The sequence below is a fragment of the Dromiciops gliroides genome, chromosome 3, assembly GCF_019393635.1.
Source record: "Dromiciops gliroides isolate mDroGli1 chromosome 3, mDroGli1.pri, whole genome shotgun sequence".
Lineage (NCBI taxonomy): Eukaryota > Metazoa > Chordata > Mammalia > Microbiotheria > Microbiotheriidae > Dromiciops > Dromiciops gliroides.
This window is the reverse complement of record NC_057863.1, coordinates 470,542,886-470,656,308: the sequence shown is the minus strand read 5'-3', so window position 1 is coordinate 470,656,308 and position 113,423 is coordinate 470,542,886. Positions and strand designations below refer to the sequence as shown.

The 113,423-nt window shown below is 37.5% G+C and overlaps 1 protein-coding gene across 1 annotated transcript; it reads right to left on the bottom strand.

Moving 5' to 3' along the window:
• Positions 1–24,601: 24,601 nt before the first annotated feature.
• CCDC169 (coiled-coil domain containing 169) lies at positions 24,602–104,339 on the bottom strand. The gene is made up of 9 exons (XM_043997031.1): positions 104,024–104,339; positions 96,628–96,710; positions 94,317–94,427; positions 94,194–94,234; positions 70,151–70,249; positions 69,899–69,952; positions 45,371–45,444; positions 32,739–32,792; positions 24,602–25,083 (listed from the first exon to the last, which is right to left on the bottom strand). The coding sequence occupies exons 1-9, from the start codon at positions 104,245–104,247 to the stop codon at positions 24,984–24,986; spliced, it is 840 nt and encodes a 279-aa protein (XP_043852966.1). The 5' UTR covers positions 104,248–104,339; the 3' UTR covers positions 24,602–24,983.
• Positions 104,340–113,423: the final 9,084 nt, after the last annotated feature.

The following is a 113,423-nucleotide window of genomic DNA, read 5'->3' as shown; positions in this document are numbered from 1 at the left end:
TAAATTGTATTGTTGATTTCTGGAGTTAATAAAGTGTTAATAATGTAGATTAAACTCTAAAGTGTGTGTGGGTACATTTCCTGTATCCTGGATACCTGGTTGTTAAACATATACCAGCACACTCCTATATTGTTCTATAAACATTGCTTGAACTCAGCAGGAATGCTGTAAGAGGCTCAGGAAATGAAGTCATCCCTAGACTGGAAGGCATTTACATAGCACTTTAAGATTTACGAAATGCTATATATGTGTATATAACTAGCTACCTATATATAGATATATCAGTATAGCGTTTGAGCCTCACAGCACCCCTGCTTGTGGGTTATGTAGAGCTAGCTAGCTAGGTAGATAGATATTGAGCTTATATCTGATATATAATATTTTCATATGTGTATATATATATATGTTACATATGTGCATATAGATATTTTATATACATATTTATTTCAATCAATACAAGGTATTCCAAAAATCTCAGTACTGTTTTTATCTATTAAAGATAAATAGCTTATTAAACATTGTGGATATGTATAAATATATATGTGCATGTATGTGTTGTTACGTGTATGTGTGTGTGTGTGTGTGTGTGTGTATTATTACACATATATATTTCAAGTTCCTAATAAATGTTTTTGGGATTCAGTGTTGGGTTTCCTTATTATTTTTGATACCAGAAGCCTCAATAAGACTGTAGAAACTTTGACAGTAATTTTTTTGGAACTTGACCTGTGACTTCATTGTCGTAAGTGAATTCCCACTGAGGAGATTCCTGAGACCAGTACCAATCAGAAACTTTCCTATCTCATGATAATATTGAATCATTAGCTAGGACTCACAAAACCAATATATGTCTGAGGCAAGACTAGAACCTTGGTCTTCCTGCCTAAGAAACCAATTTTCTATCTACCATACAATACTGCCTCTAGAGCAGGGCTTCTTAAACTTTTTTCACTCACAATCCCTTTTTGCCTAAGAAATTTTTACATAACCCCAGGTATATATGTATATAAAATGGGTATACATAATCTTTTACTGTTGCAAATTACAACCCCCACATTCAGTTATGCAACCCCTTCAGGCTCTGGGGTTAAGCAATATTATCCCCATTTTAAAGATAAGGAAACTGAGGTACAAGGAGGTTAAAATGATTTTCCTAGGGCCACATAACTACTAAGTTAATCTTGGAATTTGAATTCAGATGTCTTGAAAACAAGAGTAGTAACCACTATACCACATGTTCCCTTTACTAAGAGGAAATAACGAATATGGTGTCTGTCTTCTAATATTAATGCATGTTGTTGCTTAGTCATTTCAGTTGTTTCTGACTCTTTGTGACCCAATTTAGTGTTTTCTTGGCAAAGATACTAAAGTGGTTTTGTCATTTCCTTCTCCTGCTCATTTTACAGATGAGGAAACTGAGGCAAACAGGATTAAGTGACTTGCCCAGGGTCACAAAGCTAGTAAGTGTCTGAAGCTGGATTTGAACTCAGGAACCATCTACTGTGCCACCTAGCTGTCCAATTTTAGTGCATGCTACCCAGCTATCACCTAGATTCCTTAGTTCCTACTACCATAAAAGAAAGGAAAACAAAGTTTGCTATGTGAATTAATATAAAACAAGGCATAAAACTCTGAATTACAACATAGGTAAATAAGAATTAGAAACCATTCATTTCAATGTCATCTTTAATTAACCTGGATGGGCCAAATATTTATTTTCATTATGAATGTTTACCAGACACAAGAGGACAGATAGATGTTCTCTGTGGTTCCTAAGAATTCCAATATGTTAGTTATATTCATTCATTGTAAATGTAATGCTATGCATCATAAAATATGGAAATATGAAGATGCATTTTCATTTGATTTTACTTCTTCCTACAAAGCATATCAAAATTAGCGAAATACAGTATATTCAATATTTTTTCAGGGTCAAATTTCCTATTTGAGAAAATTATTTTGCGTAATTCCTTTTTTAAAAACAAAAAGTGTTCTGAGTATGTAACTCATGAATATCATTCATGATTCTTGTATACTGAATATTGTAAAACTTCTAAGCAACTTAATATATTTTAAGTCTAATAACATCTTGAAAATAAGACTATATATCTAAAGTCTTTGGAAATTTTGGACAGGAAAGATTTATTTTTTCCTTATCATCTAGCAATGTTTCTTACAACAAATTTCAAGTATGGATTAGTGGTTTGTCTAGTAGATATGCATAAGAGAAAAAAATGAAAGATGTGGAGAAAAGAATGAGGATATTTGGCCTTGGTCTGTAGTCTGAAAACAACTAAACAACATTGTTAGGAAGCTTTTGTAGAGATCAACCCTAAATGTTCTTCATTACAGTTTTTACCTTTTGCTATTGGTTCTGTGCTCTGGACCTAAATAAAACAAGCTTAATCCATCTTGTACATAACAAATATTTTAACCTCTGGTGGATTCTAGTTCACCCTGATTTTTTTCTTCTCCAAGTTAAATATCACCAGTTCTTTCAACTCCCGTTTCTTTTATGATGTGGGCTCATGACCCTTCAGGATCCTGGTTGCCATTCTCTGGACACTACCAGTTTACCAATGTCCTTCTTAAATTGTGTTACAATATTGAAAACAATAATACAGACAAGGTCCAATGACTTAAAAGTATAGTAGGCCTGTACTCCACAACCTTTTCAGCCTTCTTATATCTTATGCCCTTCTGCTTAACCTGTGACACTCACCTCCTTGTCCTTCCTCACACACTATACTCCATCTCCTGACTCAGGACATTTTTTTTTAATCTTAAAAGTTTTTTAAAAATTATTTTCCAGTTACATGTAAAGATAGTTTTCAACATTTGGTTTTTTTTTTTTTTTTGCAGGGCAATGGGGGTTAAGTGACTTGCCCAGGGTCACACAGGTAGTAAGTGTCAAGTGTCTGAGGCTGGATTTGAACTCAGGTCCTCCTGAATCCAGGGCTGGTGCTTTATCCACTGCACCACCTAGCCGCCCCCAACATTTGTTTTTATAAGATTTTGAGTTTCAAATTTTTCTGCCTACCTCCTTTCCCTCTCCAAGACAGAAAACAATCTGATGTTATATATCTACAATCACATTAAACATATTTCTGCATTAGTCATGTTGTAAAAGAAGAATCAGAACAAAAGGGGAAAACCTCAAAAAAAGGGGAAAAAAGTAGAAACAGTATGGTTCAAAGTGCATTCAGATTCTGTAGTTCTTTCTTTTTTCTGGATGTGAAGAGCTTTTCCATCATGAGTCCTTTGGAGTTGTCTCGGATCATTGTATTTCTGAGAAGAGCTAAGTCTGTCATAGTGGATCATCACACAATGTTGCTGTTACTGTGTACAATGTTCTCCTGGTTCTGCTCACTTCACTCAGCATCAGTCCACTTAAGTCTTTCCAGGTGTTGCTGAAATCTGCCTGCTCATCATTTCTTACAGCACAATAGTATTCCATTACATTCATATACCACAACTTGTTTAGCCATTCCCCAGTTGATGGGCACCCCTTTGATATCCAATTCTTTGCCACCACAAGGAGAAGACTGTGAGCTTCATGAGAGCAGGGACCCTTTTACGTGTATTTGTATCCTCAGTGGTTAGCGGTACCTCATTAGCCACTTAATAAATATGTATTGACTAACTCAATGCTAAAATCTATTTAGACGCCAGACCTAAGCCAAATATCCTCATTCTTCTCTCCCCATTTTTCATTTTTTCCTCTCCTGTGCATGTCTACTACAGAACCCTACATTGTGGGAGAGGGGTGGAGAGGTATTATCCCTGTGCCTTAATAATATATTTGCCCTTTTGGATTTAATTGTTTGCTTTGTTTCTTAAGCTGGATATTATGATTGAGTGGATGAATATTGAAATGTTCAAGAGTGGGTGCTATTGCTTGAATGCTGAAGTTGAATGGAACAAATGGCAATGGACCAGAAGAAAAGAGAAAAGTTTAAAACAACTGTGTTTTACCAGAAATGAAAGAGTTAATAATTCATTTTTACAAGCTTCCAGGGGAGAGAAAATATATTCCCCCATTTTTCTTTGAGTAAATGAGTTAACAACAGTGTCAGGTATTGTACTAGGCTGGCATTAAGGCATTCACTTGATTTGAAAGGAAAATCACTCCCCCAGAGGGGAAGGAGGCCAAGGTATTGGCTACATAGATAGGTACAGCATTCATTAACTGCTTACTATGTGTCAGGATTTGTGACAAATTCAGGGAATACAAATATAAAGCTGTTATCAAGGAATTTACATTCTAATGCAGAAACAGAACAAATTAAGGAGAACTAGAAAGGGAGGTGAGAAATAGGAGGCTGGCCTGGAAGATTTGGCCTGGAAGTGTTATGGAGGCTTGGAACCAGGCAATATAAAGACAAATAAGCTGGCCTATCAGAACCCAAAGTGGAATGTAATTTTCAGGCTAGAGAAGAAGTTGTATTTCCAAAGGTAGGAAGTAACTTGGTAGATCATTAAAGTGATGATTGGCAAAAATCTAAAAAGGAAAGAGTTTACAAAGAGCCAGTCTGTCTTTGTCAAGAAAGCACATTGCCAAACTCACCTCATTGTCATTAGAATTGTTTCATCCTTTTGTAGAGAAGTGCCCAGGTTGAGCATGGCAAAAAAAAGTTTAAATTTTGGGCAATTGTATATAGACATTTGAGGCTATGAGTTTTAAGACAGGCTTCCTTCTTGGCTTTTATCTCATGTAAACTGTGTTTCTCATTGTTCTTTCTTCACTATTGTTGTTGTTTAGTTATTCAGTCATGGTTGACTCTTTGTGACCCCATGGACCATAGCACCCCAGGCCCTTCTATCCTCCACTATTTCCCAAAATCTGTCCAAGCTCATGTGCATTTCTTCCATGACCCTGTCCATCTCAGCCTCTGCCATCCCCTTTTCCTTTTGCATCCAGTCTTTCCCAATATCTGGTCTTTTCCAATGAATCTTGTCTTCTCATTATGTGGCCAAAGTAATTAATCTTCAGCTTCAGTATTTGATGTTCCAATGAATAGTCTTTACTTTATAGCTTCTCTCTGTGGTATCTAACTTGGGGGATATACATAGATAGTATTCATCCTAATAAGATTCTTTTGGGGGGGGCGGGGCAGTGGGGGTTAAGTGCCTTGCCCAGGGTCACACAGCTAGTAAGTGTCAAGTGTCTGAGGCTGGATTTGAATTCAGGTACTCCTGAATCCAGGGCCAGTGCTTTATCTACTGCACCACCTAGCTGCCCCACATCACATTCTTTTTAGTCAAAAGTCCTTTTGATTAGATTTGTAAGATACTTGCAATGCTCTTTTGAACGTTTGTTAGTAGTTTTACCTTGTTTGGCCAGGAATCTCTCATCTCCATATTTTAAGCCATGGTGCAAAATTATGGAATCCATTCTCACTGCTACCTTCTTAACCAGCTATTCACTTCCCAAATTAATTTTTCTCTTCTGCATTGCCTTTAATGTGAATTTTATGTGAGGAAAACACAACCTCTGCTCTTTGGTCTTTTGCTTCTTGCCCATAATCATTGACAATACTTTTCAATTTCCATCTGGCAATATCATTTATGCCTAGATGGATAACCAGAAATGGGTCGTTGTCATCTATCTTGAAAAGTCTGAGGAGGTTCTCTGTTATTTTTTAAGTACATGGTCCCAGAAGACAACAGATCTCTCTATTATCAGTTCAACAAATAGCTTCTTCAACACCTCCATGCTTGGAATCGCCAGCTATTATCATGCTTTTCTTTTCTTCCTCTGACCCTTACTAGATGAAGTGTCACCAGACAGCTTCTGTGACTCTATTATATCATTCTTTGGAGGACAATCAGTTTTCCCTGCCTCAGAAAAGAGGACTCATCCCTCTCTGGCATGAGTCTCAAACCTGTTTGTGCATCTGTCCTTTTTTCTCTAGGTAACAGCCTTCTACTCTCTAATATCCTTGATAAGGCTCAAGCCTTACTTCCTTCTCCTTAAATCAACCCCATCCACGCCACCCCTATTTTTCCCCATTGAAGCCTTACTGCTGTTTTCTTTAGGCATACTTCATTCTCCCCAACAGCTTGAAGTATGAGAGATGTTCTTCAAGTGCCTTAAACTTCTCCCCCAAGAGGGAAATTAGCCCACACAGATAATGCTTGGTTTATACTGTGAAAATGGATACCTTGATTTGCTTGAGCTCCCAGTTATCCAGGTAACTGGGAAGGACTATATGAGGACTGGCTGTATTAACTAAAATATCAAGTGGCTTGACATATCAACAATCCTTTGTGGTGACTGAGAGTCAACTCAGCTGGATGTGGTGAAAATTCAAAACTCTGAAACCAATTAAGTTCATGCCAGACTTGAAGCCGACCCTTGGCAATTTGATGGTTTATGGACCTTCGAGAGACAGCCTTATCTTCAGAGACTCCACTGTTTTCTCTCAGACACATCATGTTTTATGATTTTGGGGGACATCCCTTTATCTTATTGTTTGTGCTCAAGCCTTGAACTGTCAGACTGATTTTTGTCTCAAAGGACCATAGCTCTGACACCTGGAATTCCTCACTTCCCTTCTTGGATTCCCTCTTCCCCTAGGAGTATTCTCTCCTTTGTCCCCAAATTCTCTGCCCTCATTTGTCTGAAAAATATAAATATCTCACTCTTTCCAGCTGGGCTTTGAACAGTGAGTCAGTGTTCTCACTTGTTACAGCTTGCAAGCTTCTTGTCAGGCAATAAATGCATTTATAATCAGTGCAAACTGTGAATGGACTCTGGTTCATTCCAGGTTCCTCTTTTGGGATCTGGGCTTTCTTCCATTTAACAATTCAGAGGTTCTCCTTTTACAGTTTTATGGCATAAACATAAACTGTATACTTGGTGCAAATCATAACATGATTTCCCCTACTCTTGACATTGATTGAATTTTAGTCTTTTCAAAGAAATTCTTGGGGCATTTAATGCCTCAACCTCAAGTGCCTAGTTAAAATGTTTACAATCAATTAACACCTCTTAAGAATTTAGCAACCTCGCTCAATCTCCTTTCCTAGGTCACAAAAACAACTCCAACACCACATGCATTCCTCCTTCAGCTTTAATCTACATTCCTATTTCATAAATTCCCCCCCATTCTACTCTGTCAATTTATTTTAATTAACCATTTACTTGTTTTGTTTACCTTTTCTTATCGTTTTTGCCAGCTACCTTTTCCTTTTTGTCTTCAGGTTCTATTCCCAAATCATCCTTGGCACATCTTGATCTTCTTTTATAGTATGTAATTGCCCTTTGTCCTCTTTCTCTTTCAATCTGGAAACAGGATCTAGGCCTGGAGATTGTTCTTAAAAATTTACTTGTTGTATTCCAAATTACTCTTCTTCCAATTTAAACTCTGACCTATTTAATTAGTCCAAATGTTTTCAAATCACCAATATAATTTCTGTTTTATTTGGTAAAAATCCTCTCTTATCCTGCTCCTTCTATATAACCTTTTTACCATTATAGACCAGAAGTAGAAGTTTGAAGTGACCTGACATTTTGTTAGTATTTAATGAGGGTTGATTATTATATTTCTTTCCTTAAGCTACATATGGAAAAAACTAGCTTTTTATCGCTGTTATAATCCATGGCCTACCGATGTCACCAAATAAGATTTTAGTCATTTTTGGTGACTATTAAACCAATTCTCTCTTTATTTTCTTGTTTATTTAAACATGTAAGAATTCTTTTTTATGAAACAAGACTCATGTTTTCTTTTTCTTTCAATTTAAGTTCTGTATACCAAGTGAAACCATGAGTCTGAACAAAAAAAAAAATCTAGGATAGTGTTCTTATTTCTTACTATGAATGCCAGTGTAGCAAGGTAGGATGGGCCTATATAAAGGATAATGAAGTAGAGTTGGTCCAAAAAATTTTATATCTAATACTTGTACCAGTTCAACAAAAATTTATTAAGATGTTTGTTACACTTGAAGCATGTACTATATGCAAGACACCGTGCTAGGTACTAGATATATAATAATACTGGAGAAATGGGAGATATGAAGACAAAAATGAAAGAGTACCTGCTCTAAGAGGTTACATTCTAATGGGAATGAGGGTGGTGGTGAATGGAAATACTATATAAGATTTTTCTTGCCCAAATTTACTAAAGATATATTGACAGTCTTTGAATGATAATAATAAAAATAAAATAAATTCTATGACATATGTAACATTTTGCAAATAACTTACATAATTTTTTTACTTTTTAAAAGGAAATAGAAGGGAAGAATATACAATGAATAAACATGTGTCTAGTTCAAAAATTCAAAGAACATGTTGTAAGTTTGAAGCAAGGGTTTAACCATACCAAAGTAAAGTCAAAATGGGTACAAGATCTAGAGATAAAGGGTGATACTATAGACAAATTAGAAAAGGAAGGAATAGCTTACTTGTCAGATCTATGGAGAGGGGAAGAATTTATGACCAAAGATGAGATAGAGAATATTATGAAATGCAAAATGGATCATTTTGATTACATTAAATTAAAGAGTTCTTGTACAAACAAAACCAATGCAACTAAGATTAAAAGGAAAGCAAGAAACTGGGAAACATTTTTTTCAGCTAGTGTTTCTGATAAAGGCCTCATTTCTCAAATATATAGAAAAGAGATTCAAATATATAATAAAAGTCATTCCCCAATTGAGAAATGATCAAAAGATATGAATAGTCAGTTCTCAGATGAAGAAATTGAAGTTATCTATAGTCATATAAAAAAAGTTCTCAGGGCAGCTAGGTGGCACAGTGAATAAAGTACCAGTCCTGGATTCAGGAAGACCTGAGTTCAAATCGGGCATTTGACACTTACTAGCTGTGTGGCCCTGGGCAAGTCACTTAACCCTCATTTCCCTGCCCCCCCCCAAAAAAAGGAAATTAAAAATGTTTTCAATCACTACTGATTAGGGAAATGAAAATTAAAATTATTCTGAGGTACTACCTCATACCTATCCAATTGGCTAATGTGACAAAAAAAAGGAAAATGATAAATGTTGGAGAAGATGTAGAAAAATTGGAACACTAATAATACACTGTTGGTGGACTTGTGAACTGAGCCAACCATTCTGGAGAGCAATTTGGAACCAAGGCTATAAAACTGCGCCTACCCTTTGATCTAGGGATACCACTACTAGGTCTATACCCCCAAGAGATCATAAAAAGGGAAAAGGACCCAAATATACAAATATTTTATAGCTGCTTTTTTGTGGTGGCAAAGAATTGGAAATTGAGGGGATACACATCAATTGGGGAATGGCTAAACAAATTGTGGTATATGAATGTAGTAGAATACTATTGTGCTGTAAGAAACGATGAGCAGGTAGATTTCAGAAAAGCCTGGAAAGACTTACATGAATTGATGCTGAGTGAAATGAGCTGACTCAAGAGAACATTGTACACAGTATCAACAACATTGTGTGATGATCAACTGTGATGGACTTAGCTCTTCTCAGCAATACAGCGATCCAAGACAATGCCAAAAGACTCATGATGGAAAAATGCTCTCCACAGCCAGAAAAAGAACCAATTCCCAGCACAGGGAGCAAGATCATGGTAGTGAGGAAATATACAATTTTCACTTTTGTTGTCATTGTTTTATTTCTTCTTCCCTGTGGGTTTTTCCTTTTGTTCTGATTCTTCACTCACAACATGACTAATATAGAAATATGTTTAACATGATTGTAATGTGTAACCTATATCAGATTGCTTTCTGGCTTCAGGAGATGGGAAGGAAGAGAGAAAGGGAGAACAATTTAGAACTCAAAATCTTACAAAAATGAATGTTGAAAACTATCTTTACATGCAATAGGGAAAAAATAAAATACTGTTAAAAATAAAGCAAGAGTTTGTGTATTTCCTCATGGGGCTTTTTGAGTGCCTGAATTTCGAGATGGAATCAATTTTTGAGCAAGTTATTTGGCTAATGAAAGAAGTATGGTCCATTGAAGATTCAAAGTATGTTATACTAAATGTGGTAGTGGTGGTCAGGGAAGGTGGGGGCCTTGTGTAGTTTCCACTACTTGTTATTCTAAGCATTGCAGCCCAATAGCACCACTGGAAGGTTATTTCTGTGTGTGCTTTTTAAAAATGACCTTTTGTTTCAGTTTCTAAAAATCTTAAATTGCAGGTTGCTTGATAGACAACAGAGATATGCATGGAACATTCTTAAGTGGACTGAAGTACATTCCTTTTTTTTTTTTTTTTTGGTGAGGCAGTTAGGGTTAAGTGACTTGCCTAGGGTCGCACAGCTAGTAAGTGTTAAGTGTCTGAGGCCAGATTTGAACTCAGGTCCTCCAGACTCCAGGGCTGGTGCTCTATCCACTGCGCCACCTAGCTGCCCCCTGAAGCACATTCCTAATAAAGAATTGGGAAAGAGGTGAATATGAAAGATATTATCAAAGGAATTTATATCCAGAAGAGGTAGGTTGGATGTGCAAAAAAAAAAAAAAAAAAGATGGCTGATGTTTATATTTCATTAGAAACTCACACAATGTTAAGAGATTGAAAGGCAGGACTCCAGTATACGGGGGACTTATAGAGGCTTTATAAAAGGAAACAGACAAGGATCATATAAGATAAAAAGGTATGAAAGACCCTTGAGCTGCACTGGTGGAGAGAATATACACTTTGATGAGATCATAGTTCTGCTGAACTGTTTCCACTATCTATCTTTAGTCTACAATAAAAAGTCCTTCCACCACCACCCCACTCCTCCAAATCGAAACATTTAACAGAAGAGGCACAGTAATTGCTTAAGCAGTCCCAGCATGGATTCCACTTTGTAGAAACTTATATGCCCAGAAACACTTCTCCTATCCTTACTGATGCATGGCTTGGGGATCCATTGGCCTTTGGGCTCATGGTCTTCCAAAACCCAGAAAAAACTCATTCTTCTTATCATGAGGGAAATTTTGTTATTGATCAATATATTATTAGGATCTAGAAGTCCCTGTTATTTGGCATGACAACAGGGCAGAAAGTGCTAGGAATCACAAGGTTTTTAGTTGTCTACAAGTTATAGTTTAACTATTGGTTTTATAGATGTGAGATCCTCCTTGTTCAGTGACCAACAAATGGAAGTAGTACTAGAGGAACTGAATCTTATCAATATTAATATCCTCAAAAGCAGCACCACAAGGAAATAGTAGTGAAATGGAAGGACCATTCACAAGCACAAAAAATAAAAGACTTGAATTATGTGCTTAAAGGCATTGAGAAATATAATTTCATATGCCATAGACAAGAGTTGTATAAGATGAGGTGTGGGTTAGTTGCTATCAGCACCATTGGCCTAAGTACTCACATCAATGAGATCCTATCAGTGGAGTATTAAAATATATTATCTATTATAATGGCTACTTTCCTTTGAAAACCTTCCTCTACTTTAAAAAAAAAATCTCTTGGAAAAAGTGAAGAAGATAGTTTATGGTTATTTTGTAGGAGACGTTTTGCAGAAATCTCAATGTTTAAGTTTGAATATTACTAGATTGCTGTGTAGTGCGAATGATTTAGTCATAGATTTAATAATAATATCTGCAAAGTTTGTTATTATTTTTCATTCATGTCTCACACTTCATAACCCTATGGCTTATCTCTCCCTGGGGTTTTCTTGGTAAAAAATTTTACTATTTCCTTCTCCAGTGGATTACCTTTTTCACCTAGTGCTGACTACTGCTGTGATGAGGCAGTGACCCATGAGATAAATGGGGATTAAGTGACTGGCCCAGGATCACACTGCTAGTAAGTGTCTAAAGCAACATTTTAACTCATTTCCTGGTTCTCCTGGCTTCAGGCCCAGTTCGCTATCCACTATCATATAGCAACCCATATGGGCAAAGGTACAAAGGTAAAAAGACACAAATTGAGAGTTCCAGGGGCAGGGCCAAGATGCCGGAGAGAAGCCAGGAAGTTGTCTGAGCTTTCCTGTGTTTCCCTCAAAAAACATTAAATAAAGCCTCTAAACAGACTCTGGAACCACAGAACCTACAGAAAGACAGACAGACACAATCTTACTACTTGAGATAATTTAAGGACTTCAGGAAAGGTCTATCTCACCTGGGTGAAAGGGGAGGGCAGCTCAGCATGGCTTGACTCGCCTCAGCTCAGGGGACAGCTCAACACAGCTGAGAGTGGGGCACCTGAGAGAGGTAAGAAGCTACCAACAGTGACCCCTGTGCCCCAGGAGCAGACTTTAACTTTATAAGTTTAAAAATAGGCTATAACATGAGTAAGAAACAAAAAAGGACCCTTACCATTGACAGCTTCTATGGTGAAAGGGAAGACAAAAACTCAAACTCAGATGAGTTTGTCAAAATGCCTACAAGTGAAGACTCAAGTGGGAAGAGAACCTCGTCTCAAGACCAAAAAGCCTTCTTTGAAGAACTCAAAAAGGCTTTTAAAAACCAAATGAGAGAGGTAGAAGAAAAAATGGAAAGATAAATGAGAGTTATGCTGGAAAAGGAACAAAAATTGACTGAGGAAAACAATTCCTTAAAAATACAATTGGCCAATAAGAGGAAAAAATTGGCTAAATAGGAGAAAAGAATGGACAAATGGGAGAAAAAATTGGACAAATGGAAAAAGAGGCACAAAAGCTTACTGAGGAAAATAAGGCCTTAAAAATTAAAATTGGGCAGATGGAAACTAATAACTCCATGTGACACCAAGACTCTGTCAAGCAGAATCAAAAGACTGAAAAAAAAATAGAAAAAATGTGAAATACCTCATTGGAAAAACTGACCTGGAAAATAGATCCAGGAGAAATAATCTGAGAATTATTGGACTACCTGAAAGCTGTGATCAAGAAAAGAGAATAGACACCATATTCCAGGAAATTATCAAGAAGAACTGCCCTGAGATTGTGGAATCAGAGGATAAAATCATCATTGAAAGAATCCACTACTCACCTCTTGAAAGAGACCCCAAAAGGAAAACTTCAAGGAATATTGTAGCCAAACTCCAGAATTATCAGGTGAAGGAGAAAATATTCCAAGCGGCCAGAAAGAAACCATTTAAATATCATGGAGCCACAGTCAGGATTGCACAGGACCTGGCACCTTCAACATTAAAGGATCACAGGGCTTGGAATATGACATTTAGGAAAGCAAAGGAGCTTGGATTACAACCCATAATCAACTACCCATCAAAACTCTTTCAGGGGAAAAGATGGATATTCAATGAAATAGGGGACTTCCAAGGTTTCCTGAGAAAAAGACCAGAACTGAACAGAAAATTTTATCTCCAAATATAAGATTCAAGAGAAGTATAAAGAAGTAAACAAGAGGGGGAAAAATGGTTGTTCAATGAGGTTAAACTGCTAACATCTCTATGAGGGAGGATAATACTTTTAACTCTTGGGATCTGTATCTCTATTAAGGTATTATTATTAAATGGACTTTGATGTGATGATATAAAGAAACTTAAGGGGCAGAATAAAAGGAGACTGGGGGAGGAGAGGAAGGGGGAGGTTGAATGGGGTTAATTACATTATGTGAAGAGGCACAAAAAGAACCCATTAAAATAGAGGGAAAGAAGGGAGGGGTGAACATTGTTTCGGCCTTACTCTCATCAGATTTAGTTATGGGAGGGAAAAAATACACTCCCATTTGTATAAATGAACTTAGCTTACTCTTTAAGGAAACAGAAGAGGAAAGGGAAAAGGGTGGTATTGATAGAAGGGAGGGCAGAAATGGGGCGGGGGGGGGGGGGTTAATGGGCAAGAAAAGGAAGGGCAGCTGATAAATGGGAAGGCAGATTGAGGGAAGCAGTGGTCAGAAGCAAAACACTAGTCAGGAGGAATAAAGTGAAAGAAGGGAAAAAAAGAGTACAAACAAAGGGGAAAAGAGGATGGAGGAAAATAAACAGTTAATAATCTTAACCCTGAATGTGAATGGGATGAACTCTCCCATAAAACAGAAGCAAAAAGCATACTGGATTAAAAAGCAGAATCCTATGGGGCAGCTAGGTGGTGCAATGGATAGAACACTGGCCCTGGATTCCGGAGGACCTGAGTTCAAATCTGGCCTCAGACACTTGACACTAGCTGTGTGACCCTGGGCAAGTCACTTAACCCCAATTGCTTCACAAAAAATATCACAATCCTACAATATGTTGTTTACAAGAAACACATTTGAAGTAGAGAGATACATACAGAGTAAAGGTAAAAGGTTGGAGAAGAATACATTATGCTTCAGCTGAAGTCAGAAAAGAAAGGGTAGCAATTCTTATCTCATACAAAGCAAAAGCAAAAATAGATCTAATTAAAAGAGATAAGGAAGGAAACTACATCTTGCTAAAAGGTACTAAAGATAATGAAGTAATGTCAATACTAAACATGTATGCACCAAGTGGTATAGCATCCAGATTCTTAGGGGAGAAGTTAAATGAGTTACAAGAGGAAATAGACAGTAATATTATACTAGTGGGGGATCTAAACCTTTCCCTCTCAGAATTAGCTAAATCTAGCCACAAAATAAATAGGAAAGAAATTAAAGAGGTGAATTTAATGTTAGAAAAGTTAGACATGACAGATGTCTGGAGAAAATTGAATGGGGATAGAAAGGAATATACCTTTTTCTCAGCAATGCATGGCACATATTGAAAAACCGACTATGTATTAGGGCACAAAAACCTTATAGTCAAATGTAGAAAAGCAGAAATAGTAAATGCATCCTTCTCAGATCATGATGCAATAAAAATTACATGTAATAAAGAACCATGGAAAGTTAAACTGAAAATTAATTGGAAACTAAATAATCTCATCCTAAAGAATGAGTGGGTCAAACAAGAAATCATAGAAACAATCAATAGTTTCATCCAAGAGAATGACAATAATGAAACAACATACCAAAACCTATGGGATGCAGCCAAAGCAGTACTTAGGGAAAATTTTATATCTCTAAATGCTTACATGAATAAAAAAGAGAAAGAGATCAATGAATTGGGCATGCAACTAAAAAATTGAGAAAAAAATACAAATTACAAATCCCCAATTAAATACTAAATTAGAAATCCTGAAAATCAAAGGAGAAATTAATAAAATTGAAAGCAAGAAAACTAGAGAATTAATCAATAAAACTCAGAACTCTTTTAAAATGATAAAATAGATAAACTTTTGGTTAATTTGATTTAAAAAAAAGAAAGAAGAAAACCAAATTACCAGTACCAAAAATGAAAGGGGTGAATTTACCACCAATGAAGTGGAAATTAAAGCAATAATTAGGAGCTATTTTGCCCTACTGTATGCCAATAAATTTGACAATCTAAATGAAATATATGAATATTTACAAAAATACAAATTGCCAAGGTTAACTGAAGAGGAAATAAAATCTTTAAATAGGCCCATTTTAGAAAAAGAAATTGAACAAGCCATCAATGAACTCCCTAAGAAAAAATCCCCAGGGCCAGATGGGTTTACAAGTGAATTCTACCAAACATTTAAAGAACAATTAATTCCAGTACTATATAAGCTATTCGGAAAAATAGGTGGAGTTCTACCAAATTCCTTTTATGACATAAATACGCTATTGATACCTAAACCAGGCAGAGCCAAAACAGAGAAAGAAAATTATAGACCAATTTCCCTAATGAATATCTATGCAAAAAATCTTAAATAAAATACTAGCATGGAAATTACAGCAAGTGATCACCAGGATAATACACTATGACTAGGTGGGATTTATACCAGGAATGCAGGGCTGGTTCAGCATTAGGAAAACTATCAACATAATCAACCACATCAATAATAAAACTAACCCAAACCATATGATTATCTCAATAGATGCAGAGAAAATGTTTGACAAAATACAACAGTCATTCCTATTGAAAACACTAGACAGGGGCAGCTAGGTGGCACAGTGGATAGAGCACCAGCCCTAGAGTCAGGAGTACCTGAGTTCAAATCTGACCTCAGACACTTGATACTTACTAGCTGTGTGACCCTGGGCAAGTCACTTAACCCCAATTGCCCCACCCCCCAAAAACAAACAAAAACACTAGAGAGCATAGGAATAAGTGGAGCTTTCCTTAAAATAATAAGAAGTATCTACCTAAAACCATCAGCAAACATTATATGTAATGGGGATAAGTTAGAGGCCTTCCCATTAAGATCAGGGGTGAAACTGGGATGTCCATTATCACCTCTATTATTTAATATTGCACTAGAAATGTTAGCTATAGCAATAAAAGAAGAAAAAGGAATTAAAGGAATTAGAATAGGCAAGGAGGAAACAAAACTTTCACTCTTTGCAGATGATATGATGGTATACTTAGAGAATCCTAAAGAATCGACTAAAAAACTGCTTGAAACAATTAACAACTTTAACAAAGTTGCAGGATATAAAATAAATCCACATAAATCATCAACATTTCTATACATGACCAAAAAAGCTCAGCAGCAAGAGATAGAAAGAGAAATTCTATTTAAAGTAACAGTAGACAAAATAAAATACTTGGGAGTCTACCTGTCAAGACAAACCCAGGAACTCTATGAACACAATTACAAAACACTTTTCACACAAATAAAATCAGATCTATGTAATTGGAAAAATATCAAATGCTCATGGATAGGCTAAGCTAATATAATAAAAATGACAATTCTACCTAAATTAATTTACTTATTCCGTGCCATACCAATCAGATAAACTAAAAATTATTTCATAGAGTTGGAAAAAATAATAACAAAATTCATCTAAAAGAACAAAAAGTCAAGAATATCAAGGGAACTAATGAAAAAAAATACGCAGGAAGTTGGGCTAGCCATACCAAATTTGAAGCTCTACTATAAAACGGCAGTCATCAAAACTATTTGGGACTGGCTAAGAAATAGAGTGGTGGATCAATGAAACAGGTTAGGCACAGGAGACATAGTAGTAAATGACTATAGTAATCTATTGTTTGATAAACCCAAAGAATCCAGCTTCTGGGATAGGAACTCAGTATTTGACAAAAACTGCTGGGAAAACTGGAAGACAGTATGGCAGAAACTAGGCATAGACCAACATCTTACACCTTATAGTAAAATAAGGTCAAAATGGATTCAAGATCTAGACATAAAGGGTGATACCATAGATAAATTAGGAGAGGAAGGAATAGTTTACCTCTCAGATCTATGGAGAGGAAAACAATTTATGTCCAAACAAGAGATAGAGAATATTATGAAATGCAAGATGGAAGACTTTGATTACATTAAATTAAAAAGTCTTTGTACAAACAGAAGCAATGCATCCAAAATTAGAAGGAAGACAGAAAACTGGGAAACAATTTTTACAGCCAGTATTTCTGATAAAGGCCTCATTTCTAAAATATATAGGGAACTAAATTAAATTTATAAGAATCCAAGTCATTCCCCAACTGAGAAATGGTCAAAGGATTTGAACAGGGGGCAGCTAGGTGGTGCAGTGGATAGAGCACCGGCCCTGGAGTCAGGAGTACCTGAGTTCAAATTTGGCCTCAGACACTTGACACTTACTAGCTGTGTGACCCTGGGCAAGTCACAACCCCAATTGCCTCACCAAAAGCAAACAAAAAAACAAACAAAGGATATGAACAGGCAGTTTTCTGATAAAGAAATCAAAGCCATCTATTGTCATATGAAAAAATGCATTAAATCACTATTGATTAGAGAAATGCAAATTAAAACAACTCTGAGGTACCACCTGACACCTATCAGATTGGTTAATATGACAAAAAAGGAAAATAATAAATGTTGGAGTTGTGGAAAAATTGGAATACTATACCTATCAGATTGACTAATATGACAAAAAAGGAACATAATAAATGTTGGAGAAGTTGTGTAAAAATTGGAACACTAATGCATTGTTGGTGGAGCTGTGAACTGATCCAACCATTCTGGAGAGCAGTGTGGAACTATGCACAAAGGGCTATAAAGCTGTGCATACCCTTTGACCCAATAATACCACTATTAGATCTTTTTCCCAAAGGATCATAAAAAAGGGAAAAGGACCCATATGTACAAAAGTATTTATAGCTTCTCTTTTTGTGGTGGCAAGGAATTGGAAATTGAGGGGCTGTCCATCAACTGGGGAATGGCTGAATAAGTTGTGGTATATGAATGTAATGGAATACCATTGTGCTGTAAGAAACGATGAGCAGGCAGATTTCAGAGAAACTTGGAAGGACTTGCATGAACTGATGCTGACTGAGATGAGCAGAACCTGGAGAACATTGTATACAGTGTCAACAACATTATGTGTTGATCAACTGTGATAGACTTGATTCTTCTCATCAATACAATGTTCCAAGGTAGTTCCAAAGGACTCATTATGAAAAAGGTTCTCCAAATCCAGAAAAAAACAACTGTGGAATCTAGATGCAGATCGAACCATACTATTTCTATTGTTTTTTTGTCATTGTTTTTCTTTTTTGAGGTTCCTTATTGCTCTGATTCTTCTCTCATATCATGACTAATGCAGAAATATATTTAATGTGATTGTATATATATATGTATATATGTATGTATGTATGTGTGTGTATATATATATATATATATATATATATATATATATATATATAACCTATATCAGATTACTTGCTGTCTTGGGGAGGGACAGGGAGGAGAGGGAGGGAGAAAATTTTGAAACTAGAAATCTTATAAAAACAAATGTTGAAAACTATCTCTAAATGCAACTGGAAAATAATAAAATATTTATAGTGGGGAAAAAAGAAAAGAAATTATGAGCAGGATGGTTTCAGAGAAACCTGGGAATATTGAAATGAATTGATGAAAAATGAAATGAGCAAAACCAGGAGAACATTGTACATAGCAGCAGCAGTATTTTAACTATGATCAACTGTGAAAGATGGCTACTCTGATCAATACAGTAATGCAAGATGATTCCAAAGGACTCATTATGGAAAATGTTGTCCAGCCCCAAAGAGAGAACTGATAAACTCAGAGCAAAAATGGAATTTTTTTTCACTTTATTTTTCTTGCTTTTTATTTTTTGGTAAAATGGCTAATATGGAAATGTTTTGCAGGATTTCACATATATAATTGATATTATATTGCTTCCATCTAAATGAGGAGAGTGACTGGAGGGGGGGAAATAATTCAGAACTCAAAAATATATTCAGTGAATATTAAAAATAAATAGTAGGGCAGCTAGGTGGTACAGTAGATAATGCATCGGCCCTGGATTCAGGAAGACCTGAGTTCAAATTTGGCCTCAGACACTTGACACTTACTAGCTGTGTGACCCTGGGCAAGTCACTTAACCCTCATTGCCCCACCAAAAAAAAAAAAAAAAGTAAATAAATAAGTAAATAGAAAAATTTTTAAAAATCACATTGGTGGAGTTGGATGGTACCTTACAATCTTATTTCTACCTGATTGACAATCTTATTTTTTTATTCTTATTTTGAACTTGCAAACACCAAATAAAATGGGAATTTCTACCATAATCATAGTAAAAAAAAAAGAAAAAAAAAAAGGATTGTACATGAAAGTGAAGAACTGTTATATATAGTTTGCTTTTCATTTAAAAATTCAACCTGTAGCTTTCAAAAAAAACCAAAACACCGTACACCAAAACAACTGTTTTAAAAGAATAAAAATTCATGTAGCTGGGTAAGTGGGAAAAAGCGCCCTGCAGAAGGTGGGATTGGAGTAAAATCTTGAAGTAGAATCTATAGCAGAGTCTGATGGTAGTTACCATGGCCAAGGCCAGTGAGAAGTGGGTCTGAAGAAATGACCTGCCCAGCCTAACAATGAGTTAACCCAGCAGCTGAGAAACTAGTCTTGTGAATAACAGAAATGAGTCATCCAATTGACTCTGCCACTCCCAGAAGTGAACTTGGTGGGAACGTTTAGTAATTACCATTTCATGTTTGAGTCCGTTCTCCTTAGGTCCCAAAGTAATGAATGAGGGTGGGTTTCTGGTTTCAGAGGTTTTTATATAGTACTTTGGGTCTCCTTAACTAAATATCTCTTTATTAAAGTTAATTGATTTTAAACAGTTTGTTTATGTTGGGAGAGACATTGTGTGAATGATATTGGGGTGGTGGTGGAATGAACAGGGGAGAGTATCTCCTGGGCTAGAGTGGTAGAAGCCCCTCAGCTCCTCAGTGGTATCTCTAGAACACTGAGGGGAGATATAATTTGTCATGCTCTGGGGAACAGACCTCCTAGGGGAGTGAATAGGGGAATGAGGCCCAGAGCCTATTTATTACATTAAAAAGTAAAAAAAAACAACAACAAAAACCCAAACAAAATTCAGGTTATCATTGTACTTCTCAAAACAATGACAAAGCTCAACAAAATAGTCCTTCAGCATAGGATGTGATCCCCATAATTACATAACCTGAAAACAAGGTTGTATGATTTGAAAAGAAAATATCTTTTAGTGATCAATCACACCTTGAAGAATTTATTTAAAAAACAAATTTAGGAGATTCCTATAACTATTAGAAGAGAAATCCTAGAATCATAGAGTAAGTTAACAAAAACAATAATATACTTCACATTAATACTTAGAATTAAGGTTGGTTTTTTTTATGGTAAAACTTTAGCATTTATAAATGTTTTTTAAGGTAAGATAGAATATCTACAAGCATCTCCAACCCACCATGTGGGCTGAGTTAGTTATTTTTCTTAAAAGATAGAAAGCTATATAGATAGATGACAGATATTATAGTGTGATAATTTAGTGCTTATTATGTGCAAGACACTCTACTAAGTACTAGGGAAACAGATAAATGCAAAACAGTTTTTGCTTCAAGAAACTCACATTCTAAAGGGATTGGGAAGGTAAGGAGGCCTGGGTCCCTGGTAAAATAAAGCAGAAGCTGACCTATCAGAGCCGAGGGACGCAGAAGCAGAGATCTGATTACTGGTGGGGAGGAGATGGGGCGGGGTAGTATAGGCCTGGAGCTGGTCAGAAAGGGTTGAAATGGTCCTTAGGACTTGCTTGATTCAGGAGACAAAGGCTGTGGCTGTTGATATAGCTCTCTGATAAACCTAAAAAAAGCCATGAGGAGCTATAGTATGACCCTTAGGCTTGACCAGTAGACTACCGAGGGCAACACAGAATTAGAGAACCTGTGCTCAACTGAATCAATACTGTATCCTCATCTGTATATCCTTTATCCCTATACTATACATATATTACACATGATTATATTATTATAATTATCCTTTATCCTTAGCACAATGCCTGGCACATAATAGGCACTTAATGTTTATTGACTGACTTTCCCTGCTCTGAATCTCTTTCCTTTGCAGTGGCTAGCTAAAGCTTCTTGTTTAACTATTAGGTGGATTAAGGCGTCTCATCTTGTTTTAATCTGGACCCTGTGCTACCAAGCTGACCTGGGCAGCCCTGGACCACTTAATTTCGTGTGGTCACCAGGATTAGTTAGAGATGATTTTGTTGACACGGTGGGGTGGGTGGTACACAGGACAGTGAGCTCTGACTGACCTTTGTGCTTCTTGGATCCTTTGGTGATGGTGGTCACTTATCATGAGATGTCCCCTTGAAGCAATTAGAGAATAAACTGGATATGCAGCAACTGGAGATGTACATTTGAATATGCTCTGTCCTTTAAGGACTGAAAACTATAGTAAACTCATTCAATGAATGTAAATAACTTTTGTGCTTGGGGGTGATCATAAGTAATCTCTAGGCCCACCAGATTTCTTTCCCTTTCCCACCCTCCCCCTTAGAATTTTTTGATTGTCTAAAGACATAGAGCCCAGGTACTGCTTACTGCTTGGTACTTTGTAGCATTTGGAAACTGTGCCAAATGAACTTTGTTGTGATTCTGGTGCAGGGCACTGGGGAGGTAGTTGAAAAGAGTGATTGACAGTGTAGTCACAGTGAAGGGAGGCAATGCCTGCTTGGCCTTCAGCAGAGGGGGACATCCTTAGCCCCTGGAATAGGGGCTATTTCTAGGGAGACAGAGCTTGGGCTCCACTGGTAGCAGTTTGTATTATTACCCCTGGCCTAGCACGAGGGCAGCAGCAGTGCCCTCAGCAGCACTTAGGGCATGAGGAAGTAACACAGCCTCAGGACAGGGGGCAAAAGTAGACCCCAGCAGAAGCAGAACTTCTTGTGGTCAGTGAGGTACAGAGTAGTAACACCTGAAGCAGGGCTCCTGCCCTGAAATAGGAGGACAGTGAGTGGCAGCATTCAGGTCCCGGCACAGGGAGGAGAGCTAATGCCCAGTACCAGGAACTTGACTGGGCAGGACAGCCTCGTTGACAGTAAGCAACAATGCTGGCATCAGCAGAAGTAAAGTAGTCCCTGGTAAAGTGGGTAATGTTATGGGCACTGGCAAAGACAGGCCCACTCAGAATAGCCCTTTGCTTACTATATTCTTGAGCCATTGGGATCCCTCTACATGGCAGCTGCTAGGACCTGGTGATCATTGGGATTACTCTTTCCAGAAAAGATACGGAGGAATCAGTGGTGGTTTGGGGAGTTTATCTTGTTTTTTAGTGATAGGTGGAGAGGTATACTGTTTCCCCAGTGCCCTCTGAGGGCACCCCCTTCCCCCTGCCCCCCCCCCCCAGTCTATTAGAGGTCTCTTAAAGGACAAAAATCTGATCTTCCTTCTACCCCACCCCCTCAGAATAGGGTTTCCAGGAAAGGGAAGGCCCTCTGGTGGGCTGCTTCTTAATATCCATCCTGGACTTTGCCACTAAGGAGTAGGATTATGGTAGGAGAAGTTCTACCAGAATCCACCTCCCTCCCCAACATGTGAACTGGACTAGTTCTCTTCCTTAAAAGATACTAAAACTGTTCTTGAGACTTTGGCTTAGGAGATTAACACGTGGATTGTTGATATGGCTTCCTGGTTGCCCAAATAAAATGATAATATCTACACTACCAGGAGCAAGAGGATCTAGCAGCTCCTGAGGCTTGACTGGCCACCAACATAAGTATATTCCACCCAGACAGGGAAGTTTCTCTGTATTCATAGATAAACATCTTTTCCCTTCTCTAAGTGCTCTTCCTGTTAGGGCTAAGTAAATCTTCTTTTGTTATGTATCTCATTTTGTTCTCATTACAAACTTGAGCTAGTATCTGATGTGGCCTACTCAAGGCAAATAAGCAAACTTTTGTAACTGTAATAGCAATAGGCAGTGTTTATGTCTAAAAATATTAATAGCTAATAACAGTAGCTAACATTTATATAGGACCTACTACATGCCAGACACTAAGCTAAGTGCTTTATATATATTATTTCATTTGATCCTCATAACAATGCTGGGAGGTAGGTGCTTTTATTATCTGAGACAAACAGAGGCTAAATGACTTGCCCAGGTGCACACAACTAAGTGTCTGAGCCTGTATTTGAACTTAGACCTTCCTGACTCCAGGCCTAGTGCTTTAACCACCCAACCACCCAGTTAAGAAACAAATAAAAAATCATCAACAAGCATTTATTGCACACCAAGCACTGTGCTAACCACTGGGGATAGTAAGAAAAGCAAAAACATATGAAGTACTAAGTAACAGCCATATTTATTGATTTAAATGTATTTAAAATGGATGAGAAACAATAATAAAAAAAAGGAGAATAAGGGTAAAGAACTAGAGATTTTAAAGACAATATTTTCTATAATAAAAAGGGGACCTCACCTAAAGGAATCAAAAGAATGAATGGTTAAAAAGAACTTATTTAATTTGTTTAAATAGTAGTGATACAAAAGATTTTACTCTTTACATGATTCCACAATTTGACAATCATAATGAGGCTTTACTGACATTACAAAATAACTTGACACAGGATATTTTTGAATATCAATTCACACTGACACTCTGTAGGACAGAAATAACAGATTTGGTGAATGATCCATGTCATGGTACCTTTAAGAAAATGTTACCTAGTGTAAACCTAATGTCAAGTACTAGGAAAACTTTGTTTCAAACTTTAGTAGAACCTCTCAGGACAAATATTTTTCTAAATAATGTGTGAGAGATTGTACTTACAGTGATTTCCTCAAATTTGTGTTGGTCACATGAATCTAGAAATAGTAGATGAAATATTTTAATATAAAACTTATTTTACTGTTTCCTATGGTATACTTCTATGATTCAATCAATCAATCAACAAGCATTTATTAGGCATTTACTTTGTGTCAAGGCACTGTACTAAGCATTGGGGATATAAAGGCAAAACCACAAAAACAATCCCTGCCCTCAAGGAGCTTATATTCTAAAGGGTGAAGATAATATGTAAATAAATAGGAATGTACATCATCTATACAACATATATATTCACATAAAAGCATGAATATTTGATATGAATACCAAAAGGATAATCATACATACTTTCACTGGAGATAACAGTGCAAATTTAAAGAAATACTTCCAAGAGAAACATTTGGTGTTCATTATTAGACCTGTTGAATAAGATTTTGACCGAGGAAGCACATACACGCTTAACAATGAAACTACTAGTGTACACTACTCAGTTGCTCTTGAAAATCTGAAATTCTACCAGAAAGTGATGTGTGTCAGGCCTAGAAAACAGTTCTAGAAAGTCAAGAAATTCCATAAAAGAGGAATATATTATAACCCCATACACAAATAGCTGATTCAATGGCTTACTATTTTAGCTTATCCAACTCAAAGCCAAATGAATAGATTTATTTCTCAAATAAGGCTAAAATAAATTAATTCACAGAAACAAGTAATATCTATAGCTTGGGCCAGATTAGAGGGTAAATGAAAAAAAAAATAAAAGCATACACCTAATCTCTTGCTTTCTCCATGTTTTACATAGATGTCTCTCAAAATCCTAGCAGTGCTATAAAGCATTTTATGACTACCTGAGAAAGTTACCTCTGTGCTGTCAAAGATCTTTTTGGCATAGGAGCCAAAGCTTTGTAGTCTGGTAATCAGTTCTTTTCTAATCTATTTCATTCACTTAATGAAAGTACTGAGTACTAAATGTAAAGCCTGAATATCAAAGGTGAAAAAACACGGTCAATCACTGTCTGGAGTCAAAGATTTAGTTTTGGGAGATGGTTTGTTCTTGCAGCTTTTTTAAATGGTCCTTTCTTGATATCTGATGTCCTCCAGTTTGCTGGAATCCACCTTCCCCTATTAAAAAAAAAAAAGTAAATGCTAATCATTTAATGTCACTCACAATTTTAAGCTATGGAAACATTACCTGGGAAGGATCTGTGTGTTGGAGTTTTCCCCCTATAGTTTATGTAATGAACACATTTTAAGAACAATAGTATCTTCCTAGAAGGTAAAGGGTTAACCAGTCATTTAATTAAGCCATATTTAACATCATCTTCATCTAATGTTACTTGGATGTTAACTGTTATATCTCCCATGTGCCAGTCAGCACTAGCCTCTCATAGACTTGGATTTATTGTGAGGGGGGGAGATGGAAAATGGAAACTATGATTTTCAGGTAAGTGTAAGGGTCTTAAACCCCCATTCCCACATGAAATAGAGAAATGAAGTCATTTTGAGTCAAACGATTGAACTATTAGAATAGCATAAAATCAGTTATAAGGCATTTAGAAAATGCATGGAAATGTACATCTCAACAATTAGAAACATTTTCAGCATCCATTCCTCAGATTAATACAACCTGCCACAGATTCACAGGGTGGTGAAGATTGGTTCAAGATTCTGTCCTGAGTTGGCATTTGCAAACTACTTTTTAAAAATAGTGGTCAACACTCCATCTCTGTTCCTGAAATCTGAGGGTATGATGAGGGTTCCCTGGTTCAGAAATCTCCTCTCAGTTTACTTTTATTTTATTTTTTTATTTTTTTTTTTAACGGGGCAATGGGGTTAAGTGACTTGCCCAGGGTCACACAGCTAGTAAGTGTCAAGTGTCTGAGGCCGGATTTGAACTCAGGAACTCCTGAATCCAGGGCCGGTGCTTTATCCACTGCGCCACCTAGCCGCCCCTCAGTTTACTTTTAAAAAAAAATTTTTAAATCCCCCCCTCCTCGGGGCAATGAGGGTTAAGTGACTTGCCCAGGGTCACACAGCTAGTAAGTGTCAAGTGTCTGAGGCTAGATTTGAACTCAGGCCCTCCTGAATCCAGGGCTGGTGCTTTATCCACTGTGCCACCTAGCTGCCCCCTCTCAGTTTACTCTTTAGAGGCATCATAATTCTTTTGGGATTACTGGGTTTGGGGATTGGACTATAGGCCCATTCAAGAACCCATACCTAATCCTACACACCAGCTTCTACTTTTTATTCTCCCACCTCTCTGAAGACTCTTATTCCAGACACCAGGTTTAGGAATCAAGGCCATATTTCTATCTTAGTATTTAGTAAGACCCTTTCTTTTCCTATTTTAAAAAAATCAGCTTATCTAGCATTGGAATTAATTTTTCTTTGAATGTTGGAATTGAATTTGCTTGTAAATGTCTGTTCATAGAATTTTTTTCCTTTGGGAACTATTTATGGCTTATTCAATTTCTTTTTTTTAAGAGACTGGGTTATTTAAATACTCTATTTTTTGTTCTGTTTAAAAGAACAGTTATTATTTTTTGGTAAATATTAATCCATTTAATTTACGCTGTTGGTTTTCTCTGACATAATTGGATTAAATGGTTTCTAATATTTTTCTTCATTTCTGCAAATCCTCCTTTAAAATTTTTAATACTAGTAATTTGGTTTTATCTTTTTTCCCTCCCTCCCTTCCTTTCTTTCTTCTTTCTTTTCTGGTCTGGTGCTTTCTTAATGCTTTTTGCCCTACTTTAATCTCTCTCCACTTCAAACCATCCTTTGATGAGTTGTCAAGTTGATTTTTTTTCTAAAGTGTAGAACTGATTGTGCAAAATTAGCCACTTGTGCAACGTTAGTCTGAGTGACCCCTATGTTTGAAACCTTGCTTAACCTTTGGGTATGTATGTAACCAGCCTGTGGGAGATGGCAATTTGAAAATACCCTTGTGCACATGAACTTAGACATGGGGGAAAAAGCTAAAGTGGCACAAAACTCATCTCCTCATGCTATGTAGGCCAATCAACATACTTTTGCCCTTTTATGAAAGTTATTTACTCCTGTCTATGAAAGCTGTATTTTGAAATCTGCACCACCGCACTCCAACTGTTTACAGTTTGGAGTGAACTCTCTCAGAAGTCAGTCAGCTGTGAAGTAGTCAGAGGATTAAACTCTCCAGATTCATGAAAGATAAGAATAGGTCCTAAGCCCAAAATTGAGTCTCCCTCATTTGTGCAGGAAGATAAGGGAGTGGTACCATGTGAAAGAAAAGGCCTTGGTGAATAACTGGTCTTGACCCTACATTAGGTCTCCAAGGGATAGAATGGTCAAAGAAATACAGGTATCATTATGGGATCAGAAAAGAGTAAATGTCCTATTGGCTCCCTCTTAGGGAAGCTATTAAAAGCTTAGGATAAGGGAAAATAGCCATTTAAACCAGGAATGTCCAAAACTTGAGTGGTAAAGCTCAGTCAGGACTGGACTCAGTACTTAGACAACTGTGGGAAGCCAATTTGGCCTGAAAATTTGTGGGACTTTTGATCACAGTCAGCTGGACATACAGAAAATCAGACTTGAAGACCTAGAGCACAGGCAAATGGACTGTTGGGAATGTTGAGCAGAGCTTTCAAATTGATACTGCCCCTCATTACCATGCTATCATAGTTGCCAGTCCACAACCATATAATCTAGATTTCTCAGAACCAAAGACCCTTAAGAACCACCTTTCTGGGGAACAATCATAGGAAAGTGCAGATCCCCTTTTCACCAGGAGACATTGTATTATAATCTACTCTACCCTTTTGGATGGACAAAGTCATCATCATTAAGAAAATTAAGGGGGCAGCTACGTGGTGCAGTGGATAAAGCACCTGCCCTGGATTCAGGAGGAACTGAGTTCAAATCTGGCCTCAAACACTTGATACTTACTAGCTTCGTGACCCTGGGCAAGTCACTTTACCTTCATTTCCCCGCAAAAATTTAAATAAAGAAAAAAAAGACAATTAGGACCATTATAAAGAGCTATAACCCTATTTGGGAGCATGCTGAGTTATTAGATGCTTTCTCACAAAGGATGAGAAGGCAAGTCTGTCCTCTACTGTAAAGTTAGAGGATGAACTAACTAATAGGACCACATGCACAGAATGTCTCCTTATTGGAACTATGTGGTGAACCCAGGGGGCTCTCTGTTGCCCCTCTGACTGAGTTCCCCCTCCCCGTACTTGGGCCGTGGTCACTGAAGCAGCAAGAGTTTCTAGAGACAGTGCTTGGCCAGTCTCCCAGGGTCTGAAGACTCAGCTGTGCTAACCTTCCTCTGTTAAGGCCTAGAACAAGTTCTGACAAGTCAAGGCTGAAAGGTTGAAAAATTACTCCTATTCTCTTAGAATTATCCTTGCAGAGACTGATTTCTTTGTGTTTTTTTTCCTTAAAATACTGAGCTATCCTGAATAATAAATTGCACACGGTTATTCACACATAAGGTGGTGCTGCTGTGTCAATTATTAATCGTCTCCGATCCTCAACCCCCCCCGTCCTTTGGGCTTGACCCCAAGACCCCGACAACTGGTGCCCGAACAGGGACCCCGACTGAGCTTTACCACTCAAGTTTTGGACATTCCTGGTTGAAATGGCCGTTTTCCCTTATCCTAAGAGGCTCTGAGAGGGCCTGGGAAAATGTTCAATGATGCAAAAATGACCATCTATGACACTCTAGAGCAGGCGCCACAACTGATAGATTGGGAAAAAATCCCATGACACTATACAAAATTTAGATGAACATTACAATGCTTTCTCTGTTTTGTGCTGCTGTGCAGAAATGTGCTCAAATACAGAAAAGAAGCATTATCTACAGTTATCCCTTCCACATCATGACTTTCCCTATCATGGTTTTGATATATTGAGGATTGGCATAAGAACTTAAATGAGAATTTTGGGGGAGTTTTGAGGAAGCCACAGATGACATGCAAAGGCTAGCAGATAACACAGAGCTTATGACTTAACCCAAATTTTACAATAAGGTACTGTGAACACCCCATAAAAGAAAAAGAAAAAATTCAGACCTTCTCTGGTATGAAGGGAGAGCCAGAAATTTTTACATGGATTTTCCAAATTGAAGGGGCACTACACCCCTAACCCTGGCATTGTAGAAGAGATAACTATAAATTGCTTCATCTTATGTTAATCACTCAGCAGCAGACATTTGCAATTATTTACATAAATTCTGCCCTGATGGAGGATTTAGAACATAGGAGAGGGTCTGGGTATGCTTTTGTGTGTGTGTGGTTTTTTTGGTTTGTTTGTTTTTTCAGGCAATTGGGGTTAAGTGAATTGCCCAGGGTCACACAGCTATTAAGTGTCAAATGTCTGAGGCCGGATTTGAACTCAGGTTCTCCTGAATCCAGGGCCAGTGCTCTATCCACTGAGCCACCTAGCTGCCCCAAGGGTGTGCTTTTAATATAAAAAGGCTGGGTACTTTGAGAAAGATTGCAGGAAGTGAGAAGGACAGGGCCTCCAGCAGAGGGTCACATCCTCCAAGTAATCCAAAGGACCCCATGAAGAACCAGCTGCCACATGAACCCCACCCACTGTTGTCTTGGTGCCTACAATCACAATCCCTGGGACACCAAATATACCCTGTTTGGATACTAGGAATGAATATTCACTATAGGAGGAGGTAGGTGGTTGGGAACTAGAGGTGTTTCTTAGGAATGTTGAAGAGGACTCAGGTACAGTTAAGGAGTCCTTATTTGAGATTGCTGTTGATTTGCAAACACTGTTTGCTTGGTGGACACAAAGTGATTTTCTCAATGCTTAAGTGCCCCAACAGAAGCTTCCTGAAGATAAAAATTGAAAGGGTAATAGCTGAGATGTATGCCTTAATTACTCTGTTTAAAGTAGTTACTTGGACTTTTAACATTTAACATTCTTTTTTGTTAATGCCTAATTCCTCATTCTCATTGTGTAGAAAGGATATGTTATGTAAACTTGAGGCCATTATTCATTTTCATTGTGATCTGGGAGGGGTTAGGTTAGAATACAAAGGAACTTATTTGGCTCATTAGGGAATTTTAAAGGAACTTTAAAAGTTTATGGAATGTCTAGTGTCTGCTTTGTCTCCCATGTTATGAAGCTTACCTGTCACTTTGTGGGGATAGAACCCCATGGATGTGGGGTTCATATTATCAGCAGAACCTATGCAAATCTGTTCTAAGGATGGACTGCCCCCTTGTGTACAACAATATGGTATTAATTTAGAGGCCGCTGAACCTATTCAGAAACTCATCAATGCTTACATCCATGGGGGGGGGGGGTGGTGACAGTACCATGCCAGTCACCTTCAATACCTCTGTACTGCCAGTAAGGAACAAGGTCGAAGATGAAGGCCTATCTGTATATGGTTTGTCCAAGATATGAGAGCCATCAATAATTTTGTCATCCTGAGAACCTTAGTGGTCCCAAATCCTATTTCTATTATCACCAACTTTCCTTAATACGAAAGTATATTCTATTATTGATTTGTGTGCTGCCCTTTTTTGTGTTCCAGTAGACCTGGACTCACAGTACCTCTTTGCCTTTACTTGGAAGAGCCACTTGGATCAGGCTGCCCTCCAGAGTTATTGGCAATTTCTGACTCTATTCATACAAGTGCTTTCAAAGACCTAGAAGATGTGCACCTGCCTCAGAGGTCCACATTATTGCAATATGTTGATGATTTACTGTTTGCCTCTCCTTCTCAGAGAGTCTGTGAGGAAGATGCTGTTTTTCTCTTCTTCTGTCTTTATGAAAATGACCACTGAGTCTCTCCTTTAAAGTTACAGTTTGCCCTTCCCACCATGAGGTACCTGGGATATGAGCTAGGCCCCAACACTTGGGCCCTGACAAATGATAGGATCCAGCATATCCTTCAAATGCTAATTCCAAAAACACAACTCTGGATACATGCTCTGTAGGGGCTTGTGGGATGCTGCTGCTCTTAGATTTCAACACTAGGGGAACTCACCAAGGAACTAGCTGCTTATATGGCTAAAGAGGCCCTTGAGTACTTCATACCTTCTGAAGCCTTAGAGGAAGCTGTTAGACAAGTGAAACAGGGGATGGCCTTTCTACCAGTTAATTCTAGGACTGCAAAATTATGACAAGCCCTTTTTCCTTTTTGTACATGAACAGAGAGGTGTTGTTGGGATTCCTCACCCAAAATTTGGGGCCTCATCATAGGCCTATTGATTACTATTCTTGCCAACTTGATCTGGTGGCAAGGTGCCTTTAGGCTCTCAGGCTGCTTGTAAAAAGAACTAAATCTCTTGTCCTTCACCACTCACTGCCTGTGAATGGGCCTAGACCTCATAGTGTTGCTGCCATTTTACTCCAGTCTAAGACTCAAGCCTCCCCCTCCAAGTGACTGCTTATGAGGTAAGCCTTTGGTCTGACCCTAATCTCTCCATTTAGCACTATTAATATCTTTAATCCAGCCACTCTCCTTTCTGAACCCTAAAAGATGATGAGATGCCAAAAATTGAGGTAACTGAGGTCATGCAAAGCCCATAGCCTGACCTCACAGATGTTCCCTTGGAGGAGTCCACTCTCACATTGTTCATAGATGGCTGTGGTGCCCCATTATACCTAAATAACTGTGTCTCTCCTGTGCCAGGAACTCAATACCCAGAGACATATGAGAACCAAGGCCCCTGGACTGCAAGTTCTCTGGTCATTGTTTGCCTCTGGAGTTTATGCAGAGGCCCATGCCTCTTTTGTCAACAGTTCAACTTCTTGAAGAAGAAAACAGAAAAGCGGGGGAGAGAAAGTAGGTAACTCTACCACTGAAAGTATGAGCTATAGATGTCTTGGTGTGCAGAAACCAATTGAGCCTTTGGGTAGAGGCCTTCCTGGTGACACACACCACAGCAAACATAGTCGCAGACACCTGTGGTCAGAGACCTATCTGACCAAGGACATAATACCAATATTTGGCCTGCCACAGACCAAGGGCTACACAATGGCAGGAATAAGTAAGCAGCTGTCCAAGGCATAAGCCTGAGCTTGCGCACACCTTATCATTCTCGATCATCAAGGAAACAGTTAAAATGGCCTCGGTACTTCTTATGTTGTTCCAACTAAGAAATTGTAGTAGCCAGGATTATGGATTGTAGTCACCTTTTGGACTTTTGTTTGGTAATTGCTACTCAGAGACTAGACTCTCAGAATCTAAGCCTGGTCCCAGGGGATGAAAAGGTGGTAAGATAAGTGATGCAAATTCTGCCTGTGGAAGAGATGGTGTATCCATTTAAGCCAGGATGCATCCACAACTTCAGGAAGTCTCCAGCCCTTCTAGAAGGAACCTTTCCAGGTCCTACTGTCATCAAGGCTGCTGAATGGACAATCTGGAAACATCATTGCTTTATGGCCTACTTCGCACCCTTGGGTTGGTGGAACAGAAAAGTCCAGCACTTAGGTGCATTTGATCCAATATGCCAGCTTGGGCTTTAATTGGACCACATGCCCCTTTGTCCTTAGGGGAAGGGATTCCTCTGGTGGGTGTGAGATGAGACATCCAGGACTTGTGTGATTTTTTTTTTGTACCGACATAGGCTGAGAAAATGAGTCTTCCTGCTCATTCACTTTTTTTTTTTGTGAGGCAATTGGGGTTAAGTGACTTGCCTAGGGTCACACAGCTAGTAACTGTTAAGTGTCTGAGGCTGGATTTGACTCCAGGGCCGGTGCTCTATGCACTGCGCCACCTAGCTGCCCCCTCATTCACTTTTAATTGGGAAAAGATCACTAACCTTTCGCAATTCTCGACCCCCTTGAGCTTGCACCATATTGTCAGGCCACTAGGTCTGTATAAGGAAAAAAATGGAACTGTGAGAAGTGATTATTTGTAATCAGTAACTTAGAGATTCACTACTCCCCCATTCCTTCAAAGTCTGGACTCCTTCTGGTACACCCCCCCCCCCCAATTTCAAAGTCCTTCTTGATAAGATTAAATTGACTCAGGGCAGCTAGGTGATGCAGTAGATAAAGCACCTGCCCTGGATTCAGGAAGACCTGAGTTCAAATCCGGCCTTAGACACTTAATACTTACTAGCTGTGTGACCCTGGGCAAGTCACTTAACCCTCATTGCCCCACCAAACAAACAAACAAACAAAAAAAGATTAAATTGACTCTCTTCAATCTTGGTCAGGCCCATCCAACCTTGTAGGAATTTGGTTTTGGGTGGAGACAGATCTTTTGTCTAGATAGGAAGGTCTCTCTTCCCTCAGCCCACACAGGGGAAAAGGATATGCATTCTTTAGATAGTTGGGTCTGGTATAGCCCTTCATTTGAATATAGCTTACTTCCAAATTAAGTTGACCAATCAGATTTGATTACTGCTCAACGGACCACTCTTTCTCCAAAAGGCAAAAAAAAAAAAACCAAACCCTGAAGAAGTAGCCGTGGGGCTTTTTTTCCACTTGAACTATGAGAGGTTAAGGGGCCATTTTTGTCAACCCCTTACTGGTCACAATTGATAAAAATGATTATAATTTACCCAAAATTTTGTCATAATTATTTTCTCTGTCACAGAACACAAGATCAGGAAATGGGATGGCAAATGGGATACAATGATACCATTTCCCTGAAATGAAATGTGACTTCAAGAGGAGAATGGCCTACTGAGAATTTTTCTTAAAGTGGGGGCCAGGCACACACAAGCAGATTTTTTAGGATAGCCCCCACAAGGATTTTATTTCCTGTGTAATAAAAAAGCATATTATTGATTCCTTTCACATTGAACAAGCAGCTGTATGTTGGTACTTTTCCCATCTTATTGCCCATGTATGAGACTGGATGCAGTCTAAAGCTCTTGAATAAAATTAACACATTTTTGCAACTATTTGTTAATGAATCCATAGGCATAGTGGAAGAGCTTACTTAATATGGGGATCAACTCAGTTTCTAATTCTTTGACTCTACAAAAAGAGCTACCATAAATATTTTTTTTTACACATGGGTCTTTTTCCTCTTTTATCTCTTTGGGGTTATAAGCCTAGTAGTGGTCTAGTAGTAGCTCTGGGTCAAAGGGTATCAGAGTTTAATAGCTTTGGGGGCACAGTTTCAAGTTGCATAGTTCACAGATGCATCAACAGTGTGTTCATGTACTTGTTTTCTCACACCTCCTACAGCATTTGTCATTTTATTTTTTTGTCATCTTAGTCAATCTCATGTGTATGAGGTGGTACCTCTGAGTTGTTTTAATTTGCATTTCTCTAATTATTAGTGATTTATGGTATTTTTTTCAATCTATTGGTAGTTTGTATTTCCCCCTCTGCTTATTCAGATCCCACAACCATTTATAAATTGTGGAATTTCTCCCATTGTTATAAATTTAGCTCAGTTACTTGTATATTTTAGAAATGAGACTTTTATCAGAGAAATTTGCTACAAAGAGTTTCACCCAGTTTTCTCCTTCTCTCCCTAACTTTAGCTACATTTGTGCAAAACTTTTTAAAATTTTATGTAATCAAAATTATCTATTTCTATCTCTTATGATCTTTTCTATTTTTTGTTTGGTTATGAACTTTTCTCCTGTCTATAAATTTGACAGGTACTTTCTTCCATATTCCACTAATTTGCTTTTATCAACCTTTATAGCTAAACATGAACCTATTCTGAGTTTATCTTGATCTACTGTGTGAGATGTTGGTCTATGCCTCATTTCTTTTTTTTAATTTTAACTTTTTATAATAAACATTTTAATTTAAAGTTTTTAGTTCAAAATTCTATCACTCTTTCCCTCCCACCCACCACTCCCCCAAAGTGGTAAGCAATCAGTTATGTTATACAAGTGAGATTATGTAAAACTACCACATTAGTAATTTTATATAAGAAAACTTGGATAAAAGGAAAAAAAAATTTAAGAAAGTGAAAAATAGCATGCTTCAGTCTGTGTTCAATCAATATTAGTTCTTTCTTTGGAGGTGGATAGTATGTTTCATCATTAGTCCTTTGGGATTGTCTTGGATCATTTTATTGCTGAGAATGGTTAAGTCATTCACAATTCTCCTGGTTCTGTCTACTTCACTATATATCAGTTCATATAAGTCTTTCCAGGCCTTTCCGAAATCATCCTGCTTGTCATTTTTTATAGCAGAATAATACTCTATCACCATCATATACCACAGCTTGTTTTAGCCATTCCCCAATTAATGGGCATGCCTTTGATTTCCAACTCTTAGCTACCACAAAAAGAGCTGCTATAAATATTTTTGTATAAATAGGTCTTTTTCTCTTTTTGGCAATGTCTTTGGGATATAAACCTAGCAGTGGTATTGCTGAATCAAAGGGCATGCACAGCTTTATAGCCCTTTGGGCATAGTTCTAAATTGTTCTCCAGAATGGTTGGATCAGTTCACAACTCCACCAACAGTGGATTAGTGTCCCAGTTTTCCCACAGCCTCTCCAACATCCAACATTTTCCTTTTTTGTTATATTTGCCACTCTTTTAGGTATAAGGTGGTACCTCAGAGTTGTTTTAATTTACATTTCTCTGATCAGTAGTGATTTAGGACATTTTTTCATATGACTATAGATAGCTTTGATTTCTTTGTCTGAAAACTGCCTGTCCATATTATCCTTTACCCATTTATTAACTGGGGAATGACTTGTATTTATAAATTTGACTCAGTTTTCTATATATTTGAGAAATGTAGGCTTTATCAGTGATACTTGTTGCAAAAATTCTTTCCCAATTTTCTGCTTTCCTTGTAATTTTGGTTACATTGGTTTTGTTTGTGCAAAAACTTTTGGGGGGCAGCTAGGTGGCACAGTGGATAAAGCACCGGCCCTGGATTCAGGAGTACCTGAGTTCAAATCCGGCCTCAGGCACTTGACACTTACTAGCTGTGTGACCCTGGGCAAGTCACTTAACCCCCATTACCCTGCAAAAACAAAACAAAACAAAACCCCTTTTTAATTTCATATAATCATATTATCTATTTTACATTTTGTAATGCTCTCTTCTTTGGTCCTAAATTCTTCCCCTATCAATAAATCTGACAGATAAATTATTCCATGCTCTTAATTTGCTTATGGCATTACCCTTTATGTGTAAAGCATGTACCTCATTTCTCTTTTACTGCTTTCCAGTTTTCCTAACAGATTTTGTCAAATAGTGAGTTCTTCGCCCCAATAGAGGGGATCTTTGGGTGTAGTAAACACTATGTCATTTAATTAATTTGCTTATGGATATTGATTACCTAACCTGTTCTACCAAGCAACCTTTCTATTTTTTCCACAATTCCAAATTATTATGATGATTACAGCTTCGCAATGTAGTTGTCCTGGTTCTACTCACTTCACTTTGCATCAGTTCATATAAGTCTTCCTGAGTTTTTCTGAAACCATCCTGCTCATCATTCTTTTTTTTCCCCCGGGGCAATGAGGATTAAGTGACTTGCCCAGGGTCACACAGCTAGTAAATGTCAAGTTTCTGAGGCCAGAATTCACCAACTCAGGTCCTCCTGAATCCAGGACCAGTGCTTTATCTACTGAGCCACCTAGCTGCCTCTGCTCATCATTCTTATAGCACGATAGTATTTCATAATAATCATCTACAACTTGTTCAGCCATTCCCTTCAGTTCCCTATATATCTGAGAAATCAAGCCTTTATCAGAGAAACTTCTTGTAACTTTCCCCAACCCCTCTCACCACTCTGCCCCAGTTTCCTGCTTTCCTTCAAATTTTGGCTGCTTTGGTTTTGTTTGTGCAAAGCTGTTTAAATTTCATGTAATCAAAATTATTCACTGTACTTCCTGTAATCCTCTCTGTCTGGTCATAAACTCGATGATATCACACTTTATATCCTGCAACTTTGTTAATGTCATTGTTTCAACTAGCTTTTTAGTTGGTTCTGTAAGTATACTGTCGTATCATTTGCAAAGAGTTATGCTTTTGTTTCCTCATTGCCTATTCTTATTCCTTTAATTTCTTTTTCTTGTCTTATTGTTAAAGCTAGCATTTCTGGTACAATACTAAATAATAATGATAATGGACATTTTTGCTTCACTCCTGATTTTACTGAAAAGGATTCTAACAATACCATTATAAATAATGGTTCTCAGATTTAGACATATATTATCATTTTAAGAAAAGCTCTATTGGGGCAGCTAGGTGGCTCAGTGGATAAAGCACTGGTCCTGGATTCAGGAAGACCTGTGTTCAAATCCGACCTCAGACACTTGACACTTACTAGCTGTGTGACCCTGGGCAAGTCATTTAACCTTCACTGTCCTGCAAAAGAAAAAAGAAAGGCTCTATTTATTCCTATGCTTTCCAGTGTTTTTAAAAGGAGCGGGTGTTGCATTTTATAAAACCTTTTTCTGTATCTATTGATATAATCATATTATTTTTGTTATGAAATGTTTAGTTATGCTTAAAGTTTTCCTAATATTGAACCAGTCCTGCCTTCCTGATAGAAATCTCACCTAATCATAGTGTATAATCTTTGTAATAAATAGGCATATCTTAGAGATATTACAGGGTTGGTTTCAGACCACCACAATAAAGAAAATATTCTGGGCAGCTAGGTGACACAGTGGATAAAGCACTGGCTCTGGATTCAGGAGGACCTGAGTTCAAATCTGGCCTCAAACACTTGACACTTACTAGCTGTGTGACCCTGGGCAAGTCATTTAACCCTCATTGCTCCGGAAAGAAAGAAAGAAAGAAAGAAAGAAAGAAAGAAAGAAAGAAAGAAAGAAAGAAAGAAAGAAAGAAAGAAAGAAAGAAAGAAAGAAAGAAAGAAAGAAAGAAAGAAAGAAAGAAAGAAAGAAAGAAAGAAAGAAAGAAAGAAAGAAAGAAAGAAAGAAAGAAAGAAAGAAAGAAAGAAAGAAAGAAAGAAAGAAAATATTGCAATAAATGAATGAGTCACACAATTTTTTTGGTTTACCAGTACATATAAAAGTTGTTTACACTATAATCTATTAAATGTGCAATGGTATTATAGCTTAAAAATGTATATACCTTAATTAAAAAACACTTTATTGCTTTAAAAAAAATGCTAGTCATCATCTGAGGCTTCAGCAAGTTAAAATCTTTTTACTTATGGAGGGTCTTGCCTTGAAGTTGTTGGCTGCTTACAGACCAGAGTGGTGGTTGCTAAAGGTTAGGATAGCTGTGGCAATTTCTTAAAATAACATAACAATCAAGTGTGCCACATCAATTGACTGTTCTGTTCAACTTCAACACTTAGAGGCCATCGTAGGCTTATTAATTGGCCTACTTTTAATGTTGTTGTGTTTCAGGGAATAGAAAAACTGGAGAAGAGGGAAGAGAGATGGGAAATATCCAGTTGTTAGAGCAGTCAGAACACACACATTTATTAAGTTTATCATTTTATATGTGCGTGGTTTGTGGTATCCCTAACTAAAATAACATCAAAGATCACTGATTGCAGACCACCATGATACATGTAAGAATAAAAAAGTTTGAAATATTGTGAGAATTACCAAAATGTGAAATAGAGACAATGTGAACACATGCTGTTGGAAAAATGGCACTGATGGACTTGTTCAACACAGTTATCACAAAACTGTCATTCATAAAAAACAAAAACCACCCAAACCCTGTAATATCTGAGAAGTGCAAAAAAGTGACACACAATAAAATAAAAGAATAATAAAAAAAGAAATGAGTCTATAGTTTTCTTTCTGTTTTTGCTCTCCCTTGTTTAGGTATCAAAACCATATTTTTGTCATAAAAGTAATTTGGTAAGACTTGTTTACTTATTTTCTCAAATGGTTTATATAGTACTGGAATTGTTTCTTAAATGTTTGGTAGAATTCACTTACAAATCTATCATGTTTCATGTTGATATTACTTCATTGTCTATGGTACCTTTTAGCAACATATACTTTCCCTGCTTATTTCTTTTAATTATGTCTATTTTTGCTTTTGCTTTGTCTAAGATCATGATTGCCACCCCTGCCTTTTTTTTTTTTTAACATCAGTTGAAGCATAATAAACTTCGGTCTGGCCCCTTATTTTAACCCTGCTTGTGTCTTTCTGTTTCAAGTATATTTCTTGTAAAGAACATATTACTGGATTCTGGTTTCTAATCCTTTCTGCTGTCTTCTTCTGTTATATGGGTGAATGCATCCCATTCATATCAATAAAAGAGAGAAAGAGCAGATTAATGATTTGGGCATGAGACTTTAAAAAATGAGAAAACAAATTATAAAAAAACCCTCCAAAGCACCAAAATAGAAATCCTGAAAATGAAAAGAGAGATTAACAAAATCAAAAAACAAAACAAAATGAAAAAAACTATCCAACTAATAAAAGTAGGAACTATTTTTAAAAGAACCAAAAGAATAGAAAAGCCATTAGCTAATTTGATTTTTAAAAAAGAAAGGAAAATCATATTACCAGTTATCAAAAATGAAAAAGATGAATTCACAGCCAATGAAGAGAAAATAAAAGTAATTATTAGGACTATTTTGTCCAACTATATGCCAACAAGACCTAAATGAGATGAATGACTATTTACAGAAATGCAAATTACTCCAGATTAACAGAATGAGAAATATAATTCTTAAGTAATTCTTGCTTAGAAAAAGAAATTTAATAAGCCATGTCCTAAAATGTTTCCCAAAGTGTTGAACTTAATAATATTATCAGTTCTCATTATTAGTCAGATACTAATAATAATGGTGTGAGTTTAGGGAAGTTAAGGATTAACTAGAACTTCTGCTCCTCAAATGTATTAGAAAATGTGCAGGACTTAGAGACAAGAAAAGTGGATTAAAATCTTGATTTGGACAATTGCTACCTAGAATGATGCCATCTACAGGCAGAGACTTAAATAATTTGTAGAAGCCATACTTTTATTAAGAATCTTTTAATCCTCTTTCTCCTATTATACCCAAGATTTTGTTTTTGGAGCTGAAATTTAATATAAAAAATTAAATGAAGAACATCATTAAATATCAATATTATGGGGGCAGCTAGGTGGCGCAGTGGATAGAGCCCCAGCCCTGGATTCAGGAGTACCTGAGTTCAAATCCGGCCTTAGACACTTAACACTTACTAGCTGTGTGACCCTGGGCAAGTCACTTAATCCCAATTGCCCCACAAAAAAAGAAAAAAATATATCAATATTATGAGAAGTAATTTAGTTTAAATTGGTAGAGAGCTGGCCTTGAATTCAAGTGCATCTGGTTTCAAGTTCCATCTCTGACACATGTTGAGTGTGTCATACTGTGTATGTTATTTAAGCTCTTACTACTCTAGGTGACTAATTTGTAAGCAAGGTGCATTGGTAAAGGGAATTTCTTTAACTAGGAATTTTCTACACCTATAAAATCAAAGGTCTAGTTCCTATGCCTAATTTCATGGAAATTAACATGTGTATAACTAAATAGTTTGGTTCACAGAAGAAGATTTTTTAAAAAATTCAATGACATATCAACAAAAATTACTATCTTCTCAATAATCACTAAAATATATAATAAGGAGTTTGAAGAGACAGAGCCAAGATGGCAGAGAAAAGAAAGGGACTCACCTGAGCTCTCCCAGATTCCCCTCCAAACTTTAAATAGCACCTTAAAATAAAGTCGAGAGCGGAAGAACCCACAAAAGAATTGGTTGAAACATTTCCAGAGTTGGCGGCTGGAGGGGAATGGAGATCCTGATCACAGTTCCAGAGTAGAAAAGCATGCTTGTGGTCACTTATAGACCATAGCACAGGCCAGGGGAGTAGTAAAAACACTTCTCCTTTGATCATACCACCTTGGAAGAATGGAAAACTTACAGAGACTCCAAGAACAAGCTCTGAAAATAACTGCACAAAAAAGATGAAGCTTTGGACAGTGTCCCCTTCACCCTGGTAACACAGTCAAACTTTAACATTAAGTTAAAAGTTAAGAAATATGCTGAAAAAAATGAGCAAAAAAAAAGATCCTGACCGTAGAAAATTATAATGGTGACAGGGAAAATAAAAACACAAACTCAAAAGAAGACAACAAAGTAAAAAACTGCCACATCTAAAGCCTCAAAAAAAAAAAAAAAGTGAATTGGTCTCAAGCCCAAAACAATTCTTGGAAGAGATCAAAAAAGGACTTAAAAATCAAATGAAAGGGGCAGCTAGGTGGCACAGTAGATGGAGCACCAGCCCTGGAGTCAGGAGGACCTGAGTTCAAATCTGGCCTCAGACACTTGACACTTACTAGCTGTGTGACCCTGGGCAAGTCACTTAACCCCAAATGCCTCAAAAAAAAAATCAAATGAGAGCAGTAGAGGAAAAATTGAGAAAAGAAATTACAGTGATGTGAGAAAATCATGAAAAAGCAGTCAACAACTTGGTAAAGGAGGCAAAAAAATACTGAAGAAAAAACACCTTAAAAACCAGAATATGTTGAATGGTTAAAGGCACAAAAAGCCATTGAAGAGAAGAATGCCTTAAAATCAAAATTGGCCAAACAGAAAAAGATTCACTGAAGAAAATTCATTGAAGAAAGGAACTCCTTAAAAATTACAGTTGGCCAAATGGAAAATTATATACAAAAGCTAAATGAAGAAAATAATTCCTTAAAAATTACAACTGAGTAAATGGAAGCTAATGACTCCATGAGACATCAAGAAACAATAAAACAAAATCAAAAGAATGAAAAAAATAAAAGAAAATGTGGAATATCTCATGAGAAAAATAAGTGACCTTGAAAACACATCCAGGAGAGATAATTTAAGAAGTCTTGGACTGCCTAAAATCCACAATCAAAAAAACAGCCTAGACATCAAATTTCAAAAAAATTGTAAAGGAAAACTGCCTTGATATTCTAGAACCAGAAAATAGACATTCAAAGAATCCACCAATTGAATCTGGAAAGAGATCCCAAAATGAAAACTCCCAGGAATATTACAGCCAAATTCCAGAATTCTGAGTCAAGGAGAAAATACTGCAAAGAGCCAAAAAGAAACAATTCAAATATCATGGAGCCATAGTCAGAATAACACAACCTGGAGGGTTGAAATATGATATTCTGGAGGGCAAAGAAACTGGAGTACAACCAAGAATCACCTACCCATCAAAACTCAGTATAATCCTTCAAGGGAAAAAATGGATATTCAATAAAATTAGAGGACTTTCGAGCATTTTTCACGAAAAGACCAGAGCTAAATAGAAAATTTGACTTTCAAATACAAGACTTGAGATGCACAAAAAAGTAACTAGCAAAGAGAAATCATAAGGGATTCTACATGGTTGAACTGTTTACATTCCTACACGGGAAAATGATACTTGTAACTCCTAAAAACTTTATTATTGAGAATATCTTCTACACATTCTTGATAAAAAGTCATCCAAATTATATTAAAGCTTTTAGTAATGGGATAACTCAATATATCATCAGGTAGCCCATTCCATTTTTAGACACCTCTAACTGTTGAGGGTTGGTTTTTTTTTTCTTGTATAAACCTGAAATCTGCCTTTAAAAAAATCTTCCATTTAGGGCCAAGCATTAACAAATGTAATCTCTTCCCTGGGAAATCTTCCAAAACATGTGAAGATTGCTATGATATGCCTCCAAAGTTGTCTTTTCTTCAGGATAACAACTCACAATGAGAACTATCCATAGGTAGAATAGTATGCCTTCGGAGGTGGTAGAACTCTCTCCACTAGAAGTCTGAAAACAAAATTTGGTTGACTACATTTTGGGAAGATTTTAGAGGAGATTATTATTCAGGTAATGGTTGAACTAGATAGCCTCTAATGTCTCGTCCAATTCTGAGGGTTTGTCCTCTCTTGTGTGTATAAAATGTCATTTGGTTTGTGCAATATTTTCCATTTTGCCTCTTACACTCATTATTAGGGCAGTTAGGAGTATACATAGACAGGGAACAGGTGTGAGTTGAATATGATGAGATTATCTAAAAAAAATAAAATTAAGAGGTGAGAAAGAGGAATGTACTGGGAGAAGGGAAAAGTGAGAGGTAGAATGCAGTAAATTATCTCACACAAAAGAGGCACTTTTAATGTGGAGGGGGAAATAGAGGGGAGCATGTGAACCTTACTCTCATCAGAACTGGCTTAAAGAGAGAGTAACATACACACTCAGTTGGGTACAGAAATTTAACTTCCTATACAGGTAAATAGGAGAGGAAGGGGATAAGAAGGGTAGTAAGATAAGGAGAGGAAAAACTAATAGAAGGAAGGGTATGTTAGGGGAGGCAATAGTCAAAAGCAAAACAATTTTGAGGATGTACAGGGTAAAAAGAGGGAGTAGGATAAATGGGGGAACATAGAATGGAGGGAAATATAGTTAGTAATTATAACTGAAATTTTTTTACAGCAAGTTTATCTGAGAAAAGCTTCATTTCTTAAATATATAGATAACTGAGTCAAATTTATGAAAATAAGAGCCATTCCCCAATTGATAAATGGCTGGGGATATGAATGGGTCATTTTTGGACAAAGTAATGAAAGCTATCTATGGTCAAATGAAAAGATGCTCAGAATCACTCTCGACTGGAGAACACCTCTGAGGTGCCACCCCATACCTATCAGATTGGTGAATATGACAGAAAAGGATGATGGCAAATATTGGAGGAGATATGGGAAAATTAAGACACTAATGCACTGTTGTTGGATCTGTGAACTGATCTAATCATTTGTTGGAGCAGTTTAGAACTATGGCCAAAGAGCTATGGAACCATGCATAACTTTTGACCCAGTAGTACCACTACTAGAGGGGCAGCAAAGTAGCAAAGTGGATAGAGCACAGGCCGTGAAGTTGGGAGAACCTGAGTTTAAATCTGACCTCTGACACTTAATAGCTTTGTGACCCTGGGCAAATTACTTAACCCCAATTACCTTAAACATCCTGAGCCACCTCCAGTCATCCTGAACTATATCTTGTCACTGGACCCAGATGACTCCAAAAGAAAGAGTGAGGTTGGTGACTTTGCACAGCCCTCCCCCACTTAAATCCAATTCAGTGCAAGTCATGGCATCACTCTGATGTCATGGTCCTCGTTGAGAACGAAGGACAAACAACAGCAGCCACTATTAGGCCTGCATCCCAAAGAGATGAGAAAAAAAATGGGTAGCAGGACCTATATGTATTTTGGTTGTGGCAGTTGGGGAATGGCTGAACAAGTTGTGGTATATGATTTTGATGGAGTACTATTGTTCTATAAGAAATGACAAGGAGGATGCTCTCAGAAAAACCTGTTAAGACTTATATGAACTGATGCAAAGTGAAATGAGCAGAAATAGAACATTATACACAATAACAGTAATACTATACAATGATCAACTGTAAATGACTTAGCTATTCTCAGCAATGGTGCAAGACAATTCCAAAGGACTTATGATGAAAAATGTTATCTATTTCCAGAGAAAGAATAGATGAAGTCTGAATGCAGATTGAAGGATATATTTTTACTTAATTTATTTTTGGCCTGTGTTTTCTTTCACAACATGACTAATATGGATATATGTTTTTCATGACTGCTCATGTATAACCTATATCAAATTTCTTGCCTTTTCAATGAGGGGGAAGGGGAAGGAAGGGAGAGAATTTGGAACTCAGTATTTTAAAAAATGAATGTTAAAAATTGTTTTATATGTAATTTAAGAAAAATTAAAAATATATAGCAAACAAAAATGTTAAAACTGAATAATTACATACTTTTGTGATGTGATTTAAAAATATCAGCTTGAGTATTATGCAGCTTTAGATTATGATGATGGACTAATTTTATCTAAGCTTTGAATACTAAAATGCTTGTGACATAACAAAAATGTATATAAATATTCTTAGTAATGGGAATCCATTTTATTCAACTTCTTTTTTTCATATATGTATCAAAATCTAGAAATTCAATTCTTGAAATAAAATGGATGTCAATATTTGCTGATAGCATTTTCCTGCAGAGATAATTGTTAGAGGTAGGTATAAGTCATCTGCCCTGCAGACCACTAGGCCTTTCAATTCACTCAGCTGATATGCCCTTTGGACTTTGTGCCTCTTTCTCATGCTTCAACATTGCAATTCCTTCTCCTGCTTTGCCCTACAGCTCAATTCCTCCTCCTGCTTTGCCTGCCAGCTCACCAGGTCTTAGGCCATTTGCCTTATCTACTGTACCCTCCAGAATATTAGTTCCTGCATTGTGCCCTGACGGTGTGCTCTCCAGACCACCAAGCTTGCCATCTGTCCTGTTGCTGTAACTTCCTCTATGTGCTGTTTCTTCCTATGAAAATGTATACTTCTCAAGAAAAAGGACTATTTCAATTTTTTGTATCTATATTCCCTGAACTAAGCACAGTGCTAAAGTACACCATGCTTAAATAAAGACTTTTTCATTCACATTCATTCATTGATTCATCCTCAAAACTCAAACTTAGATCTTGAACTGAAATTAGAGACATTACTTACCTTTTAAGGAGATTTTCTTTCATCTTGGGCAAAGAATCTATAGGTTGTTTCTTAGAAGCTTGTGAAATTGTTAACTGAAAGAAAATTTAAAAGTAATTTATTCTTTACTTTCATGAGAAAATGAAACAATGGCTACTCAATTAGCTATGTATCCAGACTAGAGTCCTAAAGTCACTAGGGCACTATTAATTCATGAGCTATATTGGGCTTCCTATATATTAGAAAGATTCTAAACCCTTCTAATGCATAGGGGAAACTGTGGCCCTATCCACAAGTTAGAACATCTCATAGTAGGAAAGGACTTCACAGATTCCTTAATACAATTCAAAAACTTATTGAGAATGTCTTCTATACATTCTTGATAAAGTCATCCAAACTATCTTAAAGACCTATAGGAGTGGGAGAACTCAGTATATCACCAGGTAGCCCATTCCATTTTTAGACACCTCTAATTATTGAGTTTTTTTGTATAGACCTGAAATCTGCCTCAAAAAAAATCTTCTGTTTGGGGCCAAGCATTAACAAATGTAACCTCTTCCCTGGGGAAACTCCCCAAACATGGAGAGATCACTATCACATGCTTCTTCAAGATAATGACTTTCAATTTTTTTAAATGGACAGAATCATCTTATCATTTCACTTTTTTCCTCTGTATATACTGCAACTTGCTAATATCATTCCCAAAAAGCTGAGCTGAGAACTTAGCACCATTGTCCAAATGGGATCTGACCAGGGCAGAGTAACAGCCTTACTTGTTCTAGACACTATACTTTTATTAACACAGAATCAAAATGACAAAGTCTTAGAATGAGAAGGAACGTCGGAGGCTGTCTAGTCCAGCCATTACCTGAATAATAATTTCCTCTAAAATGTGCCCAAGTAGTAGTCAGCCAAACCTTTTTTTGAAGATTTCCAGTGCAGAGAACCCCACCACCTCACAAAGCAGCCTGTTCTAGCTTTGGATAGTTCTGATTGTGAGGAATCTTTTCCTTACATTAAAAAAAAAAAAAAGGATTGGGGGAAAATTTAGGTTTTTTTCAGCTTCTGCACTTTTTACTAGTCCTGCCATGTAGATCAGGGGGTTTTTTTGTTTGTTTGTTTTGGTGGGGGCAATGGGGGTTAAGTGACTTGCCCAAGGTCACAGAGCTAGTAAGTGTCAAGTGTCAGAAGCCGGATTTGAACTCAGGTACTCCTGAATCCAGGGCTGGTGGATCAGTTTTTGTATTTTGTGGATTTCTGGGTTTCTCTACCTGCATTGTACCTTCCATGGTATCTAGTTTGGTGTATATAAAGAAGTAATTTTCTCTTTTACTCTCTTTTTTTCTTATTAGCCCTTGCTAAGAGTACTCTATACTTGTCTAGTAGCTGTCATTCCTATATTTTAAATGATATTTGGAAATCCGAATCTTGTCCTCAGATTCCATCTTTTTAACCTATTGTTCATTTCCCAAATCTGCTTTTTTCCTTCTAAAGATTTTAGCTAGGATGAACAATAGTGATTAAAACACTAATTCTTTTCTTCCCTTCCAAAACAGTACTTTAGCAACATTTCTTGGATTTCTTTTGGCAGCATCACATGTGCCAACACAAATCACAAGAAGTTAAAGTGATTATCAAGTGTTGGGAGATTCTCTCATGGCCTGGCAAGACAACAGACCTCTCTATTGTTGTTAGTAAATTGTCAAAGAGATGCCTCAGGAGCCCACAGTAGGGAATTTTTCACCCTAACTATTCTAGTCTTTGCATGTTCCTTCCACGAAGTTCTCTCCTCCAACAGCACATATGGATTCACATCATCATTCTTTAGAAATCAGTTAGTTCCTCCTTAGAGGGTCTAACTGCCTCTTCTTCCGGAAGTCTCATATCTTTAAGGTTCAGTGACTTTTCTTTGTGATTTCCTCCTGTTACATTCATTCATTCTCCTTCTTCCTCACACAAATCAGGATTTTTCTCTGCCTCCATAAAAACTTTATCTTCTTTGTTTCCACATTGGAGTCCATCTTCCATTTATGTTCAAGGAACACTTCATTCTCTGTACTGATCCAGACACTGACTAGGCATTACTGAAATCACTTCTAGTAAGGAGACCAATCCACACTTTAATTTTAGATAATAGGTCGATTGGCTGTGGCAGAAATATGAGCTTTACATACTTATTGGAAGTGAGATCCTCAATCTTTTCTCATTCTTGCTAGCAGCTCCACCAGAGAACTCAATATCTTATTAGCCCTAAGACCTTAACTGCTTTTTTGAGCTAAGTCAGACATTTGGCTCATGATGAGTTCCAGCCCACTGAATTGTTGTTTTCACATTTCCAAAACCTATATTTGCTCCATTCTGTGTTGTTTGGCTGATTTATTTTTAATCCAAAAGTAGGATTTTATTTATCCCTGTGAAATTTACTCTTATTAGATTTAGCCTATGGTTCTGGTCTGTAGAGGGTTTTATAGATCTTGATTCTGTCATCTAACATATTAAGTATCCTCTCCACATTCATATCATTCACAAATTTATCAGATCCCTCCTCAGTACCTTCACTTATCAAATCAATATCCTGGGAGGTGAGAGAAGCAGCATAACCCCGTGTGGGTGCCCTGATACAAAATTCTAGATTTCCCTAATAGTTCTAGCTCTGATCCCCATTATCTAAGCCCAACTCTCTGACTTGCTTAAAGCATGGAAAAGATCTAGACCAGCTCACATTATGGCTTAAGCTGTAATAGCAGAAAGGGCCAAGGCATCATTTGGGAGACATACACTGGGATTCTTCCAGAAGGCTATCTACTAACACAATGAACAATGCATTGAGGCCTCCTAGGATCTTGGCAAGTAAAGAAGTCAACTCTACATTGATGGCGGTGCAAAGAAGAGACAGAGAATGGACCATGTCCAAAGTCTAAGTGAAGCCTTAGGGGGCTGAACCAAAACCCAAGAATTCCTCCATAGGCTAGGTCCTAGTCTTAGCCACTGCATCCAGGACTAATCAAGGCCTTCCCACTCCATCTAAGATTGTGGGAAACTACACGAGTCTGACTAAAGCCCCAGGATAGAAACTGAAGCTGGAGAGATGAGTAAAAAAAGAAACTGCCAGGAGAAAAAAAAAAGAAAGAAAAAACACATTAAAGAAGTACTATGAACTAAGATAAGCCCAAGAAGTAGAAACCTGGAAGAAAGAAACTCCACTATTTCAAGAAGAGCCTCAGAAAAAAATAAAAACCCAGAACCAGCTTCAGGATTTTCTGTAGTTCTCACTCTGTTCAACATTTAGGGTAAGTCAGACTCTTATCATAGACCAATTAGGCAATACTCATGGGTAGCTATAGCCCACCTCCCACCCCCACCTAATTTAATCTAGTTAGTTTCTGATTGGTTGGGTTTATGCTTTTACTTTCTACCTCCTTTTGGGTGATCAAGTTTGAAATTCCTCCTTGATATGTATTAACTTGTCTTCTTTGCTTTCACTCTAGTCACTGATCAAAATGTGAAGATGAAACTATCTCCCACATTGCCAAGCTTTAATCTACAACACTACTTCTGACCTCAATAATCAACTGAAATTGCTATCTCCAAAGTTACCAATGATAGTAATAGCAAGTATTTATATAGTGCTTTAAGGTCTGCAAAGGGCTTTACAAATATCTCATTTTATTTCATAACTACTAAATGTAATAGCTCCTTCTCAAAGCTCATTCTTCTTTACCTCTTCTTCAGCATTGAAACTGCTCCTCTACATTTTTATGACTCCAGCCTCTTCTGGTTCTCTACCTACTTGTATCTGATTGTACTTCTTCAGTACCCCTCCCCTCCCCCATCCAACAGGTAAATACCCTGAGGGAAAAACATATCCCAACATTGGTATCCCAGGACAAGGTCATAGTCCCTGCATACTACTTCTGACTCTGATTCCTATGGTCTCCCTCCTAAAGGTCTGAGTTGTTTTACTTCCAATACTTCAGAAGTATTGGAAAAGGCCTGGAAATCACCCTACAGCTTCAGGAATAATCGTAGTTCTTGCTAATGTTCATAGGCATTGAGTCAAACCCTGACCACAGATTTAGTTAGGCACTACTACATGTTGTTAGGGCTCGTTCCCACCCCTTTTAATCTGGCTGCTTGCTCATTAGGTAGGCTTATTCCTTTCTTCTTCCTATCTTTTCAGGCAACCAAAGGAGGAGATCCTTTCTTGTATCAGACTCACAAAGAAAGCATAGAGTGGTACAGACTGAGGTAAACTTACTCTAATTTTCCTGGTGGTTCCTGATACTCTTTGAGTGACCAACTGAGCTGCTGGAGAGCACAGACTCAGCAAGACTGAAGAGTAATTGCTAACAGTTCTATAGTAATTTAAATTTTTAAAAGAAGTCATCATTATCCTGAGCTTTACAACAACTCTGTGAGATAACTTCTACAGGTATTATTATCCCCATTTTATAAATAAGAAATGAAGGGTGAAAAAAGCTTCAATGACCTGCTCATGGTCCCACAGTGACCAGGTAAGAAGAAAATCAGGTCCTTCTGAATCTAAGTCTAGCATGCTCTCCACTACTGCACTGTAATTTATTAGGAATTATTTGAAAATGATAGCAATACAAAATATTCATAAATTGATTTGTATAAACTTTATGAATATTTTCAATGTAAAGCCTTTGCATAATAAATTTGTTTTGTTAGTGTGCCCTCTTTTTAATCCTCTAAGAATTCTAGAGGACAAATTATTAGATCATGATACACACTTTAGGCCTAGGAATACCTCTTAGGGGGCTATAGCAAACTTCAGCCTTGAAAATCTTCACATAAGACTGAGTTCCATGGTATTGTATTTCAGTATATCATAACACTAAATTGGGAAGTCCCCAAAATGATCATTGGAGAGTAAGGAGGAAGAAGTAGTTTCCATTAGGAAGAATATTTTTAATCTATTAAATCTGTATCTAATACAAATTAATTTTTTTCTTCCAGTTGCATAATTCAACAACAACAAAAAAATGCCTTTCTAACCAAAGCAAAGTGCCTTTCTATTAGGTACAATGTGGTTTTCCCATCTTATTATTTCTTCCCTCCATCCACTCTGTATTTTGGCCACACCGGAATACTCTGCCCTCTTAACAAAGTGAGTTTTTCACTTTCAAGCCTTGGCTCAGTTTTCTATGCCTGAATACCCTGCCTTCCTACTCTATCTGTGGAATCAGTATCCATGTTTAAAGTATAATTAAAATCTACCTCCTCTGTGAAACCTTCATTGCATTTGGTAATGTCTTTTCACACCTTAGACCTCACTTTAGTTTCACACAGCTGTCATGAACTTGTCAGGTTATCATGGATTATGGTGCATAAAAACTCTGGGACTTGTGCCTGGGACTTGTGTTCTGTGAAGAATTTTGTGTTATCCTCAGCATCTAGTACAATGTTTTACACTCAGTAAATGCTTAACAACCACATTACAGGATTATGAAGAAACTGATGTGCAAACTTTGAAAGGTCCCATAAAAATGAAAGCTATTTTTAATATGCAATGTCCTAAAAGTCTTAGTGTAGTTTTAAGCCATTAAAGCTTAAAAGTATATTAAGACTTTTGGGACACTCTATTGGTTGAATTGAATTGGTTGAATTATTGTTTAAGTATAAACTCAGCCATTGTCAAGTGACCTTGTTAATGAAGGTCAAAAACACCCAAACAATTAAATTCTGCCAATGACATACTATTGTACCAATTAGTGGATATACCCAGGCAAACTGCAGCCATAGAAACAAACAGGGAAAATAGAGTCTTACTGTTTTGTATATATTGTATAATAGTGGTTTGTGCATTCAGATGTGATCTGAAGTGTTTTTCTTTTTAATAGCACCAAGGTCAAGATCTTTGACATGTGAAGATTTGTTTCAAAGCATGCTTCGTGTTGGGTATTGCTTCATTTTTGTACTTTTAATTTTTATTTTTCAGTGGGAGGCCATATCACTTAAAAGCAATTATACTTGATGCATAAACATCCCTCCAATGACTTTCTATAAGTTTCCATAAGTAATATGTAGATGAATAAAAATATAACAGTGTGCCTGATTCTTATCTTTACAGAGAAGAGTAAAGACTCCCATAAGCCCACAGAAGGAACCCTCTATAGGTTTACATAAGGAAAAGTGACCTTTGATGTGATGCAGCCCTGTGACTAACAGTAACTTGGCTGCAGCTCTCAAATGGGTTTGACTTCAGGCAAGATAAAGCTGGGGTTGGCAACTTACATGGGGGGGCAGCAGCCACTACTGCATCCTGTTAGGATCATTTCTTGTAATGGAGAAAAGACTGCTGCTGGTGACTGTGGACACTGCTGGTTCTAAGGGGATCAAATTTTCCTTTCAAACCGGGCAATAGCCTTATTTGAATGAAGAATGTGAGATGAAACAAAGTGAGATTTTCCTCTCCTCTGGACTGAAGAGGGTCTCTTCCTTATGCAACCCTGAGAGCAAAAGGGAAAAGTGGGCTCATCATTACATTATCAGGTTATTTTAAAACAGCTAATTTGTGGGGGGGTGGGGGAGAAGAACAAGAAAGCCTAATTTGCATCAGATCCATGAGCTGTGCCTTTCCTGGTTATGCAACCTCTTCCTCCCTCCCTCCCAGGCAAAACCTAAAAATATATATCTTCTTCACCAATGGACTCCTAATATTTTTTTATTGTACACCCCATCAGTAAGTTTTTTAATATAGGGTGTGCCAAAACCCTTGAGTCTCTTAGAGGTCTTAACAACTTAAAACTGCACTGAGATTTCTGGGATAGTCTGTATAAGTATAATTTACTTATAGATTATACACATAATATCATGCTCATATATTAGGCATATTATAAAATATACACAAAAACAATTTAAAAGGATATAATCAAGAAGAATTAAATGATATTTTAAAAACAAATTTTATTTCTTAATGGTACAAAACATTTTTGCTCAATAAATATTTTTATTATTAATATTTTAGAAAGCAATATAATTGAATATGGTTCATTATTTTTTAAAAGTTTGCCTTAACACTTTGTGATATAATAATTCAAAGGTCTAGTTCTGAACCTAATTTGTTTTGATAATTGGTATTTAGGTGAAAAAGATTTTACAATGATAATTAGATTCAGATTGAAGAAGTGCATTACTGGCCATGCTTACTTAATCATATACTTAATCCCATTCATTGATGACGCAAAATTTTTTGTTGAAATTCAGCTAGTAAATTTCCACCTTTTCTCTCAATCATTTGTGCAAATTAATTAGAAGGTGTTGTATTTTTAGCAAATGAGTTTAAAAACCATGAAGCTCTTTGGAAGACTTTTTTTTTTTTTTAAAGTGAGGCAGTTGGACTTCAGTGAGTTGCTCAGGGTCACACAGCTAGTAAATGTTAAGTGTCTGAGGCCGGATTTGAACTCAGGTACTCCTGACTCCAGGGCCGGTACTCTATCCACTGCGCCACCTAGCTGCCCCCGGAAGACTTTTAAAGTAAGTTAGAAAATTCTTTTTCCAAGTTTTTAAAGGTACAAATATGAAAGTTTTTATAGGTGATATCTTTTTTTGCAACAAATGCTTAGTTTTAAATATCTTGGTAATCATGATGGTTTCATACTATAATTAGCTAATAACTTAAGGTAAAATATACACATAGGGAAAAGGTTTTTTGTTAATTGCAGTGGATCTAAATCCAAATTTCAGGCATATTTATAATTTTGGAAGGGTTTGGCCAATTTCTTGTCAGATATTATTAGAATGCCATTGTTTTTGCCTCTGTAATTTGGCTGATTATGCAGTTGTAATAGGTATGGCAGTGCCAACTCTACCATTTTCTTGGTTTTTGCTTGTGCTTACATTATTAATATTTTCTTCAAATCCAGTTTCTTTGCAGGAATCTTGTTGATGCACTTGTCCATTTTGTGAAAGTTAGTTTAGTTAAAATTAGATAACATAAACCATAAATGCCATTTTACAAAGTGCACATTAACAACACTTGATCAAAATACACTGAAATACAGTACACATGTAGTCACTGAAAGCATAGCTTCTATTCTTTCCTCAGGGTGCTGTATATGACATATGTCTGTGTGTGAAATATGGACCAAGAGAGAATGCCAGCATCAGTCTATATTTAACTATTGGTTTAGCTTGGAATTTAAAAATAGAAATAGTTCTACCTTCACACAACTCTCATATCTTCTCATTCATTCCCTGATGCTACTATCCTAGTTCAGATCTTTGTTACCTCTTGCCAGAGCTGCTGTAATAGCCTATCCTGGTTGGTTTCTCTGCCTCTTAGTACTCTATCCCAATTCATACCCTATGCAGCCGCCTAAGTGGTATTCCCAGAGCATAAGTCTGTTCATGTCATTCCCCAAATCCATAAACTCTAATGTCTCCATATTAACTCCAGAGTGATCAAAGATAAATTTCTCTGTTTGGCATTTTGAAAAGTCCTTCACAACTTGGCTTCGATAAATCTTTCTAACTGATACATTAATCCTTCTCCTATACTTTTAAGATACAATCCCATTGGTCTTCTTATAGTTGCTCTATCTTCCATCTCTCTACTTCCTGGCTGTCCCCCATGTTTGGACTGCAATTCCTCCTCACTGCTGCTTCTTTGAATCCTTTGTTTCTTTCAAAACTCATCCTAAGCATCACCTTTGACATCAAAGTTCATAATCTGGAGTTCTTAGTCCCCAAGTGGTAGTTGGGTTAGTTTCCAGGGGCTCATGAAGTTAGATGGGGAAAATACATCTTTATTTTTTACTAAACTTTGGTTTCCTTTGAAACCCTATGTATTTTATTTTATGTGTTTAAAAACACTATTCTGAGAAAGGGTCCATAAGTTTTCCCAGACTGCCAAAGAGGTCCATCACACAAAAAAGTTTAAAAATACTTGTTCTACATGAAGCCTTTCCAGACTGTCAATCTTCCCCACACACTGCTAGGACCCTTCTCCCTAAAACTTTAGCTTGTATTTTTAACATTTTTTTGTAGTCACTAATACATGTTCATGCTATCTCCTCCAAAAGAATATGACACTTGATGACACTTAAGACTTTCCCAGGGTCACATAGCTAGGAAGTATCTGAGAACTTAGAACTGAGGTCTTCATGCCCTAGGTAGGGTAAGTGGTTCCTCCTAATTATGCTTTTTCTTCATAAAACTTGAAAAATTAGTTCAGATACCATTATGCCTAAGGAAAGATGGCTCATATTTACAATCTAAAACAGAACACTGAAGCACTTTGTTGGCAATGGGGGTGGACTGGCCATTAGGAAGCCAGCATTTGGAGTATGCAGAGATATTCCCTGCCTTGGAGTAGTCCAAAAGACCACATGGAAGTTTGGGGTAAGCCTACTCCTGGCCATAACAATTCAGGAGTTGGTCCTATGTAGTGAATAGTTATCTAATTGACTATAGAGCAAGAACTGATGGCACAAGGATTATTAAGCCAGAAGTGAACGTGCATACAAAAGAGGTAATCTTGTGCTTGATGCCATGTTTGAGCAAGCTACTAAAGGAGAGGTAGGTGGGGAGAGATGCAACGACTTCCTCTAAGAGAAAGTCTAAGTAACAAGCCAAGCAGCATGTTTAAGAGATAGGGGAAAAAAGAGCAAGAATAAAAAATTCTCTCTCCCTTTAAATCCACTGATTGTGTGGCTCTTCCTGGCTCAGTGACTAATCCTCTTTAGCATACTGTCCTCCCCTGCTGCCATTAGGGGACCTAAAGCATTGTGGCATTATACCAATGTATTTCATTCCTGAGCACATGTATCCCTGGAAGTGGCTTGTTCCATTATGAATCATTGATTGATTAATGTAGAGTATGCTGCAAATTACCAGGACTGAATGATGAAATAGATGAGTTTGGGAAATGTATCTTATACCTTATGATGGTACCAAGTCATGATATAATAATGACAGGGAACTTCAATTATTTAGATGTGTAACGATTGGAATGACACCACCTGCTGGAGACTTACTGTAGAAGAGCTCCACCCATGAGGTGAAGGTCTCTGAGGGCAAGACCATGCGTCTTTTCTTTGGCGTCAGGAAGTGACATTTGCTTGTGGGAGGAAGAAGGGGGAGCCTGGCGCTCTGACTCTGGGGCTCTTTCCTGTGGACTCTGGCGGAGAGCGGAGCTATCCCTTTAATAGATAGATGAATGTAGGCCTTTTCTTCTCTCTTTACCAAATTCTTATTCTCCTTAATAAATGCTTAAAAGCCTAACTCTTGCTAAAGCTTATAATTTATTGGCAACCACTCATTAGATATTTTAGACAGACTAGTTAGAATTTTAGCCTTTAACAGATGTTAGTTGGAACTCTTTCTCTGCCAAAAGTAGGATAGCTAATAACTTCTTGATTTGTTTAATGATCAAAGGGAAACTCTGTTCTGGATCTGATTCTCACCAAAAAGGGATGGAAACCTTACAGAAAAATCACTATTCCATATTAGAGTTTGTAATAAAGGACAAAAATAAATACCAGCATATTCTTACAATGTATCCTAGATTTTGAGACAGATCATTTCAAATCATTCAGAAGAAGGATAGGTAGAGTCCTATGACCTACGATTCTATAGGGAAAGTCTTTAGGGATGCTCTCAAAACTGTAATTCTGAAGACACAAACAATTCAATCGAAGAGTTTTAGGGGGAATGTTCTCAAGAGAATTAAAAGGGAGACTGTGCCACACTGTGAATAGTACTGATTCCAGAGTCAGAGAACCTGGATTCAAATCCTGCCTCTTCTACCTTTGTGTGTGCAAGTCACTTAACCTCTGACCCTTAATTCCTCATATTTAAAGTGAGAAAGATGAACTAGATTACCACCTGTAAGGAACCTTCCAACTTTAAATATATGACCCTGGACAGAGAACTAATCAAGTAAAATCACTTGTAGAATATAGGAACTGGGGAACGTAGCAGAAGATGAGTACAAGAAGTATGGCTTAATCTGGTAAAAATTAATTTCAGAAACACTAAAGCTCAGAATTACCAGAGGCTGGCAAGAAAAAGCTAAAGACAACCAAAAGGGTTGGGAGTATTCTTCTAAACTAAAATGAGGAAAAGAGCATAAGTAAAGAAGGGATAGGACAACTGCTTATGATAGATAGGACAATAATAATAGACAACAGAGAGGACACAGAGCTGCTCAATTCTTATTTTGCTTTTGTTTATGCTTCTAAGAAGAATGATTTTTGCAAAGGAAGAAACAGACCAAATGTAGTTAATAAGGAGTTGATGCCATATTTATGGGAAAAAACTGACACTGGTATTATACAGATATTCAATATTTCCTCAGTTTGTAAAAGTTATTGATTTTTAATGAAATTGAACAAAAATTTTAAATACACAAATAAAACTAAATCTTCAGCCAATGAGCTGAATCATGAGGTTAAGATTCTGTTGTTAAGAGTTTTGGAAAATGAAGTTCTGAGCACTTTTACCATCAGACATGCTTGCTACATAAACAAGAAAGAAATTATCTGACAACTGGAGCCCTCAATGTATAAAGAGAGCTGGATTTGCAGTTAGAACATCTTTGTTCATTAAATATTGACTGCCACTTGCTAGCAACAATCATATTTACTCTACAATGAAACTCCATTTTAAAAGTAGTATCAAAGAACAATCTGACTAATAAACTGTTGTACCAAACATTAATTGTACATATTTTGATACTGATTCTTCTACATGACAGAATTTTCCATGTAAATTCAAACCTTATGTGCTAAAACTTTAACTTTTTTAAAAAATAGAAAACTTTCTAAAATTTAGCACACAATTTGCTTTCATTGATGCCTTCTATTAGTCATTATTATGAATAATGGTCATTCTGCTCTTCCAGAGATAAAAACACATATGTATGAAACATGAATAAATGGATACTAACCAAGGAACTTGCTTTCTTAAATTAATATTGATGCCTTTTGGTTATGTATTGCTTTTTCATAAAGATGGAAAAATAGGTATGTATTTATTTAGCTATATGACCAACAGTATAGCATGACCTTTCCTCTATAAAATGAACTGATAATTCAAAGGCTACCACAACTTTCATTTTTCCTGTTGCTACCATCAGACTCATCAGTTGTAGTCCTAATGATTATATCCAGTACATTAGCATCTCCTTGTCAGCTCAAATTTTCCCTTCTCATTTCTAGTAAATTAGCTTATTAAGTCTGAAGGAGAAATATTAGGAAATTGTGTTAAGAGTATTTGGAGGGGGCAGAGCCAAGATGGCAGAGAGAAGCCAGTGACTCTCTAAGCTCTCCTTCTGTTCCCTCAAAAATAACATTAAATCAAGCCTCTGGACAGATTCTGAAACTACAGAACTTGCGAAGAGACAGAGAGACACAGTCTTCCAACCAGAGATAATTTAGAAGATTTCAGGAAAGGTTGGTCTTGCTCGGGCAAAAGGGAGGCTCAGGGCACCGCAGCGCAACTTGAGGGAGAGGGACAGGGCAAGTCAGCAGGAAGCTGTGGGCCACAGCCAAGCAACTGAGGCCCCTGGATCCTGGCACAACAAGCTGGGGGCGCAGCAGAACAGTGTTGAAACCCACCTGTACCAGCCAAGAGGGCAGGTTGCCAGCTGGAGGGCCACCCACAGGACAGGCATGACCAGGCTTACTAATCCCAGCACACTCTAACAGGAAGCCCGGGGCTGTGAGAATCCACAAGCCATAGAGGCCTCAGTGTAGAAAGCCAGTAGTAACACAGCCCCTATATCCCAGCACATGAAACTTGAAACAAGGACCCTGGTGCCCCCAGAGGAGACCTCAACTTAAAAAAAAAAAAGCTGCAGTATGAATAAGAAACAAAAAAGAGCTCTCACCATTGAGAGTTTCTGTATCAACAGGGAAGAGGAAAACACAAACTCAGATGAGGACAATACTCCCAAATTGCCTACATGTGAAGCCTCAAGAGGGAAAATGAATTGGTCTCAAGAAGAAAAAGCCTTCTTGGAAGAGCTCAAAAAGGATTTTAAAAATCAAATGAGAGAAATGAAAGCAACACAAGAAAATTATGAAAAAAGAAACAGCAGCTTGGAAAAGGAAGCACAAAGACTGACTAAAGAAAATAATTCCTTTAAAAATTCATTTGGCCAAATGAGAAAAAAAGTGCATAATCTCACTGAAGAAAACAATGCCTTAAAAATTAAAATTGGACAGTTGGAAGATAATGAATCCATGAGACACCCAGGAATCAGTCAAGCAGAATCAAAAGAATGAAAAAATAGAAGAAAATGTGAAATATCTCATTGGAAAGACAACTGACCTGGAAAACAGATCCAGGAGAGACAATCTGAGAATTATTGGACTGCCTGAAAGCCATGATCAGAAAAAGTCTAGACACCATATTCCAGGAAATTATTAAGGAGAACTTCCCTGATATTATAGAATCAGAGGATAAAATCATCATTGAAAGAATCCACTGATCACTTCCTGAAAGAGATCCCAAAAGGAAAACTCCAAAGAATATTGTAGCCAAATTCCAGAATTATCAGGTGAAGGAGAAAATATTCCAAGCAGCCAGAAAGAAGCAATTTAAATATCATGGAGCCATAGTCAGGATTGCTCAGGACCTGGCAGCTTCAACATTAAAGGATCACAAGGCTTGAAATATAATATTCTGGAAGGCAAAGGAGCTTGGATTGCAGCCAAGAATCTATTACCCAGCAAAACTGAGCATTCTCTTTCAGGGGAAAAGACATTTTTGACATTGGGGACTTTCAAGGTTTCCTGATGAAAAGACCAGATCTGAATAGAAAATTTGATCTTAACATATAAGACTTAAGAGAAGTCTAAAAAAGTAAATGGGGAAAAAAAAGTTACTCAATAAGGTTAAACTGTTTACATCCCTACATGGGAAGATAATACTTATAACTCTTGAGAACTGTATATATATTTGGGCAGACAGAAGGATTGTACACAGAGGGTATAAATATAAACTGTCTTTGATGTGATGATATAAAGAAAATTAAGGGGTGAAAAAGGGAGTTTGTGGGGAGAAGAGGAAAGAGGAGGTGGAATGGGGTGAATTACATCATATGAAGAGGTGAAAAAAACCTATTACAATAGAGGGAAAGAAGGGAGGGACGAATATTGTTTCAACCCTATGCTCACTAGATTTGATTCAAAGGGAATAATATATACAATCATTTGGATAAAGGAACTTAGCTTATTCTTTAGGGAAGTAAAAGGGAAGGGGAAAGTGGGGGGACTGATAAAAGGGAGGGCAAAAGCAAGGGAGAAAAGGGTAAAGAAAAGGGAGGGGGTGATAAAAAGGGAGGGCAGATTGGAGGAGGCAGGGGTAAGAAGCAAAACATTGGTGAGGAGGAATAGGGTGAAAGAAGGGGGAAAAGTACAAAGAGGGTAAATAGAATGGAGGGGAATAGACAGTAATAATAACTGTGAATGTGAATGGGATGAACTCTGCCATAAAATGGAAGCGAATTGCAGAGTGGATTAAAAACCAGAATCCTACAATATGCTGTTTACAGGAAACACATTTGAAGCAGAGAGATACACACAGAGTAAAGGTAAAAGGTTGGAGCAGAATACATTATGCTTCAGCTGAAGTCAGAAAAGAAAAGGTAGCAATTCTTATCTCATACAAAGCAAAAGCAAAAATAGATCTAATTAAAAGAGATAAGGAAGGAAACTACATCTTGCTAAAAGGTACTATAGATAATGAAGTAATATCAATACTAAACATGTATGCACCAAGTGGTATAGCATCCAAATTCTTAGAGAAGAAGTTAAGTGAGTTACAAGAGGAATTAGACAGTAATACTATACTAGTGGGGGATCTGAATCTTCCCCTCTCAGAATTAGATAAATCTAGCCACAAAATAAATAAGAAAGAAATTAAAGAGGTGAATAGAATACTAGAAAAGTTAGACATGATAGATGTCTGGAGAAAATTTATAGAAAGGAATATACCTTTTTCTCAGCAGTACATGGCACATATTCAAAAAGTGACCATGTATTAGGGCACAAAACCTCATAGTCAAATGTAGAAAGGCAGAAACAGTAAATGCATCCTTCTCAGATCATGATGCAATAAAAATTACATGTAATAAAGAGCCATGGAAAGGTAGACTAAAAGTCAATTGGAAACTAAATAATTTCATTCTAAAGAATGAGTGGATCAAACAACAAATCATAGAAACAATCAATGACTTTATCTAAGAGAATGACAATAATGAGACAAAATACCAAAATCTACGGGATGCAGCCAAAGCAGTGCTTAGGGGAAATTTTATAGCTTTAACTGCTTACGTGAATAAAAAAGAGAAAGAGGAGATCAATTAATTGGGCATACAACTTAAAAAGCTAGAAAGAGAACAAATTAGAGATCCCCAATTAAATACTAAATTAGAAATCCTGAAAATTAAAGGAGAAATTAATAAAATTGAAAGCAAGAAAACTAGAGAATTAATCAATAAAACTAGGAGCTGGTTTTATGAAAAAAACAACAAAATAGACAAACCTTTCATTAATTTTATTTAAAAAAAGAAAGAAGAGAACCAAATTACCAGTATCAAAAATGAAAGGGGTGAATTTACCATCAATGAAGTGGAAATTAAAGCAATAATTAGGAACTATTTTGCCCAACTGGATGCCAATAAATTTGACGATCTAAATGAAATGGATAAATACTTACAAAAATGCAAACTGCCCAGGTTAAATGAAGAGGAAATAAAATTCTTAAATAAGCCCATATTAGAAAAAGAAATTGAACAGGCCATAAATGAACTCCCTAAGAAAAAATCCCCAGGGCCAGATGGGTTTACAGGTGAATTTTACCAAACATTTAAAGAGCAGTTAATTCCAGTAATATATAAACTATTTGGAAAAATAGGTGAAGAAGGAGTTCTACCAAATTCATTTTATGACACAAATATGGTGGTGATACCAAAATCAGGCAGAGCAAAAACAGAGAAAGAAAATTATAGACCAGTTTCCCTAATGAATATTGATGCAAAAATCTTAAATAAGATATTAGCAAGGAAATTACAGCAAGTGATCACCAGGATAATACACTATGACCAGGTGGGATTCATACCAGGAATGCAGGGCTGGTTCAACATTAGGAAAATTATTAACATAATCAACCACATCAATAAGAAAACTAACCAAAATCATATGATTATCTCAATAGATTTTGACAAAATACAGAACCCATTCCTAATAAAAAACACTAGCGAGTATAGGAATAAGTGGAGCTTTCCTTAAAATAATAAGCAGTATCTACCTAAAACCATCAGCAAGCATTATATGTAATAGATATAAGTTAGAGGACTTCCCAGTAAGATCAAGGGTGAAACAGGGATGTCCACTATCACCTCCATTATTTAATATTGTACTAGAAATGTTAGCTTTAGCAATCAGAGAAGAAAAAGGAATTAAAGGAATTAGAATAGGCAAGAAGGAAACAAAACTATCGCTCTGCATTTGATATGATGGTATACTTAGAGAATCCTAGAGAATCAACTCAAAAATTACTTGAAACAATTAACAACTTTAGCAAAGTTGCAGGATATAAAATAAATCCACATAAATCATCAGTATTTCTATACATGACCAATAAAGTCCAGCAGCAAGAGATAGAAAGAGAAATTCCATTTAAAGTAACTGTAGATAATATAAAATACTTGGGAGTCTACTTGCCAAGACAAACCCAGGAACTCTATGAACACAATTACCAAACACTTTTTACACAAATAAAATCAGATCTAAAAAATTGGAAAGATATCAATTGCTCATGGATAGACCGAGCTAATATAATAAAAATGACAATTCTACCTAAATTCATTTACTTATTCAGTGCCATACCAATCAGGCTACCTAAAAATTATTTTATAGAGCTAGAAAAATAATAACAAAATTCATCTGGAAAAACAAAAAGTCAAGAATATCAAGGGAAATAATGAAAAAAATGCACAGGAAGGTAGGTTAGCTGTACCAAATCTGGAGCTTTACTATAAAGTGGCAGTCATCAAAACTATCTGGTACTGGCTAAGAAATAGAGTGGATAATCAATGGAATAGGCTAGGCACAGGAGACACAGTAGTAAATGACATTAGTAATATACTGTTTGATAAACCCAAAGACTCCAGCTTTTGGGACAGGAATTCAGTATTTGACAAAAACTGCTGGGAAGATAATATGGCAGAAATTAGGCATAGACCAACATCTTACACCTCATACTAAAATAAAGTCAAAATGGGTACATGATTTAGACATAGGTGATACCACAGGCAAATTAGGAGAGGAAGGAATAGTCTACCTTTCAGATCTTTGGAAAGGAGAACAGTTTACGACCAAACAAGAGATAAAGAATATCATGAAATGCGAAATGGATGATTTTGATTACATTAAATTAAAAAGGTTTTGTACAAACAGAAGCAATATATCCAGAATTAGAAGGGATGCAGAAATCTGGGAAACATTTTTTATGGCCAGTACTTCTGATAAAGGTCTCATTTCTAAAATATAGAGCAGCTAGGTGGTACAGTGGATAAAGCACTGGCCCTGGATTCAGGAGGACCCGAGTTCAAATCCAGCCTCAGACACTTGACAATTACTAGCTGTGTGACCCTGGGAAAGTCACTTAACCCTCATTGCCCCACAAAAACAAAAAACAACAAAAAAAAGGAAGGCTGGTATAAAATATATAGGGAACTAAATCAAATCTATCAGAATCCAAGTCATTCCCCAATTAAGAAGTGGTCAAAGGATATGAACAGGCAGTTTTCTGATGAAGAAATCAAAGCTATCTATTCCCATATGAAAAAATGCTCTAAATCACTATTTTTTTTTTTGTGGGGCTATGGGGGTTAAGTGACTTGCCCAGGGTCAAGTAAGTGTCAAGTGTCCGAGAACAGATTTGAACTCAGATCCTCCTGAATCCAGGGTGGGTGCTTTATCCACTGCACCACCAAGCTGCCCCTCTAAATCACTATTGATTAGAGAGATGCAAATTAAAATAACTCTGAGGTATCACCTGACACCTATCAGATTGGTTAATATGACAAAAAAGGAAAATAATAAATGTTGGAGAAGCTGTGGAGAAATTGGAACACTGATGCATTGTTGGTGGAGCTGTGAACTGATCCAATTATTCTAGAGAGCAATTTGGAATTATGCCCAAAGGGCTATAAAGCTGTGCATACCCTTTGACCCAGAAATACCACTTTTGGGTCTTTTTCCCAAAGAGATCATGGAAAAGGGAAAAGGGTCCACATGTACAAAAATATTTATAGCTGCTCTTTTTGTGATGGCAAGGAATTGGAAATTGAGGTGTTGCCCATCAATTAGGGAATGGCTGAACAAGTTGTGATATATGAATGTAATGGAATTCTATTGTGCTGTAAGAAATGATGAGCAGGAGGAGTTCAGAGAAACCTGGAAGGACTTGCATGAACTGATGATGAGATGAGCAGAACCAGAAGAACATTGTACACAGTATCTTCAACATTGTGTGTTGATCAACTGTGATGGCCTAGATTCTTCTCACCAATGCAATGGTACAGGAGAGTTCCAGGGGACTCATGATGGAAGGGGATCTCCAAATCCAGAAAAAAAAAAAAGAACTATGAAGTATGGATGCTGATTTAACAATACTATTTCTTTTGTTTTGGGGGCTGTTGTTTTTCTATTTTGAGGTTTTTCCTTCTTGCTCTGATTCTTCTCTTATAACATGACTAATGCAGAATTATGTTTAATGTCATTATATATATATAATAACATTAAACATTAAATAGGTAATCAGATATAGGTTTTATATATATATATATACATATATATACATATACATATATATATATATATATATATATATATATATATATATATGATTACCTGCTATCTAGGGGATGGGAGAGGGAGGGAAGGGAGGGAGAAAAATTTGAAATTGGTAATCTTATATAAACAAATGTTGAAAACTATCTTTACATGTAACTGGAAAAAATAAAATATTTTTATCAAAAAAAAGAGAGTATTTGGAGAAGGGGCAGCTAGGTGGCACAGTGGATAAAGCTGGCCCTGGATTCAGGAGGACCTGAGTTCAAATCCAGCCTCAGACAGTTGACACTTACTAGCTGTGTGACCCTGGGCAAGTCACTTAACACTCATTGCCCCGAGGGGGAAAAAAGAGTATTTGGAGAGGCATTTATTTCAAAGCCTACATATTTTTCAGTATCAGAAAATAGGAAAAAGTTTAAGGAAAGTTTAGTGACAGACTAAATTAAACAAAGTCATTTTAAGGCATTTAAGGATGAAACTGTGCGGTCAAGAAATAGATGAAAGATGTAAAAAGTCAGCAAAAAATTTTATAGCAAATCAGGACACTAGAACCACCCCTGTTGTTCTCTAACATCACAGTCCCAGAATGCTGATAAAGTGAACATAGCACTGAAAAAATGGTCTCATACAAATGAGCTCCATGCAGAAGGTGACACAATTTTGAAGAACTTGAGAAAATGAGTCACACGGTACCTGAAGAAGGGGAAGAAACAAAAAGTGTGGGAAAAAATTCAGACCCTATAACCCCCCCACACCCCCGCCAAATGGAGAAAATACAAGTAACTACTGACCCATACGCCTACATTCCCATTGTTATAAGATATTTTATGGGTATAATCAATATACCCAGGAGATCTTTGATTAGGATACAGGTAGGGAATAGGCAGTATTTCACAAACAATTATTTCACAGTAGACCAAATCTCTACCATCACACAGCTGACTAAGAGATATAAAGAATACAAGATCCTATTGTGCATAGTTTATCATTTGTAAAAAAACCAAAACCAAAAAAACAAAACCATTTGATTTTGGTAAAACAAAATGCCATATTATAGGTTCTCTCCTCTAACAAGGTTATTTCTCATGCATAAGCAAATATTATATAAGATTTTTTGAAATATTAACAAAAGAGATCACTTTGTTCAATCAACCTGTGGTGACTAATAGGCAGTGAGGCACTGAAAAGGAAGACCTGATATTGGCTTGTGGAGAAGATCCATTGCAGAGTTCAAGAAAAGGGATCTCCATAGACTGTGATGTCCTCCAGATGCTCCTGTTTGTATATGGTATTCCCCTGATCCTATCAAGGCCCAGAACATTGCAGAGTGCCCTAAATCATAACCATAATCATGCTGAGTTTGGATCTAACTTCAAGCCCATTGTGCAATCAATGATATGCACTTGAATGAAAAACCTTTGCAGCTCAACCAATTTAACAAAGAGTATAGAGGTTGGGATGCCTTTGAGAATTTTCATAGTTCTTTTAGTGACTCTAAAGCTTTTCCCTGAAGCAAAGACCTATCTTTTTAATAATAACCTCTCTTTTCAAAATAGCATTCTTTTGGTATTATACCACTCTTAAACATGGAACATGAAAGTCTCCAAAGAAATGAACTGAAGACCTCTCAAACTGTAATTGCTAGGATTTCTAATATTATTCAATAATATTCACTAGTATTCACAACTAACAAAAAATGGTGAAGGTGAGAATCCTTGTTTTATACCTATTTTTAGTGGGAATGCATCTAATATTTCTCTGCTATTATGTTGGTTCTCGGCTTATGGAGGAGATTTTTTTATTATGTCAAGAAAAAAATGGGGAGAGGTCTAATGGACTCGAGATACACATTCTTAAATAAGCCCATTGTGCTGATTTATTTTGCTGTACTATACATACTTGTTACAAGGGACGCTTTTTATTAGTAGGAGAAGGATATGAACTGGACCTTTGACTAATAGTTCTTTATTTGTATAGGGAACTCATGGATGAGGAAACTCCCTCTACCAATGCAGGCTACCATCTTCTCTACAACTTAAAGTCTTAGGCACTCAGAGTGCTGAGAAGCTAAGTAACTTGTCCAGGAAAACAAAGCCAATGTGTGTCAGTGTTGGGACCTATACACAGATATTCCTAGCTTCAAAGTCAGCTTTCTATGGGCATTAATAAAACATCTTAATGTACAAAAGAAAACAAAAAGTGCAGAAGGGGACATAAGCCTGTGAAGAAATTTTGCTTTTAACTTGATATACATATGTATGTATGTATGTGTATATGTTGTGTTTCTTTAAACAATTGAATGTAACAAATTCAAGTTTCTTATGAGATCTTTCTAGGTTCATCTTTGTATGCTGAAATGCTTGTGTGTGCTGATGGTTCAACTTAATAAAAAGAAGTTTAAAAATCCTTCTAGACTTAATCTTTTTGGTATTTAAAAAAAATTATCTACATGTAGTCATTTTTACAACAGCTTTTTCTGCATCTATTGACTTGCAGTAATTCTTTTTTTTTTTAAGTTTTCATTTTTGTTTGTATTAAGAGGGAAGATTTTGGGTATGATTTAATTAGTACAGGCAAGGGAACTCACTGTGAAGAAACTCCCTTTACCAATGGAGATGTGTACACCTCTTCTATAACTTACATAGTCTTAGAGAGTTGCCTAGGAGAACTAAGAATTTAAATGATTTGCCCAGGGTCACACAAACAGTATGGTTCAGAGGGAGAACTTCAACCAGTCTTTCTGATCCTAAGGAGCATCCTCTACCCAATATGCCATCCTGCCTTACTTTTTTGGATATACATCCCACATTTTAAAAATATAAGGTAGGTATTGCTCATCCAGGAGGGCAAAGGGAAGCCACCAGGACATCAGATGTGTATCATAACAAATTCTATTTGCTTCTCAAATTTGTGTAGAATTAAAAGGGCGAGCCTTTGTGAGATATTTAGTTGATTTACTACCCTAAGATAAATTTATGATGCTATTCAGTATGTCTTAGATGTCTTAGGGTAAAGCCTTTTGTCTCTTTACAAATTTCATTTTTCTAGTTAGGTTTTTAGCCTGGGGTCTGTAAGTCTGGTTTTTTAAAATATATTGGTTTCCTTTGTAATTGTATATATTTTATGTGTTTAAAAACATTATTTTTGAGAAAGGGTCCATAGGATTTGCCAGATTGCCAAAGGGGTCTGTGACATAAAAAGAGGTTAAGACCTCTATTCTAAACTCATCATGAGCCTGAAGTTTATTTTAGATTTTCCTTTTGATATACCTAATGCCTTTATAATACTAGTGACAAATGAATCTGAGGTGGTGAAATAAGGTATCTAGTTTCTACTGATCCTTTGCTATGTCTGTCAGCTGAGCTTGACCAACAGTTGGGAGCTAGAGGTAAGCTTATCTGTATAGATTAATTTGGAAGGAGAAGGCATGGAATATCTACCATTCAATCAAAAACAAAGGGGCAGCTAAGTGGCACAGTGGATAGAGCACCAGCCCTGGATTCAGGAGGACCTGAGTTCAAATCTGGCCTCAGACACTTGATACTTCCTAGCTGTGTGACCCTGGGCAAGTCACTTAACCCTCACTGCCCCACAAAACAAAACAAAACATAGTAGCTCTTGTCTACAGACCTCTGGGTCACTGCCTTTCCTTTCTCCAAGACTTCATTACTTGGCTCACAAATTTTTTCTCTTCCCCACCTTCTTCCCTCCTACTAGGGGACTTCAACATACATATTGACTTTCCCTCAAACACCCTAACCACTAAGTTCTTCAAACTACTCATTTCCCATGACTTACTCCTCCACTCTACCTCAGCCATACACAAAAGTAGTCATAGACTTGCTCTTGCTATCACCTACAAATGCATCACTCCCTATGTTCAAGGATTCTGACACCTTCTGTGAGCTCCATTTTCTCACCTCTTCCTCATCTCCTATCACTTGAATGCTTTCTGCCACTATCTCCTTCACTCCTGTCTCACATAAAGAAGTGACTTGACTCATTACCAAGCCAAACATCTCTACCTGCACAAGCAATCCCATTTCAAACTATCTCAACAGATGACCTCCTCTGTTATCCCTACTCTATCACTTATCCTCAATGTCTCCCTAATTACTGGAACCTTTTCTACTGCCTATAAACATGCTCATGTCTCTCCATCTTCAAAAAATCCTCACTTGATCCTTCCATCTCCACAAACTATTATCCAATATCTCTTTTGCCTCCTGTAGCTAAATTCATTGAGAAAGCTGTCTAATAAAAAGTGTCTACTTTATCTCCTCCCTCTCTCTCTCTCTCTCTCTCTCTCTCTTAACCCCTTACTTAGATCCTGGCTTTCAACCTTATCAATCCACTGAAACTCTTCTCTCTAAAGATGACAATGATCTTTTAATTGTCAAATCCAATAACTTTTTCTCAATCCTCATTCTTCTTGACCTCTCTGCAGAGTTTGGCACTATTTATCACTTATTTCTCCTTGATACTTTCTTTTCTCTCTAGGTTTTTGGGACATCACTCTTTCCTGTTTCTCCTCCTACCTACCTGTTCCTTCTCAGTCTCCTTTGCCCTCTCAGCAGAATTTTCCTTCAGGGTTTTATCCTGGGCTCACTGCTCTTTCTCCCTTTATATGATTTCACTCTATGATCTCATCAGCTTCCATAGATTTAATTATGATTTCTGCTTCAAAATCTACCTATCCTGCTCTATTTTCTCTGATGACTTCCATTATCACATCTCCAACTGCCTTTCAAACATCTCAAATTGGATGTCCAGTTGACATCTTAAATTCAACATGTCTAAAACTGAGCTCATTATCTTTCACTCCTCTAAATTTCCCCCCTCTAAACTTTCCTATTACTACAGAGAGTACCACCATTCTCTCAGCCCACCAGACTTGCACCCTATGTGTTATCCTCAACTCTTCACTATCTCTTACCTCCCATATCCAATTGGTTGCCAAAATGTGTAGATTTCAATTGTGCAATGCCTCTTGAACATGCTCCTTTCTTTCCTATGATCCTGCCACCACCCTGGTGTGAGTGTTCATTACCTCTCTCATGGACAATATTGTATTAGCTTGTGGTGAGTCATTCTGTCTCAAGTCTCTTCCTATTCTATTCCATCTTCCATTCAGCTGTCAAAGTGTTTTGGTCTGAAAACACCACTCCCTTACTCAAACTCCAGTGTCTCCCTACCATCTCCAGTATCAAATAACAAAATCCTCTATTAGCCTTCAAAGACCTTCGTAATCTAGCCACTTCTGTCCCCCCTCTTCCAGTCTTCCTACACCTTTCACCGCACCCCTCCACATACTCTTCATATCAGGGACACTGTCATCCTTGCTGTTCCACAAAGAAGACATTCTAACTTTTGGCTCTGGGAATTTTCTCTAGTGTCTCTCATGCCTGTAATGCTCTCTTAATCTCTCTCCTTCCTACCTTCCTTATCTTCCTTTAAGTCCTAACTAATATCTCACTTTCCATAGAAAGCCTTTCCCAATCTCTCTTAATTCTAGTGCCTCTCTTCTGTTATTTCCTATTTATCCTGTATATTGCTTGTTTGTACATGCTTTACATATTTGTTTACTTATTGTCTACCCCATTAGATTGTGAGCTCCTAGAGGGCAGGGACAGCAAATAAGTTGAATATGTAAAGGATTCTTTTAGCAGGGCAAATATGAATAAACTTAGCATTCTAATGTGACTAATTGGTTTACCTGAGATATTTCTGCTAAATAGGCACGTCGCTCATCGTTGGTCTTATGGAAAGCCTAAATTAAAGATACATATTAATTCAACATTAAATAATGCTAACAATAATATTAATTATAAATCTGAATTATTTAGGAACTTAAGTTTCACATTTCTTTTAAGAATTTCATTATATTACATACTGTCTTCTATACAAAACATTAAATGGCATAGTAATTTCTAAAAAGAGCTGTTTGTTGAACAGAATAAAAACAAACCTTTGATGCTTGTTCCAATCTAAGCTCATACTCTTTTACTTGATATTCGAGACTTCGTTTTTCTTTTTCTAGCTGTTTAAGTAATTGACTTAAAGAATTCTGGAATTATATAAAACAAATTTATCACATATATCAGTAATTACAGAATTTTGTACAACCTAGATTTTATATTATATGCTTCATGGAACACCAGCCCTGGAGTCAGGAGGACCTGAGCTCAAATCCAGCCTCAAATACTTGACATTTACTATGTGTCACTGGGCATGTCACTTAATCCCAATTGCCTCACCCCCCAAAAAAAAATGCTTCACATTCTCTATAGAAATTTTTTTCAATGCTGACACTATACTCAAGAGAAACAGAGATAGACATTCAAAGAATAAACAGTATTTTAGTTGAAATGAGACTAAAAATATGGGTATACAGAAGGAAATACCAAAAACAATGAAGAAATTGCATGGGCTAAGAGAAACCAAAGGGGCAAATACAAAAGAGAGTATTCCCATAACAGCTATAACCAGAGTCTCAGAGGTAGAAAAATGGCTTGGTCTATACAAATACATGAAAAAATGAAGAGTTGTTTTTTCAAAAAAAGGAAATTACAAATGAAATTAAAGTTCAAGAGAAAAAAATGGAAAGAAATAGAATAAAAGGTAAACAACTTTACTTAAGTGGTAGACTCCATGAAAAATAAAATGGGGCCAACATAACTCAACAACTTCATGAGACAAGAAATATTAAAACTAAGTCAAAATTTTAAAAACTCAAAAGAAAATGTGAAGTATTAATGATAAAAAAATAACTAACCTGAAAAATAGGTCAAGGAAAAATAATTTATGAATTAGAATTGCCTCTTAAGATGGTTGCAGGAAAGGTTATACAGAAATTCAGCTCTTCCACACATTCTCTAACAAAAACCTATGAAAGGTACTTGATCAAATAATGATTGAAAAATTCAAAGAAAACTAATAGTAAGTTCTTTCATGCAGCCTAGGAGTGTGTGCATGTACACACACACACACACACACACACACACACACACACACACACACACACACACACACGTCAGACAGCCAGAAGCTCAGAAGCTTATGGGGGCCCTTCTGCCTGGGAAGCCAGTGGGAATATAGGCAAACAATCCATAATTCTGCTAACATTCTGATCAGATATTCTTCCAGGGATACCTGAAGGGACACCCAAAGTACTCAGACATGGAAGCTTGAGATGGGTCAAAAACTCCAAATGCTTTGATACTCTGACCATAGACATGGGACCAAAAACTGGTAGTGCTCTGACTGGGACACCCTAGCAGGGCCAGAAATCTGCAGTACTCTAACCTGACATGCTATGGAGGTCTCTGAAGACTGATGCACTTAGAAACTATAGGATGAAGGGGGACCTGAAACCTGTCAGAATTCTGACTGCAAACACACCACTGGAGATGGAAACCAATAATAATAAGAGCCCAAGAAATTGAGCTCAGGACCAGTGTTGACATTTCCCAAATCCTATTCAATAGTGCAGAAAGGGGGAAAAGCCAGCAATGTCCCCAAATAAAAAACTAAGGCTAAAGATATGAGTAAACACAAGTATACACTGAACACTATGAAGAAATATTAAGTCATAAAATGTTTAAGAAGTAAGGGGCAGCTAGGTGGCGCAGTGGATAGAGTACTAGCCCTGAAGTCAGGAGGACCTGAGTTCAAATCCGGCCTCAGACACTTAACACTTACTAGCTGTGTGACCCTAGGCAAGTCACTTAACCCCAATTGCCCCACACACACACACACACACATGAAGTTTGAGTAAGAGGATAATTCTTCACATCAACCATAAGAAGAACAGAAATTACTTGCACCCTAAGGCATAATATATAAGATATACACAAGAGATTTTTTTTGCAATTATGTAAACATTACCATTTTAGTCATTTAAATAAAAGAAAAAATGAAAGAAAGAAAAAAATAGTATGCTTCTGTCTGTGTTCATTCAATGTCAGTTCTTTCTTTGGAGGTGAATAGTATGTTTCTTCATTAGTCCTTTGGGATTGTCTTGGATCACTGTATTGCTGAGAATAGTTAAGTCATTCACAGTTCTACATCGAACACTATTGCTGTCAATGTGCACAATGTTCTGATTCTGCTCCCTTCACTATATAACAGTTCATACAAGTCTTTCCAGGCCTTTCTGAAATCATCCTGCTTGTTATTTCTTATAGCACAATAATATTCCATCACCAACATATACTAGTTTGTTTAGCCATTCCCCAATTGATGGGCATTGCTTTGATTTCCAATTCTTAGCCATAACAAAAAGAGCTGTTATAAATATTTTTTGTACAGATAGGTCTTCTTCTCTTTTTGGAATGTATAAGAGATTATTTGTTTTGGGGGGGGGGGTTTGTTTGTTTTTGGTAAGGCAATTGGGGTTAAGTGACTTGCCCAGGGTCACACAGCTAGTAAGTGTCAAGTGTCTGAGGCCAGATTTGAACTCAGGTCCTCCTGACTCCAGGGTCGGTGCTCTATCCACTGTGCCACCTAGCTGCCCCGTATAAGAGATTCTTAAAAATCAAATTATAAGTGAAATAAGAGCTCTGGATTAAAGAATTAGAGAACAGCTTGGAATAGAATCAGGAAATTACCCAAATAATAGTATCCCTAAAAATAGAAGCAGAGACCTCAACTCAATGACCCCATGAGAGAATAACGTGTTAGAGCAAAATCAAAATATTGGAAAAATAGAAATAAATATAAGATATCTCATTTTAAAAAAACAACAAGGGAAGCTAGGTGGCGCAGTGGATAAAGCACCAGCCCTGGATTCAGGAGTACCTGAGTTCAAATCCAGCCTCAGACACTTGACACTTAACTAGCTGTGTGACCCTGAGCAAGCCACTTAACCCCCATTGCCCTGCAAAAAACAACAACAACGAACAACCAAAAAATATCTGGAAAAATAAATAACAATGTAAGAATGAGCTCACTATTAAAACTATAACAAAACAAAACAAAAAACTTGTATACAATATTATTTCAAGAAATCATAAAATGAAGATTGCTCAGATCTATAACAATCAGAAGGCAAAAAATAAAATTGATGAGTCATCTCCTGAAAGTAACTCCCAAATAAAAATATCCAAAAATATCACTGCCAAAATACAAAGCTTCCATGTCAAAGAAAAATATTGCAAGCACCCAAAAAAGGAAAGAATTTAAATACTAAGCAACCATGGTCATGATTATACAAGACTTGCCAGTAATAATGACAAAGGAAAGAAAATCTTGGAATATGGCATTACAAAAGGAAAAAAACGAAGGCTTAAACTAAAAAAAAAATTAACCAAACTTGCAATCCCACAAAAGAATAACTCAAAGACTTTGAATTTTTCCTGATGAAAAGTGCTGAGTAGAAACTGAAATGCAAACACCAGAATTCAGAGAAACCTAGAAACATAAATATATTTAAACAACTAGAAGCAGCGAAATGGAGTACTTACATCCTAATGTGGGGAGAAGAGACAAGTGTCCTTTCAGAACATTAATGTCTTTAAGGGTAAGAGCAGAAGTTAAATAAGACAAAAGGCATAGGAATTGATTTTGTTCTGCTTCAATCGTTTTAAGAGGAAAGAAAAGAGAGAAAAAGGAATGTGTTAGGGAAGAGATGAAGAAGGGGGTAGAACTACTTATTATTGGGGTATAGGAGAAGACTATATAAACAGAGAAAGATATGGGAGCAGTAGACATTACATGAACTTTACTCTTATCTGAATCAGACAAATGAGGCTTGAATATACATGCATACACACAGAGTAGAAATGTTTTAAATTCAACGGAGAAACTGGCAAGAATAGTTGAAGGAAGAATGGAACAATAAAAGTACAAGTGGTAAGAAAATAGCCACAACCAAAACAAATTTCAACTTCTGAGAGTAAATCACAAATGAGGGAATAAAAGGAAAGTAGTAAAGGATAAGATTAAGTTATTGGGGTCCACACAAGGGGAAAAAAGGAGTTACAGTGGAATGAAAACAGACCATTTTAATTTTGGACACTAGTGTTGATAAGATTTATTCTCTTTTATCACCTCCTTCTTCTTATAATACCATACAATACAATACAATTAACATTGATTAAGTGCCCACTGTGTGTCAAACACTGTGCTTAACACTGGGAATGTAGCTTTTTTCTAAAGGGGACAGTTGGGGTTAGGGAGGGGAAGAAGAGAGAAACAGTTGAATTACCATAGCACTAAATTTGTGAATTCATTTAGTTATTGTCAATTTTATAGGCCTAACCATGAATGACTTTTTTTTTTGGTAGGAAGGTCTACATATACCAAATTTAAATAGTCCAAATCACACAAGACTATCCCTCATTCAAGAAAAAAACAACAATAAACCTAGACCATGACAGACCATCGAAGCAAAAGTAATTAGTTTTAACTCCAAAATAACATATGAAAAGTTGAGCTTTCAATGGGAAAAGATAGATTTTTTAGGTAAAGGGAGCGATTAGATGTTTTGTGGCCTTTTCCAGGTTCCATTCCATTTCTTCCAAGGCCTTATTATCCTAATCATATTCTTTTTCCTAACCAAAACCTACAATCTATCCCCAGATGCTTAGCTAGGCAACCCTTATGTTAGCTATTATCTCCTACTTTTCCAATCTCTGTCTTCTTGGAGAACCATTTTATCCATTTTTTCAAATCCCTTAATCCTTTGTCCTATCACTGATTTTACCTTGTCAAATCTCAGTTCCTACAATCTGCCTTTCTTTTACTCTTATTCATCTGAAAGAAGCCATAGGAAGATACTAAAACTGTGCTGATGGGGGACAATACAAATTTATGTTTTTAAATCTTAACTGGGCCCTCACTAGCAAGACAATCCTTCTATTTCTTCCAATGAGGTATTTTACATTTTCTTCTACTTTTTCATTTTTTGGCTTTTGTTTGATTGATTCTTAATGTCTCAGAGTCATTAGCTTCTACTAGCCCAATTCTAATTTTTAAGCAATTATTTTTTTCAGTTAGCTTTTGTATCCCCTTTTCCATTTGGCCAATTCTACTTCTTAAGGAGTTGTTTTCTTTTTCAAAGATGTTCACTCTTTTTTCATGATTTTCTTGCATCACTCTCATTATCTTTTCCCAATTTTTCTTCTACATCTCTGATTTTTTAAATCCTTTTAAAGTTCTTCCAGGAGGACCTTTTGTGCTTGAGACCAATTCATATTTCTCTTTGAGGCTTTGCATGTAGGCATTTTAACACTGTTATCCTCTTCTGAGTTGGTGTTTAGCTGTCACTTCAGTAGCTTTCAATGGGGCTATTTTTTTTTTTTGCTTTTTGCTCATTTTCCAGATGTTTTGTGACTTTTAAAGTTGAGCTCTGCTCCTGAGGCACATGGGGCACTGTCCTAAGCTTCTTATGCTGGAGGTCAGAGATCTTATCGCTGGCTTTCTGTGACAGGGCTCCAGGGCTAACACTTTGCTCACTACACTGTAGTGACCTGGCCAAGTAGTGCCTGTTACACCTTTTGCCCTGGCAATTGGTCCACTGTGGTGCTGGCTGGCTGAGCCAAGACCAAGGGACCAGGGTTGCTGATCTGTGTTGGGGCTAGGCACCTCCTGTAGGCTTTCTTGGACACCACCTGCACTGAGCTGTGCTCCTGTTTTACTCAAGTGAAACAACTTTTCTTGCAGTCCTTCTAAGTTTACTTGGGCTGGAAAATTGTTTTACCCCATCCTTTTGTGGGCTCTGTCACTCAAGAATGTGTTTTGAGGCTTGATTTAAAGTTATTTTGAGGGAAACTGCAAAGAATTCAGGCAATTTCCTGTCTTTTTCTCCCCATCTTGGCTCCACCTCACTTCTACTCCTTCCAAACCAATTTTCAATCCTATTCATCGCAGCAGCTATTTCAAATCTCTTCTTAAGCCTTCCCCAGGATCCCTACCCTCACCCTTTTATCTGAAGACACCTTGCTAGAAAACTTTAAGGTCAAATAGCTCCCCCTCTTCTCATCTTAAATTCCCCTGATATGACTCTTTTCCTTCGCTCATGTCTTTGCCTGAGCTAACTCCTCCACTGGACTTGATCCTATCTCCTCCCATCTTCTCCAGAAGTTTGTCTCCATTATCATAATAATCTCTCTAATCTTCTCACCTTTACCTACCCAAGTGTTTTCTTTTCTAATATCTACAAATACACACAGATACACACTTATGTGTGTATCTGTGTGTATATGTGTGTGTCTATGTATGTATAAAGGTATATATAGGTATATATACACATATAGGTACAAATAGATGTGGGTATACACACACATAGGTATTATCTATACACTTATACACATGTATAAGTCTAAATAACATCCCTTATGAATATAAAGTGGGAGTGAAGAATAGATTTAAGGGATTAGTTCTAGATGTGTGTAATATTATACAGGAGACAGCAACAAAAAACATCTCAAAGAAAAAGAGGAGTAAGAAAGCAAAATGGCTGTCTGATGAGGCTTTACAAATAGCTGAGGAAAGAAGGAAAAGGGAAAGTAGAAAGGGAAAAATTTACTCAGATAATAATAAGGAGAGAGGTTTTCTTAAGTGAGTATGCAAAGAAATAGAAGAAAACTACAGAATGAGAAAGACAAGAGATCTCTTCATGAAAATTAAAGATATCAAGGGAATGTTTCATGTCAAAATGGGCATGATAAAAGACAAAAATGGTAGGGACTTAACAGAAGCAGAAGAGATTAAGAAGAGGTGGCAAGAATACACAAAAGAACTATACAAGAATGATCTCAACATCACTGATAACTATGATGGTGTTGTTAAAACCAGACATCTTGGAGAATGAAGTCAAGTGGGCCTTAGGAAGCATTACTAACAATAAAGCTAGTGGAGGTGATGGAATTCTAGCTGAACTATTTAAAATCCTAAAAGATGATGATAAAGTGCTGCATTCAATATGCCAGCAAATTTGGAAAACCCAATAGTGGCCACTGAATTGGAAAAGATCAGTTTATGTTGGATATCCAGTGCCAAGATGGCAGAGTGAGGAAGGAACTCTCTGAAGCCCTCCCAAATTTCTCTTCCAAACAACTAGATAACTGCCTCTGAATTGTTCCAGGAGCAGGGAAGCAGCTTACAAGGATAGATTAATTAAGGTAGGATTGTCATTTTTATTTTATTGGCTTGGCCTATCCATAAGCAATTAATATTTTCCAATTATTTAGATCTGACTTTATTTGTATGGAAAGTGTCTTGTAATTGTGTTCATATGGTTCCTGGTGTTTTTCTTGGCAAGTAGACTCTCAAGTATTTTTATGTGTCCAAAGTTATTCTAAATGGAATTTCTCTGTATATCTTGCTGCTGGGCTTTGTTGGTAATATAGAGACATAACCATGATTTACATGTGTTTATTTTGTATCCTCCAACTTTGCTAAAGTTGCTAATTATTTTCATTGGTTTTTTAGTTGATTCCGTAAGATTCTCTAATTATACCATCATATCATCTGCAAAGAGTGTTAATTTCCTCATTTTCTATTCTAATTCCTTCTATTTCTTTTTCTTCTTTTATTGCTATAGGTAGCATTTCCAGTACCATATTGAATAATAATGGTGATAATGGGCATTCTTGCTTCAACTGATTGTATAAGCTTCTAGCTTATCCCTATTACAGATAATGCTTGCTAATGGTTTTAATAAGCATTACTTATTATTTTAAAGTAAGTTCCATTTATTCATATGTTCTTTATTGTTTTTAATAGAAATAGGTGTTGAGTTTTTACATAAGTTTTTTCTGCATCTATTAGGATAATTATAACATTTCTTTTGGTTTTGTTATTGATATGGTCAATTATACTGATAGTTTCATAATTTTTGCAGAAAAGAGAACATAAGGACATTGAGAAGAAAACATCAAGAAGCAAGATAGTCTTGTGATGTTTGAAACTTATTATATATAATTCTTAAAGGCATATGGCATGAAACTGACATGTTTCAAATATAATCCTCTTTTGTGTCCTGCTGTATAAATGAAATTGCTCTATTTTTATTAGTGTTCAAGTTAAGAATTTTTTTAATTAAAAAGAGTTCTTTTATCTTTTTCTCTAAAACTACTACTCTCTTAAACTTCCTTATTATTATCAAGGATACTACCTACCATCCTTCCAGTCACACAAGTTCACAGTATCAATGTCATTCTTGACTTTATATTCTCATTTCTCTAGATATATAGTCAAGATTGTAAATCTTGTAATTTACTTCGCCATAAAATCTCTCAGATAAACCGTCTTTCCATCCACACAGCCCTTATTCAGGCCCTTATCATCTCTCACCTGGACTATGGTAATAAACTCCTAATTCATCTCCCTGACTGAAGTTTCTCCCCACTCTTACCAGTTACTGTTGGTTTTAGGGAGAGTGACTTACTGCATAAAAGCTGGTTTGACCAGTTTGAAATGGACTCCATCTTGACTGACTGAATAAGGATCAGGGATGCTAGGTTATCATTACTCACAAACAGTCAAGAGAAATGAGGCCAAGGAGAGTAGGGAGAAAAGCACTAGATGTGATTGGCAAGGAAGAGGACCAGGACTGGCCTGGCAGCCAGTTAAAAGTCCTTTTTGCTTCCTCTTTATTTTGAGAGGAGAGTTATAAAAGATACCAATTTCCCCTTCTTCATCTTACTGTTTTCTTCCCTTTACCCCTCTGAGCATGAGAATTAGAAAGAAAATAGATGCCCATACATTGGGGAATGACTAAACAAATATTGTAACATGAATGTAATGCTATATTACTTTACCTTAAGACACAATGAAAAGAAAGAATTAAGAGAAGTGTGGGAAAATGTATATGGACTTATGTAGAATGAAGTAAAGGAAACAATATGCATAATGAATATGACAATGTAAACTGAAAAAAGGGGGAAAAAAGCTGATGCTATGTAATTGTAATGATCAAGCTTGTCAACCCTGGAGAATATTTGAGAAAATGTACCTCCCCTCACTTCTTTGTAAAGTTATGGAAATTTATGGCTGTGAAACACTATATATAAATACTGTCATGAACATATTTTAATTTTTTTTGTTTGTTTTTGCAGGGCCATGAGGGTTAAGTGGCTTGCCCAGAGTCATACAGCTAGTAAGTGTCAAGTGTCTGAGGCCGAATTTGAACTCAGGTCCTCCTGAATCTAGGACCAGTGCTTTATCCATTGCGCCACCTAGTTGTCCCCACAAACATCTTTTAAAATCTTCTCTCTTTTTGTATTTGTCAGAAGCGAGGCTGGCAAAGGGGCAGAGCCAAGATGGTGGAGGAAAGGCAGTAAGCACGCAGAGCTCCTGACATAATTACTCCCCAAAACTCAAAACACAGCCATAAGACAATTCCTGGAGCAATAGAACCCACAAAAGGATGGGCTGAGATCATTTTCTAGCCAAAGATGGCTTAGAAGTTTGGCAGGAGGGGGCTGCTGTGCTGGGGTGGGAGTGGAGACCAATCCCATGGTTGTGCTAACAGAGATCCAGCCCCAGGCAGGCTTCACCAGGGAAATTTACCACTGAGCCTCCAAATCAGCTGCAGTGCCAGTGTCTTCTGGAACTAAGCTCACAGTCTAGTGAGAGGGCTGAAAGGATGGCCAGGGGTGGGGGAAATTACAGGGGTTTTTGCTGGAGCTGAGGAAGAATTTGGTTGCCCAAAACCATCAGGGAACAGAAAGAAATCTTGAGTGGCAGCTGCCCAGGTGGGGAAGGGGCACAGGCTTGTCAGAGCTAACAACCACAGCGAACAAGATTTTGTTGCCTGGTTAATTAGCAAGCATAGGCCAGGCAAGTGAAGAACCTGCCCCTCCTTAAACCATATCACCTGGGACAACCTGAAGCTTGGAACAGTGCAGGCTGGAAGCAGGACCCCACTTTAAGAAGGAGTTAAAAGTCAAGAAATAGCCTTGCAAGATGATTAGGCAGAAAAAGGTAGGGACGATATAAAGTTTATTTAGTGACAAGGAAGATTGAGGTGCACCCTCAGAAGAGGATAGCAACATCAGGGCTCCTACATCCACAGCTTCCAAGAAAAATATGAACTGGTCTCAGGCCATAGAGGTGCTCAAAAAGGACTTTGAAGATAAAGTAAGAGAGGTAGAGGAAAAAATGGAAAGAGAAATGAGAATGATGCAAGAAAGTTATGAGAAAAGAGTCAACAGCTTAGAAAGCCAAATGGAAAAGCTCTCTGAAGAAAATAATTGCCTAAGAATTAGGATTGAAAAAATGGAAGCTAGTGACTTTATGAGAAACCAAGACACAATAAAGTAAATCCAAATGAATAAAAAAAAATAGAGGGCAATGTGAAATATCTTCTTGGAAAAACAGCTGACCTGGAAAATAGGTCCAGGAGAGATAATTTGAAAATTATCATACTACCTGAAAAAATAAGAGCTTAGACATCATTTTCCAAGAGATTGTCAGGGGAAATTGCCCTCATATTCTAGAATCAGAAAGTAAAATAGAAACTAAAAGAATCTACCAATCACCTCCTGAAAGAGATCCCAAAATGAAAACTTCCAGGAATATCATAGCCAAATTCCAGAGCTCCCAGGTCAAGGAGAAAATACTACAAGCAGCCAGAAAGAAACAATTCAAATACTGTGGAACCATGGTCTGGATAGCACAGGATGTAGCAGCTTCTACATTAAAGGATAAGAGGGCATGGAATATAATATTCCTGAGGGCAAAGGAATTGGGATTACAACCAAGAATCACCTATCCAGCAAAACTGAGTATAATCTTTCAGAGGAAAAAATGGGACTTCAATGAAAAAAGAGGACTTTTAGGTATTCGGGATGCATTAAAATAATGGAATTTGGCAGATGCCCAGGGGCCTCACCTGATTTAGTATTGTTTGAATTGGGTGAGAATGAGAAATTGACTGAGTACCTACTTAAGGATGATTAGATGGAGGCCACACCTGGCCGGCCCTGAATGATGTGTTGGTATACTACTGACATCAGCAAGAGACCACTCTCAACAAACCAGATTGAAGGACCTCCCATTTGGGGGAGGGAGAGAGGAAATAGACGCTCACTCATAGAAGAACTCTTTTTTTGGTGAGGAGGAACCAGTGTGGAGGCAGATGGAGAAGGGGTGGAGGGGTTGCCTCTTAGTTGTTCAGACACTGGATTGATGGTGAGAGATTTCACGTGGGCTGCTAGGAAAAGAAATTGCTTTCTTTCTCTCTGGCTATACCAAATTATATCTGAGCTAGGATTTCCATGCTATAAGGAATCTGTTCTCAATCTCTCTCTCTTCACTAACTTATAATATATATATATAACAAAAAAATAAAAAATAAAAAATAAAAATAAAGTACTGTATGAATGTAGTTACTATTAAAAAAATGATGAGCAGGATAGTATCAGAAAGACCTGGACGGACCTGCATGAGCTGATACAAAATGAAATCTACTGTATAAAAAATAACAGTAATATTGTGAGATGTTCTGCTGTGATTGAGTCAGTTATTTTCAGCAATGCAATGATCCAAGACAACTCCAAAGGTCTTATGAAAAATGCAATCCATCTATAGAGAGAGAACTGATTATATTTGAATACAGATTGAAACAATTATTTTTGTTAGTTACTTTATTGGAAACAAAAAAATGATGAGCAGGATGCTATCAGAAAAACCTACATGAACTGATGCAGAATGAAATGTACTGTATACAAAATAACAGCAATAGTGTCAGATGATGTACTGTGAATGACTTGGTTATTTTCAGCAATGCAAAGATCCAAGATAACTCTGAAAGACTTATGAAAATTGCAATCCATCTACAGAGAAAGAGTTGATGGTATCTGAAAACAGATTGAAGCATAATTTTTTGATAGTTCCTTAATCTGAAGTTTTGTTTTTGTCTGTTTTCTTTCACAACCTGGCTAAAGTAGAGATATTTTGCATGACTACTCATGTACTGCTTATATTGAATTGCTTGAGTTCTTTGGGCGGGGGGGGGGGGGGGCGGAGAAAGGGAGGAAGAGAATTTGGAACACCAAGTTTTTTTTTTAATTGATGTCAAAATTTATATTTTACATGTAATTTGGAAAATGAAATTCTAAATATAAAAAAATAAGTGAGGATGGCTTACTGGGCAAGATAAGTGAAAATGGAGATATAAAAACAAAAGGCATTAAAATAAAAGCTTAGAAATTATAAAGAAAAATAAGGATATGAATATTAAAATATTGGTTTTTTACAACTTTCAGTATATTATGTAACCATAAATATTTGCTTTGCTATAGAGTACCATTTGTTATTTGTGAATCAGATGGCAGCACAGTGGATAGAGTGCCAGGGCTGGAGTCAGGAAGACCTGAGTTGAAATTTGGCCTCAGATACTTACTAGCTGTTTGACCCTGGGAAAGTTACTTAACCCTATTTGCCTGGGTTTCCTCATCTGTAAGATGGCCTGGAGAAGGAAATGGCAAATCTCTGCAGTATCTTTGCCAAGAAAACCCCAAATGGGGTCCCAAAGAGTCAGACATGACTGAAAAACAACTAAATAACAGTAACAACAATCATTTGTGAAAGTTTGCCTTCCTCATACCTTTATCAAGGATACTTTTGCTGTATGTGTAGATTATCCTCACAAAAATGTTATATAGATGTGAAAGCAGTCATATGGGTAGATAGTTAGGGATATTCCATCAAATAGATTTTAGGGTATAATAAGATATGAAATTTCTCCAGTCTTCCAGTATCTTCCTCTATTTCAAATCCTCTGTGTCCACAAAATAATTCCACTTCCAGCACAGACCTCCCTTGTGTATACTTAGCCTAGTCAACTTGCTTTTCTTATCATTGTTTTCTTCAGTGCCATTTTGACTTCCTCATATAATTTATCCAGGGCCTTGATATTTAATGAATTCAAATGTGGTAGTCTCACTAAAGCCTTGATCATGTAAAGAGTTTGTTACAGACCATGGGAAGATGGATGCATGTTAGGACCTAGGAAAGTTCAGATCTCCCTCAAATACTAAATAAAGCTCTAAATGCACAAAAAGAACAAAGATAAGACCAAAAAGAAACAATAAGCACCTACACACACACACACACACACACAGAAAATGGTCAGAATTCTGTAGAAACTCTAAGTGGAGATGAGTCAGGGTATGTGAAAAGCAAATCTTGTGAACTGAGAGCAGGAAATAGTGCTAGACCAGTACCCAAGCAGCATAGCCTGAGGCACAGCAAGGGACAGAGCCAGCTGCAGGTTCAGAAGTGTGCAGAAAGGAGTCAGAGAAGGAACCAAGGCCAGAGCCTAAATTGAGCTAGCAGAAGACTGAGCCAAAACCCAAGAATTCCTGCAAAGGGAAAGGTCTAGCTTTAGCTACCACATCCAGGACCTGCCCACACTATCCAAGGATATGAACCAAAGCAAAGTCTGACCTAAGAACAAATCCCCAATTGAGAAACAGTATGAGATATAAGTAAACAGAAGAATATGTCAACACAATAAAGAAATACTATAAATTGTGAGAAACCCAATGGATAAACCCAGAAGAAAAGAATAATTCTACAAGCCTAAGTAGAGACTCAGGGAAAAGAATATCATGACTTAAAGGACTATATATGCACCTGGAAGAAATGATATAAGACACACAAAATTTAATGTTAAAAGGAAGTGACAACTAAAAGAGGAAAGAATGGTGAAGAGAATTAAGAACTCAGAATAGATGTAATAAACTTTATCCAACAATTCCCTGAAAATTATAATGAATCAGTTTGCTTTAGTGCTTTTCTATTTCTCATCTGTTTGTCCCATTTCCAGTTACATCATTAAATGTTCTTTGTAGGACTTTGATTAGTTGGGTATCTCATCAAACTTTCCTCAAATTTGTTTCCTCTCCACTTGTTTCTTGCTATTTTATGAAATTTGTAAAGGCATTGTTTTTTATCATCCTTCTACATAAGATTTTACAAATGAGTTTATGTTCTAAATGACAAGTGGATTTATGTCAAAGTGACAACTGAAATTAAATCAAACAAAAAATTCAGACCTTTATTAAATTATCATTTTGTGTAACGCATTGCTGATTTTTAGACAATAAGAAAAAAATTGATTATATTCCTAGGTGTGCAGTTATTTTCACGGATAGAAAAACAATAAACTTCCAGATGGCTAAAGTATAGAATATAATATTATTATACAAGAGGTAATAACTAAAGTGAAGTTGAGCATTTCTTTAAAATATATTTTTTAAGGAAATAAGCAAAAAAAATTACTGATTTTATATTACAGAAACTATAGTTCTAAGTAGTTAAACACAGCAATGAAAGTGTAGAGTAATGTCCATTATAAACGATCTATAGGAAGAATTAAAATTCACCTTACATAAACACCAAGTGCCCCCTTGTGGTAAATAATTTTTAAAAATTTTATCCATGAAAATTAATGAAAAATGGAAATGAATCTAGATATTCACTAGGACAATGGTTTATAGATTGTATTGGCTTTTGAGCATACAATTGCCTTCCAGCTGATTGGTGACATCTGAAGAGAACCCAAACCCAGTAACTCCTTAGACACAATGCTCCATGAGGCAAGCTCAGGCTGTTGCTATGTCTGCCACCTGTCAACCAACAGGTGGGTATTATGCTATGTCTGTTGTCTCTGGGTATGCCTCATACTTGGGAATCTAGGGCATGTGCAAGAATGACCCTCTATGGCAACAAATAGCTGGCACAGTGGCAAAAGAACCCTTATTCTCATCATTAGGAATCAGCTTAGTCAAACCAATGGTATCTAAGAGACCACAAATTTCTAGCCCTAGTTATCATGTTTCAAGGATATATAGTTATAATTGAGAGAACAGAATTTTTCTGAATACAAAACAGATCACGAAAAACTTTTCTGCTAGAAGAGAACACAAGGGAAAACATTACAATGAATTGCTTTGTGTTACAAAATGTAAAAAAAACAAAACACCACCATGCTTTAAAATGAACAAATATTTTCTGCTTTATAAATCCTACAAAATAAGGATTGGCAACATTTCAAAAACCACAGAGTAGTAGTCCCCAATGTGGCTAATCAGGCCATGTGGGGAAATTTATGTGACAGTAAGTAATATTAAGACAAAGTTTTTTTCTGAGCCATGAGTAGAACTATATAGCAACCATAACTAGGTTCTGGCTTAGGTGTAATGGAAAGAGTATTAAGATTTAGAATGAGCAGACTTGGTTTCATAATCCTGGCCATTAACTAGGTTCTGGTTCTTCTCTTTAATGGATATGAGCAGAAGGGGTCAGAAAATTACACTTGGCTGGATAAGAAAGACGAAATCTGGGATTTTCCCCCTAAAAACACTAAAGCTATGTATTCCTATGAGTTTGATGTCATCTGCAAATCTGAGAAACTTATCAACTAAGTATTAATCCAAGTAGTAGAAAAAAATTGTTAAACAGCATAAAACCAAGCAGTGATCCTTGAGGTATTCAACTGGAGACCTCTCTACCTGATGTGGAACCATCAATGATTAAGCATTCTTTGGGTCCAGACATTGATACAATGCTGAATCTACTAGCCTACATGTCTTCATCCTGTCCACAAGAATAGAGTATAACATAAATCTCATTCAACTCTGGAATCTCATGGGGATTAAGCTCAGTGTGTATGATAATGGTTCAAGTTTGGCAACCTATTCTCACAGACTAGGAGGCAAATATACATTAAATATCAATGACTTTAATTGCAACAGAATAGAAAAATAAATAACAGCAAAACACATCCTCAGCCTCCATATACAAACATGTTTGCTCTCCTACACATTTACCCACTGCTGGGGGAAGGCTACAAATACACGGTAGAGATTCCCAAGGGGAGAAGTTTGGGCTTCAGCATTATCTGCTTTGCATTGAAGAAACATGTCTAGATAGGCTCTGACTCCTGGCAACTAGGTTATGCCTCAGCCTGACTCCTCCTCCTCCATTTCCAAAGCACAGATCAATCTACTCTACTTCTGCGGGTCATCCACTGAAGGTCTCCAGTTGGCAACTCATCTGTGCCTGAGAAACTGTTGCTTCTTCTCTGCCATGCTACTGCTTCAGAGATTGTTATTGCCTTTAGAGTGATTATTTCTCAGGCCAACATGCCTTCAGGTCCTATTCTTAGTTATCCTCTAACCAATAATTTGGCTGGTGGACAAAAGGTTTGCTAAGGCAGCTAGCTATTAGAATTCAGAGATATGGGGGGAGGAGGGGAGAGACAGCTAGGTGGTGCAGTGGATACAGCACCGGGACTGGATTCAGGAGGACCTGAGTTCAAATCCAGCCTCAGAAACTTGGCACTTACTACCTATGTGACCCTGAGCAAGTCACTTAACCCTCATTGCCCAGCAAAAAAAAAAAAAAATTCAGAGATATCCCTTCTCAATGGAAGGGGCCCAGCCCAGCTGAGTTAAGGCAGATGAATTCTATTCCTAGCTCAGGATGCTAACCTGATTCTACCCCATTCCCACAGTCAGCTCCTCCTGCACAGTGTTTCTGAGGATGGGGATAAAGAAGGAAACCATTTTCTCATACTCCTTAAATCCACCTGGTAACTAATCCTTGACTGTGCGAATTTTCCCGAAACTTAAATAATTCTCTAGAAGGCACTAGAAATACTGCACAGGGGGCAAAGGCAACTACCATGTTCCAGCCAACATGGCAAAGCTTTTCTATCCCTTACAATTTTCTTCCTGTGAAAAAATGTGTACTGTCCCTGCAAAGTATATCATATTTACAAAAATATTTTTAGTTAACATCTTTCAGTTGTCATTCAGTTATTTTTCAGTCATGTTCGACTCTTTGTGACCCTACTAGGGTTTTTTTGGCAAAGATACTGGAGTGGTTTGCTGTTTCCTTCCTTAGCTCATTTTACAGACGAAGAAACTGAGGCAAACAGGGTTAAGTGACTTACCCAGGGTCACATAGCTACTAAATGCCACTAAATACATACTAAATACAGTATGGTTACATACATTGGACAACAGGTATGTGGGCCACATGTATGTATGCAACCTAATGCATAAATAAGAATTGCATCAAGTATGTCTAGAACTGCTGAGGCATAGTAGATACAGGGTCAACCTGGGAGAGAGGAAGAACAGTGTTCCTGTACTACTACTGCCACTGAACGTGGAACCAAGAGCAAAGCACTTAACCTTGCAGTGTCTCAGGCCGCTCTCTAAGACTGCCCTACAAACAAGTTTCTAATCTGCATCAGAGAAAGAAATTCCTACACTGGATGTTCTCTACATGATGCAATCCTAGGTGGGAGGGGCAATATGCCAAACACACAGTACAAGTGCAAATACATAGGACAAAGCATCACATAAGAAAGGTATACATTTACACTAGATTCACAGGCTACATGAATTATATAACACAAAGCATCACATAAGTTGTTAAGTGAATGCAGTAGACCAAAGAAGGTCACTGGCAATATATAACATTTTATGTTGCTCTTACACAAAGACCACGAATTATATACACTATCAGGGGGCAAGGGCTAGTAACAAGTTGTATCTTCAGCTATTGCTCCTAGAGCGTTATATGTGAATCTGGTCACTAGGCCCCAACACTTTGGCAGTGACATCCTGTCAATTCTTTACCGTAGGTCTTCTCTGTTCCCTGGCCTTCAATTCCAATCCTGGGCCCATGAATGACACTTGCTAGTCCCAGTAAGTCTCTGATTTTCTGGGCACAGATATTTTTGACAGGTTTTCTCCACCCCTTCTTTTTTTGAGGAGTCCTGAATGCCTAAAATCTTTCGCACTAGAAAATTCCAGCTTGTAGCCTGTATCTCTGGTCCCACACCCTCATGCTAAGGCCAATTACATCTTCCCCTCAGGAATCCAGAGTACCAGCCTAGGATTTCCTGAGGGGTTAGGATGCCTCTTTTCTCTATTCCATTGGTTTCAGCCTTCAATAGCTATGTATTCCCCATTGTTAACAGCCTGTGATAGTGCTCCAGTTCCATTTAAATATAAAGTAGCTTTTAAAAAGGGATATTTATTTCAAAAATATGGAGAGCAAACGTACAAAATTTTCTCCCAGTACCTCCAGGGCATATTCTACCCTGCACTACCTCAGTCTCTAGGGGAGTAGGTTCCAAACTTATCTCACTTCCTATTAGCACTGATCCTTTTAAGTTCATTTCTAGATGTAGCCTGATTGTTAGATGAATCCTTATGTTGGGCAAGGGTTCTGAAAGTCACTCCTGACTCCTCAGGATATTGATGCTGCCCTGATTGTAGAACCCAGACTCTGGAACATTGAAATTTGGAGCCCCACTACCCTGTTGAGAGGGACGTCGTGAGAATCAGAGTGCCCCCCTGAAAAGAAAACATGTGACAACGTCTGGAAGCTGCCGGGAATCCAGAAGTTACCACCTGTTATCAATGCTATCAGCCAATTAGCTTGGAGCTGTGTGTGAGGACGGCCCTGCTTTCTGTTTCACAGGGAGATTCTGGGAGAAGCAGCGAAGGATATGGGTCTTTTCGTTCAGGAACCGGCTGTCGACAGCAGGGACATTCTCTCTCTCTTAGATAGCTAAATGAAGGCTTTTTTCTCTCTCTCTCTCTCTCTTTGCTAACCCCTAATATACTTTAATAAATACTTAATGCCCAAAGACTGGTGCTAAAGCTTCTAATTTAAGGCGACCACACATTAGATTTTTTAGACATTACAGTTAGAATTTCAGGCTCCACAACTGGAATACCAGTGTCCCATTTTAGTGACTTCACTACCTTCACCCAGAACGGAAAACAGCAACCACCACCAAAGCCAAGAACTCAGGCTTATTTATCAGGACCACACGACCTCAAAAGAGAGAAGACATGGTTTGTCACCAGATGCTCTGAGTAAAGAAGTCGCTAAATGAGTAAATGAGGCAAAGAAAAGAAGCAGCAGCAGATGACAGGCCTTTTTGAATGTCTCAGAAGCCAAACAAAGAGCCTACTCTTCAATACATGCCTAATCAACTGGAACCAGCTATGGAATGTTCACACAGGCTCCAGAGTCTCTACAAGTCACCTTCCTTAGATGTCACTGTGATTCTCTCACTAGCAAGCTCTCTCGTTTCCTCTGCAGAGAGGCCACATCCACCAGATCCTCATTACACTCATCAATTCAGACCCTGCCCCTCCTCCAACAAATCCTTATCTGAAGCACTGAGGCATGAGTGATGACAGCCCCAGAAGTCTTGCCCATAGAACACTGGAATGGTAAGAGTTTGGTATAAACATGTACCAAGTCCAGGAGTTCACCTCTCCTCAAAACAACACGTGGACTCCTTCCTGCCATGGCCTGATGATCATCAAGCCTGAGTTTCAGGCAACATCTCTGGTTGTATCCCTTCCCTATCCCACTTTGTGACTGTTTGGGTCTACCCCAATTTGAGAGATGAGCACTGCCCAAATGTGGCAAATTTCCCCTGGTCTTCTACCATAGTAGTATTACTAGGCTGTTCTTATCTCCCCTTTGATGTTCCTACATTTGGTTGTCTCAAGTTAGACCATGTAGCTTTCCATTCTGTGAGTTAAAATGTGTTAAATAATGCCCTGCTGCTTTACATCACTGGCTGATCTAATTCTTCAGCTAAGTCCCAGTTGTAATGGACAGGGATATTAGGCCAAGCTATCTCTTACTGTTTCCAGGCCACAACAATTCCGGTACTATACGGTTTGAATAGGAGATAAAAATGGAGAGGCCTCTGGATTTCACCCTCCTTCTATCTGGGCAGAGGTTTCCCTCAAACCAGGGAAATCTTGGTAGACAACCCCAAAACAACATGGGGAAATTACCATGTGGAGAGAGTACTATATACAGGGTTCAGACAAGTGTATTTTCTTCAAAAAGTAGTCCTTAACCTGAGTTCGAATCTGGCCTCAGACACTTAACACTAGCTATGTGACCCTTGGCAAGTCATTTAACCCCAACTGCCTCACTAAAAAATAAATAAATAAAAATTAAAAAGTAGTCCTTAAGCGTATCTACCTCTATTCTCAGCAATGATCCAAGACAATCCCAAAGGACTAATGATAAAGCATACTATCCTTCTCCAAAGAAATAATATTGACTGAACACAGACTAAAGCATGCCATTTTCACTTTCTTTCATTTTTTTTATTCCCATCTTCTTATACAAAGTGACTAGTATGGAAATGTTTTACATAATTGCACAGGTATAACCTATATCTGAGTGCTTACTGCCATAGGAAGGGCAAAGGGAGGGGAGAAAGATAGAATCTGGAATTCAAAATTTTAAATAAAAATGTTTATTTAAAAAGAGCATCTATCTCAACCAATAACACAGCTTTCCCAGGCTTGGTGCCTGATGGTCTTATCTCTACTAGGTTTTTCTCTTCTATGCCTTCCCCTTTTATGAAGAAATGAGACACAAACTCTGAGAGGTTAAACAATTAATGGGAGCTTTCTCCCAGTCCTGGCACAAACGTAAGGAAACTTCTTCCCTTATCTCACCAACTAGTGTTCTCAGCTCTCTGCAATTTCTTTGGCAACTCATTTGTCTGACTACTCCATTTAGCTGCAGCAATAGCCCATCAAAGTCTCAGAAGAAATAATAAATGATGGTGATACGGATAGCTAGCATTTATATAGGGCCTAACTATGGGCCAGGTACTGTATTAAGTGCTTTATAAATATTATGTCACTTGATTACCACAACAATCCTGCAAGGTAGGTGCTGTTACCACCTTCATTTTACCTCTGAAGAAACTGAGGCAAACAGCAGTTTAAATGACTTGCACAGGGTCATATAGCTAGTGATTATATTAGACTGAATTTGAATTCAAGTCTTCCTGAGTCCAGGCCCAGCATTCTATCTATTATACTACCCAGATGCCTACATGGCAGAAAGAAGGAACAGAGAAGGCTCCCAGAGATTAAGCACACTATTCAACTCTGCCCACCCAATTGACTCTAAGATGAAAAAAGAACCTCTTCTGTTTTCTCTCTCTCAGATAACCTCAGAAATTTAAGTTTAAATGTGTCATCAACTGGAAAACTTTGGGATACCATCCACTTGAATATGGGTACAGGAAGAGTGGTTGGTCTTGTCAACTTCCCAAAAAACCCCAAAAACACAGTTATGGGGGCAGCTAGGTGGCACAGTGGATAAAGCACCAGCCCTGGATTCAGGAAGACCTGAGTTCATATCTGGCCTCGGACACTTGACACTAGCTCTGTGACCCTGGGCAAGTCACTTAACCCTCATTGCCCCACCAAAAAAAAAAAATAATCATAATAGAGTAATGGTGAATTTGAAAGAGTTCCCCAACCACAAAACTAGCTATGTGGCATCTACAAACAATTAAGTATTACAACTTTGGAGTACTACATCTAGAAGGAGCATGAAGTCAACTGCAAGGCCTAAGAAGCTGTTCATTAATCTTCTGTTTCCTGGCATTGGTCCCCTGCTACTCCTGAATTACTCTAGTGACATGTCCTTGATCAGACCTAAAAGGTTCTTCTACTGGTGGACTAGGGCAAAGCTTCTTAAACTGTGTGTTGTGACTCCACATAGTATCATGCAACTTAATGCAGGAGTCATGAAAAATTTGGCAACAGTAAAAGGTTATTGTATACCTATTTTCTATACCCAGATACTAGGGGTCATGTAAGAATTTTTCAGGCAAAAAGGGGTTGTGAATGGAAAAGGTTTAAGAAGGCCTGGGCTAGAACAACCCCCTGAAAATTCAATTCAACCATTATTTATTAAGTACCTATTATGTACAAGCACCTCCTGTGTATGAGCACCTGTTATCCATACACGGGAGAGGCACAAAGACAAAAATAAACCAATGCATACTCTGGAAGAGCTTGTGTTTTACTGGGAGTATGTTTATATATAATTTATACAATACACATTGATGTATATATACACACATACATGCACAGTATATTTATATGTATATATGTTTTATAGCTCTATACATACATCTATATATGCATATATAAAACAGAGAGGACCATAACATCACAAATGTAGCTTTGGAAGGGACTGAAGATGTCATCCGGTTCGACCACATGATTTTACAGATGAGGAAACTAAGGCTTAGAGAGTTCATGAGCCTTGCAAGGTCCACTGACTTCCCTTACAGCTCTCTTTCCACTTCACTGATTACAATTATGTACAAAATAATTGGACAGCTAGATGACACAGTGGATATAGTGCCAGGCCTGGAGTCAAGAAGACCCATCAAATCTGGCCTCAGACACTAGCTGTGTGACCCTGGGCAAGTCCCTTAAATAATTATAAGTTGGGGCAGCTAGGTGGCGCAGTGGATAGAGCACCGGCCCTAGATTTGGGAGGACCTGAGTTCAAATCCAGCCTCAGACACTTAACTAGCTGTGTGACCCTGGACAAGTCACTTAACCCCAATTGCCTCAAAAATAAAATAAAATAAAAACATTAAAAACTATATAATTATAAGTTGTAGAGAATACTGAGAACTAAAGAAATTGGGAAAGGCCCTGTAGAGGAGGAAGAACCTGAGCTGCAGGAAGAAATAGATTCTACTAAGCATACGTGAAGATACTACGGTCCATCTGGCAAAAGTCCAGAGGTAAAAAATGAAACAGCCTCTATGGGGAAAAATAAGCAGGCCACTCAGACTGAAATGGAGAGTGTAGGAATGAAGAATAATAATTTAAAATAAGACTACAAGAGGTAAGTGTGAATTAGCTTGTGCAGGTATTTAAATGCCAGACTGAAGAGTTTAAATATATTTCATCATAGAAGCAATTTGGAGCCATTGAAGATTTCTGAGTAGGGAAAAACATAGTCAGATCTATGTTTGGAATTGATTGGAAAGGAGAAAGAATGGAATTAGAAATATCAATGAGAAGGCTATCACTGTAGTAGAGACAAAAAATAATGGTGACCTAAACTAGGGAAGATGTTTCACAAGTGAAGGGGATGGATTCCATAGATATTGGGAAGGCAAAATCAACAAGACTTGAAAATTGGTTATTAGAGTTGAGAGAGAGGAAAGAGTTTTAGTTGACCAAACTGTTGCAAACCTGCATGCTTGGAAGGATGGTAGTGCCCTCAAAAGAAACAGGAAAATTTGGAGGGAAGAGACGTTTAGGAGAAAATATAATGCTTGTTGATTAGTTCCAATGACATGACTGGTTCTAACATTAGCAAGCTATTAGATGTTCTCCTCATTTATTACTTGCCTCCTGACTAAATCCTGACCAGTGATTTTGGGGACCCCAAATTTGGCCCATTCATCCCTTGATCCTGTTGTTTATGATACCCTGAGTTTATGACAAGTTTTCTACCAATGTTCTTGGCACTGATATTTTTAGCCATTTTAAAACATGTTACCAATAGTCATTTTTACCCATATTATATTTCTGAATTTATCTCCAGTCCCCAAATTAACATGTCCTTACTGAATTTCATTTAATTCTAACTACTTCTTAAATTTAGCAAGATAGTTTTAATTCTGATTCTCCAACATGAATACTCCTTTTTAAGTTTAGTATTAATTCATAAAACAAAATAAACCTATCTTGTTCATTAAAGTATTTAAACACCATTGGGGCTCAACACTAATCCCTGTGAATATTGTATAATGTTTTTAAAGTTATTCTATACTTGGTATGGTAAAATATAGTATTGTAAATTAAGATTGGAGAAATAATTTGCATAAATTTTTGCCTCTAGGTACAAAAATCCCCATCCCACTCAAACTTTAAATAGCTCTAATAGCAATTTCCAAAAGAGACACAAGATGGAGATATTGCTCCAAGAAAAATTATTTGTTTCAATGCCACGTTCAACTTTCCAAACTCTTAGAGACATGAAAAGTATAGAATTTTCTGTACTGAAAACAAGGGGATTCTGTGCAATGTATATGGAGCTGAAGCTACATTTATGATAACTGTTTATGGGGAAAAAGTATTTTATTTTTTGTGAAGTTATTCAAAATAATTTACTTCCAAATTTTCCCTTTGTTTATGAATAGAAATTAATATTTTACTTACCAATGGCATCCGTTCATAGATACGAATAGAAGATAATCTATCTACAACAAAGCAAACATCAGTAATTGATATAAAATCAAGTCTCACTACATTTCTAAGACATTCATATAATCACTCCTTTACCTGAAGGATTCCCATGAACTTTGGCCATTTTTTCTTGAAGACTTAATATTTGTTTTTCTAACTGATTATTAAGTTCAATTTGTGCTTCATAACGAGTTTTCCATTCATTACCTTTGTAAGGAAAAAGGACAAAAGCAAAATTACCAGTTTCATATCTCAATGTTGGCCTCTTATTCAATGTAAATGTCTAAGTGCTACAATTTATTTAGGATGAAAATATTTTAAATATACCACTATAACCCTTATAAAGCACTACTATATTTTTAGAATAATTTTCTTCTTTCTTTTATTTCAAGAATGTTTTTATGTTTAAAATTATCATCTATTTAAAATTATGTAATCTCAGATCTAAGAGTGCCCTTAGATGTCTTTTAAATTGTCCTACTATCGCATGAAGATGTTTCCCATGAAACACAAATGATGGGTTTAGCGTCTGACTTAACATTTCAGTGGATGAGAAGTCACTACCCTCAAAATACAGACTATTGTATTTTTGGACAGTACTGATTCTTGTGTGTGTGTGTGTGTGTGTGTGTGTGTGTGTGTGTGTGTGTGTGTGCATGCCTGTGCATGTGCGCACGTGTATGTGCAAATTAACTAGAAAACACACATATATAAACATATATACATACATATATCTATGTATGTCTATATATAGTTTAGGTAGGTGATAGATAGACAGACAAATTAATTGATTTCTAGTGATATGAAATGGCTTCCAAAGAATCTCAGAATCTCATATAGGAAGACCTTAGGGTTTATCTAACATAACTTGTACCTTTAACATTTCTCAAAAGTGACCATACAGCTTTCACTTAAAGAAATGTAGTAAATGGGGAAATACATTACCTCTAGTGAAAGTCAGGGGGGAAGTTATGTATTCCAAGTATTAAGGGAAGTGTCGTGAACTGGAAACCCATTAGGGGGATAGAAATTATAAAGTATATACCTGAGCCTCTACAAGTGTACAACTGTATGTTAACTTACATCATTATACTTTACTTGAATGACAAGTAAAGTATAAACTTTGAGTCCTCATACTCTTCCTATCCTTTTTACTGTACAAAGGACAAGAGACTCCACTAGAAATCTTTTCATTAGTCATATCCCAAATTTGGCAATCTTGCTAGTCCTATAAACTCTACCTCTGCAATATATCTTCCCACCAGGCTCCTTTTTAACTTCCATGGATTATTGTAATAGCTTTCAAAGAAGATTTCCTGTGTTTACTCCCTCTACCCCCTGCTTTTTTTCAAATGGCTGCCAGTCAACTGTTCTTTAAGAGTGTGTGTGTGTGTGTGTGTGTGTGTGTGTGTGTGTGTGTGTGTGTGTGTGAAAAGATCAGAGCTGAATAGAAAATCTGATATTCAGATGCAAGACTTGAGAGAAGTATAATAATTTGCACTCATGATGAAAAAATTGTTATCTACTTCCAGGGAGAGAACTAATAAACTCTGAGTGCAAACTGAAATATAATTTTCTCACTTTATTTTTCTTGCTTTTTTGGAAATATAGCTAACATGGAAATATGTTTTGCATGATTTCACATATATAATTGATATTATATTGTTTGCTTGATCAGTGGGTAGGAGAGGGGATGGAAAGAAGGTAGAGAATTTGGAACTCAAAATTTAAAAGGAAAAGAATGTTAAAAATAAATAATAAATTGAAATGTTAAAAAACCCACAACAGACTATGGGAATGGCAAATGATAATTTATCTTACACACACACAAATAAACACAACCCAAGCACAGAAATGGTATTCACAGAATGTAAAATGACCTGGAATAGGATCTATGGGAAAACAAGCATAAAAACAATACATGACAAAAAGGTATAGAAAGGTATCGACCTATGATGATGAAAGAAAATACTTCCACATCCACAAAAATAACAGTAAGTCTATTGAGGTTGAATATTATTTCACTATTATTTACATACTATTATTAACCACCAAAAATATAGACAGTTGTTGTTTCTCCTTCATTCTCAAAGAGGACCATGACATTGGGAGGTGATGTCATGACTTCCAGTGAATTGGATTTAAGTTAGGGAGGGCTATGCAAGGTCACCAGCCTCACTCTCTATTCTAGAGCCATTTGGGTCCAAGTGTCAAGATGTACATCAGGATGACAGGAATAAGTGTCTGAGGCCAGATTTGAACTCAGGTCCTCCTGACTCCTGGGCTAGCGTTCTATCCATTGTGCCACCTAGATCTCCCTTATAGACGGTTATTACAATATTGGTTGTACAGTCTTCTCTAATATTTTTCCTAGTAAGAAAAACATTAATATCTAGAAAAACAATACCTTCATCTTCAACATTTTTTAATCCTTCTTCCAATTCTACTATCTTGTTCCTGATTTCAATCGTTGTGAGTTGCACTATGTCCCTGTATAATTAAAGAAACTGATTAAATAATATTCACCATCATTCACCATACTGTAATAAGAGTAATGTACAGTAACATTTTACTTATCCAGGGCACATTTATCCTGACCCTTCAATTGCATATGAAAATTGAGAGAAAAAAATATATTCTGCACAACTAAAAGAGTCCCAAAGCTAAGCCATTGAAAGTGAAGTATTTCATAGGATAGTCTAGTAGGCAACCATTAAATACCTATTTACTCTTATTTTGTAAAAGATTCTAAAAAGTCTGGGTATCTGGTTTCCCATGCTCCTGTGAGAAAATAATTATTAATAATGAATTTCCTGGGGAGACCCAGAGATCAATTTCAGTCCTTTTTGGTACTGTCTCCCCAACACACACACACACACACACACACACACACACACACACACACACACACACACACACACACACACTCCAGAAAGTCCAGTTCTTCAAGAACTTCAGCAGATCTTATTTAGGATAAACCCAAGGGAACAAAAGAATGGAGATAGACTCTTTTATCTAGCTCAGTGATGGACTGACAGGATCAAACCATGCTTTTGCCCTTCAGGGAGAGTCTTTCCCTGATGTCATCTGTAGAGTGCATTTTAATTTAGACCACCTTCGTCATGTCAATCAATTGAATGATGCTAACCAATTAGCTTTGATCAATATAGAAGACCTGCCTCTTATCAAAAGAGGATAAAACCCTTGGCTATGCTAGGGCCTCTCTCCTGGTGTTCATCCTCTTAGGACAGTATAGGTTTTATAAGTCTTCTGAACTCTCCTTGAGACTATGTGCTATCTCTCTGAGAGATAGCATAGATCTTCTGAGGCTTTTCTCCTTCTCTTGCTTACTGCCACACAGTCAATTCTTTACTGGTATATATAATATTCATTAATAATACATGCTTACTGTCAAAACTGGTGCAATAGCAAATTAATTAGAAAACACAGTTTTAGCATAATAAAAAACACACCACAGAAGATTTTTAAGCAACAAATCAGAAAATGGAAGGGGATTGTTGCTAGTGCAAGCAAATTCAAAGTTGAAGTGACAGCTCAACAGGAAAGGAAAAAACTGAGGAAACTATAAAAAAGTAGACTAAAGAACTATAAAAACAGAGGAGCCAGGACTACTGCAGGGGGTGGCAGGAAAATGTCCAAAATACCTTAATAGCCATTAAAATATTACTGTATTGTACTTAATGAGAACTATCATAGGAGCAAGAGTTGGAAAAACTTGCAGAGAGCACCTAGTTCAACTCCTGACATTTAAAAATAGAAACACTAAAGACCAGAGGTTAAATAAATTCTCCAAGGTCATAGATAAACAGCAGGATCAGGATTTGAACCCAAGTTTTTAGACTCAAAATTCAGTGCTCTTTCCACTATAATACATAATGCTCATGATGACCATAAGTCAAATATAAAAGGTTAAGTCATATTCAATATAGTTTAAGACAGGTCTGTATGAAATGTGTTTTAGAAAGATTTCTGTCCGGAACAGTTAAAATGAAAAGTCTGGGTATTTGAGGAGATAAGCTTCAGTTATTTGAAAAATTCACCTATATACATATGCCTCACTCCATAATATGAAATGTTTCCCTAATAGCAGATGTAACTATGTCTCTATAAAAAATGGACCCAAATTTCTGTTTCAATTCAGTTCAATTAAATTAAAACATCTTAAGAACATATTATATGCTAGGCACTATTCTAGATGTTAGGAATTCAAATAAAAAAATAAAAAAAGGTCTCTACCCTCAAAGAGCTTATAATTTCCTGAGGTAATCCACCAGGTATATAGGTCAACCAATCAATCAATAAACATTTATTAAGTATTTATTATGTATTGTGAGAGTTAAAATTGGATATATGGAGCATTAATCTCTCCCTTTTATACTGTCCCTTTTTTATATTTTTATACATTTTTTTAAATTTATTTATACACACACACACCTCCCAGGCCAATAAGAAAAGGAGCTTCTGAGCTTTAGTTCATAATGGATCAGGTTTTATTGCTTGGGAATTAATTAGACCACAAAGGTGAAATCAATTAAGGAAATAAGGAAGTAGAAATGCAGATAGTCTTAACACTAAGCTTAGGGTTTTCCATCATTAACTCACCAACCCAGTCAGTCTGTAGTAACTCAGCAGTCACCCAAAACAGAGTACAAAACACGTGCTCCGCCAGGTCCCTGGACACCACCAGCCTGAACTCCCCGCACATGCCACAACTAAGTCAACCATCAGAGAGTGTGAACTTCTGTTCCCGCTGTCACTTTAGAGTTGGCATTCCGGAAGTTCCTTTCGTTTTCCTCCCCAAAAGGGGAGGTCCTTCAAAAGCAGCTCAGTAGCATATGCAATCTCAGGGTGGGCCAGGTGTGGCCCCTCTCAAATGATTCAGCTAAAACTTTCAATATTAATCTTTACCACAAATAATTTTTACCACGTTATCAGTCATTGTGCTGTTAGGATACAAAAACAAAAATGAAAGTTTCTATTCTCAAGAAGCCTGCATCCTATCAGGGAAGACATTGTGTGTGTATAGATACATACATACATATATATGTCTATACATATACATATGTCTATGCACATCTACTTAGATATCTATAGACAAATATATATATATATACACATATACACATATAATATTGAGCTAGACATTTAGACATTTCTGGACATCTATATCTATCTGTACACAGAAAATACAAAATAAATATAAGGTATCTTAAGAAGGAAGGGCACTAGCAGTTGGGAGGATCAAGAAAGGATTCCTATAGATTTCTTTAGTTGAGTCTCAAAGGAAGTTAAGGGAATCCACAAGGGAGGGAGAGAAGGGAATGGGTACTAGTTAGCACAGTGAATATAGAGCTAGACTTGGAGATAGCAAGACTTGAGTTGAGAGCTACATGGAAGATGGAATGAAGTTATTAAAGACTTGGGCTAAAAAGACCAATTAGGAGGCCACTGCAATAATCCAAGAGAGGTGAGAGGGACCGGAACTAAGGTAGGGGTTGTGAAAGTTGTGAAAAGGACAGACATGGAAGAAAGATTTGGCAACTACTGGCATATGTGGAGTTGGGAAGAGTAAGAATAACGCTAGGGGCAGCTAGGTGGCACAGTAGATAGAGCACCGGCCCTGGAGTCAGGAGGACATGAGTTCAAATCCCGCCTCAGACACTTGACACTTACTAGCTGTGTGACCTTAGGCAAGTCACTTAACCCCAATTGCCTTACTAAAAAATTTTTTTAAATTAAAATTAGAATAATGCTGAAGCTGCAAACTTAGGAGACTGGGAAAGTGGGGATGCCCTTGACATTAATAAGGAACTTAGGAAGAGGGTTGGGCCTAGAGGGGAAAGATAATGAGTTCTGTTTTGAAAGTGTTGGTCTGGGACATGCTATTTGACATGTGCAATAGGCATTTGGTAGCTCAGAAGAGAGACTGTGGTTGGCTGTAGAGATCTGAGAGTAACCTGTATAGCAATGACAATTAAACTGAGGGGAGCTGACCTCTATAAAAAGAGAAAAGGGCCCATAACAGAGCCTTTGGGGGGTGCACCCATAGATGGGGGAGGAAAGATATAGATGATGATTCAGCAAAAGAAATTGAGGATAGAAAGGTAGGAGGAGAACCAAGGGACAATAATGTCAGGAAAATCCAGAGGAGAGAGTATATTGAGGAAGAGATGTTAGTTAACAATGTCAAATACAGCAGAGAGCTCAAGGAGAATTAGGAGTGAGGAAAAAAACCCCACAACAATCTGATTTGACATTTAAGAGGTCCTTGGGGGGCTTACTAGAGAGATGATTTTGGAGTAAGCAGTTTCAGTTGAGTGATGAGATAGGCAAGACAGACTTGCAAAGGTGTGAGAAATGAATGGGAGTTCAGAAAATGAAGAATAGCTTTTCCTAGGAGTTTGGCTGAGAAATGGAGGAGAGATATTATGATCATAGTTTGAAGGGATGGCAGAAAATAAGTTATTTTTAAGGATAGAGGAGAGAGGCATTTTTGAAGGCAGCAGGGAAGGAACCAGTAGGTAGAGTAAGATTTAAGATTATAATGAAAGGTAATGATTAAAGGGGCAACCTGCTGAAGTAGACAGGAGGGGGTGGGATCAAGGACACCTGTGACCATAGATTTAGGGAAGGAAAGGACCTTAGAGGTCATGGAATCTAACCCCCTCATTTTATAGATTAGTAAATTGAGGCAGAGAGAGGTTAAATAACTTACCTAAAGTTACCTCTGAGGAAAAAATGTTACCTTGGTAAAAAAGGGCCCATGTTATTATCAGAGACTGGAATAAAGGAGGAGACAGTAAGGGATGATAGAAAGAGGTTTTAAGACAAAGAATAAGGCAACTCTTTGTGAATAGACTCAGTTTTTTGTTTGTTTTCTAGTTTTTTGTTGTGGAAAATAATAAAATAATTTTATGATTAAAAAAATCATATGGGGGCAGCTAGGTGGCGCAGTGGATAGAACACCGGCCCTGGAGTCAGGAGTACCTGGGTTCAAATCCGGCCTCAGACACTTAACACTTACTAGCTGTGTGACCCTGGGCAAGTCACTTAACCCCAATTGCCTCACTAAAAAAAAAAAAAAAAAACCATATGAAGCAGGTGGTAGGAGTTTGATAACGACAGTGGATAACAGCTGCTTTAAATACAAAACAGAGTAATGGTTTGTATTTGTTCCTAGAGGCACTAGCTAGCCAATTGGGTTTCTTGATCAGGGAAGAAACATACCAAATGTATTCTTGTAGGTATGGGGCTAAGTTGTGTTCTAACTGCCTTTTAAAAAAAAATTTTTTTTTGGTGGGGCAATGAGGGTTAAGTGACTTGCTCAGGGTCACACAGCTAGTAAGTGTCACATCTGAGGCCAAATTTGAACTCAGGTCCTCCTGAATCCAAGGCCAGTGCTATTTTCACTGAGCCACCTAGCCACCCCCATAGAAAAGTTTTGAAGTACAGACAAGGAGAGGAGGAATCCATGACAGACAGACTCTATTTTCTCAGTAAACTAGAAGATGATATTTACTTTGAAATGGTGATAGAGGAGACAGTAGGAAAAAAGGAAAAGATTGAGAAAGCTGCTGAGGAGAGTGATAATAGAATCAAGAAAGAATAAAGAATTTTGCCATGTACCAATGAGGGGCCAGTGGAGATTAGATAATATGAACTTGTAGTAGACAGTCAGCAGTGTTGTAATTTAAATTGAGGCCATCACCCTTCCTACATTTTCTTTCCTTTATCATCTTGACACTTTGGTGAACCAGTTCAACTCTTCTTTGTCCTCTTCCCTGAGTCTCTTGCCCCCTTATCCCACCTCTGATTTTACCTTGCCATGACCTAGCCTTGTACTATTTCTACCATCTGCTGCCTTCAGTCCTATCTACATGCTGCTGAAAAAAGAGAGAAAAATAAGAACACTAAATTGTGCTTACTGAATCCACTACAAATTTATCTTACATAATCTCAACTGGGTCTCTACTGCAGCAGGTCAATCCTAATTAACTCACTATGCCACCCAGCACAAGTTTTTCCAAACCTTTTCATCCCTGCTTTCAAACACCCACGGTTCCTCCTCCCAGATAAGAACCTTGCCTCATATTTCACTGAAAAAAATTAAGGTTGTTCATCAAGAGCTCCTACTTCTCCTGTTCTTATCTCACATCTCCCAGATGTCTTCTGGCACTATTTCCTTCTCCATATCTGTCTCACATGAAGAGATGGCCCTTCTCTTTGCCAAGGTGACCCCCACCCCAAAATGATCCCATTTCAGACTGTCTTCTCCATTAGATTATCCACACAATTATCCCCACTATCATTTATCTTCCATCTCTCCCCATCTACTGGCTGCCTACAAACATGCTCCTGTCTCTTCCACCTTCCAAAATCCCTCAACTTAATCCATTTCTGTAATCATTTCACATCTCTTCTTTTTCTCCTTCAGAAGACTATCCACATTCCATGACTACTTCTTTTCTTCTACTCTTTTCTATGGTTTAGCTTCTAAACTCATCATTAAACCCAAACTGTTCTCTCCAAAGTTACCAAAGAATTGCTAAATCCAATGTCCTTTGCTTTAATCTTCAGTCTTCTTGACCTCTTTGCAGCCTGACGTTATCATCACCCTCTTTTCCTTGATACTATCTTCTTCCTAAATTTCTATGACACTACTCTAGCCTGGTTCTCTTCTTGTCTTTGCTCCTTTGCTGAATCGCCATTCAGGTTGTGTCTACTGTTAAGTGTCCCTCAAGGCTCATTCCTGAGCTTCTCTTCTCCCTCTACTATTTCTCATGGTGATCTCATCAGTTCCCATAGGCAGAAATACATATATATGCATACACACATGTAAGCATATATGTATATGCACATATGTGCATACATGCACAAATATATCCGATATAAATATATATCCAGTATATGTGAGATATAGGTGTCTATATATTCTGATCCCAATTAAGATTAATAAGAATGAATCCCCTATTCACATATATTTAAAGTCACACTATTACAAATTATAATTATATTATGGAAATTAATTCCAAACCATATATACTCTGATCTTGGTTAGTGCAAATGAATTCCCCAAGTGGGCGAATGTATTAAAATTCGCCTTACACAAAGTTACAATTATTTGAAATATGGCAATTGGTTCTAGGCCATAAATAGCCCAATACCCCTTACTGTGAATGAATCCCCCTGAAATAGGCGATGCAAATTCAAAGGACACGCTCAGTTCACCTGTTTCATTGTGAGTCACCTCAACCTAATCCTACTTTGGTACAAAGGAGACATATTCACACAGGGGTCACAAAATTCAAGATCATTTGGGTCTAAAGCTCTCATTTTTCTGATGGGGAAACTGAGGCCCAGAGAAGGTGAAGAGAATTTTTCGAGGCACGCAGCTCGGGTGTCTTTGGGATTTGGACGCTGATACTCCTCCTCAGACGCTCTAGGCTATCGATGGAGGGGAGGAAGGAGAAGGCTGGGAAGAGGGGCGACAGGAGGGGCTTACGTACATAGGTATGTACGTGCTCCGAGGGCATGTCCCCTAGGAATAAAGCGTAAAGGAGTTCTGCCAACACAGGCCACCCCAGCTACTTCCTAGGGGCAGGTGGCTCTGGAGGGAGTCTCTCTCACTCTCAATTCCATCCGGGCTCTTTCTCCTCGTTTCTTTCCAACTCACTTCAATCGAGTTTCCTCCAGTAACTCCAATCTAAGGCGATCTGTGGTCCAATTGCACAGGGTGTCCCCTCTTCCTTCCCCCATAATTTGAGATCACTAGGCTCCCGCACCTTTTTGGTCGAGGGGCCGGTTTGGAAAGACGAGCGAGGGACGAAGGCCCAGGAAGCCTCCCCGCTGAAGCGGCGCCGTCACTATGGCGAGCACCAGACTCTATAGTCACGTAGCCCGGACCCTCCCAGGCCCGGCTGGAGAGACCTGACGACCGGCAGCCACCGCCCCCCAGCGCCCGTGGAAACTCCCCCGAGGATGCAGAAGCCGGGACGATGGGAAGCATTGGACAGGGGCTGCCGAGAAGGGGATGCGTAGACGGAAGGGAGGGGGAATTCCGGGCACACTGAGAAATGCCACGGGACCGTCAAGCTCTCCCGCGACGCCCCCATGTGGACCGGCAAAATCTGAGAGAAAGATGAACGCGCTCTCGAATTCTGGGCGCCGGCACACTCGATAGCTTTCCCTGATTGGTGAAGTAGAACAATACGGCCCCGCCTTTCGGCTCGTTGATTGGCGAGTGCCGGTGTCAGTTTCACTGGGTAGCGGATTCTTGAGCCAATCTCGAGAAATTGCCTGAGGACCGTTCCTTGCTTTCTGTGGGCCCCTCCCCTCGCTCCTCCCGCCCCCCACTCCCACCCCGTAGGTGTCACTCAGCTGTTGGATGACCTTGGTCTAGTTTACTTAACTGCCTTTAAGAGAAGAGGGAGAGAGGCTGTCCCCTTCCTAGCTCTTATCATAGAGCAAAGGTCATTTCCCTTCATCCTGGGACAGTTTCCTTAAGATTAGGACTTTCTGTAGCCCAAAGATAAACCTCCTGATTTTCCCCAACCCTTGACCTTAGTTTGTATTAATTGATCTCCTTTGGCAACCTGTGAAGTAGGGGATGGAGACTGGCAGGTCCTGGCCACAAGGATCTTACCCACGAGATACAGAATAAACAAATACATACAATCTGGGGATCATTTGATATTTGGTATGAGTTTGCACATTTCAGTGCTTGCTGCTCACATGAGTGGGAAGAGAGCAGAGAGGAATGCTTCTCTGTTTTACTGAAGAGGAAACTGAGGCTCACACAGATAGTGAAGGTCTTTTTACTCCAAGTCATGGTCTTTTGGGTATATGGCTTAGCTTTCATTTCCTGAGAGCATGTGGACCTTAGTGATTCAGATATTTTCAATGAATTGTAAAAAAGGGCTATTTACCATATCTAACTCCGAAGGAAGGCATAACAGACATCTCCATCCTCCTTTCCCCTCTCCCCTTCTTCTGCCAGAATTTATTATCACATTTATTTTGAGATACTGCAATTCTGCTTTGCTCTTAGAGCACAGTGCTGCCTTTGGTGTGGGCATGCCATGTTGGGTGCTCCTGTGTCAGTGTCTCCCATGTCTCACAATTGATTCCAAAGTTCTTCAGAGAGACATTGAGAGTGTCCTTACATTGGTTCTTCTGACTTCATTGTGAGTTCTTGCCCTGTGTGAGTTCTCCATAAAATTGTCTTTTAGGCAAATTTACTTCTGGCATTTGAACAATGTGATCAGCCCATTGGAGTTGCACTCTGGTTTGAATACTTGGCAGTTCAGTTCAAGAAAGGACCGTAGTGTCTAGTACTTTATCTTGCCGGGTCATCTTCAGAATCTTTCTAAGACAATTCAAATAGAAATGATTCAGTTTCCTGGCAAGGCACTGGTAGACTCTCCAGGTTTCAGATTCACACAACAATAAGATCAGCACCACAACTCTTAGACCTTCACTTTGGTAGGCAGTCTTCTTTCCCATACTTTCCTTCAGTATCTCCCAAACACTAAGCTAGCTCTGTTGATACATGTTCCAACTTCATCAGCTCCCTGGAAAGTATACTGCCAAGATAAGTGAACTTGTCCATAGCATTCAAAATTTCTCCATTTGCTATAACTGATGTTTCCCCATATGGTTGGTGTGGTGCTGGCTGGTGGAGAACCTGTTTTCTTAGTGTTAATTGTCAGGCCAAAATTAGTGTAAGCAGCAGAGAATCAATACATAGGCTGTTGCATTTAAACCTCAGAGATTGCACTGAGTACACAATCATCTGCAAGCAAAAAAATCATGCAACTCCTCTCCTTTCACCAATTACTAGTTCCACAATCAACAAACATAAAGGAATTATCAAAGAAAACCCATCTATCCAAATAGGTAGCAAAACAGAAATCAAGGAAGGTATACATAGGAAAAAAATATATCCTAGACAACACAGAGTGAAGGAGCTCTCCTATGAGACTGGGGTAACTCAGCTCAACTAAGAAAGGGAGTCTTAGATCCCATCCAAGGAGAAACTTCCCAAAGTTTCTAGAGTAGCAGGCTAGGGATAGGGACATGATAGAGACTGCCAGTTCCACTTGTGTCTGTCTAGAGTCTTCCTTCAGTAACCTGGAGTGGAGTCTCCCTCTCCCATCTCTCTCAAAGCTGGAAGCCAGAAGCACCCAAAGCAACTCAAAACTTGGAGTGACTCAAAGATTATTTGAAGAAGACTAAAATCTTCTCTAATTCCAACCTACCTCTCATGCATGGCAGGGCATTCATCTCCACCTATTAGGAAAGAGCGCCATACTAATTTGCTTTGGGAATGGAATTACAGAATGAATGAATGAGGCTAAAGTGTGAGGCATGTAATAGACAACTGCCGAGTTGCCTGTGCCACTCATTCACTCGGCAGTTGTCTATTACATGTCTCACACTTTAGCTTTGTGCATTTCTGCAGCAGTATTTGACAGCCTAGGGGTAGGGCCAGAAGAAACAGACTATAGGGGTAATTCAGGACTAGGGTATTAATACTATGGGAGGAAGCAAAAGAATCTAGAATTGTGACATGGGCAGTTGAAATTAGCTAGCCATGGGTATAGGTAGGGAATCCTATTTAGTAAGTAGGTAACTATTAGACTAATTGAAATGGGAAGAGTTGAGCAATTAAAAGTATAGGTGGATGGCAAGATTTCATAGATATGTCAGCTTGAGAGAACAAGTGAAGGAGATTGTATTTAGAGAAGGATGACATCCTTACTGGCAGATGGCTAATGGCAAAGTTAAAGGCAAAATCAGATGCCACTGTAAAAGCAAGGGGCAAACTGACCCCTGATCTTCTGCCACTAAGTTGGAGAAATTGAGAGATCTCTTTGAGAGAGGTAGGGATGTGGTATCATTATGGGAGGGCCAGCTTTCAGTTAAGGCTCTGAATAAGGGAAAGCTAGAAGAAATATAGCAGGAAAAGTCATTTGGATTTTGGAGAGTCTTGAATGTCAGGATAAGTTTATCTTTTATTTTCTAAGTAAAGGGGGAAATTTTGTCCCATTTCATTTTATAAATATATTAGACAAATGAGTAGTAGAGTGACATATTCAAAGTGATATATTAGGAAGATGATCAATTGACAAGCATTTATTTAGCATTTATTATTTGTGAAGTGCTGGGGATATAAAGACAAAAATGAAAGCAATTCCTGCCCTCAGGAAGCTTACATTTTAATCAATAGAGACAGCATATACACATATAAGAATACACAAAATAAATTAAGGCACTAATAACTGGAGGGATCAGATAAGACTTCATGTAGGAGGTGGTATTTGAGCTGCGCTTTGAAGGAAACTAAGGCTTTGAAGAGACAGCTGTGAGGAAAAAGGACATTTGAGACCTGCATAAAGGCTCAAAGACAGGAAATAGGGTATTCCATGTGAGAAGCAGCCAGGAGGCCAGTTTGGGCATCTGGCTAAGAACCTGTGAAAGGGAGTAATGTATAATAAAGCTGGCAAGGTAGGCTGAAGCCAGGTTATAAAGGGCTTTAAGTACCCATGAGAGGAATTAGTATGTTATCCTAGAAAGTAATAAAGAGATTTGACAGGGTTAGACCCTTGCTTTAGGAATATCACATTGGCTGCTGTATGGAGAATAGATTAGAGAGGAGAGACTGAAGATAGAGAAATAGGAGGCAATTGGGATGAAAATCAGAATTAGACTACGGACTGTATAAACTGGAGAAAAGGGGACAGATTAAAGAAGTAAAATTGACAAGATTTGGCAATTGGTAGGAAATGAGGAAAAAGGAAAAGTCATGGATAACTCCAAAGGTTGAGGAACCCGAATGACTAGAAGGTGACGTACTCAACAGAAACAGGGAAAGTTAGAGTGGTTTTAAGTCAAGAAGAGAAATACACATTCTGTTATGGACATATTGAGTTTGAGATGCTATAGGACATTCAGTTGGAGATGTCTGGTGGGCAGCTGGTAGTATAGTACTGGAGTCCAGGAGGCAGATATAGGCTCTATATAGAGACATGGAAATTTTCTGCCTAGAGGTAACTTGAATTTGATGGATCTTATTAGATCCATTAAGGGGAAAAAGAGAGAGAGGTGAGAAAAAGGCACAAGAGAGGACCCTGGGGGATGCTTACATTTAGTGGAAAAGGCATGGATGATGATATAGAAGAACCAAGATGTGAGAAGTTATTAATAACCAATATCTTGGGGAGATTCAGAGCTCCCCCCACTTCTTCCCAAGTTCTGACTTTTAAAAAGTCCAGTTTCTCCCTGATAATAAGATTGTATTAATTCTCTTCATTTTGGTCAGATCCCATCCAAAGAACAAGGAAGTTAATCTAGGGTGGAGAAGCTCATTGTGTTCTCAAGCCTGGATGGAAGCAGATCCTTTTGTCTATATAGTAAAGGCTTCTCCATGGAGGAGGGTGTCACACACACACACACACACACACACACACACACACCCCTTTGAAGAGTAAATATATGTTTTTAATTGACAGCCTAAGGCTGGGGGTGATGTGAGTGTAGAAAATCACTCTGTACAGGGGTCAACTCTCAGCCCCATTGACCACCTACTGTTTCAAGGGTATATAAGCTGTGAGCCTGCTATGATTGTTTTTGATCTGAAAGCCAAATGACCATCCTTATATTAATAACCTGGTGGCCTTATTAATAAAACAATTAAATTACCCAGCAACTATGTCTCAACTTTTAAATCATCACAAAAAGAAAACAATGTCACAGACACCAAGGGAGAAGAGTTTGTCCAAGAGGAAGGACTACCAAATAATGTCAAAATTTGTAAACAGTTCACAATAAAAAATAGTGACACTATTACATTTGACCTCTAATATTAGCCTTTGGTGTACTGCATGAGGAAGTAGAAATGACCTTAAAGAAAACAAAGATGGGAAGAACAGGAAGCCTAAACCGAGTATACACAGAGGAAGTGGGTGCTGGAGGTGACAAAATTTTGAGGATATTGAGGGATGGATTTTTAATGTTTCTGGAATGTGAAGGATACCAAATGCATAGAAAAATGAAAAACAAAACAAAAGATTTTGGCCCTTACTTATTATCCCCCCCAAGTGGGGCAAAAGAATATCAATAACCATCAACTCATATTCCTAGTGTAGAAAACTTTTATAAGAATGACTTACACATATATTGAAGTCATCCTTGGTGAATAGATGGGAGAAGGGAAACATGCAGATTTTAAAAAATTATTTTCTACTGCAGAACAAATCTTTACCATAACACGACTGATTGAAAGGCTTTAGAGTAGGAGTCTCTACTGTGCTTATCATTTGGTTGACTAGCAAAAAAAAATTTTCCTCTGAGGTGTCACACACATATGTTACAACCATATAAGAGACTGGAGTTGAGCTGTTTTGACTGGTGAGTAAATGAGTGAAAACTCATTTAGCCACTAAGTTTAGCTGCTCTAAATGAGATCATGCTTCACACGCCGTCCAGCCATTTACATAGGCCATCTTGCATCTTTCCTGACATATGACCTTCCCCATCTTTGTTCTCCTGCTCTGGGCACAGTAATCAAGTCAATGCTACCATTCCTTCTGGTAAGGACATGTCTACTGACTGCCCTATAAATAAATCAATCACCATCCTTATGACTCACCAAACCAAAATTCTCTCCCCTGGTCAGTACTCTTATATGTGTTATTGTCTGTTATAATGTCAGTTCCTTGAGGGCAAGGATAATATTACTTTTGAATTTGTATTCCTAGTGTATGTCACAGCGTCTGGAGTACATAAAGAGCCTAATAAATCTTTTTTTTTTTTAATTCGAAGGACTCCTTAAAAGTTTTAACAACAGGGATAATTTTGTTTAATGACTGATAATTAAAATAAGCAAGGCATAAAACAGGGAGACATATGTTTGCCAAGTGTCATAAAAGGCGTCAAATGCAAAGTCCAAGTTGAAGAGTAATTCTTTATCGATGGTGAGTTCTTCAAGGTGTTCTTATTTAAAGATACCATTGTAGGGAATTCCATCAAGCCCCTGAACAGTGAAAAGACTCCTAGATGAGAACTGGTCACTCAAGAGTTCAGCTTAACTATCTACACAAGGGGGGCAGCTAGGTGGCACAGTGGATAAAGCACTGGCCCTGGATTCAGGAGGACCTGAATTCAAGTCCGGCCTCAGACACTTGACACTTACTAGCTGTGTGACCCTGGGCAAGTCACTTAACCCTCATTGCCCCTCAAAACAAACAAACAAAAACTATCTACACAAGAAAAAACCAAGTGAATCAAGACTGTTTATTATTCAGACTGTGGTGTACCATTTAGTTGTTCAACCTATAAAGCTTTCCACTAGGACACTTGTCCTTGTACTAAGACTGCAAATGGACAGCACACTGGGACCAGAACTGAAGAGTGATATAGAGCAAGGCTTTTTAAATTGTTGTGTAAACTGGGGTCGTGAAACAATGTGGGGGGTCACAAAAAATTTTGCAACAGTAAAAGGTTATGTATGCCTATTTCAGATGCCTATATACCTGTGGTTGAGTAAAAATTTCTTGGGCAAAAAGGGGTCATGAGTGTATAATGATTGGAATGATGCCACCTACTGGAGACTTACTGTAGAAAAGCTCTGCCATGAGAAGGCCTCTGAGGGCAAGCCCTTATTTATTATCCCCCCCACCCCCCAAGTGGGGCAAAAGAATATCAATAACTATCAACTCATATATCAAGGTCAAGGTCCTTGGTGTCAGGAAGTGATGTTTGCTGGTGGGTACTGTCTATCAAGGCTACCAGCCAATCAACTTGAGGAGCCTCCCATTTCTGGGAGGAGGGCATGAAGTAGGAAGCAGATGCTGGTGGAGGGGTTCTTTCTCTTTTGGTTCCTGACCTCACCATGGTGGGTCGGATGATGGGGTCTCTTAGAAATAGTTAGATTTTTACCTTTCTCTCTGATCCTAATTCTCTTTAATAAATACTTAAACACTTAAATACTCTTGCTAAAGCTTATAATTTATTGGTGACCACTCATTAGATTTTATATAGCATAGCTAGAATTTTAGCCCCTTACAAGTGGAAAAAGTTTAAGAAACCCTCATCTAGATCACCCTTCAGAGATTTTGCAGCTTTCTTTTTTTAATGACTATAAGCTTCTCACTGGTCTTTTTAACTTAACTTTTTAATACCAATATTCTTCTAGTGATATTATATGGTTTTGAGTAAACAAATATCATAGACTTCCAAAAAACCAACCCCTAAACAAACTTAAAATTAACTAAAGGTTCATGGAGATAAATGACATATATGGTGGGCAAAAGAAGTCTGCAACTCATTACAAAAGAGAAATTGCAAAAGGTTAGTAGTATAAGTGTGGAAATTTATTGTGATTTGGGGACCCTGCCTTTGGGCTGAGATTAAAAAGCCTTAGGCTCTCAGGGTTTTTTTCTGTGTAAGAGGGGCTGGGGCCCCTCCCCCTCCACTTCAGCTGAGTGGAAAAGCCCTGTGGACCTTACAGGATGCCAGGTCGGATGGCTGGGGGAAAAGCCCCACCTCCCTCTGCCCTGAGGGGATCTACCCCAGAGATCCCGGGCTCATCCAGGCCGGCCTCTGATGCAGCCTGTGCCAGGCCCCAGGTGTGCAGCAGGAGGCATGGTCCCCTCGAGCCCTGGGTATGGTTGACTCCCCCCCCCAGCCCCCTGCCGCAGCCCTAGTGCAGCCAGTGGATTAGCTTGGTGTGTGCAGGGGCGTAGGGAGCCAGAGGTTGAGGGGAGAGAAGGAAGATATATACTGGGGAGTTAGGCAGTAAAAGATGTGGGAAAAGACAGTGATGGAGAAAGTGAGAAAGGGCTGACAGGGGTTTGCAACACTAAGAGGCTTTCCAGGGGGGATGGCAAGAGTAAGGAGCAGGGGGGCTTTTCAGTGAGGGGAACAACGCTAGAAGAAGGTCCGTTGGTACAGACACCATGGCTTATTTAACCATTCCTCACTTGTTAGACATTTCTTTGATTTCCAATTCTTAGCCACCACAAAGAGCTGCTATAAATATTTTTATACAAATAGGTCTTTTTCTCTTTTTTGGGATTCTTTGGGATATAAACCTAGCAGTGGGTATTGTGGGATCAAAGAATATGCAGTGTTTTATAAAATCTTTTTTGAGCAGGGCAATGAGGGTCAAGTGTCTGAATCTGAATTTGAACTCAGGTCCTCCTGAATCCAGGGCTGGTGCTTTATTCACTGCACTACCTAGCTGTCCCCTAAAATAATTATATCTTTATTTTTATTTTTTTTGGTCTTTCAGATACCTGTTGACAAGTGTATTGTAAACAAAGAAAGTTGGTCACTTATGGACCTTTACTGATATCAGCTAACCAAAAGTCTTCTCAGTCTTCTGTCCTGTTTGAACCAAGAGCTTCAGCTGACTTCCCAAATACCAGTGTAAAGAAAGCACAGTGGCATAGTATTACAGCAGAAAAAAGTAAAAGTTATTGAAATAAAAATTGATTACACTTATGAAAATTACTATATAAAGGTGGGTTTTTTGTTTGTTTTTATTTTATTTTATTTTTTTTGGTGAGGCAATTGGGGTTAAGTGACTTGCCCAGGGTCACACAGCCAGTAAGTGTTATCTGAGGCCGAATTTGAACTCAGGTCCTCCTGAATCCAGGGCCGGTGCTTTATCCACTGCGCCACCTAGCTGCCCCAAGGTGTTTTTTTTTTAAAAAGGTTTCAAAAAGTTCAAGAAAGTAAAAAAGGAGTTTCAAAAAGAGTACATCTTTACAGGTATAAAAATGATTGAGGTAAAGATAATGTTTATTTCACCCTTTATTGATGTTTGTCTTTTTAATTGGTACATTTAGTTTTATTTTAATCACATTCATTTCCAAATTTATACCCCCTCTCCTATTACATAGCAAGTTATTCCTTGCAACAAAGATTTAATAAACAAGAAAAATAATTGAGTAAAATTAACCATTACATAAATCAAGTCTAATGGTTATTCAATGTCCCACCCATCATTCCATAGTTGCCCACCAAAGAAGGATGTTCATTTTCTCCTCTCTTTACCAGAGACAAATATATGCATGTGTAATTAAAATTCTTTTTTTGTTCTTTCCATTTGCATTCTTGTAGATGTTGGGTAGTTTTCTGCTTACTTCGTTTTGCACCATTTCATATGTCTTTTTATGT

What these genes read in the sequence shown, in the direction of transcription:
- CCDC169 (XM_043997031.1), bottom strand. Translation starts at nt 104,247, where the DNA reads ATGCTTCCCATCGTCCCGGCTTCTGCATCCTCGGGGGAGTTTCCACGG. An exon ending in AAAAAATGTTGAAGATGAAG is followed by an intron (nt 94,428 to 96,627) that starts GTATTGTTTTTC and finishes TTCCTTACAAAG; the next exon opens with GTAATGAATGGAAAACTCGT. An exon ending in GGGGTCGAGAATTGCGAAAG is followed by an intron (nt 25,084 to 32,738) that starts GTTAGTGATCTT and finishes TTTTTTTAATAG; the next exon opens with GGGAAGGTGGATTCCAGCAA.